We start from the raw sequence: 127,342 nt of genomic DNA on the forward strand, positions 1-127,342 counted from the left end.
TTTTCTAGTTTATTTCCCCATATGGCAAGCATGATGTATTTTGTAATGGATAATTATATCAGCATATTTGTAATCTCCATAGGCATTGTGAATATGGCATTGCTGATACAGACCCTGGGCAACTCACTTACCCCAATTTGCCTCAGTTTCCCCAGCTGTAAAATGAGCTAGAGAAGGAAAAGGCAAACCACTATAGTCAATCTTCCAAGAAAATCCCAAATGGGGTTATGAAGAGTCGAATATGACTGAAAACAACTGAACAACAATAGTCAGTAATCGAATATCACAGGGACTCTGAAAATATGAAGTAGGTGGTAGGAATTTGATAACCATACTGGGTAGCAGATATTTTAAATACAAAGCAAAGGAATGGTTTGTATTTGTTCCTAGAGGCACTCTAGTTAGCCAAGTGGGTTTCTTGATCAAGGAAGAAACATACTAGATTCTTTATAAAGAATACTAGTATTCTTTAGGCATATCACTTTGGTACACCCTGGAGTGGAATAAATATGTAATGCAAACCAGATAAAATTGAAGGCAGGGAAAGTAATTAGGAAGCTACTGATGAGAAGCATAGGGAATGGGATTGAAGACACAGATAAAAGTGTTGGTCATGGAAAGAAGGGTGGCAATGTCTTCCTAAGAGTTGAGTAGTAAAGGAAGAGAGGATGAATGAATATATAGAAAAGTTTTGAGGTACAGAGTAATAGAGTAGGAGTTCATGACAGACAGCCTCTATTTTCTCAGTAAACTAGATGAGAACATCTGTGTAGAAATGGTGATAGAGGAGACATTAGAAAAAGGAAAGGATTGGGAAGGCTGCTGAGGAGAGCTAAAATAGTCATCAAGGAAGAATAAAAAACATTTTCCATGTACCAATGAGTGGCAGTTGAGACTAGATGATAAGAATTTACAGTACACATAGTCGGCATAGTGTTGTAATTTAATCTAAGGCCATCACTCTTGTCTTCCCTTTACTATCTTTACTCTTTTGTGGGCTCTGTTCTTACTTTGCCATGACCTAGGCTTGGAATATTTCCACCATCTGCTGCCTTCAGATGCCGCTGAACAAAGATGGAGAAAAATAAGCACGCTAAGTTGTGCTTATTGGATCCACTACAAATTTACATTACATAATCTCAACTGGGCCTTCAATATGGCAGGTCAATCCTTTTATACCACCCCAATTAACTCACTATCCCACTCAGCACAGCACCTCTTCCAAAGCTTTTCATTCCTCTTTAAAATATACATTGCTCCTATTCCCTTTCCCCTTTCAGTTGAAAACCTTACTTCATATTTGATGAAAAAAATGAGGTCATTCAAGAGCTCCTACCTCTCCAGTTATCTCATATCTCCAGATGTCTTCTGGCACTATTTTCTCCTTCACTTGTCTCACATGAAGAAGTAGCCCTTCTCCTTGCCAAGGCAAACCCCAACCCCTAGCTCCCCACCCATGTAATCCCATTCCAGACTGTCTTCTCCATTAAATTATAGGCACTATTACCCCCATTATCATTTATCTTCCCTCTCTTCCTGTCTACTGGCTGCTTGCCTACTGCCTACAAACATGCCCATCTCCTCCTCCACCTTCCAAAACCCCTCAACTTAATCCATTCATCCCTACTATAATTTCATATGTCCCTTCTCTTTCTCCTCGAGAAGGCTGTCTACATTCAGTGACTCTGTTTCCTTTTCCCATTCTTTTCTTAATTCTCTACTGTCTGGCTTCTAAACTCATCGATTCAACCCAAACTCTCTCTCCAAAGTTACCAGTGACTTCTTAATTGCTAAATCTAATGTCCTTTTTCTCGGTCCTCAGCCTTCTTGACATTTTTTTTTTTTTTGCTGCTTCTGACACTGTCAAACACCCTCTTTTCCTTGATACTACCTTCTTCCTAGGTTTCCATGGAACTCTTCTAGCCTGATTCTTTGTTCCTTTGCTGAATCTTCACCTGGGTCTTGTTTGCTAATGGTAGGTGTCCCCCAAGATTCAGTCCCAGGCTTTTCTTCTCCCTCTATACTATTTCACTTGGTGATTTTTTCATTTCCCATGGATAGGCATACATACATCCCTACACACATATGTATATATGTATGTATATGTATATACAAATACATTATATATAGGATATCCAATATATACGAGATCTGTATCTATTCTGTTCCTAAAATTAGTAAGTATAATGAATTTCCTCCCCGTCCACAAGTATAGAAATTAGCACTATTAGACACTATAATTGGATCACGGTAATTAGTTCCTGGACATATATACCCTGATTCTGGTTAGTGAGCATGAATCCCCAAGTGGATATAGGTATTGAAATTCGACCTACAGAAAGTAACAATTGTGTGAGATAACGAAGTTGGTTCCAGGGTATAAAACAGCTCAATTCCCATTAGTGCGAATGAATCCCCCGAAATTCTCCCAGTTCAAAGTTGCAATTGTGTAAAATAGGGCCATTAGTTCCAGGGCAGTGAAAATATTTCGCATTCAAAGGATATGCGCCGTTCAATGGTTTCATTCATTTTAGGTCATCTCAATCTATTAATGCCTAGGTAGAAAGGAGACATTCACGTGGGCGTTACAAGACTGAAGGCTGGTGGGGGACCTTACTAAAGTTCATCTTGGTCTAAAGCTCTCACTTTTCAGACGGGAAAACTGAGTCCCAGAGTGGGTAAAGCGAATTTCTCTAGGTCCGCCGCTCGAGCTACTGGGGATTTGGACGTGGGTCTTCTGCAGACTCTTAGCCACCGGCAGGGATGAGGACGGGGGTGGGGGTGGGAGAGGGACCATAGGAGGGGCTTACGCAGCACTAAGGTATTTGCATGGGGGCATTTTCACTAGGAATAAAGCATGAGGGAGCTCTGCCGGCAGCGACCAGCCCAGCTACCTCCGAGGCACAGGTGGCTTGGGAGGGCCTAGCTCTCTCGGGACTCCCTTTGGGCACTTGGTCCTCATTTCTTTCCAACTCACTTCAATCGAGTTTCCTCCAGTAACTCCAATCTAAGGCGGTCTGTGGTCCAATTGCACAGGGTGTCCCCCCTTCCTTCCCCCATAATTTGAGCTCACTAGGCTGCCGCACCTTTTTGGTTGAAGGGCCGTTTTGGAAAGGCGAACGCGGGGCGAAGCCTGGGGAAGCCTCCCAGCTGAAGCAGCGCCGTCACTATGGCCAGCGCCGGGCTCCATAGTCACGTTGCTGGGACCCTCCCAACTCCGGCAGGAGGGACCTGAGGAACCGCAGACACCGCTCCCCAGCCCCCGGGGAAACTCCCCCGGGGATGCAAGAGCCTGGACGACGGGAAGCATCGGACAGGGGCGGCCGAGAAGGGGGTCCGTAGGCTAAAGGAAGGGTGGATTCCGAGTACAGCGAGAAATGCCACAGGACAGCCAAACTCTCCCGCGACGTCTCCATGAAGATCCGCCAAGTCTGAGAGAATGACCGGACAGCCCTAGAGTTCTGGGCTCGGGGACATTCGATAGCTTTCTCTGATTGGTGAAGCAGAACAATACGGCCCCGCCTTTCGGCCTGTGATTGGCGACCACCGGCGTCAGTTTGACTGACTTAGAGGATTCTAGAACCAATCTCGAGAAATTGCCGGGGAAGCATTCTTTCCTGAGGGGCCACTCCTCTCCCTACCCATCCCTCTCCCCAGGGGCCACACAGCTGTTGGGTGACCTTGGTCTAGTTACTTAACTGCCTTTAAGAAAGAAGAGAGAGAGACTGCGACCTTCCTGGCTGTTATAGAGCAAAGGTCATTTTCCTTCATCCTGAGCAGTTTCGTTAAGATTAGGACTTTCTGTAGCCCAAAGACCAATTTCATACAGTCCAACCTCCTGCTTTTCCCCAACCTCTCACCCCTGTGCGTGTTAATTGATCTCCTTTGGCAGCCTGTGAAGGTGGGGGAAAGAGATAGATGAATCCTGGCCACAAGGAGCTTACAAACCAGATACAGAGGAAACAAATGTATACTAATCTGGGAGCAGTTGATGCTTGGTATGTGTTGCACATTTCAGTGGTTGGTGCTTGAACAAGTGAGAGGAGGGCAGAGCCGAGTGCTCCCTATTTTGCTGAGAAGGAAACTGAGGCTCAGGCAGGTAGTCCAGGTCTTCTGACTCCAAATGGGGTGATCTTTCTGGTATATGGCTCAACTTCCATTCCTGAAAGCATATGGGCCTTATTGATTCAAATACTTTCAATGAATTGTAAGGAGGGCTATCCACCACATCTAGCATGGAAGAGAGGCAGAACAGCTCCCTCTATCCTCTTTTCCTCTCTCCCTTCTGAGAAAGATGAAAACTTCCCAGGCCATAAGTTTTGTGGAAGCAAGCTGGAATTTAGGATTTACCCTCCCCCCTCTCTTTACTACTGCCACATCAGCATTAGGCCCCCTTCAAGGATCTTTGGACCTCCACCCTTGTTTTATCAGCATTAGGCCCCTTCAGGAGTTTCCAACCTCCACCCTTGCTTGTGACCTTTTTCCCTCCCTTGCTTTAGAGTCTTACCAAATAAGGACATAAACAATACCTTAGCTCCCTGTCCCACCTCCCAGTCAACAGGACATAGTGGTGGGCTTCTTTGTTATCCACCATTGGGTTAGATTTCTCGCCAAGACTGAGAGCCTGCCTCCCAGCCAATGGGAGAAAGGACAGCAGGGGTGGGGGAAGGGGACTTGACTGCTTTAGGGTATAAATTCTTATTCTGTCTTTTGTAATATGCCTCATTCTGCTGGTTCATACTGGTGGAAGGGACACCCCCTTCTCGAAAGAACTAAATAAAATTCCTATTTCTCAAGATACCTCTGACTTCTTCAAAGAGAGAGGATACCAGGCTAGAAATTATTTAGTAGTTGTCCTTCATGCTCAAAGAGGACCAAAATGACATCATTATGTTAAAGTCAAATTAGCCAACTGTGGCTGATCAAACCCATATGAGCTTGGAAGGCTCTGCCACAGGTTGGGCACAAATTGTATGCACATTTGGAGTAGAGATGTCTCTAGATTTGCACATCTCACATTTATTTTGAGCTACTACAATTCTGCCTTGCTCATAAAGCACGGCACATTCTTTGATGAGGGCATGCCAAGCTGGGTGGTCCTGTGCCAGCGTCTCCCATATCTCACAATTGATTCCACAGTTTTTCAGAGAGACCGTTAGTGTCCTTGTATTGTTTCTTCTGACCTCCATGTGAAAACATGCTTTGTGTGGGTTCTCCACAAAATAGTTATTTAGACAAATGTGGTCAGAGTTGTGCTGTCTGGTTTGAATGCTTTGCAGTTCAGCTCATGAAAGGACCTCAGTGTTTGGTACATTATCTTGCTAGGTGATCTTCAGAATAGTCCTGAGGGCAATTCAAATAGAAGCAATTCAGTTTCCTGGTGGTGTTGGTATACTGTACAGGTTTCACAGGTATTCAACAATGAGGTCAGCACAATAGCTCTTTGACCTTCACTTTGGTAGGCAGTCTAATATCTCTTCTTTCCCACACTTTCCTTCAGAGACTCCCAAACACTAAGCTAGCTCTGACAGTGCATTATCTATGTGTGCATCCCTGGAAAATATACTGCCAAAGTAAGTGAACTTATCCATAGCATTCAAAATTTCTTCATTTGCTGAAACTGATGGTTCCACATATGGATAGTGTAATAATGGCTAGTGGAAAACCTCTCTGTTTTCTTGGTGTTAACTGTTAGACCAATAGGTTGCTGCATCTCAATCTCAGAGGCTGCACTGAGTGCACAATCATCTGCAAACAAAAAAATCACGCATCAGTACTCCCTCCACCAAATATTAGTTCCACAATTTGATAATTCCATTAAGGAATTATCAAAGAAAACCCACATATCCAGATAGGTAGCAAACAGAAATCAAAGAAGGTATACATAGGAGAAAAATATATACCAGACAACACAGAGTGAAGTTCTCTCTGTGAGACTGAGGTAACTCAGCTCAACAAGAAAGAGAGTTCTAGATTCCATCCAAGGGAAAACTTCCCAAAGTCTCTAGAGTAGCAGGCTGGGGATAGGGACATATCAGAGACTACCAGTTCTACTCATGTCTTTCCAGAGTCTTCCTTCAGTAACCTGAAGGATCTACCTCTGCCATCTTCTCTCTCAAAACTGGAAGCCAGAAGTACCCAAACAACTTGGAGTGACTCAAAGATTATTTGAAGACTGAAATTTTCTCTCTAACTCCATCCACCCCTCATACATGGCAGGGCATTCATCTCCACAATTAGGAGACAGTGCCATGCTAATTTGCTTTGGGACTGGGGTTACATAATGAATTAATGAAGTATTTCTTAAGTGCCTGCTATGTGCTAAGCACTGGGAATACAAATAGAAAAATAAGACAAGTTCCAACTCTCAGGAAGCTCATATTCTAATGGAGGAAGATAACACATATGAAAGGTTTCAGCTGCAAGTCAGAAAAGTCCTATAGCCCTTAGGATGAACTGGCAAAGCAATGTTTATAACTGTATATGTATATAATATTCAAAATCTGTGGAACAATAAATGTAAGGTGCTCAAAAATTTATTCTATTTTAGTTAAGGGAGGATCATGGGAGTTGAGAGTGGGATTTCTAAATGAAGAGAGAAAAGAGACACTTTACAAAATGAAAGGAAAGACACTTAAAGAGAACGGAAGAGGCATATACAGAAAATACAGGGGGAAAAGGAAGAAATAAATATGAAACTAGAATCCATAAATTATAAGTAAATGTTAATCAAGGGTTGTAAGAGAACTAGTTTAAATTTGTTCCAAAAACTATTCCATTTTGTTCAAGTGCTCAAGTCACACCTCCTTTATGAACCTTCCCCCAATTACTACAATCCAAATTAATTTCTTTTCATTCTGACCTATTTATTGCCTGTACCACTCACTCACTTGGCAATTGATTGTTTGTCTATTACATGTGTATTACATGCCTCACACTTTAGCTTCTACAGTAGTATTCTATGGCCAAGGAGTAGGGCCAAAAGAAACAGACCATAGGTAATTCAGGGTTAGAGAATTAGTACTATGGGAAGGAGTAAAAGAATCTGGAAGTGTGGCATGGGCAGCTGAAATTAGCTGGCCCTGGGTATAGGTATGGAGTTCAATTTAGTAAGGTGACTATTAGGTTGATTGAAACAGGAAGAGCTGAGCAATTAGAAGTCTAAGTGGGTAGAAAGATTTTGTGGATGTGTCAGCTTGAGAGAACTAGTAAAAGGGGCTGTATTTGGAGGAGAAAGATGACATCCATCCTGGCAGATGATTAATGGCAAAGTTAAAGGCAAAATCAGATGCCATTGTAAAAGCAAGATGCAAATTGATGCCTGATCTTCTATCACTAAGTTGGAGAAATTGAGAGATCTCTTTGAGAGAGGGCAGGCAGAGATGTATCTTTAGGGGAGTTAAGACAATGAGATGAAGTGACTTACTGGTTTTGAATAAGGGAAAACTGGAAAAAATATGGCTAGAAAAGTAGTTTAGGTTGGGGTGGCTAGGTAGGGCAGTGAATAGGGCACCAGCCCTGGAGTCAGGAGAACCTGAGTTCAAATCTAGCCTCAGACACTTAATACTTACTAGCCATATGACCTTGGGCAAGTCACTTAACTCCAATTTCCCTGTCTTCCCCCTCAAAAGAAAATTTTTTTGAGCCAGATTGTGGATAATCTTGAATGATAGGATAAGTTTGTATTTGATTTTCTAAGTAAAGGGTGAAATCTCATCCCATTTTATTTTCTAAGCACAGGAGTTATATGTAGTGGAATGATATACTCAAGGTGATATATATGGAAGTCGGCCAACTGACAAGCATTTATTTAGCAACTGAGGACATAAAGACAAATATTAAAACCATTCTTGTCCTCAAAATGCTTACATTCTGGGGTGGCTACATGGCATAGTGAATAGAGCTCCGGCCCTGGAGTCAGGAGGACCTGAGTTCAAATCTGACCTCAGACACTTAACACTTACAAGCCATGTGACCTTGGACAATTTACTTAACCCCAATTGCCCAGTCTTCTCCCCTCCAAAATGCCCAAAAAAAAAAGAAACTTACATTCTATCAAGAGATACAGTAATTACACATATAAGTATATACAAAATAAATAAGGGTAGTTTTTATAAGAAGGCGCTAATAACTGGAGGGATCAGAAAAGACTTATGGGAGGCAGCATTTGGACTGAACTTCGAAGGAAACTAAAGCTTTTTAAGAAATGGTTATGAGGAGAAAGGGTATTTGAGGCCTGCATAAAGGCTCCTAACATGTAAGAAGCAGCAAGAAGACCAGTTTGGCTGTCTCTAAGAACATGTGAAGGGGAATAATGTATAATAAAGCTGGCAAGTTATGTTGGAGCCAGGTTGTAATGGGTTTTAAGTAGCCATCAGAAGAATCTGTATGTTATCCCAGAAAGTAATGCAGAGATGTGGCATGATTAGACCCTTGCTTTAGGAATATCACTTGGGCATCTGTATAAATTGGAGAGGAGAGAGACTGAAGTTAGAGAGACCGAAAGAAGGCTATAGTGATGGATATCAGAACTAGACTACAGGCTGCTTAAACTGGAGAGAAGGGGACAGATTGAAGAAGTAAAATTGATAAGATTGATAGGAAGTGAAAGAAAAGGAAATGCCAAGTGAATGACTAGAAGAAAGGCAATACACCCAACAGAAATAGAATAGGGAAGGTTGGAGTTGGCCTAAGTTGAGAAGTGAAATATGCATTCTGTTATAGACATATTAAGTTTGAGATACCTATAGGACATTCAGTTGGAGATGTCTAGTGGGCAGCCAGTAGTACAGGACTGGAGTCCAGGAGGCAGTTAACAGCTGTATATAGGTATATAAGTCTTCTTTTTGCTAATCAACCAAATGATAAGCACAGTAGAGGCTTGTACCCTCTAAAGACTTTCAATTAATTGTATTATGGTAGAGTTGGTCTGCTGTAGAAAATAATTTTTGAAAACCTGCATGTTTCCTTTTTTACATAATCATCAAGGATGACTTCAATGTGTGTGTAGGTCATTCTCATAACAGTTTTGTACAGTAGGAATATAAGTTAATAATGAATGAAAACTCATCCAGTCATTAAGTTTAGCGGTTCTACACAAGACCATGCTTCACACCCCATCCAGTCATTTACATAGGCCATCTCGCATCTTTCCTGACACATTTACTCTGCTCCCTCCCCCCATCTTTTTATCTCTCAGTCTGGGCACAGTAATCAAGTCAATGCTACCAACCATTCCTTCAAATAAGAACATGTCCATTGATTGTCCTATAGATAAGTTACCATCCTTGTGACTCACCAAACCCAAAGTCTCCTCCCTGGTCAATCCTCTTACATGTGTTATCTTCTGTTATAATGTAATTCCTCAAGGGCAAGGATACTATTACTTTTAAATTTGTATTCCTTGTGTTTATCACAGTGTCTGGTATATAGAAAGAACTTAATAAATGCCTTTTTTTAATTCAAAGAACTCCTTAAAATATTTAACAACTGGGATAACTTTGTTTAATGACTGATAACTAAAATAAACAAGACATAAAACAGGGAGACATATGCTTGTTAAATATAATTGCTAGTTTCATAAAGGATGTTAAATGCATAGTCTAAGTGGAAGAGTAATTCCTTATTGATGGCAAGTTCTTCAAGGTGTTCTTATTTAAAGATACCATTCATTGTAGGGATTGCATCAAGCCTGTGAACAGTGCAAAGACTCCTAAATGAGAACTGGCTATTTGAGTTCAGCTGAATTATCTACACAGGAAAAACCAAGGACATTAAGACTGCATATTATCCAGACCATGATGTATCATTTAGATGATCAACCTACAGAGCTTGTCTACTAGGATATCTGTCTTCTACTAACAGTGCAAATAGGCAATACGTTGAAACCAGAACTGAAGAGGAGTCATCCAGATTGTTCTTGGGAGATTTTGCAGGCTTTTTTTTTAATGTCCCTAAGCTTCTCACTGATATAAAGGCTTATCTTTTTAGAAATTCAAGTGATAGTATATGGTTTTGAGTAAACAAATACCACAGATTCCAAAATACAAAACAAACTGAAAATCAACTAAAGGTTAATGGAGATACATGATACATGTGGTGGGTATAAGAATTCTGCAACTCATTATAGGAGAGAAATTAGTTGTAAAAGGGAAGCACAATATAAGGGATGTCATCAGAGAAATGTATGACCAGAAAAAAAAGTAAAAGGGCACACAGCAAGAGTGTGGTATATCCCTTAGGCAACCTGCATTCTCCATTGGTATCAGCATATCAGGAGATCTGGAGGAAGGTCCTCAGAATGTTGGGTATAGCACTGTGATGGATTTATGGAAGGACATGGACAATGATTGCATAAGTTGATCAGGTATACATGAGTTGTACTATTCACCTTCAGATAGATTTCCCACATCAGTGAAATAGTCAAGTCACAATGAACATATATAGAATTATCATGCACTCTAGTTTTGGTTACCTTCAAACAATGATTATATCTTATTCTTTTTTTTCTTGTCCTTTAGATACCTGTTGACAAGTGTACTGTAAACAAAGAAAGTTGGTCACCATGAACCTTCACTGATATCAAATGACCAATAGTCTTCTAAGAATCTTCTTCCCTGTTTGAATCAAGAGCCTCAGTTGACATCCCAAATCTCAGCATAAAGTACAGTGACATACTATTACAGTGGAAAATAGTTGTGAAAGTTATTTAAATAAAAATTGATTACATACTTGTGAAAATTACTTCATAAAGACTTTTTTAGAAAAAGTTTTCAAAAAATTCAAAAAAGTAAAAAAGAAGTTTCCAAAAAAGTAGATGTTTACAACAATAAAAATGATTGCAAGGTATAGAGAATGTTGATTTCCCCCTTTATTGATGTTTGTCTTTTATTTTTCTTGGTGCATTGTTTTATTTTAGTCATATTCATTTCCAAATTTGTGCCTCCTCTCCTACATAGCAAACCATTCCTTGCAACAAAGATTTAAGAAGCAAAAATAAATAAATAAACAATTGAGTAAAATTAACCAGTACATGAATCAAGTCTGATGGTATAGTCAATGTTCCATTCATTATCCCATAGTTGCCCACCTATGCAAAGAAGAAAGGAAGGTTCATTTCCTCCTCTCTTCACCAAAAACAAACATATGCATGTATGTATATGTGTAATTAAAGTTATTCTGTTTATTTTTTTGTTGTTCTTTCCATTTGCATTCTTGTAGATGTTGGGTAGATTTTTATGAATTTTTCAGCTTTTTTTTCCTTTTTACCATATTTTTTTATTGTATTAAACATTTCCCAATTATATGTAAAGTTTTAACATTAATTTTTAAAAATTTTGAGTTCAAAATTCTGTCCCTCTGTATTAGCAAGCACCCTAGCACACCCAGGATGGCCTGCTAGCACAGGTTCTTTGATCTGCTTTTCTAAAGGAAAGACAGCTTCAAAGGGGTCAACAATCTTACTTTAATTAAACATATATAAATCATTCACTAGTTCAGGGGAAAGGTCAGCACCCTGAACGTGGAGAAAATACTAGCAGAGAAATATAGAGAAATGAGCAAAGAGATCCAGTGGGCAGGGTTCCAACTGTCTAAACTAAGTAATTGACACAAAATCACCAGACCAGGGAGCACCAGGGAGGAGGTGCTCCTCAACAACAGCTACCCAGAGTCTTGCCGATCACAAGGAGACATTCTTCCCATGAGTGAGTCCCAAAATAAAATACCAACCTCCCAGTATATATAGTTTTCACCTAATAGGCTCAGAGTCAGAAAACATCACAACCCATGTGATTCAGTGTCTAATTGGTTCAGTACCAAAAGGTGTGAAAGCCTTCCTGCAAGCAAGCCTCCCCATAAGCAAGCTTCCTCCCAAGCAAGTTCCTCCCCCAAGGCAATATATGGGCGCAGTGTGACTCAGGATGTGCCACAACTGTGAACTGAGCCAAAGTTCAAAGCAGCAAGACATCTGTGATTGATACACCTGTGTACTTATCTTCCCGAGTTCAAATATGGTCTCAGACATTTACTAGTTGTGTCACCCTGGGAACATAGCCCTGATTCCAGAGAAAAAAGGGAACACATGTGATCACATAGGCCTATTAATGGACAGGGAATATCTTATATTCCATTAACCCTATGCCCTCCTTTTTGTTCTTCCCTCCTCCTTGAGAAGGTGTGCAATTTGATATCAAAACTACATGTGCAGGGGTGGCCAGGTGGCACAGTGCGTAAGAGCACCGGCTCCAGTGTCGGGATGACCTGGATCAAATCCGGGCTCAGATACTCAGCACCACACCCAGAAATAACTGGCCGTGTAACTTGAGCAAGTTACTTAACCCCGATTGCTTAAAAAAAAAAAACTACATGTGAAGTCATGCAAAACATATTTCCATATTTGCCATGTTGCAAAAGAAAACAAATGAAAACAAAAATAAATAATATTAAAAAAAACATATCCTTCAATCTGTAATCAGAGCTTATCAGTTCTCTCTAGATGTGGATAGCATTTTTCACCATGGGTCCTTTTGAATTGTCTTGGATCACTGTCTTGAGCAGAGTAGCTAAATCTTTCTCAGTTGATCATTCTTACAACATTGCTATTACTGTGAACAATGTTCTCCTGGTTCTGCTCACTACAATTTGCATCAATTAATATAAGTCTTCTCAGGTTTTTCTGAAACCATCTAGCTCCTCAGTTTTTTTTTAGCTCCTCACTTTTATAGAACAAGAGTATTACATGGGCAGTTAGGTAGCAGGCCAGGCCTGCAAGAAGACTTATCTTCCTGAGTTGAAATATGGCCTCAGACACTTACTATCTATGTCACCCTGGGCAAGACATTTAACCCTGTTTGCCTCAGTTCCTCATCTGTGAAATGAGCTGGAGAAGGAAATAGCAAACCATCCCAGTATCTTTGCTAAGAAAACCCTAATTGAAGTCTTAGACTTGGACATGACTGAAATGACTGAACAACAGGTATTCCATCACAATCATATATCACCACTTGTTCAACCATTTCCCAATTGATGGGCATCCTGTCAATTTCCAGTTCTTTGTCACCACAAAAAGAGCTTCTATAATTATTTTAGTATATACAAGTCCTTTTTCAGTTTCTTTGATCTTTGGAATACGGACCTAGTAGTGGTATTGCTACATCAAAAGATATGCACAATTTGATAGCCTTTTGGCATAGTTATAAATTATTCTCTAGAATGGCTGGACTAGTTCACAACTCCACCAGCAATGCATATGTCTCAATTTTTCCACATCCCCTTCAATATTTGTCATTTTTTTCCTGTCATGTTAGCCAATATAATAAGTGTGAGGTAGTATCTCAGAGTTGTTTTAATTTGCATTTCTCTAATCAGTAGTGATTTAAAGAATTTTTTCATGTAGCAAAATATAGCTTTGATGTCTTCTTTTGAAAACTGCATGCTTATATCCCTTCTATATTTGTCAACTAAGGAATAGGTTTTATTTTTAGAAATTTGGCTCAGTTCCCTACGTATTTGAGAAATGAGATTTTCATTAAAGAAATTCGCTGTAAAATTTTCCCTCAGTTTCCAATTTTCTTTCTAATTTTATCTGCATGTTTTGTTTGCGCAAAAGTTTTTTAGTTTCATATAATCAAAATTATTCATTATATTTCTTTGACCTTCTCTGTTTGGTCATAAACTCTTCCTTTATCCATAGATATGACTGATATTTTTCCCATGCTCCTTTAATTTACTTAAGATATCATTTTGTCTAAATCATTTATCCATTTTTACTTCATCTTGCTATATAGAGTAAAATTCTGATCTATGCCTCACTTCTGCCAAATTGTTTTTCTTTTGCCCAGCAATTTTTGTCAAATGGTGAGCTCTTACCACAAAAGCTCCGATCTTTATGTTCATCAAAAATAGATTGCTATGGTCATTTACTATTGTGTATTGTGTGCCTAACCTATTCAACTGATTCACCACTCTGTTTCTTAGCCAGTACCAGACTGTTTTGATGATTACTGCTTGGTAACATAGTTTGATATCTAGTACTATTAGACTGCCTTCCTTCACATTTTTTTTAGTGATTCCCTTGATAGTCTTGACTTTTTATTCTTCCAGATGAATTTTATTATTTAGTCTAACTTCATAAAATCATTTTTGGTAGTTTGATTGGTAGAGCATTAAATAAGTAAAATAACTTAGGAAGAACTGTCATTTTTATTATATTGGTTCAGCCTACCCATGAGCAATTAATATTTTTCCAATGGTTTTGATCTGCATTTTTATGAAAGGTGTTTTGTAATTGTGTTCACATTGTTCCTGGGCTTGTCTAGGCAGGTAGACTCCCAAGTATTTTATATTGTCTGCAGTTATTTTAAATGGAATTTCTCTATCTTTTCCTGCTGGGCTTTGTTGGTAGTATATAGAAATACTGATGATTTGTGTGGGTTTATTTTCTATCCTGAAATGTTGCTGAAGTTGTTAACTGTTTAAACTATTTTTCAGATGATTCTCTATGGTTCTCTAAGTATATCATTATGTCATCTGCAAGGAATGATAATTTTGTTTCCTCATTGCTTATTTTCATTCCTTCAATTTCTTTTTCTTTTTAATTAATACAGTATTTATTTGTCTTCCATCTGTCAAACCCTGAGTCCATGGCTTTCTCCAGGGCTGCCTGGTAAGATGGAGGTGGAGGTATACACAGGCTGGAAGAGACATGGAAGGACCAGGAGGACGAGGAGGAACATTCAGAAACATAGGGGGATATAAATGGCTCCATCACATGGCAAAGAGGATGAGGAAGGTCACCATCAGGCAAAAGAGCCCCATGGCCTTAGACAGGGCAAAACCTAGGATTGCATAGGAAAAAAAGCTGCTGCTTCAGGGAGGGATTCCTGGCATAACCGATGATGAGACTTCCAAACACAGCCCCAATTCCAGCTCCAGAGTTGGCCACCCCCCACAGTGGCAGCCCCAGCCTCAATAAATTTGGCTTTTGTGTCAATGTCCCTTGAGACAGCATTAGTTTGGAATCCACATCTGGGGACATGAGAGGTCAAGGGACCTGATGCTGCCAAAATGCTGAAGTTCTCCTCTATCCAAACCTCGGGCCGTTTTAGCACCACAGCAGATAGCGGTCTACTCAGCAGCTGATAGCTGCTCCTCACAAGGGCAGGGGTAGAGATGAACTTGGTGCAGGCGTACATTCTCAGGGGGTGAGGGGCAAAGCTAAAGAGCTACTGGCAGAGCAGAGGAGACAGAGAGAGCCATTTTCTTTTTCTTATTGCTATAGCTAGCATTTGTAGTACAATATTGAATAATAGTGGTGATAATGGATATCCTTGCTTCTTCACTTGATCTTACTGTGAAGGCTTCAAGTTTATCTTCATCACAGATGCTGTTTGCTCTTGGTTTTAGATGGATAATACTTCTCACTTCAAGAAAGGTTCCATTTATTCCTATATTTTCTAGTGTTTTTTTTTTACATGGAAATGGTTGTTGTATTTTGTCAAAGACATTTTCTGCATCTATTGAGATAATCATATGATTTTTGTTGTATTTGTTACAGAAGTGTTATTGAAACTATTGTTACTAAAATATTCATTAGGGAAATTGGTCTATGGTTTTCTTTCTCTGTTTTTGCTCTTTTTTTTCTAAAACAGGTTTAAGTATTACATTTCCTCTTTTGTTAATTTGAGTGATTTATATTTTTGAAAACATTCATCCATTTCTCTTAGGTCATCAATTTTTACTGGCATGTATTTGGGCAAAATTATTGCCGATCAAGAGAATCATTAATTGCTTTAATTTCCTATTCATTGGTGGTGTAGTCATCATTTTATTTATTCATTTATTTATTTATTGCTTTTTGGAGGGCAATTGGGGTTAAGTGACTTGCCCAAGGTCACATGGCTAGTAAGTGTTAAGTGTCTGAGACTGAATTTGAACTCAGGTCCTCCTGACTTCAGGTCTGGTGCTCTATTCACTTTGCCACCTAGCTGCCCCATCATTCTTTTAATTTTTGATACTAGTAATTTGGTTTTCTTCTTTAAAAAAAGAAACAAAAACAAATTAATCAATTGAACTAGCTCCTAGTTTTATTTGTCAGTTTGAGGTTTTTTTTTTAACTTTCAATTTTATTAATGTCTCCTTTGATTTTTAGGACTTCTATTTTGATGTTTAATTGGGGATTTTAATTTGTTATTTTTCTAGCTATTTTAGTTGCATGCCTAATTTATTGCCCTGCTCTTTCTCTATTTTATTGAGGTAAACATTGAGAGATATAAATTTTCCCTGCTTTGGTTTCATCTCACAAATTTTGGAATGCTCTCTTATTGTTGTCATTTTCCTTAATGAAATTGTAGTTTCTATTGTAATGTATCAAAAGTCTGAGAGGCTTGGCTTCTGGGTAATTAATAATTTTGTTAATTATGGCTAGCAAATAATTAATAAAACGATGGTCATTTGGCCTTCTCTCATAACCAAAGATCCCTCCTGCAGGCCTCTTGATGCTTATATACCCTTGGAAGAGTGGGTGTTTCTGACAGGCTACCATCAACTCTAATTGATTAATAATTAATGAGATAACGAATGATATGAGAGGTGGACTTATTCTAATGAGGGGCTGGTGGATGCTATTTTGATTATGTTACTCACTCCCAGCTTGGGCAATCTAGACAACTGATCTGCTATCTCCTCCCTAATTGTGTAGAACACAATGGGCTGGAATTCACCTAGATTAGATTCTCTTTGTAAGGTTTTTTTTTTTTCAGTTTGGGGAAGTAACAATTCCACCTAGATAAAATGGGGTGGGGGGTACATTTCTGGGGGCAAGATCAGTAATGTCCTTCAAAGGTAGCTTTATTAACCTACAGGGATTTGTTTCTGAGTGAGAAAAAAAGAAAAAAAGTCTTAATAGCTTATTAAGAGAAATAATTATTTCTCTCATTATGATTTATTCTTTTAGACTTCTGAGAGTCCCTTGGGCAGTAAGAAGATCAAATCAATCAATACTTAAAAAGAAATTAATTTATACTATTCACTGGAAAGTCAAATACTGAAGCTTAAAGATTTTGGTCACATAATGAGAAGATAGGACTTACTGGAAAACACTGATTTTGGTAAAAATGGAAGGTAAAAGATAAAGGGGCAGCAAAGGATGATATGGATAGTGTAATGGAAATAAGCAACATGAACTTGGACAGACTTCAAGAAATAGTGGAACATAGGAAGTCCTGGTGAGCTATGATCCATGGGGTCATGAAGAGTTGGAAATAAGTGAACAACATGATTTGTTCTTTTAGTCCCTTATTCTTTAGAATTAAGTATTTTCATTTCCAGTTAATTTTAAAATTATGCCTCCATGGCCCTTTATTGGATACAATTTCTACTTATTACATTATGGTCTCAAAAGGGTGCATTTAATATTAATGCCTTTCTGAATTTGGTTGTGAGGTTTTTATGCCCCAATGATCAGTATTTGTGAAGGTGCCATACCAGTTGTGAAAAAGGTATATACTCCTTTCTATTCCCTTCCAGTTTTCTCTAGAGGTCTATCATATCTAACTTTTCTAAAATCCTATTTATCCCCTAAACTTCTTTCTTATTTATTTAATGATTAGATTCATCTAACTATGAGAGGGGAAAACTAGAGTCCCTTGGTAGTAGAGTTTTGCTATTTCCTTTTGTAATTAATTTTAACCTTTCCTTTAAGAATTTGGATGCTATGCCATTTGCTGCATATATATTTAGTATTGATATTACTTCATTGTCTATGGTTTCTTTTAGCAAGATGTAGTTTCCCTGCTTGTCTCTTTTAAATGAAGTCTCTTTTTGCTTTTACTTTGTCTGAGATCATGATTGCTACTCTTGCATTTTTTTACTTAAGCTGAAGCACAACAAATTCATCTCCAGCTTCTTATTTTAACACTGTGTATCTTTCTGTTTCAGATGTATTTCTTGTAAATGACATATTGCTGGATTCTGGTTTCTAATCCATTCTTCTATCCACTTCTGTTTTTTGGGTAAGTTCATCTCATTCCCAATTATGACTACTAACTGTGCATTTCCCTATTTTCTTCTGTTTATCCTTTTTAACCTGTCCCTTCCCTAAATTTGTTTTGCTTCTGCCCACTGCCTTTTTAAAAATCTGTTTTACTTTTTATCCCCCTCCCCCCTTTTTTTATCCCTTTCCCCTCCTACTTTCTCATTGGGTAAGATAGATTTCTATTATCAATTGACTGTGTGTAGGTATTTTATTTCCTTCTTTGAACCAATCTGGATGTGAATGAGGTTGTTGAATTGCCCTCCCTGCCCCCCCCCCCCACTTTCCCCTCCATTGTAAAAGCTCCTCATTACATGCCTCTTTCATGTGGGATAATTTTCCCTCTCCCTTCTTCCGCTTCCTTCCTTCTCCCAGAGCATCCCTCTTTTGCATCTATACATTTTTTCCATCATTCCAACATATGACTCAACTCCTGCACTCTCTTTCTATGTAGGATCCTTCTAATTATTCTAATAATAATACAATTTTTAGAAGTTACATGTTATCATCTTGCCATGCAGGAATATAAATATTTTAACCTTATTGAGTCCCTTATTATTTCTTTTTCAGGTTTACCTTTTAATGTTTCTCTTGAGTCTTTTATTTGAAAGTTGAAAATCAAATTGTCTCTTCAGCTCTGTTTTTTTTTTAAATCAGGAATACTTGAAGATCTTTTTTGTTAAATTTTTTCCCCCTTATAGCAGGTTATACTAGTTTTTCTGGATAAGTTATTTTTGGTTATATTCCCATCTCTCTTGCCTTCCAGAATATCATATTCCAAGCCCTCTGCTCCTTTAATGTCATAGCTGCTAAATCTTGTGTGGTGCTAACTGTTGCTCCATAACATTTCTTTCTGGCTGCCAAGTATTTTCTCTTTGACCTGGGAACTTCAGAATTTGGCTATATTACTGGAAATCTTCCTTGGGATCTCTTTCGGATGGTGATTGGTAGATTCTTTCAATTTCTATTTTACCCTCTGATTCTAGGATTTGGGGGGCAATTTTCCTTGATAATTTCTCAAAATTTGATGTTTAGGCTCTTTTTAAAAAAATCATGGCCTTCAGGTAGTCCAATAATTCTTAAATTATCTTTCCCTGATTGTTTTTCCATGAAATATTTATTTTCTTGTATTTTTCCTTTCTTCTGACTTTACTGTTTCTCGATGTCTCAATTGACTCATTAGATTCCACTTATCCATTTCTAATTTTTAAGAAATTATTTTCTTCACTAAGCTCTTTTTCCATTTGGTCATTTCTTCCTTTTAAGTTCTTTCCATACATGAATTTTTGTATTTCTTTTACTATCTGGACAATTCTGTTTTTTAAGGCACTATTTTCTTCAGTATCTTTTGTGCCTTTTACTAAACTATTGTCTTTTCATAATTTTCTTCCCTTGCTTTAATTTCTTACCTAATTTTTCCTCTACCACTCATTTAATTTTGACAACAAATTTTTCAGCTCAAAAAATTCTTATTAGGCTTGTGTCCAATTTGCACTTTTTTTCCTTTGAGGTTTTGCTTGTAATTGTTTTCACATTATTGTCCTCTTCTGAATTTGCCTTGATCTTCCCTGTCATCATCATAACATTTTATTGTCAGGTTCATTTTGTTGTTGTTGTTTGCCCATTTTTCCACCCTATTTCTTGATTTTGAACTTTGTTAAAGTTGGGTTCTGTTCTCAATATGAGGCAGGGAGGTTCACGGTCTTAAGCTTCAGGCTTTTTCACACTACTGTTTTACTGTAGTTCTGGGGAGTTGGGTGTTTTCAGTGTTTACAAAGTGATGTGATTTGGGGGTTGTGGTCATAGCACATCTAGGCTCACTCTGATCCTTATCCAGGAAAAGCCCCTGCTCCCTTGTGACCACAAGTGATTTTGTTTCTCAGGGCTCCTCCTCCCTTGGAACCAGTTCCTCAGGGTCCCTGATCCCTTGTGACCAAAAGTGTACCTCTCTGCCCTTGAACTCTGATTCAGAACTGGTTATAGGCAGTAAATTTGCCAAACAGCCTCCAGTCCCACAACCAGTGCTAGCACAGGGGTCCCCCATAATCTTTCTGACCAGTTGCCATGTCCCCTGTCAATAGCTTGAGACCTCCTGAAGCTGCTATTGCTGCTAGCACCACTAGTCTCACCACTGGTGTTTCATCCATATGGGTTGCAGGCAAGCTGCCCTCCCTCCCCAGCCCCTGTCACATATCTCTCTTTCTGACCTCCTAAGTTGTCTTGGGCTGGAGGAATGTCTCACTTTGGCCTTTTCTTGACTCTGCTATTCCAGAATTCTATTTGAGGTGTTATTTTAAAGTTGTTTGGAGGGGAACATTGGGAATTTGGCTGAGGGCTTGCTCTGCTTCATCATGTTGCTTTCACCCCATGGAAGTCCCATTAGTTTCTTAACAGTGCTATCATGTTGCAAAACCACAATTTATTTTAATCATTTGTGAATCAATTTCTGACTAGAGGAGAAAGTGAGGCTGGTGACTTTGCACAGCTCTCCCTCACTCAAATCAGTCAACTGCAAGTCATGTCATCATCTCCCTGATGTCATGGTCCTCTGAGAGTGAAGGGCTGAGCTTCCTGAATGGGGACCCAGCTGGCCAGTTCCAGCTGGGCAACTCAGCTTGACTTCTCACCTCTCCCCTCCCCTTACCTGAGGGTGTTCTGCCCAAAGTTAGGTAAATTTTGATGTCTGAAAGCTACCTAGATAACTTGGGGTTTACTGGCTAGGTTTCTTTCTCAAAGACTTGCCTTAAACCAATGAACTCTTAATTTTATGCATTGGACAAAAGGCCCCAGGCCAAACACCACTTAAAGGTGGTCTTTTGGGCCCTCCTGGCTCTGTTTCTCATTTGGTCAGCAATCCTGAGAGTCCTCCCCTTCTGTTTTGATTTTTAAAAAAAAAATTATTCAAGGTGCCATCTCTTGACTCACTTCTTAAAAGAGTGCTATTCACTGAATGGGTATTGCTTTACTCAAAGTGAGAAGCTGAAAATACCCTAACTTAAATGGGCCAAGGTCTTCCACAGCATTGTCCTGATCCAGTATCAGAGCACTGGACCCAGAGGGCTCTGGAGGAGAAAGCAAGGCTGGTGACTTTGCATAGCCCTTCCTCACTTAAATCAAAATCAACTGTAAGTTATGTCATCATCTCCCTGATGTCATGGTCCTCTTTGAGAACAAAGGACAAACCACAATTTACCTTGAGAGGATGGTTGTACCTTTAATCTCTTTGCAAACATATGCTTAGCAATGGGATTCTGGGGCAAAGGACATAGAAATCTTTTTTTTTTTTTTTTTTTTTTGCTTTTTGGAGGGCAATTGGGGTTAAGTGGCCTGCCCAAAGTCACATGGCTAGTAAGTGTTAGGCGTCTGAGGCCAGATTTGAACGCAGGTCCTCTTGACTCCAGGACCAGTACTCTATTCACTGTGCCACCTAGCTGCCCCGGGACAGAGAAATTTTAAATCATTTTTTAAAGCATGACTTTATTTTTCAGAATGGTTGGATCATTCAGTTTTACCCAGTGTATTAGTGCAACTATCTTGCCATACACCCTCCAACACTATTTCCACATTTTGCCATTATTGCCAAATTTTTTGAGGGTAAAAGAAATCTCATGATTGATTGAATCTGCATTTATTAGTAGTAGTTAATATCCCTATTTCATGTTCAGTTAATGTTTTTATAAATAATCCTTTCTTGTAAACGTCATTTTGTTAGCATACAATTGCAGGCTATGTTAATACTTTCTGTTCCTTTTGTGAACTGAGTACATCTTTAATCATACCAATGATTGAGATGTATGGAGAGGATTTATGCCATTCTCTAGTTTTCTTTTAAAAGCACTTCTCTAGAAAAATGCAACTTTAAAAGCCCTTCTAAGAGATGTCCCCTAAATATAGTCTTATAATAATTTTGATATATAAAAGATATAACTACAGAGGTAACTGTTCACTGATACATTGAGTATAGCTGCTGAGCAAGGTATAAACTACACGAATAGAGACTGAAACATACAGTCTGCCAATGTCATGGGAAATTTCCTGCAGAAAGTAAAAAAAAAATGTCTATTGATGACAAGGTTATTTAAATGCTTCTCTTCACAGATGAGATTTTACTAACTGCACTGAGCCAGGGAATTCTATAAAGTCTTCTAAATGAAATGCATAGCAATGGAAACCATCAAGGCCAAAAACAAACAAATAAACATCATGTGGCAGCCTACTAAGCTGTTTATCTTTGATAGGGGCTGCACAACATGGGACAATGACCCAAGACTGAGCAGGGAGAAAATATTAGGTTAGATTGCATCAAGCATAATGCTCGTTATTGCTAACTAATACCAATACTGCTATGTATCACAGAACAATGATTTTGGAAGAATCATAATGACAACCTAAAGTTAATGGAAAATGCTTGGTGAATTTACATAGGTTATAGCATGTTACTCTTGGTAACATAAGTATGAAAAGTGCCATACAACATTATTAAGGAAATATATATGCAGCAAAAGAGGATTGGAAATGTACTGAAAAGACTAAATGGATGGCACATTGGATAGCTTGTGACTATAAGATTGTAAGCAAACAAACATAGGTGGTGGAGTGGATAGAGTGTTGGGCCTGAAGTAAAAAAGACTCTTCCTGTATTCAAATCTGACTCAGACATTTAACTAGCTGTGTGAGCTGGGCAAGTCACTTAACTTTGCCTCAGTTCCCTCATCTGTAAAATGAAGTGGAGAAGGAAATGGTGAAACACTGTGGTATCTTTGCCAAGAAAACCCCAAATGAGTTCACTGAGTTAGACTGGATTGAATAACAACAAGAAGAAAACAAGAATCAGTACACTGAAAATGATGGGAGAAACTCCTGATAGAAGTGATGGGTTAATATGTTGAGACACACATTTCTGGATATGGTCAATATGGGAATTTCTTTTGCTTGATTATGCTTATGGGTTTTCTTTTTCTTTGAGGTGGGGTGGTGATGGAGAGAAATAAAATGCTTGATAAGTAAAAAAAATTAATTTAATGTAAAATAAACACAGACAGAATTTCATTCATTCATTCCACTGAAATCATGTAGCCAAAGGAATTAATTTTAAAAATATTTTTATGAAATTTCCTTGCCTTAAAAAAAATCCACTTAAAGGTACTTATTTTTTACATATATTTTTCCTTTGTCAGAAAACACACAACTAAAGAAAATAATTTGCCAAAAGTATACATCAATAGATCCTATGCTCTATCTGCTATGAGCACTCCTTCCAGGGGGTATAAATCATCCCCAAAACTCCAAAAGAGCCTTTCTCTGATTCTCTTAGTATTGCTGGGATATCAGTATAACATTTGGCCTATCACTTGGTATTTTTTACTTTCATTATGTGATCAGAACATTTCCTTTTCTAGTAAGACATAAGATCATGCCCCAGACCATTGGTGGGTCCTGCTTCCAGACAAGGCTCCATAGCCATTATCTAGAAAGGCAACTCCTATGGAGAAAAGGCCAGTCATCACCACCACCTGCAAGTCAATTTCCACCCACAATGCAGGTAAGCAAGCAAGACACCCTACAAGAAGGACAGAAGGCAGCATATGCTAAGTAAATAAGGCAGCCACCATCACCTTAATCATCATCCCTCTTCAGGCTTTGATAATTATAGCCCAAGACCCCAACCCATGGCACTTGGGAATGACAATGTTTCCATTCCAGTGCCTTCATTCTAGATAATACCTGGGGAGATGCAGATGGGCAAGTGTTCCTGCAGGTGTTATCATCAGATTTATTGAAGACTCCTAAAAAGAAAATTTTTGTCACCAAAATCCTGTCAAATAGTTCAGCATCTGAAGCTGATAGGATTTTATCAGTGGAAATAACATTAGAGAAGAAGTATTTTCATCTGCATTGCCACTATATCCTACAGACTATGGAACCTTTCCATGTGATTTGTAGCTGAATCCTTCCACATGTCTTTTCTTCCCTCATTAGAATGCAAGCTCTTTGAAAGCAGGGACTGACTGTCTTACCTTTTTATTTGTATCCCCAGAGCTTAGCATAGTGCTTTGCATATATTAAGTGCTTGGTAAATGCTTTCACTCATTCATTCATATATATACGTATCCATGATATATTTTATTTGGCTTAACATTTGCAAGTCAGTTGATAATTAAGCCCACCTTAGTTTTTTCAACTGCCATTGGTAACCCATGAAATATGCAAAATACCACATCTAAATCACCATGAAATCCATATCCACTTAGGACACTTAAACATGCTAAAAATGTTATAAGGCTTAAGAAAAAAAAATATGTATACTTATAAGTTTATATATGCAAACACTTGTGCCTGACAACAAGAGGATGGTAGGAAAAAAATTTAGTTTCTTTGGTAACTTCTTTATCAATAGGCATACTGGGGAAACGTTTGCCATTATGCTAACATTTTCTTTAATTCAATCACACATACAAAAAAAGTCACTTTAATTTTATTTTCAAATTAATTATATCTCAATGATACACAGAAATGCCACTTGAGTTCAATTTCTGTATTAACAACCTGCTGTCTCTCATACCATTTACTATAGTAGTGATAGTCCTTATGTAAAACCATCATATCACAGACACATTCTCAGACTCTAAACACATACATCATTGTCAATGTGTTTAAGGACAAGATATGTGTTTCATTTATTTACAATCAGAGAATACTATTCATTCATAAAGTATAATCTTTGGACAATTTCAAGTGAAGCTTAATAATCAAAGTAGTTTCAAGTTATTTTACTTGTATCACAGGTTATGTCAAGATTCTAATGGAATGTAATTGTGAAAACCAGTGACAACCTTTGAAAATTAGTAGCTAATTATCAAATGTTCTATAACTATATATTTTATAACCTAAAGACCTTAAAAGGCAATGAATATTTAACTCAAACTATTAATTACAATCTGACACAATGGAAACTAAATTATTTATGCTTTAAAATTCCATTATTTTGAGCATGACGATGACAATTTCTAACAACATGTATTCTAAATAATGAGTTAGACTTTTAAGAGATTTAAATTTTAGTAGTAACAATGCCTAAAACCAGTGTTTTACCCAATTCTACTGCTGTTGTACAATTAAGTTTCCAGAAAACAAAAGCTTAAAATGCAAGTGGTTAATAGTTAAATGAGCATAAAATAAGTTTCAATAAATAAGCAAACATTTCAAACTGTCAATAATTTTCTTGAGCTCCTGATCAGCTATCAGTTTTTAAAACACAAAGTGTTTTAAAAATAAATACTTATAACCACCTTCAACCATTGAGACAATGCCAAGTTTTTATAAAAGATATACCTTGTAGTGTGACAACTAGTTTCATGGAACCTAGGTTCTTTCAATAATCAGTTATTTCCTTTGTCAGAAAAAAGTCTTACCTGACAATTTTATTTTTTAGTACTCATCTATTAAAGTGCTTCACATTTTAGCTTAGCCACCGAAAATTTAGAAGAGATTTAGGATAGAGAAGAAATTTACAAATAAACAGTGCAAAATAATCAGGAAGCAACTGACTTGGTTAATTCTTCTGAGTACAAATTGAATTAGTTTATTATATTCCAAACCATGCAGAGACATCTAATTTACTACTCTGTTTTCTAAAATAGATCAATTACAAAATTTAACATTAGACTGAAGGTAGTTTTCAAAAATCTCAGCTTTACAATTGAAAAAATATTTTAAGTACATAAAACAAAACTTTATCCAACCTTTTGGACAATCTTTCTATAAGTGAGAAAGAAAAATGCTATCACTTTTGTTATAAGAAGACTATACATACTTTAAATTTTATGAAAAATACTTTTAGAAATAATTAGATTTTTATAATATAGGCTAATTTATAGGAGAGAAGAAGTATTCTATTTTTTTTTAAATACCAGCATTATATCCATTCAGTAAGGCTTTGGTGGAGTTAATTCATAGTATTTGTATCATTTATCTTTCTTCCCCAATTTGTCTTTCTTCTTTATTGTCTTAACATTAGTTTCTTTTTCATCTTTCTTCTCTGACTTGTCAACTACTTTATATTCCTCCAAGATGGCTTTTCCAGTTTGCTTTGCTGTTCTTGTCACCACAGCTTTGATACCGATGTTGTCAATATTAAATGCAGTGACACCAACATTGATGGCAGAAGTCATTGCATTATCTGTAGCATGACCAGCATCAGTCCCATACCTTTAAGAAAAAAAATTAAAATATAGTGAAACTAAAAATGTGAATTAGAGCATTCCAAAACAGAATAAGATGAAGAGAATAAGTTCTCTGAAAGGAAAAATCTCAGTTTGTTTCAGTTTGATTGTTTTTAAAAGAGGATTAATTCACTTATATGAGGCCAAGCCATATTTTTTTCCAAGAGTAAGGACATTCTGGGAAAATTAATGTCTTAAATGACAGCACTTTATTTTTGTGTGGAGTATTTATTCTGACATTAAATGTAACAAAGGTTCGCTACATTTTGAAATATGTTCATCAGTGAAGTACTCTGGTTTTCTTCTCCTAAAGGGTAATTGAATTATCCCATTGTAAAAAAAGGGAAGAAATAATTTTTATGTATATTTCATGTTTCTGCTAATATAGGCAAAATTTCAAATAATAAATTAACCATCCAATGTCTGTAGGTTCAATTATTTATTTCTCTGGGAAAATGCATTTTAATTTTAAATGTCATAAATATTATACAAGACTCATTTCTTTATCTCAAGCTCCAACATCTCCTAAGACAGAATCCTATATCCCATAACTGCCTGCTGCCCCTACTCTAGAGATAGCCCTACACAGTGAAAAAACTCAAGAAAACCTGGCTTCATATCCTGTTTCCGAAAATTACTAGCTTTGTGACAATGGGCAATCACTCGACTTTTCTGACTTTCAATTTCTTCATCTCTAACATGGTAATGATACCCTCCTCACAAGACTGTTTTGAGTCCTAAATGAGATAATATATGTAAAGAATTTGGTACTTTTTTCTTTTAGCTAGACCTATGATTTTATCAGCATAGGGAGCTCTCAGTAAGGAACACTATCTGCCAATCTACAACAACAGATCACCATCTATACTGCACCTTAGAGTATCAGAGAGTTTCCTGAGGATACTGAGTGTAAGTGCCTTGCCCATGGTCACCAAATCAGTAAATGACAGAGATAGGGCATGAGCTCAGGTCCTCCTGATTGAAGACCAGTTCTTTATCCATTATACCATATTAAATTTTCTTGCAAGCTTTAAAGTTACATAAGTTAGTTGTTACAGACATTTTCCATTGGCATCTTGAGCTTAACTTGCCCAAAACTGAACTCATAACCATTCCTTCTAACTTCCTTAGTACTTCTGATAGCACCAACTATGCTCTTACTCAACTTTGACACTTCCTTCTCATTTGTCTAATTATTTGCTAAAACCTATTCCTACCTATATTATATGCCTCACATTCATCTTTTCTTTCTCACTCATGCTGCCACAATTCTAGTTCAGGTTCTCATGACTGCAAATAACTTTTACACCAGTCTTCCTGTCTCATCTCTCCACTCCAATACATGCCTTACTCTGATGTAAGAGTAGTCTAGTCTTTCCAGTGCACAGGCTTGACCATCTTAATTTACTGCTCAAAAGTTTTCAATGGCCCCCACTGTTAAAGGATAAGATATAAACCTCTATGTTGGTATTCTCAACTTTTCACAATATGGCTCCATTCCATATCATGTAATTATAAAGACTCTTTAGTCTAAAATATGGTGATAATAGGAGTTGATTCTCATCTACCCAGCTGGATCTTGCCAATTTACCCAAGGCAATTCAGACTACTGATCTGATAGAGTAGTTATCACACATTATGTGATATCACTACGTAACAGGTAGAGTATGTGAAGGACTCCCTGCAAAGATGTACTTGAATACTGTTAATTCAATGAATTCTATAATTTAAACATCTTTCTCCATTTACATGGCATTACTTTTATTACCATATGCTTGTCATAAAGATGGCACTAGGAAAATATTACAGATTCTCAGAGGTCATTTAGTCCAGTCCTTTATCTTGTTCAGGTATCCATTCTATGATATCCCTGCTTAAAGATTTTTAGTGATGCAGAACCTGCTAACACCCAATGCAGCCTGTTCTACTCTGAAACATCTCTAATTGTTAGGAATTTTTTTCTTACATTGAGCTAAAATCTGTTTCTTTGAAATTTCTACCTATTGCTCCTTGTTCTTGCTTCTGGGGTCAAACAAGAACAACTTTCACAAGTCAGTCCTTCAAATACTTGAAGACAAGGTGGCTATTACATCTGCTTCTCAAGTCTTTTCCTTACTAGTTCCTGATTCCAGCACACTTATCGTCCTGCTCATAGCAGAGGAGCTCTGAAAAAATCCAATCAAAATTTAAGGAGAATCTTAATTTATTAATCAATCAAATAATACTATACTTCTTACAGAAGGTAAATTTTCACTAAACTTACATTTCATGAAAATGTTTTTTGCAGCATGAAATCTTACTGCGTGGAAAAAAAAATGGTCTGGCTCCATCTCTTTGAAGAATTTAAGTGAAAAAAAAAAAAAAGAAGCCTGACAGAGAAATTTAGAAGCTGTATAGAAGATTGAGGTGAACTATTTGACAGATACTGTACTATAATTAACTGTGTCAGGTTTAAGTTACTTATTGCTTTTCATGGTTGCTGTAGATCTTCAAGTTCCTATATCTAAAATAAGACAAAAATATCACTGTAACTGAAAAAGTAAACTAGTCATTCATATTATCCTCTGAAAAACTGTTATAATAATCATCATTATAATTAGTCAATATAGTTAATTATACTGGACATTAGATAAAAAAACAAAAAGTTGAAATGATTAACATAATAATCACAATGATATCATAAACCTGCATAAATCAGATACAATCCAATACCATAACCAAAACTGTAAAATCGCAGAAAGTTTCCTTTAACATAGGTGATTTTTCCAGTTACATTTTTATCAAAAGTAAAAAATAATGTTTGTTAGCTGAGTAAAACACTGGCAGTCAGATAAAAAAGCCTACACTTTATGTATTTTTCTTTTTTTGGAGGTATAATGCATATATAATTTTAAAAATTTCCTGTTTTTTAATCTTGATTTCCAAATTCTTTCCCTACCCCTGGTTCCTCTCCCATCCACTGAAAAGGCAAGCAATATGATACCGATTATACATGCAAAACATTTCCACATTACGTATATATATATATATACACAATTAGTGTAGTTTTATAAGCAATTACTCCATTTTATGCTTTTATTTTTTTCATGGGGAGATGGTGGTGGTACAAGGAAGAGAAGGGAGCTAGCAATAGTGCTGTCAAAAAGAAAAAGAAAAAAAGAGGATCAGGAAAAGCTATCTATAGAAGAGGGTACATAGACTCAGTTCAGAAAGAAAGCTACAAATTCTTAGAGTAGGAGATGAGGAAGGAGTGCATTCTACACAGAGGAATAAGCCTATGCAAAGGCATGGAGGTAGGAGATGGGAGTAGTAAATGCAAACAATAGAAATTAGGACAGCTGAGTTTTAACACAGTGCACGAAGAATAGTGATGTGAAACAAGCAGGAACCAGATTGTGATGGCCTTTAAATTCCCATTGGAGGAGTTTATATTTTATGTTAGTGGCAAGAGGGAGTCATTGAAAGTTCAGGGAGGTGGGGGGTGGGGGCAGAAGGAAAGGAGGTGATGATGTGGATGACATGGTCAGACTTGTCTTATTTTGACAATGTATATACTGGTAAAGACCCCTTTCTTAACTTAAAATTGTCCTGGTTGGGAACTACTGATTTAGATAATCCAATTTCTTTCTTAGGCAATTTGCCAAAACAACTTTATGTTGGGATTTAGTTATAATATACTATTACTGTGAAATGACAATGATCAGGGCAACATTATGTAAGACTGGTTTTAGAATTCATTACAGGTAAAGTTAAAGACATTCAAACCAGAGAATGATAAGGATGGAAGGATCTTAGAGATCATCTAGTGCAACCTGCTCATGTCTGGGTCTTAGAAAATAAGGCCCAGAAAAGTTTAGTGACATGACTGTGTTTACACAGTGTTTTTCATCATAAATAAGTTATTACCTCTCCATTGTTTAAAAAAAAAACAAACTTACACTAGTGGAAATTAAGACTGGCCCAACACTTAAAAATAGCTGGGTAGCTTCTTTAATTTACGATTTTTACAAATTATATAAGAAGTTAACTGTTTTTAAAAACAAAAATGAAAATTAGACTTACTTGTGTTTAACCGTATGTACAGTTTCTGAAGTAACTTTTTTAACTATGCATTTAGCTGCACATTCCATTCCTTGCCATACAGTTGAAAACCCTGAAAGAATTATTTTAAAATAAGCTTAATTAGCCACAACTAAACAGATTACTTTCCTAGTTCAAATATATCTGAATCTTTTTGTTACCTTGAAGACTACTTGCTGCTACAACCATGGCACCATCCAAAGGGGATTTCCCATCTTTGTCTTTTTTAAGAGATTCTGGAACAAGTTTGCTTCCATGCTTCTTGACATGTGGGGCTAATTCTCTTCCAACACAGTTTGCTATGGAACATACTCCTTCCACTAATATGTGTACAAAAAGAAATAGTTAGAGACCATGTTAAGGATTTTAAAATTAAATACTATACCAGGTTATCCTTCCTATTTAAAAATAAAAGGTACAGATGAACACAGTGGTTATAATGACCATTGTTTGGTTTTCAACTTTTAGGAAGTCTTAATATTCATAACCCTGCTTCTTTAATGCATCTTTATAATTTTGTTTTAAAATAATCATTCTCATTTTTATTGCTATAGTGAACTAGTGGGAGTGTGTTTTTAAAACATTAACAAGCATACTAGGAAAAAAACATCAATTTGTGCTTAATTACTTAAAAATAAAACATGAGGAAAGTGCCACAATGAATTTCCAAAAATAGTATTTATTACAATTTCAATAAATTGTAAGTTCAATGGAATGTAAACTCCTTGAGAAGAGGGATGATTTTTCATTTTGTCTCTGTATCCCCAGGACCTGGCACTGGGTGTTACATATAAGTACTTTATAAAGTCTTTGTTGGATTCAAAAAATATTTAGGCTAGAAGATTTTAGCTATTTAGCTATCAAAAATCACATACACTTAAAACAGCAAATACCAGAAAATATTTTCAGGAGGCAGATCTGACATTTCCTCTTTCCTCAATAAAGTTGCTTCAGCCCAAATGTTCATCAATAAAAGTCAACACCATAGAGATGCTTTTGAATGACTTTTGTTTTTCTAAAATTGAAAAAAGAGAGTATAATATAGTTACCCAGGAACTGACTGACTTTCACTGCTCCTCCTGTGGCCTGCTTTGCTATATGAAGTCCCCTGGACACAGCTGGACTAACTTCCAGTGGCTTTTCCTCAGGTTCAATATGTTCTCGAAGTTTGGAGGCTCCTTTATGGATTGCCTTTCCAGTAAGTTCAGCTCCTTTAACTAAACCCCAACTCAGCCAGGATGCTCCTTTTCAAAGGAAAAGAAAAGACAATGTTTGTAACTGGGACAACAGCTATGCCTTTAAGCTTTATTTATAACACCAACCAAACAAGAAGTACTTATCAAGCAACCATTATGTGTGAGGTACCTGTGCTAAGGGTTACAAGTACAAAGAATTATACAATCCCACTCACAAGGAATGAAGTCAAAAGGTTCAGAAGACAGAGTCAGGATAGTTGAAGTTAAACTCAAAGCCTACCTCTAGAATTTAAGACCAAGTAATTTCCAAATTTTTTTTTAAACTAAAGAGTCTTATTGGGAAAGCACACAAGTATTAATACTGGAACAGTTTGGTCCTTAGCTATATCTCGCTACCATGGTAAAAAATGAGTTGTTTTGTTTTAAGTGCTCTTTGGATATTATTACTGAGAGCCAAAAGAACTAGACCAATTATTTGGCTTGGAATAGGACAGGATCCTACAAAAGGAGGCTACTTAGGCCATAGGTAGATTACTATTTACGAAGGACAGAATGAAGAATCAACAGTAGCAGTAACAATTTGTATTGGGTGTTAGGGGAAATTTGGTTTCTAAAGAGTTTAGGAACCTTGGACTCATTCTAGAAAATGTATAATCTAAATCTCAAGATATTTATAAAAAGGGTATAAGCCCTAGTAATGAATCTAAGCAGCCACGTGACTTGGGAACAAATTACTTGGCTTCTCTAGAATTCGAGAAGGTTGGCCTAATGATATCTAAGGCCTATTCTAAATCCCCAATGTTATTATTTTTATAGATCTTTATATGTCAATATAATCCAATTAAATCAATTCTGGTATTTTTGGATGGTTTTGGTTTAAATACCTGTAGGCTACATAAACAAACATCTCATCAAAAAGACAGCTGATCTGGAGAACAGAGTGAAGAGAAATAATATAAGAAGAGTGCTTGAAAATTATGATAAAAAAAGAATCTAGATACACTATTACAAGAAATTATTAAGGAAAATTGCCCTGAAGTTCTAGAACAAATAGGCAAAGCAGAAATAGAAAAAATCCACAAATAACCATCTGAGGTGGTGAGGAAGAAAACTTATAGGAATATGATGGCCAAGTTTCAGAGCTCCCAAGACAAGGAGAAAACACTGGACATAACAAGGAAAAAAACCCCAATTTAAATAGCATAGAGTTACAATGAAGATTACACAAGACCTAGCAGGTACTACACTGAAGAACTGTAGGTCTTGGAATACTATATTTTGTAGAGCAAATGAACTGGTGTTACAACTAAGGGTAACTTACCTAGCAAAATTAAGTATAATCCTGATGAAAAAAAATTGGACATTTAACAAACCAAAAGACTTTCAGGTGTTTGTTACAAAAACAGAGTTTAAGGGAGAATTTGATACATGACATTTAGGAGAAATATAAAACTTTTTTTTTAAAAGCAATCGGGGTTAAGTAACTTGCTCAAGGTTACACAGTCAGTTACTGTAGCTGGTGCTCTTACTTGCTGAGCCACCTGGCCGCCCCTAAGCAATTGGGGTTAAGTAACTTGCTCAATGTTACACAGCCAGGTGTTTCTGGGTGGGTGCTAAGTGTCTGAGCCCAGATTAGATTCCCAAGTCTTCCCGACACTGGAGCTGGTGTAAGCTGCTCTTACTCGCTGTGCTATCTGGCCACCCCGAAATATAAAACTTTAACGACCAACTATAAGGGATACAGTAAGGTCAAACTGTTTACTTTTTATATATGAAAATATTATAAGTTCTTTTATAACTCATTTTTATTTGGGTAGTCTGAAAGAAAGGCTTGGGCTGAACTGAATATGTTGGGTTGAGTCTACAAAAAATAAAAAGAGATAAAAAAGAGCAATTATCTCATAAAAATGAGACAAAAAAGGAAAAAGATACAGAAGAAGCTAGTAGAGGGGAAGGCAAGGCAATGCTAAAACCCTACTCTCATTGGGAATGGGTTAAAGAGGGAACAACATGTATATCTAGAAGGGTATAAAAGTCTTCTAAATTCAGAAAGAAACAAGAGGGTAAGGGGATAGGGTGGGGGGAAAGGATAAGGGAGGGATTCTTGGAGGGATGGATAGGTAAAGAAAAAGGAGCGCAAGGCAGTGAGTGGAAATAAAGTAGAAGAGAGAGGAGGGACAGGAATAGGGTGAGAAGGACAGTGAGAGAAAATAGGAAAGAGAGAAATATATAACAGGTAATTATAGTATAGAATGTAGATGGGATGAATTTACCTATAGGGTGGAAACTGACAGCAGATTAAAAATTTGAATTTAACAATATGATCTTTCAGGAAATGGTATAAAAATGAGAGATATACATAAACAAACAAAACAATGTCAGGAGTAGAATTTATAACATAAAAAAGCAGGGGTAGAAATCATGATCTCGGACAATGTAAAATCTAAAACAGATGTAATCAAAAGAGAAAAATAGGGGAACTACACTATATATCAGTCATACTATTCAAAATTGTTTTAGACCATTTAAAATAACTAGACATTACAAAATACCTGAGTATACCTACAGATATAGGAACTATATGAACACAAACATAAAACAATTTTTAGACAAATAAACTAAGTTCTAAACAACTAAAATAGTATTTACTGTTCATGTGTAGGTAAAGTCAATATATAAAATGACAATTTTTGCCTAACTAATCTATTTATGTAATGCCATCCCAATTAAATGACTAAAAATTTATCTTACTGAGTTAAGTATAATAATAAAGTTTATTTGGAGAACAAAGGGTCAGAAACTTCAAAGAGATCCGGGGAAGAAAGACATAAAGTAAACAGAATTGGTAGTATCAAACCTTAAGCCATATTATAAGGTGAGAGCATCGTTGAGATTTCAGATAAAATATGATTGGGGTAGAATATTACTGTGGTGCAGGAAATGATGAGCTGGTTGAATTAGAAAAGCATGGAAAGATTTGGACTTATAAAGGAAGATGCTGTCCACCTTCAGAGAAATAGATGGCAGGGGGAGATAAGCACGGCATGGACTAACATATATGTATATGGGTAAAAGCATACACACACACACACACACGATGTATGTGTATGATGATAAATATCTGTGCATACGTGTGTGTGTATTTGCTCATGCTTGATTGGAGCCTTCTTTGGAGGGGGGGAGTAGGAGGGGAAAAAATAAAGTAAGAAGTGCACAGCAGAGAACAAAAGAAAACCTACAAGGAAGGAAAGAAAAGATGGACAGCTCTGAATACAATGAACAGCATTTACTATACAGGCTTTTTTGAAATGAAAATTTATTGTTTTATATTGAATCCTCTCCTATGTTCTGCTATGTACAAGGCAATATTTTTCTTTTCTTATCTTGTATTTAAGTTCAAAATTGTAAAAAAAATTGTATTTTTTTTTTAAGAGCATACTATCTATCAGGCACTATGCTATGAGTCAGGGATTTGAACATAAAATGATTCCTGACCTCAAGGAGCTTATATTATATGCCTTTCCAAACCTCATCTTTGAGACCTTCACTATCCATCTTCTCTGCTACTATTCACATGATACTGAATAGCACTAGAGTCAGTAACAGAACCAGTGGCACAAACCTTTGTCACCTATTATCAACGGGATCCTCATTGCTCCAAAAAATCCTTTTAGTCTTTTGTAATATCATCATGCTCCCCACAGTGGCTCTTCCAAATCTTTTCCTTCCTCCAGTTTTCTATACTGTCCCTCCATCCTTCTATCATTCTCAGTTGAGGACCTTGCCTCACATTTTCTGAAAGGCCATCCACTAAGAGTTTCTTTTCTCCTCAACTCTGTGACTCACACAATATCTTTATTCATCATCCCTCTCCCCGCTTATCAAGGTCAATTTCTCTAACTGTAGCCATGACCCCATTTCCTCCTAGAAACTTGCCCCTTTAATTATTCTTTCTTCCCTTTTTCTAATCATCAGTCTCCATCTGCTGGCTCCTTCTGTGTTATCTACAAATATACTCAATTAACTCTCACGATTAAAGGAGCTTACCTTGACCCCACTATCTCCTCAAGCTAACTTGATATATCTCTCCTACCTTTCATAGTCAAGCTCCCATAAAACCAAACAAGGAAAGTCTTTTATATTCATAGCCACCATTCCCTGCCTTCTACTTACTTCTCATTCAGTTTCAATCTGGCTTCCACTCAACTAAAATTACTCTGTACCTGATGGCTTTCTCACTCTTCATCCTTCTTGACAGCTTATTACACTACTGACTTCTTCTGTATATACTTTCTTTCCTCTCTGGCTTTGATCAAGCTGTTCTTTTAGTTCTCCTCCTACCTCTTTTTAGGAACCTTTACTGGATCATTATTTTGCCCACACACTAACTGTGGGTGTTACCCAAAGCTTTCTTGAGGCCTCTGCTTTTCTCTTTTATGCCTTCTCTCAGTACTTTCTACTCCATGAATCCAATTATCAACTTGATGAAGATAACTCCCATATCTATAATCTAACCCTAGTGTCCCTCTTAAGCCCTACTCAGGTATCATCAACTGCTTGCTCTATCAGATTTTCAAATTCAACATGGTCAAACTTGAATTTATTGTCTCCCTCTCAAAGAAAAACCTATTTCTCTTTCATCCAAACTTGCCTATTTCTTGAGAGCACCACCTTTTAGTCCCCCACATTCAAAACCTTAGGATGAGTCTTAATTCTTCTCTTTTTCTCACTTCCCTATCCAAAAGCTACTAAGTTTTCTTGATTCTACCTCCCCAATAACTCTCACTTCTGTTCCCTTCTCTCTATGCAGTCACAACCTTAGCTCTGACCCTCACCAGCTGTCACTTAGACTAACTGCCACCACCTCCTAATTGGTCTCTCCAATCTCAATCTCTGCCCTCTCAAATTCATCCTCTATGCAGCTACCAAAATAATCTTCCCAAAGCATAGGCCTCACTCTGTCACTCTCTTTCTCAAGAAGCTTCAGTAGCTTCCCACTGTCTCTTGGATAAAATGTAAACTCTTCTAGTTTGGCATTTAAAACCCTTCACAATCAGACTTCAGTCTACCTTTCCTGACTTATTGCACATCACTTTCTTCCATTTATTCTACATTCAGGTCAAAATAACCTATTTGACATTAAAAGTAAAAACTTCACAAGTGCAAGATGGGATAGATATGACAAGATAAGTTAAAGTAAAAAAAAAGATAGAGGTTTTAGTGGATTACTAGTTCACTGAGTTAATAGCATGATATGGCAGTCAAAAAGGCTAACTCAATTCAAGTTGGATTATTAGAGGTGCAGGATCTCATATAAAGGAAGTGACAGTTTTGCTGAACTTATTCCTTGATTGGACCTTTTTTTTTTTGCAGGGGGGAGGGCAGGGCAAGTTAAGTGACTTGCCCAAGGTCACATGATTGGTAAGTGGTAAGTGTCTGAGGTCAAATTTGAACTCAGGTCCTTTTGACTCCAGGGCTGGTGCTCTATTCAATGAGCCACCTAGCCGCCCCCCTTGGTTGCACCTGATGTGAAGTATTGTGTTAAGTTCTGGGTTTAGGAGGTTTAGTTAGTTTAGGAAGGACACTGAATTAATTCTTGATCCTGGATTTTGTATTTGACTTTACTCTGTAAGTGATTTTATTCTGCAACTATATTCTGTAGTTTATGGAACAAAGCTATAAAGCCTCTTCTCTGTCTCTGAGTAAAGAAGCTCATGTGTGTAAAAGTTCAGTCTCCTTTCTCTTTGAAGATAGATACCAAAGACGTACGCTTTCCCACAATTACTATTAAAGAAAACCTCTATTCTTATTACTTTCACAAAGTATTATCTTAGCATTTCCTGCAAAATTAGTGTTATTCTTGAGAAGCTGAATTCACTGACCTTGCCCCATCTTTGGTAATTAAGGTGGCCTTATCTAATCCCCAGGTACCAGTGTATATACCTGAGTCCCTCTTGGTAACTCCAGGATGCAGTGGAGACTCATGAAATTCACAAAAGCATTCCTTAGAGGTAAAGAGAGGCAGTCTACATCCCACATGGGGGAAAAGCCCACCTTCTTTGATGTAACCAATAATGATCCTTTATCCTTGTGATGCTAACCAATGGTATGACTTTTGCTCTTTGTTCTGTGCTTACGAAAATGAGTCGCACCTTCAATTTGGGGTCTTTGGCATAAATGGAGTCAAGTCATTGACCCTTTATTATCAGATTGCATGTCCCTGTTAATAAATACTATCTTACTCAGAGAAACTTGGCTCGGTTTACCATTTTGATAAATTTCACATACAACAACACTGACAAGCTACAGCAGAAGAGTCAAACACACAACTTATGATCCTCATGAGTTTCCTAAATTAGAGTAAAATATAAGTGTGAAATCTTTAACAAAATATAAACAGAACATAGCTAATGTGAATATATGGTTTTCTAAGTCAATATGCAACCTGCAAGAATCCTTATGTATGATTTGACAACACTGAGTTAGAGCATGACAAGAGGAAGATAGTCAGGAAATGAGAGATCATGCTATAGGAGGACTGAAGGAATTGGAAATGTTTGTCATGTATAAGAAAATTATTTAGGGGATATATGATAGTTATCTTTAAGTATCTGAAAGCTATCACAAAGAGGAGGTATTACATTTATTTGCTTATTCCCCAGAGTCTAGAAGAAAGAATAATTAATGTGGTTCACAGTAAGTGCTTAATAATATTCACTGACTGAAAGTTGCAGAGAGGTAGATTTAGACTCTGAAGAGAAATACCTCCTAACAATTTGTAAAGGCTAAAGGTTCTAGATGATTCTTCTAAAGATTGCTATGATTTTACTTTATGCTACCTTTCAATTCTCTTTGGTTAACCAGAAACAGTCAACCAACAAGATTATATTAAATATCTACTATGAGCCAGGCAACATGTAAGGTAACAATAATACAAAAATTACAAAGTCTCTTCCTTTATATCCTATCAAGAGAAACAATATGTATACCTATAAGTACATTTGAAATATAAACAAAGTAAATAAAAAGTAATATTTTTAGGGGAGAGGAAAGGGTAGGGAGGAGGTACTAACTGGGAAGATTAGATTAGTGTCAAGGAGGAAATAGTGTTTAAGCTGAGATTCGAAGGAAGTTTATCAAGAAAAGGAATTTACCAACAAAACATGCTTAGAAGAACATTAAATTGAAGTGAAAAGAGAAGCTTTTAATATAAGAAAATAATGTTTAGCTCGAACTTTGTATATTGAAACATATTTGTATATTAACCTTTTATTATCACATTAGGAAAGCTTTATACTCTTGACGTGTCATTCAAAAGCAATGCTTCTTCCCATCCCCCCCCCCCCAGTTTTTCTGATTGAGAAAAGGTCATTAAAAACTTAAAAATAGAATTATCCCTAGTACCTGATAAAATATTCTGAGATACTTTCTCACTCCACTCAGGTAACACTCTCACATTTTCTTCAGGAACTGGTTGAAAGGGTACAACCTGACTCAGATTAATTTCTTCATTTGAAGTATCTGCAGCCTAAAGATGAGAAAATGTTTAAGGAAATGAAATAATTAACCACGTGACTTCAAGTTTTCTAATATTCAGAGTAAGGCAAATTAAATGCCATTCTTAAATACCACCTTATACCAACATTATATTGTTAACAATAATAACATTAAATTCAATACTGTCAGGCTATGGAGAAATGGGAACACTATTATACTATTGCCAGAGATGTATACTGGTGCAATCTTTTTGATAAGCAACATAAGTTGGAAAACCAATGTCTTAATTGAGTTATATACTAAAATGTCACCGAATGAAAAAAAGTTCCATCTATGTAAAACTATTCATACATAGATAATTTATCTATAGATAATTTAAATTTATTATCTATAGATAATTTAAATTTCATTTTTAATTTATGGAATAAACCAAGCATTTCCGTAACATAATTTTTAAAAAGATTGAACATGAAATTGCAACTCTATTATACAATGTGCTATTCTTTTTAAATATATCATTATCATGTAAATTTCTTCCTTTTACCCTCCCCCAACCCTAGAATTGGTTACCATTAGATACAAATATTATATATACCGTGTTTCCCCGATAATAAGACACTGTCTAATTAAATTTTTTGGACAGAAAAACACCAGAGGGCTTATTTTCAGGGGAGGGCTTATTTTAATGAACATTGACAGCAACTTTAATAAACAGGTAAATGTGAACAAAAAAGGTACCTTTATTCAATAAGCAAATCACTGGGGAAGAACAGGATGATGCGCTCACTGCTGCAGCTCTGAGCGCGGCGTGCGTTTCACGGGGGGGGGGGGGGACGGTGCACACAGAGGGTACCGTAATGTAGCGTGTAGCGCAGGGGATCACCTTCACTACAGTAGCAATCTCAATAGGGCTTATTTTTGGGGGAGGGCTTATTTTAGAGGAATCTTACACAGTAAGGGGAGGGCTTATTTTCGGGATAGGTCTTATTATCGGGGAAACACAGTATGTAAAACCATACATACTTTTATTTATTAGTTCTTTCTCTGGATGTAGGTAGCATCTTCCTTTATATGTGTTTTGTAGTTAATTTGGTTATTTATAATAGTCAAAAAACCTTATTTGCTCAAAGATGTTCTTAAAATTGCTGTTACCATATACAGCATTCTCTTGGTTCTACTCACTTCATTCTTCATTATTTGAATTTGTTTGAAAAATTCTATCCATGTTTTTCTAAGTCAGCAAGTTCATCATTTCTTATAGCACTGAAGTATTCCATCACAATCATATGCCACAATTTGTTCAGTCATTCCAATTGATTGGCATCCCTACAATTTCCAGTCCTTTGTCATCACAAAGAGAGCTGCCATAAATATTTTAGAGCATATAGGTTCTTTTCTTTTTTCCCTAATCATATTTGGAAAAAGACCTAGTAATGGTATTGCTGAGTACAGCCAGGATATAGGCAGTTTAATGTAGTAATAATAATAATAATAATAACCATACAAGTTTAATTTAATAATAATAAAACCTTATTCACCTGGTTCAAATGAATGCAGTATATCTGAAAAGTTATCACATTTAAACTTAAACATGAAGAATACACACAGAGTACTTCAATCAACAAACATTATTAAGCACCTATTTATAAAAGCTTACCATGCTAAGCGTTGAAAATACAAAGAAGGGCAAAAGAAAGCCCCAGCCCTCAAGAGGCTCACAATCTACTGGGAGAAGGTAAGACATAAAAAGGGGAGGAAAAGAATAGAGAGTAGCTGGGATTGTATTCTAAGATCATCCTGGGAAGGCTCAAAGTCATACACATTTTTCCAAAAATAAATTCCAACCTATTCTCTTACTTGACTCTGGGTTCAATTCATTGTCATTTTTCATTGCCTGTCAATTGTACATGTGCTGATGGCTGACTCAATGAGCTATTCATTAGTAATTAAGAAAATATTCTTAATTTTTCCTATACAGATTTCTAGGCAATTCTCTTTTAAGGAGACCCTATGATATGGATTGAACTAGAAGGCCAATAAGGTCTGTTCCTACTCCCAAATTCTATGTATGGAGGATGAGTTCACTGACACAGTACTATTCACAAACAGATGAATCTGGACTAAGGGTTTTTTAACTTGGCATCCATAAACTCTAAAAAATTTTTTTTTATATATTTCAGCATAATTGATTGCCTTTGAAATCCTACATACTTTATGTTTTATGTATTTAAAATTATTATTCTGAGATGGCAGCCAAAGGCTTCATGAAACCTACAAAATGGTCCATGGCTCAAAAAAGGTTAAAAACCACTAAAGTGGATAATATCACCATGGATATGGAATCCTCATTCCATTGGGACTCTATCACTACCATAGAGGATGTCCTGTACAAACATCTCTGACAAGCATACATCTCTTCTTTTAAGTCATGCTTGATACTGATTATCAGGGAATCAGTGAAAAATTTTTCTGTGACAGCAACCATCAAGGAATAATTTCTGATATTAACATATACATGGTAGATATTTTATTTGAAGAACTATTAAAGTTTTATTTTAAAATTAAAAAAATTTACGTTTTTGAATTTAAAAAAAGCAAGATTTTGCATATTCTTTACCTTTCAGTCAATTATGTGACTATAAAGATATATTCTGCTATCAAAAACTCTGAAAATCGCCATGTTCTTTTCACACTTTGATCAAGAACAACCTCGACATGTATATATTTTTCTCTTAAAAACTTGAGAAAGATGAAAAACCATAGCTCAGAAGGTGGTATCTTTTGAATTTCCTTTTTTTTTTGGGTAATGGCATTTGTGATTTTTTTATTCTTTAGGAATCTTCCTGAGATATACTAAAAATTAACCTTAGTACCTTCAAAAATTGTCACCTCTAGCTTAGATTTCTTTTGTAAATATTCTGTCATATTCATTCAGTCATTCTCCTGTAACTTCATCTTCTCAAGTGATATTTTCACTTCTTCATATAACCCCATATAGTACTAAACTGTTGAGAATTTCCACTCTCATTGATGAGAATAGATCACTATAGAAATGACAGCAAATATTTTTGAGTATCTAATTGTTATCCTTCCAGTCTCATCTATAAAATTTTTCGGAAGATCTTGTTTATTTGTCTTTGCTGTTATAGCAACTTGGGGTCAGGAAAATTTCTAGTTTGTTCTAGTTAATTTCTTGCTTGCTTTCTTCTTTTTCAACTCTGAACCTACTTCACTGTTCATCTATGTTGTCTGGGCCAGATATATATGATGCTGGACAAATTCTATAGGATATTCATTCCTGTGCATATTGAAATACAAGCAATACATTCTTCATCCATTTAGTCTTTTTTTTTTTTCCTTTTGGCTGCCTGATAATCACATTTATACAGTTAGCTACCAGAGAGAGAAGCACCAACATCCGGGGTTTTCAAAGCCAGGGACTCAACAGCTTCCCAGAGTCTCATCTGGCCAAATCACACAACTCTTCCCAGAGTGAGCCCCAAAGCAAAACCTCACCTCAGAGTATATATAGCCTTCACCAGGGTCAAAGAACATCACAACCCTTGTGATCCACTGCCTGATTACAAAGTAACAAGGTGTGGGCATTCCTGAAAAACAAACCTCCCCTAAGCAAGCTTCTCCTGTGGGGCTCTGCTCCACCCTTCAGCAAACTCCTCCCACCAGAGGCTCCATGTGACCACATTTAGCAGAGTATATTTTCTTTTTTTTTTTAATATTTGAATATTTGATTTTAAAACTTTCAATTCCAGATTCATTCCCTTCCCTCCCCTGCCACCCACCTCCACCCCCACTGGGGGGACAAGCAGTTCAGTATAGGTTGTAAATGTGTGGCTAATGCAAAACAATAACATAGTAGATGCACTGTAAAAGACTGACTATATTTCCCTCCCTCCTATCCCACCTCACACTTGTTCTATTCTCTACTTTGATCCTGTCCCTTTTCAAAAGTGGGTGCTTCCAACTTCCCTCCCTCCAGCCTGCCCTCCCTTCCATATCATCCCCCCTCACATCCCCTTCCCCCCCTATTATCCTGGAGGGTGAGATCCCCTATTTAGTGTGTATTTCCCTCCCTTCTCAAGCCAGATTCAATAGGAATAAGGTTGACCTATTCCCTTTTGCCTTCCTATTCTTCCCCTCCATTGTAACCATTTTCCCTTGCCTCTTCTGTATGAGATAGTTTGCCCCACTCTGTCTCTCCCCATCTCCTCTCATTATATTCCTCTCACCTCTTAATTTCACCTTTTAAGTATAATCCCTTCCTGTTAAATTGGTCCCGTGCCCTCTATCTATGTATACCTGTAAACGTATATATACACATTCACATATGTATTCATATGCCCGCATACCCTCATATAAAGACATATATATATATATATATATATATATATATATATATATATATATTTCTAATCCCTTCAACTACTGAGAAAAGTTTCATAGGTTACAATTATTGTTTTTCCATGTAGGAATGTTAATAGTTCAACTTTGGCCAGGTGACTCAGCGAGCAAGAGCACTGGCTCCAGTGCCGGGACGACCCGGATCAAATCCGGGCCCAGACACCCAGCACCACACCCAGAAACAACAACTGGCCATGCAACCTCGAACAAGCCACTCAACCCCGATTGCTTAAAAAAAAAAAAATAGTTCAACTTTGATAAGTTCCTTATGATTTCTTTTCCCTGTTTACCTTCTCATGCTTCTCTTGCTTCTTGTATCTGAATGTCAAATTTTCTATTCAGCTCTGGGTTTTTCAGCAAGAATGCTTGAAAGTCCTCTATTCCACTGAATGACCATATTTTCCCCTGAAACATGATACTCAGTTTGGCTGGGTAGGTGACTCTTGGTTTTAATCCCAGCTCCCTTGACCTCCGGAATATCACATTCCAGGCCCTTCGATCCCTCAGTGTAGAAGCTGCCAGATCCTGGGTTATCCTGATTGTGTTTCCACAATATTCAAATTGTTTCTTCCTGGCTGCTTGTAATATTCTTTCCTTAATCTGGGAATTCTGGAACCTGGCTATAATATTCCTAGGAGTTTTCTTTTTGGGATCTTTTTCAGGCGGTGATCGGTGGATTCTTTCAACCTCTATTTTGCCCTCTCGTTCTAAAACATCAGGGCAGTTTTCTTTGAGAACTTCCTGGAGGATGCTTTCCAGGCTCTTACTTTGGTCATGGCTCTCAGGCAGTCCGATAATTTTTAAATTATCTCTCCTGGATCTATTTTCCAGGTCAGTGGTTTTTCCCATGAGATATTTCACATTGCCTTCTATTCTTTCATTTGTTTGGATCTGTTGAACAGCATCTTGATTTCTCATAAAGTCACTAGCTTCCATTTGCTCCAATCTAATTCTGAAGCAATGATTCTCCTCAGTGAGCTTTTGAGATTCTTTTTCCATCTGGCAAATTCGACTTTTTAAGGCATTCTTCTCCTCATTGCCTTTTTGAGCCTCCTTTGCCATTTGAGTCAGTCTGTTTTTTAAGGTATTATTTTCTTCAGTCAGGCTGTTGACTCTCATTTCATAATTTTCTTGCATTGTTCTCATTTCTCTTTCCAATTTTTCCTCCACTTCTCTTATCTGCTTCTTAAGGTCCTCTATGGCCTGTAACCGCCTCGTATTTTCCTTTGAAGCTTTTGGTGCAGGAGTTCTGACTTCACTGTTTTCCTCCTGTTCCATGCCCTTCTCCTTCTTATCCCCAAAATAGGAGTGTAATGTTGGAATCTTCTGTCTGCTTTGTTTCCTTTGCCTGTTCATTTTGCCACTCAATGATTTGACTTTTGGGCTTTTTGCCACAGTAGGACTCTGCCACCAGACAGGGAAGTTTTCGTCCCAAACGCTGGGGTTTTCTCAGCTGCCTGAGGTATTAGATGGGTGCCCTCTCTGAGGTCTCCACACGCTCTGGCAAGCTGGACACACACCCCAGGACCTCCACCCTAGACTGCAATCCAGATACAAGCAGGTTAAAGCAAGAGCGATGACCCCTCAGACTGGTGCTTGGTCCCCCTACACTCTGCAGGCCAGGAGCTGAAGCCGCCACGTGGCGCTGGCAGGCTGTGCTGGCGTCTCAGCGGTTTCTTGCTCCGGGGGTAAAAGCCACGCACTCCCACTTCCTGGTTCCCAAAGTCCAGACTGCACTGGCCTCTCACCTTGTCCTTTGCATCTATGTATTGATAAATCTGGAAATGGCCACAGCTGCTGCTCTGGAGTCCCTCTGGCTGGCGGCTGGTCAGGCCCGCCCTGGGGCTAAAGCCTCGGCGTGAGGTTAGCTTCTCTGTGTCATTTTGTGGGTTCTGCAGATCCAAAGTTTGTTTAGAGTCCCCTTTTTACATGGATTGGGGAAGGTGGAAGCCGGAGCCGCGGGAAGGTCGTGCTTCTACTCTGCCATCTTGGCTCCGCCCCCATCCATTTAGTCTTCATGTGTGGATGAACTGGTAAAATTCTTTTGAATGAGGATAGAGCTCTTCTAGGAAGCTCTTATAATGTCAAATTTCTTCCACTTGCAATTTTACATGGATTGTACCATTGGAAATAATTTATGTAGAGATTTATGTATATATGAACAGAAATCAACACAGTATGATGGAAAATCGCGAATTTGTAGTCGAGATCTAATTTATTAAAAATAATTGTAATGACCATATTTCCATTTATATAGTGCTATCCTAACTACACTCTTTTGATGCAGGCACGGTAACTATTATTATACCCACTACAGACAAAGTAAGTGAGACTAAGATGTTAAGTGACTTGCTCAGAGTCATACAGATAGTAAAGAAGAGAGGTATATTTTCTACTACCTACTTCTGATTTTGACAGTTACTATAAACAAGAAAGTTTCTTTACCTTAATTTTTCTCCTCAGTTAAAATAAAGACATCACTTTAACTATCTACTTCCCAAGGCTGTCATGAGGAAAACAGTTAATAAATCTTTCAAGTGCTATATAATGCGAGTTATTTTATATTTTATAACACATAAATGTACTATGAATTTAATAAAACACAAACACTTAAATACACAAGACGAACAAAAACAGTATTGTATTATTAAACAGGACCTTTTCATATACGCGTTTTTTTTAAGTACATATTAAACAAGGTAGTAACAAAATTGTCCTGCTTATGTCCTTTTCTGAACTTTTCTTCTGTGAATTAAAACTTTTAAAAATTGATGTTCTTTTCTTTCTTAGGTTACTTCTTTTTAAACTGATTTTAAAATTTCCCCCAATTTTATTTTATTTTTACTAAATTCTGCTCTCTCCCACATTCCTTCATTGAGAAGGCAAGAAAAAAATACCTATCACAAATATGTATAATCATGCAAACAAATTCCCACACCAGTCATATCCAAAAAAGAAGACATACTTCTATATGTATTCTAAGTCCATCAGCTCTGTCTGGAGATAGGGACCGTTTCATCACAAGTCTTCTGGAATTATGGCTGATCATTGTGTTGATTAAAGTTGCTAATTCTTTCAGAGTTGATTTTCTTTACAATATTGTTGTTATTTTATAAATTGTGCCCCTGGTTTTGCTAGCCCTGCATCAGTTCATACATGTTTTGTTAGGTTTTTCTGAAATCATCCCCTTTATCATTTCTTACAACACAGTAGTATTCTATCACATTCATGACATTTTTGAGTCATTCTACAATTGATAGGCATTTCTTTAGTTTACAATCTTTGCTACCATAAAAAAGAGCTGCTATAAATATTTTTGCACATATGGGTCCTTTTCTTCTTCCTCTAATTCTCTTTGGGGTATATATAGACTTAGTACTGGATCATAGGGTATGCATAATTTTGTAGCTTTTTAGTCATGGTTCCAAGTTGTTTTCCAAAGCAGACCAGTTCATGGCTCTTTTTTACATGCCTTCTAACTTACCTTTCCATCAAAAAGAAGCCTGACCTTGTAAAAGAGTCAAGCAAATACAAACCAACATGCTTGCCCATGTGTCAAAATGAGTATCTCATTCTGTACCTCTAGATCTTTACTTCTTTAGCAAGAGGCAAAAGGCACATTTTATCATCAATCTTTCATTTGTTACTATAATCACCAGAGGTCTGAAGCCTTTCAGAGACATTTTCCTTTAAGTTATTGTGGTCATTACATAAATTCTTCTCCTGATTCTGCTCATTTTATTCTTTATTGCTTCTTACCAGTATTTCCAAGTTTCTCTGAATTCATCATATTTTATCATTTCATCTAGCACTATTCTATTATATTCATATGCCATGATTTGGTCAATCATTCTCAAATGATGGACACCCATTCTGTTTTAGTTCTTTGCTACAACAAAAAGGTACTGCTATAAATATTTTTTGTTCTTGTAGGTCCTTTGCTTCTGTCTTTGACTTCTTTGGAATATAAGCCTTGTAGTGATCCTGCTAGGTTAAAAAAGGATCAGATTGACTTTTTGGGTCTAATTCCAAATCGTTTTACTGAATGGCTGGGCAGCTCTACCAGCAGCCTCTTTGTCCTATTCCAGAACTCCTGAAATAATTGTCATTTTCTTCATTTCTCACTTTTGCTGAGATAAGTGTCATGAGAAGCTAAATAGTTGTCTGAATTTGCATGTTTGTATTGTTAATTTTTAATAATTTGGAGTATTTTATCATATAGTTATTGTTTCTTAATTTGAAAACTGGCAATTTCTATCCTTTGGGGAATGGATCTTATTCTTATATAGGGATAGATACTGGACCTATGAATCCACTGGTATAGAGAACTCTCACATGAGAAAACTCCCTCTACCAATGTAGTTTTAGTGCCTTTATAGTCTTAGATAACTGTTTATAGCACTGAGAGGCTGAGGGAATTGCCCAAAATTGCTTTGTATGTAGTAGAGGCAGGACTTGATCTAAGATGTGCTTAACTCCAAGGCCAGTTCTCTATACAATCCATTCATTGTCATATAGTCTCTACTGCTCTTTTATATTTGCATCAATTCTTTAGGATATATTTCTACCATGTTAACTATGAGACAGAAAAGTTTAAACTGATCAATATTAATTAGCTCCTTAATCCTTAAAATTCTTCCCCATAAAATTTCCTAAATTTAAAATCTAGACACAACTCCTCATTTAATATTATATTCTTTCTATTCTCCCCCCCTCACCCATGCCTCCTCCCTTCTGTTTGTCACTCTCTCTCTCTCCCCATTATTTAAGCAAATTCTCTTCTTCTTTGTGTGGTAGTACATTGGCAGGCTGCATCCATTTATTTTTTGTCCACAACTCACAGCAACCAAAAACGCTTTGTTGAATGGTTTTCTTTCTGAGATTACAAAAAACAAAAACCTCTCTGTCATTCTTTTATTTAATAAATCTATCACCAGAAAGCCTGGCCATCACAAAATAGTAAACAAACCTCATATAACTTCAATGTATGCTTCCAAGTATAATGCTGAAAGCATTTCATATAATATATACTTTGAATATAAAAATATGCAAATAATTAAATTTCAAATATGTATATACATAGTCTTCTAGCAGTCTAAAAATATCCAGTTTCCATCCTTCAATAATACTTATAAGAAACAAAATATAGTGAAATGAGAAAAAAATCCCCAACAATATAATCCTAATATAGCAGGCCCCTGGGGTACTGGTGGATGGTACAGGTAGATGAAAGGGATGGGAACTACTTTTTTAAAAAGTTAAAATGTTCTACAAATGGTTAATATAAAGAAGCAGGTGACAGTCTATAAATCTTTTTATAGGAGAAAATAAGATCAGGTACACAAAAGGAAAAAGCATCTAGCTATAAAAAATTTTACTTTGTTTTCCTTTGTAAAAATATGAATTCTTCCAAACTTTCCTCCCATAAAAAAATCTATGAAGCTGGATCAATAAAAAGTTTTACTCTTTCCCTTTGTTAAGAACAATAAAACTTTTTAATTCTTCTTCTAAATTCTTCCTCAGCTCTGGGACCCCTCCAGAAGTCTCTACCATTCGGCAGTACCATTTTACTTTGTTTTTCTTTGTTAAAAATCAACATTTTATTGTCAACTCCCATAGCCTTTCAGAGAAAGAAGGTAGCCATGAATTGTAAAGGAAAGAAAAAATTGAAAGAAAGTTTTAATGCATCAAAAAAAAAAGGAAGTGATTTATAAAGGCTCTTTTATTTTACTAAATTTTTTTTTCACCCTCCTATATACTATCTCCCCATTAAGAGAAGGAAAAAGTGGCCCTCCTTCCTTTTTTGTTTTGCAATGTTTGCTAACCAAGGAATATACTTTATCTAAGAGAGAGCCTCAGAAAGTTAAATCAAAGCATTCAAAAGCAGGTCAGTCCTCACTGAGCGAATGCCCATCCCTAGGACAGTATATACTAGTATCTCTCTTTTCCCTACTGGGCTGTCAGCCTGACAATGTACCTATGAGGAAATATGTAGAAAAGGGAAACAGTAAAGGCTCAATCTTTCTACCTGTGAACCAAGATATGGTTAAGATACAAATGTAATACTTTAAAAGCAAAGAAATACTAAAGGAAAGTCTTTCAAAACATATGAAAAACCATGTTTTTCTCCCATAGACATAGAGTTTTACCTAAAATTCTTATTTTACTTTAGCCAGATTTAAAATGAAAGGCAGAAATATTAGACATTTTAATTAATTACCAGTGATCATTTTGTAACTATAGGTGAAGTGTATTTTAGTAAATGGAGGTGAGAATGTCAAAGATTAATGAAAATTATTGTGTCACTGCAAAAGGACTAAATTCCTCAAGTAATTCCTTATGCCTTCCCTCAATCTATTTTTGAAAACCAGGAGAAGCAAAACATGAAAGTAAACATAATAGTCCCTTTCCTGAAATTATTAATACATTACTCTAAATTTTGTGTGCTTTATAGTAGTTACTACAAAAAGCTATTGGCCAGCAGTGATTATCAAAGTACAGTCATCCTATGGGATGGATTATGAGGACTTCCATTACCTCGTTTTTCATGTTTCTCCCTCTCAACTTTTAATTAGGTGTTTTTACTTCTCCCTATTTTGTAACCCCCTTTCTTAGAAATTTTTCTACAGCAGACTAATCCTACTCCTTTAATTTACTTACTTTTGTCCCACTTCCTTCTTTCCGGTCACCATCCTTAATGCCCTGGTCAGAAGGGACCAATTTTCTCAAATTCTTGCTAGGCTGTTCCTTCAATTGAACAAAGGGTATTCTCACTCCTCCAGGGATTTGTATTTCTTCTCTGTTTTCCCTGTTCCCGCTGGCCTAGAGAATAAAGGATCAAACTTACTGCTAACTAGCATGTATTTTCTAAGTCCTTTCCTTGAGCAGTATTAAATTGTGCCACACTTGTTGAAAGTAACAGACAACAGGCATTACGTAGATTCAAGCTCCTTTTGTTTTCCTTTTTTCTGGTTCTGTCGCATTCATCAAGGTATTTTTCTCTGATATTTTATTGTAACATTTTTTCCTTTATCAAATGCTTTATTAACTTCTAGTTTACATCATTCATTTCCACAAGATTTTGAGTTACAAATTTTCTCCCCGTTTTTCCCCTACCCACCACCCCAAAATAGGGATCCCACTGAATATCGCTTCCTCCAATCTACTCTCTTCCATATCCTCCCCCATCCCTCATCTGAATTGCCAGTAGGGCACGGTGGATCTCTATGCCCCACCTATATATCCCATTTCCCAGTTACATGTAAAATAATATTAATTATAGTATACATATATATTTATATATATTTTAAACACTTGATTTTAAAGCTTTGAATTCCATACTCATCCCCTTCCTCCCTTGTTACCCACCCTTACTGGGAAGATAAGCAATTCAATATAGGTTGTACATGTGTAACTATGCAAAACAATTCCATAGTGGATATATTGTGAAAGACTGACTGTATTTCCCACCATCCTATCCCACATCCCACTTGTTCTATTCTCTACTTTGATCCTGTCCCTTTTCAAAAGTGGGTGCTTCCCACTTCCCTCCCCCCGAGCCTGCCCTCCCTTCCATCATCCCCTCTCATTCCCTTCACCCCTACTCTCCTATAGGGTGAGATACCCTATTTAGTGTGTATGTCATTCCCTCCCTAAGCCAAATTCAATGAGAATAAGGTTGACCCATTCCCTTTTGCCTTCCTGTTCTTCTCCTCCATTGTAACCGTTTTCCCTTGCCTCTTCTATATAAGATAGTTTACCCCATTCTGTCTCTCCCCATCTCCTCTCATTATATTCCTCTCACCTCTTAATTTCACCTTTTAAGTATCATACCTTCCTATTGGTCCTACTCACATATGTATTCATATGCCTATATGTCCTCCTATATAGACATATATGTATGTATATACACACATACACACACACATTTCTATTCCCTTCAACTATTCTCATACTGAGAAAAGTTTCATCAGTTGCAATTATCGTTTTTCCATGTAGGAATGTAAATAGTTCAACTTTGATAAGTTCCTTATGATTTCTTTTCCCTGTTTACCTTCTCATGTTTCTCTTGCTTCTTATATCTGAATGTCAAATTTTCTATTCAACTCTTATTTTTTTTTCATCAAGAATGTTCGAAAGTCCTCTATTCCACTGAATGACCATATTTTCCCTTGAAATGATACTCAGTTTTGCTGGGTAGGTGATTCTTGGTTTTAATCCCAGTTCCTTTGACCTCTGGAATATCATATTCCAAGCCCTTCAGTCCCTCAGTGTAGAAGCTGCCTGATCCTGGGTTATCCTGATTGCGTTTCCACAATATTCAAATTGTTTCTTCCTGGCTGCTTGTAATTTTTTCTCCTTGATCTGGGAATTCCGGAACCTGGCTATAATATTCCTAGGAGTTTTCTTTTGGGGATCTTTTTCAGGAGGTGATCAGTGGATTCTTTTAACCTCTGTTTTGCCCTCTGGTTCTAAAACATCAGGGCAATTTTCCTTGAGAAATTCTTGAAGGATGACTTCTAGGTTCTTTTTTTGATCATGGCTTTCAGGTAGTCCAATAGTTTTTAAATTATCTCTACTGGATCTATTTTCCAAGTCAGTGGTTTTTCCAATGAGATATTTCACATTGCCTTCTATTTTTTCATTTGTTTGGATCTTGATTTTTCATAAAGTCACTAGCTTCCAGTTGCTCCAACCTAATTCTGAAGGAATGATTCTCTTCAGTAAGCTTTTGAGATTCATTTTCCATCTGGCAAATTCAGATTTTTAAGGTATTCTTCTCCTTATTGCCTTTTTGAGCCTCTTTTGCCATCTGAGTTAGTCTATTTTTTAAGGTATTATTTTCTTCAGTCAGGTTATTGACTCTCATTGCATAATTTTCTTGCATCATTCTCATTTCTCTTCCCAATTTTTCCTCCACTTCTCTTATTTGGTTTGCAAAATCCCTTTTAAGCTCCTCTATGGCCTGTAACCAGCTTGTATTTTTCTTGGAAGCTTTTGTTGCAGGAGTCCTGACTTGGCTGTCTTCCTCCTGTTCCATGCTTTGATCCTTTTTGTCCCCAAAATAGGAGTGTAAAGTTGGGTTGCTCTGCTTGCTTTGTTTCCCTTGTTTGCTCATGTTGCCACTCAATTACTTGACTTTTGACCTTTTTGCCACTATAGGACTCTGCTATCAGACAGGGGAGCTTTATCCCAAATGCTGGGGTTTTCTCAGCTGCTGGAGCTCTTAGTTGGGTGCCCTCTCTGAAGCCTCCACATGCTCTGTCAAGCTGTTTATGCACCCCTGGACCTCCACCCTAGACCGCAATCCAGATCCAAGCAGGTTAAAGCAAGAGCGATTACCCTTCAAACTGGTTGCTTGGTCCTCCTACAATCTGCAAGCCAGGAGCTGAAGCTGCCACGTGGCGGCAGCCGCGTGGCCATGGTGCCTCAGTGGCTTCTCCCTCCAAGGGATAAAGGCTGGACCACACTCCCCAACTACTGGATCCCAAAGTCTACACTGCACTGACCTCTCACTTTGTCCTTAGTATCTACGTGTGATAATTCTAGAAACCACCACAGCTGTTGATCATCTGAAATCCTTCCAGCCAGCAGCTGGTTGTGGCCACCCTGAGGCTAAAACGTTGGGCTAGCACGGGGCTGAGCTCGGCTCCCAGAGCACTGCAGTGGTTGCTTCCTTCTGGCCTGCTGGACTGTCTTCAGTGAGAGGTTAGCTTCTTTCTGTCATTTTGTGGGTTCTGTAGCTCCAAAGTTTGACTAGAGTCATTTTTTACATGAATTGGAAGAGGTGGAAGTTGGAGCTGCGCGGAAGTCCTGTTTCTACTCTGCCATCTTCTGTTGTAACATTTTTTTGACCTTCGGTTATCAAAGGCTTAATCAAGGGATGCAAGCATTGGAAAATTCTACCAGTTTGTAAAGGTATCAATTATGGTCCCAGTAATGGATTGCTGTCAAATTTATACCAATTAATAGGTAGACCACTAAAACTGGCTCTGGAAAACAGTTTTTGTTTCCTTTGTTCCTGAAAATTCAAACCTCGAATTTTGGTGTTCATATTACTTCCTTAGGACCAGCCATGTAACTTTATAAGGCCAACTGATAAAAAAAAAAAGTCTTACCTCAAGACAAGCTCATGAAAGTTTTCAACAAATAAAATTATATACTTTGAAATTTTAATTGAACTATCTCCTCCAACTGTACGTAGTAGGAATTGAAATGCATCTATACTAAGGTATATAATGTACTTTAAAATTCAGAGAACTTATTCATTTATGGCACATTACCTTTGTTTTCAATTAAATGGCAACACCCAAAGAACACTAAAATGATACTAATCTAAATTGCAGAGATTTAGTTTCTACCTAATACTAAAGTTATTTTCCCAAAACAGACTAAATGATGCTATGAACAAGTCCCAATAAAGAAGAGATAAACTGAAATTACAGGTAAGAATCAAATTTGAAATTCAATTTCTTGGAAGCTAAACATGAAAAACAGGAAAAGGAAAAGATATTAAGAAGTTTTTGTGTCACTGAAAAGATAAATTTTTAAGAAAATGTAGGCTAATGTCTCAGTTATCTTCCTTCCCTAACTGTGTTAACAAAAGATTAGTATGTGAGCTTACAAAATAAAATATAGATTAACAAAAAAGGGCAGGGAAAAATTTCTCAATTTCTGGGGAACCTCTCTTAATGAACCAACCTTCTGGCCAAACATATGCCAAGAAAATTCCCTCCATTCATATGTGAAAAATGAATTAAAAAAACATAAAACATATTTCCTTAAGTTATTATATTAAGTATCATCAGAAAGCAGAAAAGGTTTAATTACAAAGTGAATCAGAACAATATATCAATATTAATCCAATTGCCTTCTCTGTCCTATAGCATTTAATACAGCAAAAGCTATTATGTTTAAGACAAAGAAGACAATAATAACTTCATTTTTGGTGTTGATTTGTATCATTTTATAGACAAAAAGAACTTGAGATTTCATTAGTCTCTGCATCACTATAGATCTCAGTGTGTGACTCAGTGAATAAATCTTCAGAAGTTGGCTGAGGCACAAAGAGGTTAAAATGACTTTAATGAGTACAGCTAATGAATATTGAGGCAGAATTTCTACCCAGATCTCTCTGATTCCATGCCTAACACTCTGATATACTAGGCTACCTTTTTTATACCCCAAATGATGCATACTTATTTGTATATTCATTTGAAAGCTTTGAACTCTTGGAGAATGAGTTATTCTCAATGGCAAAGTTTTAGAGATTACTTAGGGCCTACTGTATTATAATTATACTGAATTTAACTGCTTTTGGATGACTACAGATCATCAAATACAAACAACAGTAATTATACCGGTAAAATATCAATGCTTTTAGTCATAACTTAGGGTTATTTGCTCCTACACTAAATGACTGAAGACTGCTATAACTGAATTCTTATGCCTGCTTTTTCTGTTTCCTTCATTACTACTGTTAAGCTACTTTTTGAGGTCAGTATTTCTGCCTATGTCATCTTCACACCCCTTTCTAACATTCTGAAGAGATAGAAAGCAGACAGCCATACTTAAAACTGTGAGCAAAACTGGAAATGAATACACTGAGTAAGGGGCCATTTTATGAATAAAATGCAAAGGCTACATATCAGATGTGTTTTGTTACATCTAGTTTTATTGTTAAAGCCAATTTGTTTATTTTCAAACTGAAAGCTGCATTTTGCTATATTCTTGATAGATGAGGTAGCATTTTTGGTTTACAATTTTGGACGGCTCCAGTTTTTTGGAAGTTTTTACTCATACTGACTTTGGTCAAGGGTATAATGTGCACTTTTCTAGAAATGTTAAGAGTATTAAAATACAGACTTAAATAAGTATTAAGAATTGTTTCATGGTTATCTGAAATTTATAAAAGTATTGATATTAGCTATATGCATCCACTTTACTCTCAATGTTTTTGCTTCCATGACCAGAGTTGGTGTAAGGAATTTGTGTCATTACAACTTCTATGTTAAATTGCTTATAGGAAGTTTTGAGTCTTCATTGTAATACATGCAACTTAATTTTTCCACACTTACTTGCTATGGGAAATATTTTTTGGCATTAAAAATATATATCACAAACTAGTAGGAGTTGGTCCAATGTTCTCCTTACTATTCAACCAACAAATAAATATTTACTGAATATTTAACATACACCTAGTTTTAAGAGCATGATCAAAGTCCATGGCATAGAAATATACTTCATTGGAAATATTCGAGTCTGTTTAATTGGTCAAATTCAGTCTAGTAGGAGTACAGTAAGAGTAGGAAGTAGTCAGAATGCAAATGGGTAAAATGTAATTCACTGCAACACTTGTTCTTTGATTGTTACTATCAGGAAGGAAGATGAAGGTAAAAAAAACCTTAGGAATAGTGCCAGTTAAAGAGGCAATTGGAAATTATTACAGATGAGAAATTGACTATACTAATGATAACCCCTTGGAAGATTAAAAAAAACACAGGGCTGGACAAGAACCAATTCTTTTGTTCCTTTTGTCATCTCAACATGTGCCCTTTTTCTTCCTTCTCCAATATCAGAAAGAATTTGTGACTATCACTAAGTTGCAACCATCTTTTTTGTGAATCTTTATGTTAACAGGTTATTTATATAAATGAAAGCACCAACACACACACACATCCAAAAGTCTTAGCACAGTTTTAAGCTTGGTTTGAAATGAAAATAGTCATCTAACAATGACTTGTCTGTGAAATATGGAAACTAAAGCTCAGAGATGTCAAGTGAATTGTCAACATTTGTGCAGCTATTAAATGATGAAAATGGGAGTTGAACCAAACATCCTGGTTCTGGGCCTTCTAAATTTTCTGCTGCAACATGCTGCCTTTCATCTGATGTTAAGAAGATTTCTATATACAGTACACATTACTGATTTGGGCATAAAATGGAGTCTGTTACCAGACATGTCACAGAACCATAGAATAATGACAGAACTTTATATCTGGAGTTCATTGGCCATTTGATCCAAAATGTAACTGAACAGGAATGAGATAACCAGAAGACATTGGCAAGTGGCATTCAGAGCAGATTGATAGAGATTTTTCCAGGCCAATGGAAGTTTCTGATATAGTAGAAGGGAAGCCAGAGATATTACCTATGAAGGTCAAGAGGATTAATCTAGTTGTAGGAAGCTCATTCATTATAGGTTTAATCTAGAATCAGGAAATATACTATTCACTCACAAAAAAATGACAAAGTTCTTGCTTTAAGAAGATTATAGTCTAACTGGAGCCACAAAGTTTATACAAGTTAAAAATCAGCAGCAACTGATTACTGGCTAGCCTAAACATGTGGTACTGAGCATATACATAATAGTTCAGAAAATAGGAGATCAAAGAATCTTAGAATCAAAAGAAACAGCACTTGGTTCAACCCATACATTAAGAAAATCACAATTAATTTCATCCAGCCTCTACTTAAAAGACTTCTAGCAACAAGGAATTCACAAACTCCTAATATGAGTTACCTTGAACTGAATTCAACATACCAAGTGTGATCTGATTTCGGTGGAGTACAGTACTTACTGGTTGGCTACAAAATATACATTAAAAAAGGCCACAGAGGAGATAATGATGCAGAAGCACAAAAATATTTGTATTGTAGTACTTTTTGCCATAGCAAAGAACTGGCAACAGTGGGTGTCCACTGATTGGCGAATGGCTGAACAAATTATGGTACACAAATGTATGGAATACTATTGTACTTCAAAAAATGATCAAAGGAGTAGATTTCAGAGAAGCCTAGGAAGATTTGCATGAACTGATGCAACATAAAGGAAACAGAACCAGTAATAATACCATTGGGTTCAAGTTAATGACATTTTGGTTACAGTTCTGAATTGTTTTCTGTAATTTTTACTACAATTTAGGATGCTAACAAAGGAAAAACAATTGTGACAGACATATACTTATAGACTTAAGAACTCTGATCAATGCTTTGACTGATCACAACTCTAGAAAACTAATCATGCTTCCTACCTCCTGGCAAAGAATTGACAGAGCAAAGTTACAGAGTGAAACATTATATTTGCTGACATGGCCAATGTGTGGAATTGTTTTGCATGACTATAGTTATTTGTTACAACAGAAGGTGAGACTTATGGGAGTGATGTGTATGACAGTGATGAAGAAAAGAAAAAGGAAAGCATGTAAATGAAACATTTTTAAAAAATACATAGAAAAGAACAGAAGGAAGCTCAATACTTAATGTATAGAGTTAGAAAAACAAGATAATATTGACATTATGAACCTGGGTAACTAAAAGAATGGTAATGTCTTCAACAGAAATAGGGAAGTTTGGTAGAGAGATAGGTTTGGAAGAAGGAGATAATGGAGTCAGGTTTAGATATTCTGAGTTTGAGATGTCTAGTAGATAGCTGATATGAGATTAAAGCTTATGGGGCAGACTAGAGTTGTATATATAGATCTGAGAGTTAGATGCACAGAGATAATTAAATTCATAGGAGCTGATGAGGTCACAGGTGAGAGGGTATAGAAAGAAGAGATCCTAGAGCAGAGCCTTGAGGTAGACCCACAGACAGGGGATATTACATGGATGATAAGCAAGCAAAGGAAATGTTCTTCCTTTTATTTAATTATCTAATTCTTCTCTTTAGCCCCCTCACAGTTAAGTAGTTTAATTAATATCTTCCCTTCTCCCCTCTTCTTCATTTACTTGGTTTAAAAAAAAATCTTCTATGCCTTTTTCTTTTCATAAGGGCAATTGAGGTTAAGTGACTGCCCCAAGGTCACACAGCTAAGTAAGGTGTCTGAGACTGAATTTGAACTCAAGTCCTCCTGACTCCAGGGTGGATGCTCTATTTACTGCCCCACCTAGCCACCCCTATGCCTTTTTCTTAAGAAAGATTTCTTTATCCTGTTCTCTTCATTAATCCTTTTGCCATTCTGTTTGTTCTTTTATTCTTTATGATCTTTATACTTATTTATTCCTTCTTTAGTCTCTTTATGTTCCTCAGAAATAAAAATTCTAAAATACCAATTTTGAGTTCTGTCTTGTAAGTAAATTTTTTTATTGTCTTATAGGTCTTACTCCCTTCCTCCCCTTTTTTTGTTTCACTCTCAGAAGTTGCAATCACTCTTAGAAGAACTTTGAGAAGTAGTGAGGCTAGTAATAGCTATTGTTCCCACAGTAGAAATTTGCCTGAGTTTCTTAATAGTTCAGTTCACTTCTACCTCTAGTCTTCCCCAAAACCATTTTCTTTCCCATATACAATGGAATGTCCTCTCTGGGTCCATTGCCCTCCCCCTGTTCTGGATCCTGGTTGTACTTAGGAACTCTGATTTCCATTCTTCTAAGGCAAAACATTACCTGTGAAGTCACAACAGCTTCTCTGAAGTAGCTCTCTCTGAGCACTAAATTCCTGTAGCTTCTATCCACTGTCAACAAAAGTTAACTGTGGAGGTCAGATAGGAGAACCAAGAGAAATTAGTGTCAGGAAAACCCAGAGAGGAGAGAATATCCAGAAAAGACCTGTCAAAAGTATCAAATACAGAGAAGTAGTGAGGACTAAGAAAAGACCATTGGATATGGCAATTGAGAGATTGTCAGTAAGGTTGGAGAGAATCATTCTAGTTAAGAGGCTAGAATCCAAACTACAAAGGTTTGAGGAGTAAAAAGAAAGGAGCTGAACCATTAAGTGATGACAGCTTTTTCAAGGAGTCTGGCTGAAAAGGGGAGGAGAGATATAATAATCGTATGAAGAGACAGTAGTCTAGTAAATACTTTTTAAGGATGGAGAAATCTTGGGCATGTTTACTAGCAGCAAGGATGGAAAAAGTTGACAGCGAGAGGGAAGAGGTGGAGGTTGAAAGTGAGAAGATGGAGGTGATGAACACAAGAGGGAGATGAGAGTAAAAGAGCAATCTTCTGGAAAAGACAGAAGGGGAAAGGTTCAAGGGTACACTTAAAGAGTGGCTAATCTTGACAAGGAGGAGGACCACCCCACTATCAGATCCTGAAAAAAAGTAGGAGAGTGACATCAGGGTATCTTAAGATGGAGAAGCAGAGAAGATCAGTTTTAACACTGATGACATCACTAAAATAGATATGGATGATATGGGCTGAGAAAGACAGAGAATTGATGGTTCATAAAAGAAAGCATATTTTGAGTGGAAGACAGAATTACTACAATATAGCAAAACACTGTTAGTAGAGGAAAATTACATCTTAACTGTAAGAGTAGAGTTACTATTATGAGATGTTGTTGCTCCATTTTCTCATATGACTGGGAAGGGAAGGCACTAGCAAAGTTGATTTTGATTTAAAAGTCTCTAGATGAACCATAGAGATCATCTAGTCCAATTTCTTCATTTACAAAAGAGGAAACAAGCCTGGAGAGGTTTACATAGGTGATAAATATTATTTCTCTTCTACTTTTTTGGGGGGGGTATGTATATATTTATATATATGTATGTGCTGCCTCCCGTGATAGAACATAAGCTCTTTGAGAACCGGGATTAGTTCTTCCTTTTTGTATTCCTAATGTCTTAGAAAGTTACTGACATAACAGAGGGTTAATCAATATTTGTTAAATGATATAAATTCTATTTCAGTATCCCCACTAAAGAGGCAGGGGAAATGAAAATCACCGTAGGAAAAAAAGTTCACAAGGTAATAATATTAAAAACCAGTTTTACTTCTTTCTTGTTTTTTGATCCTTCCATAACCAGTATATCTCTTCCTTCAGTAAAGATCAGGTGGGGGGAAAGTATTTCACTTGGAGTCAGAAGGCTAGGTTTGAATCACAGGTCTTTACTTATTTACACAAATCCCTTAATATCTGTTGGTCTATTTCCTTATCTATCAAATAAAGGAGATTTGACTAAATGACCTTGAAGATTTCTTCCAGCTCTAACTTTGCAACTCTGATCTACTAGTACCTAGCCATCCTGTTAAACCAACTATCATTGCTCTTATTAACCTCACTTTTAAGATCTGGGTCCAATAGGGTACTGTTTCCAATAATGGAAGATGAGCAGGAATGGGGTCTTTGTGTATAGCAGCTTTTTAGTTTAAAAAAAGTTTCCAGATGTAGACAGAAAATAAAAGTGAATTGTCTTTCTCACACTTATGCCTGGCTTCCCTCTCTTAATTGCACTGGATACCAGAATACTTTTATGTTAATGTACATATTGATATTGTTACACAGGTTACCTGGACTCGAAGGTCAGACATTTGTTTCAACAGATCCTCAAAGAGCTCTCGATCTTCTTTGGGTAGTTCAGAAGACAGAACCACACCCACACAGGATCCTGACATTTGTAATGTGTCTGGGAACATGTAGACTCCACTACTGCAGCTCAGTACAGGAGACTGATTAGGCATCAGAGGATACAGCCAATCACAAACCTAAAGTGATTGTGAAACATTAGTTCTATCAGTAGGACTAAGATTTCCTTAGATTTTCTAATCAATAACAGAAATATCAATAAGTAATAGAAAATTAACATTCAAAAACAAGTTTTTCAACATCATAGAAAGCTTAAGACCTATTACACTCAACACTAAAGATAAAATTTTATTTTGCTAGAATGGTCAATATAGCAAATGGCTAAGTTTATCAAGAAGTTAAAATATATGTGCTCTTAGCCAATGTTGGGTAAAATTAAATTTTTCTAACAAGAGAACTAGCTTAAAAAATGAGCAATATTCCTAGTAAGCTAATCTTTTTATTATTCAACCTAGCCATCTCTTTGGGTAAAGTATAAATCTAGAAGCAAGACAATTTATCAACAAACTACTGGTACTGTGGTACAAGAATTTTATGTGGCCTACTCTAACAGATCAAATTTGGAGCTAGAACAGGAAAAACTAGGTCATCACCAAAAAATGTTTCAGATATCCATCCAATATTATGAAATCACAGTTCAAATTAAAAGTGTGAATTCACCATTGAACAGTACAGTTTTATTGCTGTGAGATATCCAAAGATTAGTAAACTTCATTTCTAAAATCCCTCCTCTTCGTAAAAAGCATATTGTAACTATCAAATTATTCTACAAATTATCCCATTTTCTTTTATATTTTTATGAATACATTTACAAGTACAAAAGAGAAGACACAAAAAAATCTTTTGGGACAAACTTTTCAGAAGGAAAAATCCCAAATATTTAACAACATATAAAAGATCTGCTACTGGTAAAGCTTGGATGAAGAGCATTGGGAACTCTTAGTAGGATCCTATTGTTTATTTACCACAAACAAAATTCACTTCATAAGCCAAGAAGGAAAGCTATCACTTTACAATCAAATTCAACAGTATAGAAAGAACAACTTTAGTAGTTTTTGAGACACAAGAAATTAATCTGAGCTCTAACAACTCCACTTCTGAACATTAATTGCGGGTGGGATGTGAGAGAAAACAAATTGCACTCCTTTAATTGTTTTTTCCACAAAATTGAATATACTTTCTTTTAAAAAATAGTTAAAATGAAGTTGGGGCACAATTATACTTTAAGAATACAAAAGGATAAAGATCAGGGGTAGAATTGATTAGGAAAAAAAAGCAGTGATAGTAATCATGATCTCAAAGTTAAAGCTAAAATAGGCTTAATCAAAAGAGAAAAATAAGGAAAACTACATTATATGTCAGCTATATTAATCAATATTGTTTTAGACTATTTAAAATAACTAGAGAGTATAAGGTTGGAATGTTGCTGTGATACAGGAAATGATGAGTTGGTAGACTCAGAAAAATATGGAAGACTCGGACTTGTGAAGGAAGATGTCATCCACTCTCAGGAACATTAGACAAGCTAGTATAATATGTTCTTACATAGATGCACATGAATGTATATGTCTACATGAGCATGATTATAGATATCTAAACATATTCATGTGTAAGTGTATATATGTATGTGTGGGTACATATCATATCTATACATCAGTGCTTAACTGTAGCCTTCTTGGGGAAGGGGGAAAAAACAAAGTAAAAAGTGCACAGCAGAGAACAAAAGAAAATTTACAAGGAAGCAAAGAAAAGATGGACAGCTCTGAACACAATGTATAACATTTATTACATAGGCTTTCTTGACATGGGAAATTACTGTGGCAAATTTTGAATCCTCTCTTACGTTTTGCTGTGCACATGGCAATGCTCTTTTGTCTTTTCTTATTTTGTATTTAAGTTTATGTTTCTTTTTCTTTTCTTATTGTGCATTTGAGCTTTAGTATTTAAGTTTAAAGTTTAATAAATTAATATAAAAATAAAAGAATACCAAAAGAACTCATGACATGTCTAGGCAAATGAACAGAGCTCTGTAAGGAACTTAAATTTTTACTAGAAGAGCTAATTTTTAGAATACAGGCTCATGTAATTATGTGTAGTATTCACAAGATGACCTTGCTTCACTATTACTACGTGCAAACATCTTGTTTCCTTCACAGCAGATATCTGAAAATTGGTTCTTCTACTATTTTACAATATAGTGGGGAAAAATAACCTTTATAGCACATCACCAAAAAATGCTTCAGACATCCATCTTTGTCTTCAATCCCAGAATTTATAAACATTTCTTTCAGATGGAACATTTATTAAGTGTAAGGTACTGGGGCTACAAAATCAAACCAAACCTCAATAACAACAAATAAACTTTGCCCTGCTCCTTCTTAAGACCTCTTCACTGAGGGAATCTTTTCTACATTCACTATTAGAGTATCTCTCAGTTTTACCTAGCACATTCTAGCTGTTTATTTCTTCTAATTACAGCTTGAGTATATATGCACATACATAGTCTGAGAATATCAATCCTTTAACTCAATGTTGATGTTAAAGCTGCACTCAGTCTCACTGAGCTTCTTCATAGAAAAGACTGGACACATTTCTTAAGATCAGTAATGGGTTTTCTAGAAAAAGCAGAACCACACACTGATTTCAACTCTGTAAAGAAAGAAAACATCACAGCAGCAAAAGCCATGATAAATAGAATAGAGAGTGTCAGTGCTCCCTAGTTGATATTATTAATAGTCTTCCTTTTGTCAGAAAATTAAGTTGCATGGGCACTTAAAGGAACCACTTTCTTTTAATGGTGACTCAGCACAGTGTCTAGCACACAGGAGGTGTTTAATAAATGTTTTTGCACAACTGATGAGTAGTTTAGTTTCTTTGAGATGAATGGCTATCTTTAAAAAAACAACTCCTAAATGAACCAAATTCACCTCTTACTAATAATCCTAACCCTCTAAGCTTCATGTGGTAAGAGTTCAAGAGAACTAGAACTTCCAAAGGACCATCTTTGACTATTAGTCTAGCATAAAACATAAGCAACATAAGATAACAATGTGGCAGGTAGGTTTCCACTTCTAAAGTTTTTCTACTTGTTACCTGAAGAAATCCAGGGGGGCGATTTTGAGCCGCTTCACTGGTAGTATCCAAGAATTTCACAATTCGAAGATATCCAGGATATGAAGGTGCACTAACTTCCCCTGTAGGAGTTACAAAGAAAATCTGTACTCCACTGGGTATCAAAATTAACTCTTCTACATCTACTCCTAGAGTCTCAAGAGGAGGTGGGCAGGCAGAAATTGTATAATAGTCTTCACCAACAGATGAAAATTCCCCAGATTCTGTTCCATAGGACAGAGTATAGTGTCCATCTGTAGCATGGGGTGTATAAGCAGGTGGTGCTTCCAAAGATACAGGACTAGCCACAGAAAGCTGCTCCATGCTTGTGGAGGGAGAATTCCCATTAACTTCCATTTGTACAGATGGTGAAATCAAAGATGGAGGCAGAGAAGGCTTTTCTGGCTTTCCATTAGGGGGCAACGCAGGAGGTAATTGGGACTCTTTATGAAGATTACTTGGAACAGAAGAGGAAGGAGTCTGCTCCAGGATTCCCAACCTAGTATTAACATTTTTCAATGTTTCTTGCATCTTCTGTTGCATCTGTCTAGCAGATTCCCAACCAGAACCTGTGCATTCAGGACCAGATGCCAAAACCCTGACTCCTTGGAGTAGATATTCTCTTCCTTTACTGTAGTAATTCTTTGCTTCTTCCTTTTCCCCCAATTCATCTGCATTCAGTCCTTTATTAACAAATACAAAGGCCTGCTTGTACGCCTCTTTTATGATCTTAATATCTGCAGGTTCTTCACTATATGGTTCTTGTTCTTGTGCCATTACTGCAAAATAAGAAATGTTATTATGACTTAATATACCTGAAAATTCTGGATACAACATATATCTGTCTTTATTAGTTGATAACTAGAATATATTTGCTGGCTAAGCATTTTATCACCGGTTTTGAAATCCTGTGGTTCCTAATAGAAGAAATAAAGCAAATAGCTGCTGACCTATATACTCAGTCAGTCAGGCAGTCAATAAACATTGTCCAGCAAGTACTGTGGCTCAGGCAGAGTGCTAAGTACTAGGGATACAAACAAAGGTAAAAGGCAAGTCCTTCCATCTAATGGGGAAGAAAACACGCAAACTATTTATAAACAAGCTATTTAAAAGATACTAGGACATGATCAGTAGAGTTATAAGATTAGGTGTGGTGGTCTTGAGACCATGAGAGTCTTCTCTTAAGGAAGGCTGTAGTTTACAGAATCTATGCGTGGAAACCACTGTTATAAGATAAGGCCTGATGATCTTGAGATCATCATGATGAACTATAAGCTTATAGAATACACTCATGAAAAAATACTGGCAATAATTTTGAAAATACAGCTGTGTACCCCAACAATATTTTGTCCACCACTAGCTTGTTTTTCTGATAACAACCCCCCCCCCACAAATATTTTGCCCTGATAAGCAAATGGGCCAGCTCCAAGGGGGCCACTAAAAGTCAGAATATAAGAATCTCACTCAAAAGAAGTACTTTAGAGAATAACATCCCCTCCAGTGGGAACACACCTTTCCAGGGAACGTCTCCATGCTTCCCAATGTCACATGGCTCTTACATGAGCTATACTCTATATTAGTGTGTATGTCTGAGTTGTATATTGGGTCACCTTCTCTATCTCTGTCCCCCTCCCACTTTTGTCTCTAACCCTTCCCCCTACTGCTTGCAATAAAACTTTGATTTCTTTTGTTTTACAAGTTATTCTCAGCATCTGAACTCATTAGGTGGTTATTTTCCTCTAATTTCTTTGGCTGGTCCAAAGTCCTCTCCTTAGACATAATCTGGGCACTAGGAAAAGGATTTAACTTATAGATAGCCACACCTATACTGGAGAAGTATAACATTGTGAGCTCAGCTGTAGAAAGCAAAGGTCAACAGGGGAACCCTACCTCTTCCCAGGAGGGACTCCCTTATGCCAGAGGACTATCACAAAACAAAGGGGAAGGTACTAAAATTAAGGGGGAATCAGGAAAGAATTTCCTGTAGAAGGTGAAATTTTAGCTGGAACCTGAAAGAAGCTAAGAAAGCCAAGAAGTGGAGATGAGGAGGGAGACATGAGGGGGAGAATCAGGAAAATGGCTAAGATATGGGAAATGGATTATTTATTCTAGGGTCTATACTAAACCTAATATCTGACTGAACAAAGATGAAGTTTTATTTTAGATACGTTATTATAAACAAGAAGCATGAGAAAACAGAAACAAAAATATATTTTTAAAAATGAAGCTTCAAAAAAACTCATTTTACTTTTTGGGACATCACAGCCTACTGTATACAATGCTTTAAAAGTTTCTTGAGAAGTAGAAAGCATTTAAAATTACAGCTTGATATGTCTATAAGCTTATTAAGTCACACCATGCCAAAAAAGATAAGGAATAAATGCACTTGCTTTAACATTCTAATCTAAAAACAATCTAATTGGATGACCAACTGAGAGGCATGACTAAAAGAGACCATAACTTTGAACAACAGAATATAGCATATTTTTCTGTGACTAGACAGATATTTCTTTAGCTATAAAACAAGGAAAGTTAATATTCATCTCAATTTTGCTGTTATTGCTTTATGATGAATATTAAAGTGCAGGTAGTCCCTAACTTACCAATGATACATACAAACAATAGTGCCAAAACTTACTTATACTGCTCCCCAGAATTCTCAAGCAGAATGCATCTCGAACTCAGAAATCTAAAGACTTTAGCAACAGTATGACTTAGGATAGTGTGTTCTTTCTTACATACTCTTTCTCTGTCTTCCCCTCTACTTCTTCCTTGAAAACAGGACTGGTTATTTATTAGAGAATTGATGTACATAATGAGTATTATAGGGAGAATTTTAAAAAATGTCAATCTATAAAATTCTAAATGCATGTGGAATTTTTTCCTTTAAAACAAAATCCTAATCATCTATATAGCACAAAGACCACATACATATGAGGGCATGGAAAGGAATGATCATGGCCTATGCTCATGAAGCTGAAAGAAAGGGAGCCTTGGGGTCAGGAGAGACCTGGTTATGAATCACCTCCTGACAATTCTAAGCCTTGTAACAATGGGCAAGCCAGTTAACATCTGTACCTCAATTTCCCCACCTATATAGTAGAGATGACTTCTATAGTACTTATCTCATATTAACTCATTTGATCACCACAACCCTATATGTGAAAAGAATGCTTTGTAAACCTTAACTTTAATGTGGTATTTAGTGATATAAAGTCAGCTATTATTCTCACAGGAATAATAAACCCAGAATAACAAGCCCATTTAGGACCCTGGTTTATAAGTTTTTGCAATTTGGAAGACCCTACCATCCCTGGCCTCTAGTTTTATATCTCCTTTATTCTTCTGACTTTCAGTTCAAAAGTCAATTGTCTTTAGACTCACATCATTTCCCATATCTGGTGATAACACTTAAGGAGAATTGGGGGGAGTGGGGAGGAGGGGGAAGATAATAAGAGAAAGGCTGATGTTCAGCTCTTATAACTTCGTCTCATATTTCATGCTTCTTTCAGAAAATCCTATGAACCACACAGCTATCAAATGTCTAAGGCTGCAATTGGACTCAGGTCTTCCTGACTCTAAACCCAGTGCTCCATCTACTGTACCATCTAGTGGCCAGTTTCCATTAAACCATGGGTTCTTAAACTTGTTTGTGTGTCATAAACTTCGGTAGTCTTCTCACTGTTTTGTTGGCTATGTTCGTAAGTGAAGTAAATGTTTAATTTCAGTGAGATGTTAATGAAAATGATGTAATTTTACCATCCAAGTATGGAGACCCCCTGAAACCAAGAACCCTTGAACTAACCCAGGGTGCTCCTTAATGATTTTGGTTAAAATATGTATGTTATCCCATTGGAACACTTAATAATTTTTAATATGCTGGTAATGTTGAATTACATTTGCTTACATAATTTTTTTCTACAACTTTGCTAAATATTCTATATCAGAGACAACCAAAGATAAATTTGAAAAAAACCAAACAACTCAACCTATACACATTACCCTGTTAAGAGGTTCAATTTCAATTTGGAATTATGCAAGAAAAGACACTAAATTATTTACATCCCTTGACCCAGGGATTATACTACTGCAACTATTTACCTTAAGAAGATTTTTGACAGAAAAAAAGGCCCATAGGCACAAAAACATCCCAGAACAGAAATATTTGTAGTAATAAAAAGGTAGAAACAAAATATGTGTCCAACAATGACTAATGGCTTTTATGAGATAATGCAGAGTAAAGAAAGCAACAAAATATCCACAGTACAATTCAATTTGAAGGGTTGATCCCTCCGTTGTTTGTTTTTAAACACTCCTGTTTTCAGCAAATTTGCTGGATAATATACGTAAAAAGCTTTGAAAATGTTAACATATTAGTTAAATGTCATCAAGAGTGTTTGTTGGGATGTAATAAGAGGAAGCAAAATGTATAAATAAAAAATAAATTTATATAGCATGTTTGTTTTACAAAGGGCTACTTCATCAAGGCAGCAGCCCCATTTTGTAGATAGACAAATTTAGGCTTTAGGTTTGCTCAAAATCAACCACCTAATAAGTAGCAGAGCTAGATCTCAAAACCATGTCCTTTAATTCCAAATCCAGTGCTCTTTCCACATTCCTGCAGCTTCAAATAAATTTTGCTTAAATACTAATTTTATTACTAAAAGCAGTAAGAGTTTCTCTGTTTGCTCCCACTTTCAATCAAGTTCTTCATAAAATCAATACATTTGCTTCATTTTAATGATTAAAAGGAGAGAACTGATAGGTTGGAGATGCCTTAATTCATGACATTGCATCCTTAAAATAATTTTTTCCCAATGAAATTTAAATTATTTCTTAAAAGAATATATAATAAAAATGGATACATATCTAGTTATAATTTTTGAGGCTTCTACTTCAGCCACAAGATCCAGTCTCAAACATATTCATAAAGTCACAAGTGAAGAAGTGGAAGGGCATAAAAAGTCTCATGTACCTTATTTAAACATCAAAGAGGGGCGGCTAGCCATGCGTTGACTATAGACACAGACAAGTCCCAAGATAAACAGCACCACCCTCACTGATTATGACCCAGAAGAACCTAGCCAAGATCACAAATGTGACATATGTGATAGTTAAATCTTCACATCTCCACTAGTTTTGCTGATGGTAATTATGCCTTGTCCTGAGATGTTCCCCAACCAGTAAACTGCCTGAAGGAAGAGACTGTCTTTTGCTTCTTTTAGTACCCCCAGAGCTTAGCTAGGGACTTAATACAAGTTTATTTAATTGAATCACAGAGATCAAAGCACTAGGGGGTTCCAGAAGTTGAGTCGGACTGAATACGACTTAACAACAAAGGATCCAAAATAGGATTTTTCTTTTAAATGGGGGGGGGGGGGGGAATCGGAGAATCGGGAAAGGAAATCAGCTAGATCGAATGCAGTCTCCCAACCTGCTGACTACACCGGAATGGATCTGATTCCTACAGTGCAGGACAGTTAGCTCATCTGCACATTCCTGCTTTCCAGGACTCAGCGGGTGGAGAGGGGTGCCCGGAGCGGGCAGGGATACGCGGACTCAGCAGTTCGGCACGCCCCTTCTTGGGCTGCCATCTCCCCCCTACACACGCACTCACACGCACTCACGCCCTCCACCCGGTCTCTTTCGCGCTGACTCAGCACGCGCCCGCACCAGTGACTCTACGCGGGAAAAGCCGACATTCCGGGGACTATCCCTGGGCTGGGCTGAACTCGAAACTCGCCCCGGCTTTTACCTGTCCAAGCTCTGGCTCGTCAGCGCCAGCTCTCAGAGAGGCGGAGACGCCAGCTGGATGCCGGCGGGCACTGACGGTCCAGGGCCACCTGCCTCCAGAAGGCCGCAAGCAGCCCGCACTGGGGGTGGGGGTCGGAGAAATGCCAGAACTCTCCGCGCTCCTCTCCCCGCCCCTTGGGCAGGCCGGGCCAGGCTCGTGACGTCCGCCCAAACAGCGTCCTAGGGAGGGGGGAAGGGAGGAGAAGCTCGATCCAGGCCCCGCTCCCGCTCCCCCTCCCCCCTCGCGTCTCCGTTCACCCGGCAGGCCCGTTTCCAACGGCCGAGCCCGAACCGTCTCCCTCGCCCAGGGCCCGTGGGTTAGCGGCCAGCTCCCCGAAACCTGAGTTTCCCTCTCAGGTGTCACCCATCCGGCGGGGTTTCCCACACCCCCATCGCCCGAATACCCCCGCCCCCTCTTATAGCCTTTCTCCTCTCCAAGCCCTTCGCCCCCAAGGACGACTAAAACCCTCACCCCCAGCTGTTCGGGACTAGGGTGAAGACCGAGACGAGTGAGCGCGTGACTGGAACCTCAGCGCGAGATCTAGAGCCAAAGCCAGGGCAGTGACTTCAGCTTTATTTACTACCGAATCGGCCTAGGTCGCCTACAGCCCCGCCCCCTCCTTTCCCAGGCCCGTCTCCCCTCCTCCCACTTTCTCCCTCACCCCTGCGCAGGCGCTCTGGAGACTGCGAAGCCTAGCTAGGGGGCGTGCTCATCCTGGACCGCTTAGTCCCGGGTGCAGAGCTGCCAGCCTTGCGTGTTACCGTAGGAGTAGAACAGTGAGCGATCGCCTCCGGCCACTAGAGGGCACACCTGGCAAAACGTGCCGCGCTTCTTCCTTAGGGGGTGGTATTTTTAAAATAATATTTACAATTATTTGTTTCTTGGGTTGTATCATTATAACAGCTTGCATTTATATAGCGCTTTAACACTCGAAAAGCGCTTTAATCTGTTAATATGAATCACTTATTTGTATATTATCGTATATTTATAAGATATATATATATATATAAAATTCATTAATATTTGTGTTGTATTGCTATTGCTATAAATATTTTTTTATTTTTAAGAAGAAATTATCAAGTTCTAATGCCCTGAAAATTTTCTGAATGGATAATTACAACTTTAAATAAAACATCCCCCTGGAAAGGATCCCACTAGGTGTAGTTAGAAGGGTCTGGGGACATCAACGCCCCCACTGACACCTCCCTGGACCTCAAGTGCTTCCTTGTTGTGAAGTAGGAGCATAAACATTAGAATACTATGTAAATGTCAATGATCTTCACAGAAATTAAAGGTAAACTGGCTTGTGTAAATTAAGAGTAGTGCATATAAGGGCTGCCCACCACCTGACAGAGAAGTCATGGATTCAGGGTGGTGAATGACATGTATATTTTTTTGGACACAACCAGTAAGCAGGTTTTTTTGTTTTTGTTTTTCTCCCTGGGGAAAGGGGAGGGGGGTGGAGAATTGTTTTTTTGTTCATTGAAAAAAAAATTTTAAGTGGTATCTTTAGAGAGTGTCAAGAGATCTTAGTAAACGAAAAATTATATAGTTTTTCCTCATAATTAAAAAAAAATGTGTCATTTGGGGAAAGAATAGAATATACTTCCCTCTCTCAAAGTTTTCTATTTCTTCAAAGCGCCACAAAATTTGCAATATACTTTATGTAACAGGCCTCAGTGTTCTGGAGAGCAAAAATAATCTTTCACCATTGATCTGAACATTTTCAGATTTGATCTTTTAAAGAGATATTTTAAAATTGTATTTGAAAAGCACAGCAATATAAGGTTTTTTTAAGGCAAAGATGGGGCTTGAATGAGTCACTTAATTACCCTAACTCATTTGACAAAATGTTACCTGCTAATACTTTTGACAGATGAGAACAATCAATCAGAGGTCTGAATAAGGTAAAACCTGTTGGAAGTTACAGGAATGTAGAAAGAGCACTGGATTTAGAATTAAAGAACCTGGTTTTGAGACCTAGCCCTGCTGCTTATTAGCTGGGTGACCTTAGACAAGTCAGGCTCTCTGGGCCTAAGTTTATGTATCTATAAAATGGGGCAAATAGAACATTACAGGACTGCTGCCATGATGAAAAAGCATTTTATAAAACTTAAAAGTGCTATATAAATCTATTTTTTCAATTGACAAAACTTTTTCTTTTTTTTAGATTTATTGATACATTTTATTTCCACCTATGATATTTCGTAAACCCTCCTAATAATGACTTTTAAATAACATTTTTAACATTTTCAAAGCATTTTACATATATCATCTAGCAAATTTGATGAAAACAGGTGGGATGGATTCTTCAAATTTGATCCAGACTATGGTTCTAACATTGAACACTGTATTTGACTAGAGTTTAGGTGCCTCTCACTGTTAACCTTTTTAAACATTGTAGTCCTTAAACTTTTAACTTTACTTTCTTTACTCTGCATTATCTCATAAAAACATTAACCATCTCTGAGTACATATTTTGTTTTCAGCTTTTTGTTATTACAAACATTGCTGTTCTGGAATGTTTTTGTGCCCTGTGGGTCTTTTCTTTAAGTCAATAATCTTCCCAAGGTAAATAGTCCCAATAGTTCTATGTATCCCTGAGTAAAAGGATGTAAATAATTTAGTAACTTTTCTTTGTAATTCCAATCAACCATAGCCTTTCCTTTAGGTGTGAAAATTCCTTGATCAATTTAGAAGTCATTGAAAGCTATTAGATTAAAGGAAGTGTCACTGTACTTAAAGTATTGGCAGTCTTTTTTAAAAAATACATATATACATATCCATATTTCATTAAATGTTTCCCAATGCCATGTGAATTTTTTTGACATTCATTTGTAAAAATTTTGAGTTCCAAATTCTCTCTCTCCCTCCTATTCATCCTTTCTCCTTGAGAAGGTAAGCAATTTGATGTTGATTAAACATGTAAAGTCATGCAAAACACATTTCCATTTTGCAAAAGAAAACACACACACACATACGAAACAAGCAAAATAAAGTGAAAAAACTATGCTTCAATCTGCATTCAGAGTTCATCGGCTCTCTGAAGGCAAATGGTATTTTTTATCAGAGTGCTTTGGAATTGTCTTGAATCGTTGTCTTGACTAGAATAACCAGGTTTTTCACAGCTGATCATCCTTACCATATTGCTGTTACTGTGTACAATGTTGTCTTGCTTCTGCTCACTTTTCTTTGCATGAATTCATATAAGTCTTCCCAGGTTTTTCTGAAATCTTCCTGCTCATTATTTCTTGTGGTACGATAGTATTCCATCATAATCATGTAACACAACTTGTTCAACCATTCCCCAGTTGATGGAAATCCCATCAATTTCTAATTCTTTGCCATCACAAAAAGAGTGACCATACATATGTTTGTACATATAGGTCCTTTTCTCTTTTCTTTAGGATACAGATCTAGTAGGGATGTTACTGGGTCACAGGGTATGCATATACACAGAGTAGCCTTTCTGGAGAATAATTTGGAACTAAGGTAAAAAATAGTCACTAAACTATGCATACACTTTGACCCAGTGATACCTCTTCTAGGCCTATGCCTCAAAGAGATCAGAGAAAAAGGAAAATACCCCAAATGTATAAAAATATAGTGACCAAGAACTGGAAACTAAAGATGTGCTTGTCAAATTGGGAAATGACTGAACTAATTATGGTATATAAATATAATAAAATATTATTTTGCCTAAGAAATTATGAAATGTATGGTTTCAGAGAAACCTGGAAATATTTTAATGAACTGATATAGAATGAAGTGAGCAGAATCAGGAGAACAATTTATATAATAATGACAATATTGTAAAGAGAGGCAGCTTTGAAAGAGGTAAGAATTCATCAGTGTAATGACTAACCATGATTCTAGAAGACCAAAGAAGAAAAATGAATGAATAAATGTAGAAAGTATTTACTATGTGCAAAGTACTGTGCTAAACATTAGAGATACAAATAGAAAAGTAAGATAGTTCCTGCTCTCAAAGGGCTTATATTCTAATGAGGGAGGCAATGCATATGGAAGGTCTCAGCTGCAAGTCAGATGGAAAGATCCCATGGTCCTTAGGGCATTGAAGCAAGGTATTTGATAATACCTTTTCTTGAATGTTTCACTGATAAAATCATATCAGTTTCTGATGTAGAATCTTTTAACAGTGTCAAGGACTTTTGTGGCAAGAACTTTATTTTCTGAGTCTTCAGAAGCTATTGCTACAGCACCTACAGGAGTAATTGCTAGGCTGTATCTCCACAATGGTTTCTTCCCAGTATGGTGGCTGTGGTCATGGGACTGGAAGTATGGTTTTCTAAAAACTCTTGGGTTCTGGATCCTGGGCTATTTCCATCAGGGTTTGAGAGGAGAGAGTATTCACCCACATCCCAACAGAGAGGTGACAGGACTCAGGATCAGAATGAAACTTTTTTTGGATGGAGGGGAAGCCCATCTTGTAATCTGTTTTTCTTGACTATTTTATAAAAATCTGCATATTTACTATAAAGGGTAGGGTTTTTTCCCTTTTAAATTGGGGAGGAGTAGGGTGAGAAGAAAAAATATATGCCTCATAACTTTTAATTAAAATTTTAAATTTTAAATTTTAAAATTTCAAATTAATTTAATTTTTAAAATATCCAAGTATTTCTGGGGTCCAAAAAAAAAGTTTACTACTATTCAGAGATAACTTGATCACACCCTATGAGTGATCTATAAAACAGCAAGTCAATTCAGAACTTCATAATTTAAGTGTATAGCATTATCAAGGGGAGAGAGAGAGCTATTCTAACCTAGTTCCTGAGAAGGAATTGCTTTTTGGGGGAATCAGGAGGGGGATGGGGAAGAACTTGAGTCATCACTGTGAGTGGTGAAACTTAGAGTACTATATCATAATCTGATATCTGTAGTTATTTCTCAGTTGTTATGAGATATTAGACTACTTCTTGTCAATAGATCTGACTTTGACTGTGTCTTCAATTGCAGCATCCTGAATGGCTTATGTTATCATAGATCTTATCAGGGCAATGGATACTAGATTTTTTCCACTTGTCACACTGGTAGAAACCAAATGATATTGGAGTAGCAGGTATATGTTTCATAGCTATGAAAGCAGCTGGGTAGCACTTCTACTTGTAAACTTCACTGACTTTGTTAATACCTTATTCCTCCCTGCTCATGCTTAATCCATAATGAATGTTGCTAATAGCAGGAATTTCAAATGCTAGGACAAACTAGAAGGGGAAAAAGATTTTAGTTTTGGGAGCTTTACAAATCATACTAGCTAAAAATCCTTATACTTACTTGTTTTGTTGTTATTGTCAAAGAGATACTAGTTTTTTCACCATTAAATTAGCCTGCTGAAGAGCACAAAGACAGCAGCAGTCTATAAACTCTTCACACTTACTAGTAGTTACAAATACTAAATAGAGTCCCTAGATTATGGCGTAGTGGATGGAATGCTGTCAGTGAGGTACTTTTGTCTCTGTACCCACAGAACTTAGCTCAGTGCTAGGGACATAGGGCAACTCCATGATTTATGCCCACTTCTGGGTTATAGTTTAAGGGCTGAGAGAAGCACTTTCAGTCATGAAGGAGCAAGGCTGCTGAGGAGAAATATAGCTTTCTCTGCAAAGGGAGCAAGGACCCTGAAAAGCGGTATTATTTCTGATCCTAAGGGACTTGGGGCCTAGAGGAATGTTATTGATTGAGATTCCGAAGGATCAGGGCACTTCCTTCTTAAGGACCAGAAGTTAAGTGACCACACCCACCTTGGAAGAACCAAAAACTTCCAACCTCCTGGAACCAGCTTTGAAAACAACAGTTTGGAAAAACCCTGAAGCTTGGGACCACCCCCCTCATTGCTCCTCCCACACCAGGGACAGAGCCCAACTTTAGCTTAAAGTTCATTCAAGAAATAGATTGGGAAAAATAAGGGCACAACAAAAAAGAACCTGACCACAAAAAGCTTAGTTTGGTGAAAGAGAAGATTGAGGCATAAACTCAGAAGAAGACAATGATATCAAAACAACCATAAGCAAAGCCTCAGAGAAAAAAAAAGTGAATAGGAAAAAAGATCAATAAGACTTTCTAGAAGAGTTCAAAACAATTTTCAAAATCAAATAAGACTAGTGTAGGAAGATTTATGTAAAGAAATAAGAGCAAGGGAAGAAAATTATGAAGACAATTAACAGCTTGGCAGAAGAGGCACAAATTCATCGAAGAGAACTCCTTAAAAAGCAGAATTGGCCAAATGAAAAAAGAGGTACAAAAACTCACTGAAGAAAATAATTCTTTAAAAATTGGAATCGGGCAAGTGGAAGCCAATAACTACATGAGACATCAAGAAACAATAAAAGTAAAAAGAATGAAATAAAAATAGAAGGAAATGTGAAATGTTTCCAATGAAAAGCAACTGATCTGGAGAATAGATCCATGAGGGATAATTTAAGAATTATTGGGCTATCTGAAAGTCACAATCAAATAGTCTAAATATCTAATTCAAGAAATTATAAAGAAAAGCTTCCCCTGATATACTAGTACCAGATGGTAAAATAGAAATCGAACAAGTCTGATGATCATCTCCTGTAAGAGATCGCAAAATGAAAACTCCCCTGAATATTTATAGCTAAATTCCAAAGCTCCTCAGTCATAGAGAAAATACTGCAAGCAGCCAGGAAAAAAAAATTCAAATATTATGGCCACAGTCAGACTCAAACAAGACTCAAGCAGCTACCATGTTAAAGAAGCTTGTAATATGATATTCTGGAAGGCAAAAGACCTAGGATTACAAACAAGAATAACCTACCCAGCAAAACTAAGTATAATCCTTCAGGGGAAAAATAGATATTTAATGAAATAAAGGATTTCCAAGCATGCCTAATGCAAAGACTGGCACTAAGTAGAAAATTTAACTTTCAAATAAAAGACTCAAGAAGCACGAAACAAACATGAAAGAAACATGAGAGACTCAATAAGGTTAAATTGTTTGCATTCTTCTATGGAAAGATGATAGATACACATAATCCCTAAGAAGTTTGTTGTTGTTAGGGCAGTTAAAAGGATTCTAAGCAGACAGTCTTAAAAATGGATGGGGTGAGAAAGAGGGATGCATAGTGGGGAGAGGTTAAGAGTATGGAATCAGACTCCAAAAGCTGAGCAGTAGCAGCAGCAGCAACAGCAGTAGCGAGTGTCAACCTCCTTAACTTTGTCTAGACCATAAATGAGCTGAACTGGAAAGAACTGATGGCACAGGGGAGGCAAGTGAAAAGAAAAACCAAGAGCCTGAAGAGAAAAGGAGAATTAAGGCAGAGAAGGGAGTTCAAGGAGAATCATATGGCCCCTCTAGGCATTCTTTGTTTTTTTACATATGTACTACTGAGTTCCAGGGAAAAAATGCTTAAAGCTTAGGCTTGGGCTCAGGTCTAGGTGAAAAGGTATAATGTACAATATAGATCAGATATAGGGCAGTTTTTTCATTTTCCCACATAAAAGAAATGCTTTCAATAAACACAGAGACTCCTAGTACACATTGACAAAATAAGTATTTTCCTGGGAGACTGAAATTTAACACACCAAGATACAATATCATTTACAGGAATGCTGAATTGGCATTTTACATTTCACTTCTGTATGAAGTTCCCTTCAGGTCAGGTCTTCTCAGAAGCCAAGCCAGTGGTTGTGATCATTCTCCTGCAGTTGCTCATCTAACTCCAAGAAACCTGTGCTAGATGTATAGGGCATGTCCTTCATAGTGTGAGCACCCAGAATCTCCAAACTTCCCAAATTTACAATGTTGCCTTCAGAACTGGAAATATCCATTTTAGGATTGTTGCTTAGCCACCTTTGATCAGCAAAGTAAGCCATAAAACAGAAGAGGCAGCTCATGTTCTGAAATACACTGCTCATGCATGTAGGACAGAGGCCATGGGCTTGCAATCACCATATGGCTGGGGTAGGGGAAAGGTACCAGCCTCCTCCCCCATTCCTCCAGGGACAGTTTTCATAGTTATGTGAAAAGAGAAACAGGAGGGTAAGTCACTCCCATTTCAAATTCCACCTAATCAGTGACTGTTCCTGCTTTAGTGGCTAAGGACCATTCACCATTGAGTCACATTTGTTCCCAGAAATTTCCCAAGGAGCACTAGCACATTGTACTGCCCCCACCTGTTCATATGCATGCACACATATATACAGCTATTATTGACTTATTAAAGTTCTGCTATTTTTGGTACATATTTTAATAAATATCCCTATTTGGTTCTTACTCAGCTGAAGTGAACTTTAGACTTTCAAATGAAGCAACTTCTTCAAGTGATTATCTTAGTTTGTAGTAGGGCAGTTGAGAAGTGTTTCATTAGATGATTGTATCACACTGGTAGGAGTTAATCTAGGTTCCAAGAACTTGTCTTTTTTATATTTTGATAACTATATTCCAATATAATTAGTTTTATTTGTTATTCTATTTGTTTTATTTTGTACATTTAAAACCATTATTTTGAGAAAGGGTCCCTAAACTTCATTTTATTTCCAAAGGGGTCCATGGCCCATAAAATGTTTAACCCCTTTATAGAGAGTAGAAAGTTTGTCAAAGACTAGTCCTGCAGAAAACTGTCTTTGATAATTGAAAGTAACTAAAAATTTAATATGAAAGAAAAAAAACATAATGTTTTTCACTGCTACTTTTAAGAAAAGGGATGATTATAGTAGATAAAACTGGGTGAATTTGGAATGTGAGGTGAGGAGATCATTTGGAGAGAATATCTAGTAATCTACAGCTGGATGAAAAAGAAATAAACTAGGTGGGGGGGGCATCTAGGATGTATATGTATGTTGACTGATGTATCTATGCTGAGGAGGCTTTGCTTTAGGTATTATTGTCACTAAACTGTTTTTCAGTCATGTTTGATTCTGTGACCCCATTTGAGGTATTTATCACAAAGCTACTGGAGTGGTTTTCCCTGTCCTTTTCCAGCTCCTTTTTCAGATGAGGTACTAAGGTAAGTTAAATAGGGTTAAGTGAGTGTCCCTGGCTCTCACAGCTAGTAAATGTCTGAGGCTAGATTTGTATTCAGGAAGAAGAGTTTTTCTGATTCCGAACCCAGTGCTCTATCTACTGCACCACCTAGCTGCCCTTTAGGTATTATTATAGCATTATGAGCTTGGATACTCTTCCCAACTTGTCACAATTGAGAACTTCAGGCCATAACAAAAGAATTGCATGGAAATTGTTTTTGTATTTTACATACTAAGATGTTTTGCATTTGTGATGATCTCACATAAAAAGTATAGGAGGCTTAGAAAAAAAAAACTACCAGGACAGATGATAGTCTTGTGAGTTGATAATAGAAGTATTAGCATAAAGAAAATCCATTCCTTGGTGATGTTATCTGTGATACCAATGTCATTATTATAGGAATTCCCAGATGATAATTTCAAAGATTTTTTATAGGAGTTTCATGAAAGTTCCTTATGTTTATTATTATTACACACCAAGACATGATACAGTTTGCAGAAATGCTGATAAAGTATCTACTTACTAAATCATAACAAAGTGGTTTTCACCAAAACCCTGCTAGCTCCCACATTTCATTTCAACCATAGTGCAAATTTATTGTGCAGTATAACTTTTTCTACTCTTTGTAATAATCACAGAACCTCAGATTTGGCAGGGAGCTCAAAGGATAGTACTTTGACTATCCTTGTTAAGGCAGGCCGGCACAACCTGTTCCTGGGCTACCCTTGGGCCACTTGTGGTAAGCCAAAGGATTTTGTGTGGCCAGTGAAAAATATAGAGGAAAACATCCTTTGTATGTAGAGGAAATCCTTTGGCAGTTTGCAAGCAGCCTGTCCCCCAGGTTGTGCAGACCTATGTTAAGGGATAGTTGCCAAGGAATCTAGTGGCATTTTGTTTTGACTCAATCATGCCCCAAGAACTGCAATATTTAAAAGGGCTGATAGATCTAATCATATGGTATCCCTCTCTTTGAGGAGAAAAGAACAGCCAGATTGATGGCCCTTCTTCCCTAAAGGCAGGATTCAAAAGATGTGGAAAAAGGTAGGCATGATTATAAAATTATCAATGTCTCCCCTTAACCTGTCTGTCTATACAGTGAAGCCCTGTGGTCATACACATATTACATAAGAAACATGCCCCTTATAATTGGAAGACTCAAATTATAATCAGTGAATTTGAAATAAGTGATGACAGGCCTACACAGGCCTGATGACAGCTATACCTTAGAAGTCTTCTATCTCCTTTGGCTTCAGCCTGTCAAAAATATCACTGTATTTCTAAAGTAGTAATTGGGCAAATATGGTTACAATAATTCAGAAGACCACTTTGTTTTTCTATTTCTCTTCAGGATAATTTACCAACAAGGTTGTACAGGTACTCGGGTTCTAAAACAGGAAATTATATTTTTTATAGAGTTCTACATCAAAACTATGAATTGTTCTCAGCAGTTGAACATAATAGCACCATTAGCAATAGGGTTGGCAAGCCAATTTTGACCTGTATTTGCTGACTTTGGCTGGCTTTCATATTGTTGACTTCAAATTCACTTTACATGCCCTATTCAGGTTTCAGAATGGATGAAGTGAGAAAAAGAAAATGCAAATAAGAGTTACTTTGTAACTCTTCCCCAGTCATGCAGAACTGATCATTTTGGGGGGCATTATATTTAATTCTGCTTCTCAAATATTGACTTTTGTTGGTTTGCAATTGTGTTTACATGCCATTTTTATGTATCACCAGGATGAATTTTCCAAAAATAAAAAACAGCAGCATATCCCAGTTGAGTCTGTTTTTTACTGATTTTAGCCACCACGTATCTTTGTTAATGAGTAAAAATGAGACTGAATCACACTAGGTAAGCTTTTTGCTTTCTTTTGCTATTGCATTGCCAAATGGCCTGCTTCAGGATTTTTCTCTAGACACAGTGTTATGGCAATCCCACCTATGTGGCAGCCAGTGCTAAGGACTATAGCCAAGTGACCTTACACCAGGAGTAGATGGTTTTGCTTTTCTTTGATCTTTCTTTTCCTTGAGCAGGCAAACTTTGAGCTTCAAAAGGTTTGGAAGCCTATGGAATCATCTCTCAGAATGACAGCTGCAGCAATATTCACCAGCATGATAGCAGCAGTGATGGCCACCAGAATGACAGTAGCTGACAGTGGTAGAAATATTATATCCATAGGAGAAAGGCTACCAGGCAGAAGATTAGCTAGGTTGCTGCTTTGCTGGGGAGTGTGCGCGTGTGTGTGTGTGTGTGAATTGATCAGAAAATGCCAAGTGATTCGAAATGTCAAATGGCTGGTTAATACCCTTTCAAACTGCTCTGTAGCGTGAGGCTTGCAGCAGATTGCAACTATAGTTATAAATTGTTACTGAATCTCCTTTAAATGGTTCTATTCATGTACAATATTATTTTTATAGGATTAACATTTCTTTCTACTTAAGAATAAATAACTTGGCCCATACATGATGCATATTGTACATTGAGTACCTTTTTAGGGGAAATGTTATATGAGAGCTATAAGTAATATTGTGCTGGGAATTCCAGGACTGGGGTTGATGAAACAATGCATTTAGGAATGGAAAGCCTAATCTCACAGTATCAGCAGTCAATTAGGGGGCTTCTTAGAGATAGGTTCATGACCCAGAGCATCCATGTGGTGACTGAGCATGCTCCAAGGGAGGAAGTGGGAGGGAGGAAAGGGCAATGCTAGCCTTTTCTGCATCACTGGCATTGTTAGATAGAGTCTCTTCTAGAACGCTGCACTCTTTTTGTTTAAGCTTATTTTTCTCTTCTGCTTCCTCTGCCAGCTTCTCTTCCCTCCTGCCCTCCAGATATAAGCCTCCTTCAAAGCTCTATCCTTGATTTTCTCATCTTGGATAGTTGGTCTCACCAGTTTCCATGATTCCACTCTGAGAACTCCCAAATCTACACCTGCAGAAGTTTTGTAGATGCCAGAAACTTAATGTGCCTAAAACCAAGCTTGTCATCTTTCCTTCACAATTTGGTATTCCTGACTATCCTACTTCTGTTAATAGTACCACTGTCTCCCCCCGCCCCCTTCACTCTTTTGTTCTCCTTTACTCTGCTCTCTTTCATCCCTCACATCAAATCATTGTCTGTCTCATTGATTTCTTGCTCTATTTGTCCCCTTACCCCTTTTAAACCATGCCCATTATTCTAGTTCAGACCTTCATTACTTCTACCGTCACAATTCATCTTCTTATCTCCTGCCTTTTCTCCCTCTACGGCATTCCAACATACCATATCCAGATTGAGCTTTAATTAGTTCATGCTACTGCTTAAAAACCTCCTAAAGCTTCCTGATGCCTACCAAAGTCCAAGACTTTATAATGTTTCCGATTTACTTTTGCAGCCTTATTTTACAGTTATCTATTCCCTCTCACACACTCTGTGCTCCAGCTACACTGGACTACTTGCCTTCTCACTAACACAACCCATCATTCTGTTCTTCTCTACCTTTGTTTCGTGTCGTTACTTGTGCCTTTATGGCTTTCCTTAAGTCCTTGCTGATTGAAATCCTACATGTATGAGTAGTTATCTCTTCTTTAAAGCTCTCTCAGCTTCAAACTCTTATTTTTTAATTTCACTGGATTCCAGAAATAGAAAGCTCCTCAGAGACCATCTAGCTGTACCTGAACAAGAACTTCCTTTACATTGCTGATAAGCAGTCATTCAGTTTCTTCTTTCAGATCTCCAGGGATGGAGCTCACTACCTGATGAGGTAACCATTCTATTTCTAAACAGTTTAATTGCTAGGAAATTTTTCCTTAAGTCAAGTTGAAAATTTGTCTCTGAAGTTCCTATGTATTGCTTTCATTTATGGCCGATGGACCTGAGCATTCTGCTCTGGCCTGGTTTGCTTAACCCTGACTTTCTGAACCTGTCTGTTTCATTCTTAAGTGGTCTAATTCTCCTGCTACCTACATCTAGTTTATCAGTTATTTCCTACATTTTATTCTTTTTATTTCTCTTCTAGATTTCTCACTGTAGACTAGAATTCATTTTCCATGACTTTCTTTGCTACCACCAAAACTTTTGTCCTTAAATTATGTGTCACAGTTTTTTCTGAGAAGATGTTTAGCTTCTGACCAGCTTGTCCCCTATGGTTAAGACCCTAGAGACATAGATTGAAGCTTTTGATTTGCAAGGGAGGTGTTCCTGACTTTCTTTGGTGTGCTCTCTCAACTAATAATGCAAAGGCAGGCAGTAGTCATAGCCTAAACCCTTCCCTCTAACCTTCATATTTTTACTGTTCTGTTGGATATTCAGTAAATAATATCAACTCTAGAACACTGTTCATATGAGTTGATTTCTATTCCATAACTTATATTCCACTCCTTTTTGTTTATTGTTTTGCTTAGCTGCTGATCTTCTTTGACAGAGTGGTTAGCATTTACAACGTGACTTATTTCTTCTCTATATTCTTGTCTGGTATGCCTTCTTTTCATTGAGATTCAAATAGGGGTTTAGGTAGGAGCATCATGGCCACTGACTGACTTAATTTTGACAGTTTCTGAAAAGTCTTCAATTTCTTTATTGAAATTGTATTTATTTATGTTTATACATTTATTTATATTCAGATACATTTCATTGCACAGTGGCTCCTGATCACTGTGAGAGTCAATCATAGTTCCTGAGGTCACTGAGATGACTAGTCTCAACTTACTCCTGATCTACAGGTGAGTTAGAAGACAATAACAGTTATCCTTCATGCTGTGTTTTTGTTTGTTTGTTTTTTTGGAGGGGGGAAGGCAAGGCAATTGGGGTTAAGTGACTCGCCCAAGGTCACACAGCTAGTACCTGTCAAGTGTCTGAAGCCATATTTGAACTCAGGTCCACCTGACTCCAGGGCTGGTGCTCCATTCACTGTGCCACCTAGCTTCCCCCATACTGTGTTTTTTTAAATGCTTCCTTTTAGAATGCCAATCAGCCTAAAATAATCCTTTTGTTGGTAATTTTGTAAATTGACTTTTTATAGAACTTTTTTTTTTTTTTACAAATAAAGTACTGGAGAGAGGATTCAGAGAAGATGGCAGAGTAGGTCAGAAAACTTTCGGCTCTCCGAATTTCATAATACAGAAAAGGGGAGTGAATAGTAAAGGAAGTACATAAGACTGTAACTGTACTTAAGGCCCCAAATTTCTAGGATTCAGGATTGCAGTAGATTATGGATGAATCTAGAAGTTCCCACACCTATGTTCCAAGAAATAATTTCTTATGTTTCCTGGTGATTCTAACCTTTCACTCTATCTGGTCTAAAAGGATTTACATCATGCTAAGACCCATATTTCCATTCCCATTGCATCTGGTCATCAAGTAGTATGTTTTGTCCTCTCAGCAGCAACTCCCAATCACCCCCTTGCGGGGTAAAACTAGGCATTTCCCTCCATTACTGGCCCCCAATAGTTTGGGATTAAATGAGAGGAGGGGCTGGCAGCCTCCTTGAGCCTAAAATAACCTTAGAGACTAGTCATCCTACCTTCAAGGATAGAAGTTTTATTCAGATAATGTTTCAGAATTCATATATGCCATAATAAGATAGCAAGAATTAAAAGGGAGAAAACCCACCTCCTTCCTTGTATCTGTCCTATCATCCAACCAGATTTCATAAACCAATTCATTAATATTATTAACATTTCTGCTAAAAGGAGGACCCTATAATCATAAGGCAGTTATATGGTGCTGCTAAAACACACCAGAACTTTTCTTTTAAAAAGTGCTACATCTTTCTCTCTCTCTGGCTACACTGGTTGGAAATTCTCCATTTAGTTTAATACTTTAAAGGCTACAGCAGCATGCAAAAGAATTTCATTGCTTTACTTTTTTTCCCTTAAAAAAAAAGGTTAAGAAAGGTCTCCAGGAGATGTTGAGCTTTATTATGTCTTGTCTGGATAGAGGTTTGATTTGCTCTCTAATGCTGCATGTTGGCAAGGGACGGGGCCCTTACTTTTTCAGTGAGAAACCTCAAATGGTCCCCAGCACAAAAAGAGTTCTTGCAAAAACTAAAAAAGTACTTTAAAGATTAAATAAGAGAGATTGAGGAAAAATTAGGAAAAAAATAAGAAAATAAAGAAAATTATGAGAATCAAAAACTTAAGGAAGAAAATAATTCCTTGAAAACTAGAATTGGACAAGGGGAAGCTAATGGTGTTCCTTTAAGATACCAAGACATCAAGTGCAAAATTAAAAAAATGAAAAAGTAGAAAACAAAGTGAAACATTTCATCAGGAAAACAACTGATCTGGAGAACAGATCAAGAAGAAATAATAAGAATGGTCAGACTACCTGAAAATATGATAAAAAATATTCTTGATACAATATTATAAAAAATTAACAGAGACAGGATTTTCCTCCCACGTGGCCCTTATTTCCCACATTGCCCCATGCTTCTAACTTCTTTCTCTCTCTCCTTTTGGCCTCTTCTGGTCAGTGGAGTGCCTGTTAGCACAGGCTGCGTGTAAAGATGGCTAAGTCTAAGAACCATACCACCCACAACCAACCACGAAAATCGCACAGAAATGGCATCAAGAAACCTAGGTCACAGAGATACAAGTCTCTGTAAGGGGCTGACCCCAAGTTTCTGAGAAACATGTGCTTTGCCAAGAAACACAACAAGAAGGGGCTGAAGAAGATGCAGGCCCAAAACGCCAAAGCTGTCAAGGCCTGAGCAGAGGCCATCAAGGCCCTGAGCACCAAGGCCTCTAAAGCCAAGCTCCTCAGGCCCAACATCCCCAAGGCCAGTGCCCAGTGTGCTGGCCACAAGATGGCTACCAAGCATCCAGGTCCTAGGATCGCCATCAAATGTCCAGGCTCCAGCATCACAAAGCCTGACTTTAAGGTTGCCAGAACCACTAACCCCAAAGCTACCAAGTCCACTGACCCCAAGGCTGCCAATCCCACTGACCCCAAGGCTGCCAAGTCTGCCACCAAGGTCAGTAAGTCAGATCCCAAGGCTACCAAACCTGGCCCCAAGGCCACAAAATCTGATGCTAAGTCCACCAAGTCTGACCCCAAGGTCACCAAGTCTGATTCCAAGGCTGTCAAGTCCAATCCCAAGGCAGCCAAGTCTGATTCTAAGGCTGCTAAGCCTGCTGAGTCCAAACCCAAAGATGCTAGGGCTAAAGCTGCTGGTCCCAAGCCTTCAAAATAGATGCTTCAGAACAGAAGGACTTGTTTAAAGCTAAAACCTCCCTTTTTTTCCCAGCCAGGGTATGATTATTCACTATTTTGTACAAATAAAGAAAATGGTGAGTCATAAAAAAAAAAGAAATTAACAAAGAAAATTGCCCTGAAGTTCTAGAATAAGAAGACAAAGCAGAAATAGAAAAAAAATCCACCAATCACCTCCTGAAAGAGACCCTAGAAAGAAAACTTACAGGACTATCATAGCCAAGTTTCAAATCTCCCAGGTTAAGGAAAAAAATATTGGAAGTAACAAGAAAAAAACTTTAAATATCATGGATCTACAATAAAGATTACACAAAATGTAGCAGCTACTACATTGAAGGACCACAGGTCTTGGAATATTATATTTTGTAGAGCAAAAGAGCTGGGGTTACAACCAAGAATAACTTACCCAGCAAAATTAATTTTTTAATAATCCCAAATGAAAAAAAATTGGACATTTAACTAACTGAGAGACTTTCAGGTTTTTGTGACAAAAACCCCAGAATTTAAGGGAAAAGTCAATATATAACATCCAGGAGAAATATAAGGTAAACATTGATGACTGAATGTAAGGGACTCAATAAAGTAAAAGCATTTACTTCTTATATATGAAAATATTATTAATTCTTTTGGAACCCTACTCTCATTGTATTAAAGAAGGTCATGAGTGTGTGTGTGTGTGTGTGTGTGTGTATGAAATGATAATCATTAAATATCATATTTTTGGCCAAAGTCTGAATTAATCAAACAAACTGCTTTGCTTTTCTTTAAAAATGCTTTTTCCTACATCAGCAACTTCAGAGATCAGATAAGGCTGGAAGTGGGTTTTCCCCCTATCTTGGGACATACTCCATACAGGAGGAAAACAGAGACATCCTGAGATCATAAATTCCAAATGGACCCTGCTTTGTCTTTGCTCTCTGAGTGAGCTTGGAGAATACCTCTTCTTATGTCAACAAAGCCAGATGAGGCTTATTTTATGGCCCTTAACTAGAGGCGTTAACTTGAGTAATGGGACTTTTTCTTATCTTAATATTTTTGGACATATATTATGTTATGGAAAATTAATGGTAAAGAAAACACAGATATCCTGAGTCATAATTTCAATTGACACTTTGTCAATTCTCTTATTTTATTGTATTTACTATCTATTTAATTAAGAAAATTCCTTTCTCATACAATGATTAAACATTTATGGAGACCATACATTTGTGTGACACAGCCATCCTGAATTGGGATGGTCTAAAATGTATTTAAGCTTTCTCATTCTTTTGTTCAGACAATTAGAACTTAGCTTCTAACCCCTTGTATATACAAGTTAGCTAGTTTAAGGGAATAAAATGAAATAACTGCATATCACTAATTGTCTCCAAATTTTTAAAGGTTAACAGTGTGTATATGTATACACACACACATATATATTTATCTAGAAGGATATAAAAGTCTTCTAAATTCAGAAAGAAATAAGAAGGCAAGGGGATAGAGTGGGGGGAGAGGATAAGAGAGGGACTTTTAGAGTGGTGGGTAGATTAAGGAATAGGAGGGCAAGGTAGTGGATAGAAGTAAAGGAGAGGAGTGAAGAGAGATAGGGTCAATAGGGTGAGAAGGGTAGTGAGGAAAAATAGGTAGGAGGAAAATACCCAACAAATAATTGTAGCTTAGAAAGTGAATGGGATGAATTTGCCCATAAAATGGAAAAGGATAGTAGATTAAAAATAATAATTTGTTGCTTTCAGGAAAAATTACAAAAAAACACACAATGATAAAATAAAGGGCAAGAGTAGGATTTATTACGTAAAAAATACAGGGATAGTAATCATGATCTCAAAGTTAAAGTTAAAATAGAACTAATCAAAAGTGAAAAATAGGGGTGGCCAGGTAGCACAGCGAGTAAGAGCACCGGCTCCAGTGTCAGGATGACCTGGGGATCGAATGCAAACTCAAACACTTAGCACTCACCCAGAAACACCTGGCCATGTAACCTTGAGCAAGATACTTAACCCTTATTGCTTTAAAAAAAAGTGAAAAATAGAGAAACTTTATGTGTCAGCAATGTTATTCAATATAGCTTTAGATCATTTACAATACCTAGACAGCATAAAAGACATGAGTGTATACCTGCCAAAACAGACACAGGAACTATATGGTAATAAATATAAAACACTTTTTTTTAAACAAATAAACTCAGATCTAAATAACTGGAAGTAATATTTATTGTTCATGGGTAGGTAAAGCCAATATAATTTTTAAAATGACAATTTTACCTAACTAATCTATTTAGTCAATGTCATCACAATTATATTACTAAAAAATTATTTTACTGAATTAGAAAAAATAATAAAGTTCATTAGGAAGAGCAAGAGGTCAGGAATTAAAAAAAAAACAGGAAAAAAGATGTAAAAGGAAGTAGATTCAGAAGTATCAGACCTTAAACTATAGTATAAGGGAGAACATTATTGAAGTATAAAAAGGATAATTTAAATTATTTATTTTAATTTTTTTGCTTTTTGGAGGGCAATTGGGGTTAAGTGATTGCCCAAAGTGTGGTAAGTGTGTGCTAGTAAGTGTGCCAAGCTTCTGAGGTTGGATTTGAACTCAGGTCCTCCTGATTCCAGGGCTGGTGCTCTATTAACTTTGCCACCTAGCTGCCCTATTTAAATTATTTCAAATTAAAATTTTTCTTGTATAAATAAAACCCATATAGCCAAAAATAGAAGGAATGTGGAAAATTGGGGGGAAATTTTTTCATAGACAATCTCTCAGATTGACTGGAATACTTGTGTAGTACATATTTCTCATGACATTCTTGAGAGGTAAGTAGTGTAAATATTTTATTCTTCATTTTGTGGATGAAAAATCTATAGCCTAATAGGAGAGTTAAGAAGTACCCAAATAATTATAATGAGGCAGAGTGTGATAAATATCAGAGAGAGGTACAAAGGAATTCTATAGAACAATAGGCAGAGAGACAGAGAAACAGAGAAAGATAGAGACAGAGAGACAGGAAGAGAGAGATAGAGACAGAGAAGGAGAGACAGACAGGGAAGAGATTGACAGTTGGGGGAGAAATGGATAGTCAGGCAGCACTAATTTCTTGGTTGGGGAAGTTTAAGATTTGCCATTACCTGACTAGTCAGCATTTAGAGATGTCTAAATCTTATCATTTGGTGCTCTTTGCATCACAATAAGCAGAATCGAATCTCAATAAGTCATAATGGAAGGAATCACCAGATTCTCTAAATCTTCATTTTGACCAATGACTTCACTTTTTCTTCCCTCTTCCTCTCCACAACCAAACAAGTCCTCTTAAATAGTTTTTGCAGATTTTCTATAATCTTTTCAACATTCTGTTACTCATTTAGTCTAATCACAAGACATAGACAGAAATAAATCTTTTGAAAAGCACAAATAAAATGCCATCTCTTTGAAATAAATTGGAAAGCAAATGGTTATAAATTTTTCTTACATCAGAACAAGTGATTTCAGAGAAAACTAGTAGGTAGATGTTTTCATTTCTTAGTTTAATAAGCATTTGGGTGAAAAGAGCATAACATTAATTTTTAAAAAGTTTCATACAGGGGTGGCCAGGTAGCACAGCAAGTAAGAGCACCGGCTTAAGTAAGAGCATCCAGGTCGGGATGACCTGGAGATCGAATCCCAGGCTCAGACACTCAGCACCACACCCAGAAATAACTGGCTGTGTAATCTTGAGCAAGTTACTTAACCCTGATTGCTTAAAAAAAAGTTTCATACATCTTCCTACTCAATAATGTGATAACATATTTGTCTGTTAGAGAACTCTGTTCAATTTCATGATATTAGGATGATTTTCTTTTGTCTAGACTAATGCTAGATATAAATATAAATCTGTTATTTTTCTCAAGTTTTCTTTTTGAATAAGACTTCCTTGAATAAGAACAAAATGACCATGTCTTAAATTTTTCTTTGTTTCCTCAAAACAATAAACAGATTTCATTGCTATCCCTTCTGTATTTTTATTGCAATAATAGTTACTTCTAAATCTTAAAAAGGAGAAAAAGATTAAATAAATAATTTCTCCACTTATAAATAAGGAGTTTGGTCAAAATGATCTGTAAGCTTACTTTCTAGCTCCAATATCCTAATAATAGGAGATTGTAGTTTACCAATAATAAACACTTGTTTTCAGTGAAAGGGTGATCCCCATAAAGTTGGTATACATTTTTAGTCCAAAAAAAAGTATTCCTCAATTTTAAAAATGATAAGGCTACAAAAACATACAGAAAGCTAAAACACATGAAAATACTGATGTTGTTTTTTGTTTTTGTTTTTTGCCTTTTTGGAGGGCAATCGGGATTAAGTAACTTGCCCAAGGTTACACGGCTAGTTTTTTTGTGTGGGTGTTATGTGTCTGAGGCCACAACCAAACTTGGGTCCTCCCAACTCTAGGGCCAGCGCTCTTACTGTGCCACCTAGCTGCTCCTCTGTCCTGATGGTTTTTGAGGAAGATCAGAGGCAGAAGAGACATCATCTTCTCATATATGCCTTTGCTTTTCAATCACATGATGATCAGATATTTTCTCTCTTTAGAGCCCCATTTCCAAGAGATAATTGTGCTCCTTCCTAAAGAATTCATATACCTATAGCTATTCTTTTCTCAAAAATTCAAGGAAGTGACAGAGTCAACTCTCAGGAACATTATCTATCTGGTGTGGGCAACTGTGAGGTTTTTCTTTGTCCCTCTGGTTGCCTGATTTTTCACTTTCACATTCATTTGTTTTTCATTCAACAATCATGTATGGTCATGTTCATGGTACATATTAGATGCCAAGGAATATAAAAACGTGACATGGCACAGTGGAGAAAGTGCTGGATTTGGAGTCAGATGGCCTGCATTCAAATCCTACATCTGACACATTACTTGTGTGACCTTGGAAAAGTCACTTTACTTCCCTGGTCTCAATTTCTTCATTTGTAAAAAAAAAAAAAAAAGAGGAGGTAGAACTCAGTGGCCTCTAAAGAACCTTCTGGGGATAGGTTTCTGGTCTTAATTTATAGTTCTTGCCTTCTAATCCTTTCTGCTTATTCTATATAGTATCGAGTGCTGGGAAACAACTCTGTTGACTAATCCTTCATAATGGAACGTCCCCTTGTTACAATATCTCTCTTAATCCACTCCAGAAAGAGTATCCCTGAATACTTGGGTTTTGGTTTCCTCCTTATGTTGGGAATGGGTCCACAGAACAAAGGAGTCTGATTAATGTTGTGCCTGACATTTTGGAGAGGGCTAGTAGTAGGGAGGAGGGAAGAACCAGGAAGAGAAACTATTTCTTTTATTCCTTCTTATTGGCAAAAGTTGCTTTGCAGCTGGGGACACTGTGTCTGTCTGTTCTATTGATACTGTTTCCCAGGAGAGCATTTACTTTAGCTATTATGAGTGTCAACAACCTGCTTCTTGCAGTAGGAATCTGGGAGGGAATTAAAATTAGCGATATAATTTCATTTCTTAAAAAGCAAGTTAACTGTGGACACCTCCCCCACCACACACAAACCCCCAACTCCAAACCATCCTTATTTGGTTTAAGCTTTCTTCCCAAATCTCTGTTTCTCAAAAACAATTCACAAATGAGCTGTGTGACATTGAGAAAGCCTCATACCCTTTTGGGGAGTTCATTATCTATAAAATAAGGGGATTCTGCCAGAGAATCTCTAAGTTCCCCTCTAGTTCTAAATTTTTATTATTCTAAAGCTTTGGTATTTAAGAAGATTATACCTTCAAACAGCTCTGGGATCTTTTATTTTTTTAAACCCACAGCAATACAGTGTAATACAGAATGACAAACTTACATCAAGTGACTACTCTGAACAGAGGTCTTTCATTTTTCTTTGCTTCTCAGTGTATTCTGGTGTTCTTGACTAATGACTGAAATGGCTTTAGCATCTTCCTTTGTACTTAACCCCTCACTTATTAACGCTTCTGAACTAAATTAAGCAAAGAAGTTATAGTGCCAGTGTCACAGTTTAAACTCTGCCCACCCAGGAATGTAAAAAACTGTTGGGGTTTCATGATGTGTTGTGGTGGAACCATCTCAAAGAATTCAGAGTCAGACCACCTCTAATCCAAGTATAAGCATTTATTGAGATTGACACCTCTCATGAAGTGAGCTAAGTTCTGAGAGGAACCAGCAACTTGAGAGAAAGCAAGATGGATTTTTACAGGGTAAAGGTGCAATTAAATAACAGAAATTATGAATAGTAAAAAGGCAGGAGGGGTATGTTAAGAGATTAGGTAATAGGGGAAGGGTCCCAGTCACAGTAGACTTGTGCATGTGATTACCTACAATGCATACAGAAAAACCCATTGTGGGTATGTATGTATGATAATGGTATTATAATAAGCCTCTCTATGTCATAAGGCCACTTTAGGTCAGTTCTTTACTATTACTGCACAGGTGCCTACTTAGGGAAAGTCTCTTCTATTGTTTTATTGTCCACATCCTGCTTGGGCATCCTGGTGGTGCTGCCTTTTGATTGGCTGAGTATTGTGGTCCTGTCTGGGACTAGATGGGTGTGGTTGTGGTTGAATGCATGGACACACCTGCTGTTTCTGTGGGAAATATGAGGGATGGATCTGGGGGACAGTGGCTAGAGGCAGTGGCTGAGATCCCATCTCATGGACATGCTTGCTGTTCTGTGAGAAAAATGAGCTCATGTACACACCTGTTGTTTTAGTGAGCAGTAAGGTATATATGAAGAAGTTAGGATATTGAATGTGTGTGAGGGTGAGTGGCTAGGTAGGGGCAGTGGGTCTGCTGTTCATTGGAGCCTATAGGGAAGTTAGACTATCGGGACTGGTGGCAGTTTTCTTAGGATTCCATCAACAGAATAGTATTTGAGATTTCTAGATACTACTACTAACTGACCCACAGATATTTTATTGATCCAGCTTTAAAGATTTTAGAAGCAGTCTAAAGCCTTCTCCACTTCTTTCAGAAATATTAAGAAAGCATTTTAAAATGATCCTAATCTGAAACCTTTGGACTAATATGAAAGACAAACCTCATCAGTCTTTAATAATCAATTCCAAAATAGTGTTGAACATCCGTCTCTGATCAGCCTAGGAAGGACTCTTTCCCTGAAGGAATAATGATGATGATGATAGCATTTATATAGTGCTTTGAGGTTTGCAAGACACTTTACAAATATTAACTCTCATTTTATCCTCACAACAACCATGGAAATTAGGCTCCATTTTACAGATGAGGAAACTAAGGCAGAGGGATATTAAGCAACTTGCCCAGGATCACACAGTCCATAGGTGTCTGAGGCAGGATTTATTCTGAGGTCTTTTTTACTAGAGGCCCAGTATTCTATCCACTGGGCCACTCAGCTGCTCTGGATATTACAGTAATCAGGGTGATAACTGGACAAGGGCAAGGGGCCCTTGATGGATCCACCTTGACGTGATTAGGATAACAACGAGAAAGAAGATGTCTCTGATTATTTCTGTTAATGAAAATATCTCTTGATTTCATCTTTGACCATTTGGAAAGGAAAATCCTTACAGTGAGCTGTCAAAGAAGGACTGAATGATTTTAGGAAAATAATTCCCTAAGGATATGCAGAAAGTTAAGTGACCATTTTCCTTTTTGATGAAGCAAAATGATAACTGAGTTTTGCCCTGAGGACTATAATTATTTTATCTCAATGTGGAATTTTGTCTGTTGTCCAGGAATGCTATTACTATGATTTCTAAATGGCCTGAGTAAGAGAGAGATTAATCAAAGTATTTCCTGCAATGCATACCTATTAGTTCTTTGATAGAGTCATGGAGAGACTTTGCATCCGGTTCTCTCTCAAAGTAGAAATGCTTAGATTAAGATAATCTAAATTACTAAAAATTGTATCTGGCAGGCTTGCTCACGCCTAAGACCCAGAATAAAGAATTATCTTCCACAGGATAATGACTTAGAGCTGGAAGGAATCTGAGAGATCATTTTGTCCAATACTCTCATTTTACAGATGAGAAAATGGAACCTCAGAGAGAGAAAAAGTTTTGTTCAATGTCACACAAGTCATAAGTAGAGGAACTTGGATGCAAACCCATTTCTACTAACTCCAAATCCAGGGTTATTTTCACTGTCCAACATTGTCTTTTGTTAATAAAGAGTTCTTTATGATGAATGTTTTCCCTGGTCCTTGTCCATTAACAGTGATATTCTATAGAGAAAGCACCAGACTGTGTACCGTTTGAACTATAGTCAGCAGGAGAAAGGGTGTTATTAAAGAATCTGCAATTATATATGCAAAAATAAAAAATCAAAAGACTTCAAAGAAAAGAATTAAAGAAGCTGAGCTAGTTTTCTTAAATGGAGAGATTGTGCTTTAATTGTGGATGGTGCTAGATCTTTCTCCTTCTTTTTCCCCAAGGAAGACACCTTTCCCGTTCTTCTTGTCTAGGCTACCCAATAAAAAGGAACCAGACTTGATTTCCTGTGATATCTCCCAGCTTGAGTCCTCAGTTAATTTTATTTAGAAAAATTATATACAGAATCTCATTAGCAGATCTGTTTCTGAGATATAAAGAATTGCCACCTACTCTTTAATTTCTTTTTTTATTTGAGATGGAGGAAGGGAGAAGGATTCATACTTCTGATAGCAGGACAGTCATTGACTGGGAAACAGAGTGAAAGGAGTTTACTCCAACAATTAGTGCTAAGAAAAAAAAAAAGATATCAGCTCCAACAGCATTTCCATCATTAGGGCAATTTGTACCTTCTTCCCCAAACTCCTCTCAGGCTGTCCTTTTATGATTCTTTCTACCTCCAGTTTGTTCTTAATGTTCATTTTAACCTGATTTCACTGTCATAAGAATGATGAGGACAGAGTAGGGATTTGTCCTTAGGTTCTATGCCCTGAGAGACAGCCTTTCTCCTTAAGGCTCCTGTAGTCATTTTATTAAGTACTTGAGAATTATAACTGAGGCCTGAGTCTAACGAATTAAAAATAGTCTCTGGGTTGACTTCAAAACCTTTCTGACAAAATCACAAGCTTTTTTCCCTCCTAACATTATTTGATGACATCCTTTCTCAAATTACACTCCAGGTAACCAGAAATATTTACAGCATGTTATAAACATGAATTCAGATTCACACAAAGCTTCTTTAATATATTCTCCTGAGTTTAGATTCCATATTTAGGGGCTATACTGAGAAAAGACATAATGTTGCGTATTTGACTTGTAGCAATAGTGATAGTTGGGTGAGATGTGAAATAATTGTTCCAGGTTTTTGGTTCTTAATTTTATTTTAAATCCCAGAGAGACCAAGGCTATTTGGAATGAGAATGGAGAGCCAATCTCTAGCTCCCTCTGTACACCTGAATATCCAATTGAGTTCTGGTGTGATTTTCTCTGCAATGGTGGTTATACAATAATTCTTCACTATGATCAGGGACTCTGATTACTTACAGAACTTCTGTTGTTGCATGGATCTTGTGAATGGTGGGTATTAGATTCTTCCCTTTGCATTTTACTCTCCATTTAATTGTAACCCTCTGTTGAGATTGTCCCTTTTTATTTACAATCTTTCATTTGGTTTGAGTTGCCATAACCTAGGGAATTATGAGTTCCCTCCTTGGGGCTGAAAGTGTTTTTCTTTGTCTTGTAAATCCAGTTGGGTATCTTTAATGAGTGTTAAGGATAATTTGGGATGTATCTCTATATTATGAGCCTTAAGTCAATCAACTAAGTCAGCGATGTTAAGCTATGACATGGGAGCTAAACCAAGTGTGTAGGGCTAGGAGGGGGTGTGAGAGGCCATTGATGACCCTGTTTACTATCATCCAAGAATTTGGAACTGTTTGCCCTTCAAGAGTCACAAAATCACAGAATTTTAGAGTTGGAAGGGACCTTATAACCTGTTATCTAAGAAAGCATTCCCTTTATGATATAGCTACCTGATGGCCATCCATCCTCGGCCTGAAGACTTCCAATGAAAGGTACACAGGCAGCCCGTTCTACTTGTGGATAGCATTTATCAAGAAATCAATCAGTATTTTAAAGCACCTACTATGTACCTGTCATTGTGCTAAGTGCTGGGGATACAAAATTAGGCAAAAGTCAATCTCTTTCCTCAAGGAGCTTACATCATAATGGGAGAGACAACATGCAAACTGGTACAAACAAAACATGCTAAATGCAGGATTAATAGAAAATAATTAACAGAGGGAAGACACTGGAATTAAGAGGTGGTGGGGAAGGCTTCCTGCACAAGGTAGACTTTTAATTGGGACTTAAAGTAAGTCCCCCAAACCAAAGAGCTCCCAGTGGTTATAGGGAAAAAGTCTCCTTTATTCTACTGGAGGAGGAAAAGTAGACACACACACATCAGGGTCTCCTCTAAGACCAATGACACCCAAGTCAGTGAGGCTAAGCCTTGACACATATATAAGAACTAAGCAGTGAGGTGTAAACATAGCAGTGAAATATAATGGTATCCATGAAGCAAATTTGCCTAGTGACAAAAAGACTATTCCTAGCAGGGCTTCCTGATTGGAACATGGTTCCTGTAGGTGCTTGTCCAAGCTCAGGGATTACCTGAAGCTGGCTTGAGCCAATTCTGTGATTTAGCTGTAGCAGAGTTCATCCAGAGGGTGAGTGTAAAGGACTGTTGTTATGTCAAGCTTAGGTCACAGATTACTTTCTGGGCCTTAGCTCTGGAAAACAAGGTGTCTCCAAATAGCAAGAGAGGAGAGAAGTAAAGAGAGAGAAGTGGTCTTGGTGTGGGGGTCCTGACAGAAGTCAGTCGATATTGTAGAGGAGGGAGAGTGTTCCAGGCTCTGGGGACAAGCAGGAAGAAGCCTGGAGCCCAGAGATGGAGTGTCTTGTTTGTGGAAGAGCCAGGAGGCCAGTGTGGATGGTTCAAAGAGTAGATATCAGAGTATATGGTTTAAGAAGACTGGAAAGGTAGGAGGGGGCTAGGTAGTGAAAGGTTTTGAATGTCAAACAGAGCATTTTGTATTTCCTCGGGGAACCACAGGATCTTATTGAATGGAGGTGGTGCAGGCATGACATGTCATACTTACCCTTTAGGAAAATCACTTTAGTGGCTAAATGGAGGATGTGTTGGAGTAGGGAGACATTTGAGGCAGGCAGACCCACTAGCAGGCAATTGTAATAGTCTACATGTAAGGTGGTAAGACCCTTCACTAGAGTGGTAGCAGTGTCAGAAGAGAAAAGGGTGTATTCAGAGATACCATAAAGGTGAAATTGGCAGGTCTTGGCAAAAGCTTGAATATGAGGGGATGAGAGATAGTGAGGAATCCAGGATGATTCCTAGGTTGTAAGCCTGAGACACTTGGAGAATGGTGTTGTCCTTTAGGGTGAAAGATAATGAATTCTGTTTTGACCATATTAAGTTTAAAATGTCTCCTGAATGCCCAGCAAAAGATGTCTGAAAGGCAATTGGAGATGTGAGATTGGAGGCTGGCAGAGAGATTGGGGCCAAGAAAGGTAGATTTGAGAATTGTTAGTATAGAGATTGTAATTAAAATCCATGGGAGCCAATATAGAGAGAGAAGAGAAGAGGGTCCAGGTTCTATCCTGAGGGATACCTATGGTTAGAGGGTGTGGTTTGGATGAGGATATAGCAAAAGAGACAAAGAAGGAGAGGTCAGATAGAAAGGAGGACCAGGAGAGAGTAGTGCCCCAAAAACCTAGAGAGAAGAGATGACCAAGGAGGAGAGAGAGTGATTAACAGTATCAAAGCCTGTAGAGAGGTCAAGGAAAATGAGGACTGAGAAAAAGCCATTAGATTCAACAGCTTATTTGGCTCTTACTACATGCCAGTTTTAGCCTTTCTGGTAGCTGGGATTATAGGCAGTGCTACCATGTTCGGTCCCATTCTGCCTACTAATGTAGCTGGATGTCTATTTTCTCATTCCTATTCATTCATCAGTATATACATATACTTAACATATTCTGTTTCTGAAAGTTGATCTTTAATCACTCCCAAAATCTTCTTTCTTACTCTCCAATCCCCAGCCTGCTCAATGATCACTGTGCATATTCTGTGGGGATATCTAAACTCATACCCTATTTTTCATTTACTGGACTTTATAAAGAAACTAGGAGGCTGGGTGATAGTGTTAGATAGAACTGGAATTGTGACAGAGGGAAGTCTGTCCTCTGAGTAAACCAGTGGCCCCCTCCCTAGGGTCTTCCTTTTCTTCGGTTTATTTACCCAAGCTTTTAACTTGTTAAATTTGCTATTCAATAAAGGACCTAAAACTCATTTATATACATCAGTGCCAATGACTGATAACTCACCCATGGGGATTGTCATTATAACAGGGATAAAAGCCTTGTACTAAAGGGAATAAAATTCATAAAGCTAAAGTTATAGCTGTGGCAGGGGTGGGAGGGGGGAAGCTAGTTTCCTTGAAATCACACTGTCAATAGTAGGGTTATCTGTCCCTGTTAGGGGCTTGTATGTCTGCAGGACAGAAATCCTATGGATTGATAAATGGAAATTCTGGTGTTTATAACATCCATTAAAAAAAAAAGCTTTTGAGGAGGAGGATCCAAGAAGGTAGAGTAACAAGAAGAAATGTAGCAATCTCAACCCACTCCCCCAAGAAACTCTTCAAGAATTCTGATGGGGAAATTGAAGAAAAACTCCAGATCACAGGTCCAGGGGGAACTAAGGAGGGGCAAGGAACAGTCACCTGCTCTTGGCAGTCAGTATATAGAGAGAGGAAACATGCTACTAATCCCCAGAGAGATATGAGGAACTCAGAGAGAATGAGACATGTGATGTGTACATGCACACATACATATGTATATGTATTTTTACATACACACATCTATGCTAGGTGCAAATGCACATATTTGAATAGTTATGTCTGTGTATATGTGTAACCAATTTAGAAATTTGTTTTGCTTGACTATATAACTTTGTATGTGAATGTAAATTTTTAATCTCTGATTTTTTCCTTTTCTCTTAAAGACAAGCCTTAACCCCAAATCACTCTGGCTCTCCAAAAAAAATCACAAATCTAGTAAATGAGAGAGGAAAGATTTGAACCCAAGTCTCAATGCCAAATCTAGTATTCTTTCTTTTATCCCGTGCTGCCAGAAAAACTTCCGTGTTACTTTTTTGCCAGAAGACAAAGAAAGTTAGCTAAATGGAATGCAAGCTTACAAGTTTTACTCTGAGAGACAAATAAAAGAGTTGTTGGTGTTTCGTTTTGCACCCAAAGGCAACAATGACTGCCCTTTGATTGGATAGTTCATCACTTTGATCTTCAGTATTCAAGATGAACAAAAGTAAATGGGCTACCATGAAGTATTTGGCAGATGTAGCAATCAATATGTCTTCTGAATATTTAAGAAGGAGAGAAACTCTATAGTGAATTTGGCAAGATTCTCCAGATTGAAGCAGCAGTTTGATACTTAGGAATCCAATGGTAAATTGGACATGGAGGACAGTAAATGAAACCAACAACTTTTGAGAAATACAGTTTAACTAAGGGTGAAAGAAATTGAAGACTTACAGACAACTCAGAAGGTCCATGTCCATACATCATTAATGGATCCTTCAAGAGAATCAGAAGGCATTGGACTTGGAAATACTGAATGACATAAAAATTACAAATAACCCAAGGGGTAATGGAAAGACATATATGGTGGGGTAAAGTGGTCTATGTCATATTACCAGTGATGACTTCTCAGGAGAAATGATATGAAAGACTTTGATGATATGTATTGTCAGAGAAGAAGGTGGACAGGTCATATAACAAGAGTGAGAAGCAACATATAGACAGCCTAAGTGCCTCATTGGTACCTTTGGTATATTGAAAAAAAAAAACACAAAAAGGCCCACAGTGTATTGGATTTGTCTTCCAAGAAGGATTTACACAAATACATCATTACACAGAAAGAGAAGGTATAGAGAAACCACAATATGCATTGAAGAGAATACCACAATGCCGAAGTTATGGATTCTGGCAAAGTAAATATGCATTTACTTATCACATCTACTAGACTGTAAACTTCTTGGGTACAGATATGGTATGTTATTAATTTGTATATTCTTTTTCAAGAGGCTGACCTAGCAGATAGAGGCTTAATAAATGCTTGTTTAATGTAGCTGAATAAAGAAATGATCTATAAGGTGAAGACTTAACAATAAGCCTCCTAGATACTAAGCTAACAATACTGTGCTCTGGTTTTATTGTTATTTCTATATAAACAAAGCTGTAATGTAATAAGATAATAGTCATGTTTGCTTTCTTTTGATTCTCTGCCAAGTCTGCAACTAACTGTACGTGGTTAAGTCGGCAAAGTTCATGGTTGGCTGTGTGCCCTTCCATAAATCCCTGAGCCTCTCCCATGGATTATCACTTCCAAGCTCTTTTTCCCAATCCATACTGAAATCTATCCCTTTGAGTGACCACCAGTTTGACTTTACATGATGAACTAATCTGCTGTAATGCATTAGTGAGAGAATGAAGTTTAGAGATACTCTTGTGTCTCTAGAGATATTTTAGAGATATTTTGAATTTTAGAGATATTCTTGTGTCGCGCCCTCCCGCCCCCCGCCCCGGTACTCTGCCAAGAGGATAGATTAATTCCATTTTAATAATGCCTCTCTTGAGAAGCCCATTACAGTATATTAGGAGTCTTTGGGGATAGATGTGGCCTTCTGTAACCCTCCAACCCCTATCATTTAATACCCTCCAACCCCTATTATATTAACCTGCCTATTCCACCTACCCAGAGCTAGTCTTCTTCCTTACTTTTTCTCTGATGTATCATTCTTCCACCATACCAGGTTGTTGTGTTTGTCCTTCATTTTCAAAGAGGACCCTGACATCAGGAAAATGATGACATGACTTGCAGTTGACTTTGATTTGAGTGAGTGAGGGCTGTGCAAGGTCTCCAGCCTCGCTTTCTCCTCTAGAGCCATCTGGGTCCAGTGGCCAGATATTCATCAGGTCTACTGGAGATGGCCTTTTCAGGTTCTCACTTTGAGTGAGGTAATGCCCATTCAGTGAATAGGCCTCTTTAAGAAGTGGGTTTCTTAGAAGGAAGCCTAGACCAACTTTGTATCTGAAATTTTGCTAAGATAAAATCAGATTTTTCCTTAGACTTTTTGACACTAAGTTCCTTGGTGACTTTCTGGTTAGCTGTGTGATCCTGGCAAGGTACCTCTGTGTGTCTTGGTTCATCTGAAAAATGGGAATAAAAATGAGTGTCCTTGTCTAACTCCACAAATAAAAATGAGAAGGTCCTATTTATACCGGGCAAGTCACTTAACTTCTGTCTGCCTCAGTTTCCTTATTTGTAAAATAATATCACCTGCCTCCTTCCTGGAGGCTCAGTGCATAGAGTGCTGGACCTAGAGTCTGGAAGATTTGAGTTCAAATTTGGCCTTAGACACTTACTAGCTGCGTGGCCTTGGGCAAGTCACTTAACCTCTGTTTGCCTTACTCCACTGGAGAAGGAAAGGCAAACCACCCTTTGCCATTTGACTATATGGTCTATGGGGTCATGAAGAGTAAAGCATAACTGAATGACAATACCCTCCTTCCCAGGGTTGTTGTAAGGATAAAAGGAAATAATATTTGTAAAGTGCTTTGAAACCTAAAAGAATGATATGTAAATGTTAGCTGTTATTAAAATTCTACCATGGGAACCTAATATCTCCTTTATGACACAGAAGGATTCAGAAAATATGCATCAGGATACTAAAGAAATTAGTATAGGGGTGGCTAGGTGGCACAGTGAATAGAGCACCAGCCCTGGAGTCAGGAGGACCTCAGTTCAAATCCAGTCTCAGACATTCAACACAAAAAACTAGCCATATGACCTTGGGCAAGTCACTTAACCCCAGCTGCCCTACATTCCCCCCCCCCCCACAAAAAAGCAAAAAAAAAAAGAAAAAAAATTAGTATAGTATCCTTTTATGACTAATTTTTAAATGACATTTTAACCTATTGAGAGCAAACTGAATCTTACCCTTTGAGAAAGAAGGAAAGTTTGGGAGGGTTGGGAATAGGAAAGAAGGTGAACAGCAAAATGGAACTTATATGCCTCAAGCAATTTCAAGACAGGCTGGATTTTGACCAAAAGATGTACTTTTATTAAGGCTTTGTAAAAGGAATGTCATCTGGCTGATTTCTTGTTTTCTGGAGACGTGGGAAGAAGAATTTTTTTTAAAGTTATGTTGGGAGAAACAAAGGAAGATCAAAAGGACAGAACCTTTGTTTGGAATGAATGGAAAGACAATAATAGCTAGTATTTGTATAGCACTTGAAGGTTGGAAAAGTACTTTCCTCTTAACTCATTTGATTCTCACAGCAACCCTGTGAGGTAGGTACTATTATTGTCCCTATTTTCCAGATAAGGAAACTGAGGCATATAGAAGTTAGAACTTAATCAGTATTACTGAATTTATCAATGGGGGTTAAAGACTCAGTATCCAAGAGGAGTAGAGATCAAACACAGTAAACTACCCTTGATAAGGTCACATAGCTAGTAAATTTCTGAGGTGGAATTAGGACTCAGGTCTTTCTGAAGCCAAAGCCCCACACTTAATCCACTGTGCCACCTAGATGTCTACTAACTGAAAATAGAGAGAAAGCACAGTTGCTTGATTTTGATTTCATTTCTGTTTTCTTTGCAAAGGAGAATGACCTTTATACTGGAAATTTCAGGACACAAAGACTAACAGGGAATAATCCAAGATAAGTAAAGAGACAGTAGGATCTGTTAACTGTCTTTGATGAATTCAAGCCACTTTGCTCAGATGAACTATATCTTCAGGGCTTGAAAGAAACAGATATGATTCCTGAGCCACTGTTAATATGTAAATGATCGTGGAAAATGAGAAAAGTACCACAAGATTGGACAAGGGTAAGTGTTCTAGTATTTAATAAAGGAAAGAGAGCAGAGTCTTCAAATTATAGGTCAGTGAACTTGACTCTGATTTCTAGGAAAGTTGTAGAATGGATCATGAAAGAATCAGTTGGTGAATATGTAGAAAGAGAAAGGGGCAATTACAGAAACCAGCATGGTTCTGGTCATGCCAGATTAACTTCATTTTCTTTTTTTTTGGCAGAATTACTAAACTAGTAAAGGAGGGGAATACTGTGGAAGAAGCTTGCCAAGATTTTAGCAAAGCTAAAATATAAAAATATATATAATATATAATAATATAATTATAATATAAAAATAAAGTTTCTCAGATTATAATTGTGGAGCAGATGGGGAGATATGTATCAGATAATTATAATATGATCATATGGATTCAAACCTAGTTGGATGGTTGGATTTGAACAGTAATTGTTAAAGATTGCTGGGAAAAATGAAAAGCAATAGGGCAGAAACTAGGAATAGATCAACATCTCACACCAGATACCAAGATAAGGTAAAAATGGATACATGATTTAGACATAAAGGGTGATACCATAAGTAAATTGTGGGAGCATGGAATTGTTTTCTTGTCAGATCTATGGAAAAGGGTAGAATTTAGGACCAAACAAGAGATAGAGAGCATTATAAAATGTAAAATGGATAATTTTGATAATATTGAATTTTTAAAATTAAAATTTACTTATTTATTTTGTTACATCTTAAGTTCTAAACTGTTTTCCTCTTTCCTTCTCCACCCCACACTAGTGAAGGCTACCATTTAATGCAGATTTATAAATATATAAATAAATATTAAATATAAATAAATATTTATAAATATATATATTTATAAAGTAAAATATGTATTAAACATTTATAAATAGAAAACCATACTATGCATATTTCTATTTATCAGTTCTTTCTCTGGAGGTGGATAGCATCTTCCTTTATAGGTCCTTTATAGTTGATTTGAGCATTTATAGTACTCAGAATAAGTTGGTTGTTAACAATTATTCTTCAAACAATATTGCTGTTCCTGTATACAATGTTCTCTTGGTTGTGCTCACTTCCCTTTTTGTTATTTTTTTTTTTTAAAGCAAATGGGGTTAAGTAACTTGCTCAAGGTTACACAGCCAGTTATTTCTGGGTGTGGTGCTGAGTATCTGAGCTGGGATTTGATCCCCAGGTCATCCTGACACTGGAGCCGGTGCTCTTACTCGCTGAGCCACCTGGCCACCCCCCTTTTTGTTATTTCATCTAAGTTTCCATATTCCTCTAAAACCAATCAGCTCATCGTTTTTTTTGGTTTTGTTTTGTTTTTTGGAGGGCAATTGGGGTTAAGTGACTTGCCCAAGGTCACATGGCTAGTTTTTGTGTTAAGTGCCTGAGGCCAGATTTGAACTCAGGTCCTCCTGAACTCCAGGGTGGTGCTCTATTCACTATGCCACCTAGCCGTCCCTCAGCTCATCATTTTTTATAGCACAGTAACATTCCATCACAATCATATACTGCAGCTTATTTAGCCACTCCCCAATTGGCAGGCATCTTCTCAATGTCCAGTTCTATGCCACCACAAAGAGAGCTGCAATAAATATTTTAGAACATATAAGTTCTTTTTTCTTTTTCCCGATAACCATGGGAAATAGACCTAATAGTAATATTGCTAGATCAAAAGACATACACAATTTTATAACTCTTTGGGCATAATTCCAGATTGCTCTCCAAAATGGTTGGATTAACTCACAGTTCCACCAACAATGAATTAGTGTCCCAGTTTTTCCACATCCCCTCCAACAGTTGTCACTTTCCCCTTCAGTCAGTTTAGCCAATCTGATGGGTGTGACATATCTCAAAGTTATTTTAATTTGCATTTCTCTAATCTGTAGATTTAGAGCATTTTTATGTCTATATGTAGTTTTGATTTTTTCATTAAAAAACTGCCTATTCACATCCTTTTACCATTTATCAACTGGGGAATGATTCATATTATAAATTTGATAAAGTTCTCTATATATTTAAGATATGAGACCTTTATATGAGAAACTATAAAAATTTTCCCCCTAATTTTCTGCTTTCCTTTTAATCATGGCTGTACATTGATTTTATCTGTACAACCACTTTTTAATTTAATGTAATAAAGATTATCAATTTTACATCTCACAGTGCTCTTTATCTCTTGTTTGTTTATAAATTGTTCTCCAATTCATAAGTCTGACAGGTAATGTGTTCCATGAACTTCCAGTTTTCTTATGATAGCTCACTTTATAGCTGGGTCATGTATCCATTTTGACCTTATCTTGGTAAATGATGTAAGATATAAATGTAGAAGTGCCCCTGAGATTAATATGTTTGGTTTCTATGAGTTACCTTATCAGACAGATGCACTGAATAGGGAGTAAGCCTGTTTGCAGAAAGGAGACAATCAGGAACCTGCAGTGGGCCAAAGTCTTGCTCACTCCCAGATGCTTTTGCTGGTGTTTGCTGGCCCTCCCCCCACAACTGTCTCAAACCAACCTTGCAGTCAACTGTTCTTGCAAAACATCCTGTTTCCATGTCCACATGTTCCTGGGAAAGACTCCCCTTTGCAGTTTTGAAGCATAAATCTCCCCTGCCTCTTCTGGGCTGTGGGCTCCTTTGTACCTTGTTCAGGGGTGGTAGTGGTGTTGGCTCCAGTGTCTGATTTTCCTCCTAATAAAACTTTTCTGCTTTCAACCCAGCTTGGACTCCTCCACACTTTGAAGGGTGGGTTTCACTTGGTTGACAATGTTTACCCAATTTCTGTCACACTGCTTTCAATTTTTACCAACTAGTATATTTTTATCTCCAAAGCTAAAATATTAACATTTGTCAAACACAAGGTTACTATACTAATTTACTAGTGTATATTGTATGTCTACTCTGTTCCACTGATCCACCTTTCTGTTTCTTAGTCAGTACTAGATAGCTTTGATAATCACTACCTTATAATATAGTTTAAGTTCTAGTGCTACTAAAACTCCTTCTTTTATATTTTTTCTTTAAAAACTTTTACACGAACAAAACCAATGCAACCACAATTAGAAGGAAAGCAGAAAACTGGAAAAAATATATCTTACAGCAAGTATCTCTGATAAAGGCCTCATTTCTCAAATATATAGAGAACTGAGTCAAATGTATAAGAATACGAGTCATTCCCCAATTGATAAATGGTCAAAGGTTATGAACAGGAAGTTTTCATACAAAGAAATCAATGTTATTTATAGTCATATGAAAAAATGCTCTAAACCATTATTGATTAGAGAAATGTAAATTAAAATAATTCTGAGGTACTACCTCACACCTTAGATTGACTAATATGATAGAAAAGGAAAATGATAAACATTGGAGGGGATATGGGAAAGCTGGGATGCTAAAAGACTATTGATGGAGTTGTGAGATGATCTAACCCATCTGGAGATCAATTTTGAACTATGCCCAAGAGCTATAAAACTGCATACCCTTTGATCCAGCAACACCACTACTAGGTCTGTATCCCAACACTTTTTAAAAAACAGAATAAGACTTATTTGTACAAAGGTTTTAATAATAACTATTTTTGTGGTGGCTAAGAATTGGAAATTGAGGGGATGTCCACCAATTGAGGAATGACTGAACAGGTTGTAGTATATAGTTATAATGAAATACTATTGTGCTGTAAGAAATTATGAGCAGGATGATTTCAGAAAAACTTGGAAGGACTGGATGAATGAATGCAGAGTGAAGTAAGAAGAACCAGGAGAACATTGAACACAGTAATGGCAGTATTGTACAACAAACAACTGTGAATGACTTAGCTATTCTCAGTTATACAGTGCTCTAAGATGATCCTAAAAAATTCTTGATGAAAAATGCTATTCACCTCCAGAGGAAGAATTGATGGAGTCTAAATATAGACCAAAGCATACTTTTAAAACTTTCTTTCCTTCTTCCTTCTTTCCTTCCTTCCTTCCTTTCTTCCTTCCTTCTACAAAATGACTAATATGGAAATGTGTTTTACATGATTACACATGTATAATTTATATCAGATTACCATCTTATGGAGGGAGGGAGAGACTTCAAAACTCACAATTTAAAAAATATGAAACAAATGTTAAAATTGTTTTTTAATGTAATTGGGGAAAATTATTATTTAAAACATAAAAATAAAAAAAAAGATAGTAATTGTTAATGGTTAAATGTCGACATGGCTTTAGGTCCCCAGTAGAGAAGCCCTGGGATATGTGCTTGGCTCTATGCTGCTTGACATGTTTATCAGTGACTTGGATAAAGGCATAGATGTCAAAGTCATCAAATTTGAAAATGAGTTGTTAAGCATGTTATTAAGTACTTATTTTGTGTTAGGCACATAATAAAAATAGCTACAAATAAAAACAAAAAAAGACAGTCCCTACCCTCAAGGAACTTGCATTCTAATGGTAGAAGACAATATATTAAAAGGATCTGAAAACAGAAGGAGGTAGAGGAGAAAACATGGTTGTGAAAATCTAGAGAATGAGAAATGATTGGTCTGAAGTCTAGGCCTTATTTAAAATGGAGATTCCAGGAAGGATTCACCAATGATACTATAGGGGTAGAGAGAGAAGGAAGATGAGGCATTATGGCTAAGTCTGGAGAATGAAGATGGCTGATCTGGATCATTCTTCAAAATGGAGGTTCTGGGAAGAACACATTAATAGGAAAAGGGCAAGTAGGGTTAAGTGACTTGCCCAGGGTCATACAGCTAGTGTCTGAGGTCAAATTTGAACTCGGGTCTTCCCAACTCCAGGCATGGTGCTTTATCCATTGGGCCACCTAATTGGCCACTTGAAGGTTTACAAAGTGTTAATATTCATTATCTCCTCTGAGCCTCACAACACCCCTGTTTGTCTCCTTCCTGAAAGTACTTTGAGATGTGATATCCTCCTATGCAACTAGGTAAGGCAGAGGATAGAGCATGGGCCTTGGAGTCAGGAAGATCTGAGTTCAAATTTAGCCTCAGAGACTTACTACTGCTGACCTTGGGCAAATCACAACCACTATCTGCCTCAATTTCTTCAACTATAAAATGGGAATAATAATCTCATCTATCTTCCAAAATTGTTATAGGATCAAATGAGATAATATTTGTAAAGCAGTTAGTACAGTACCTGGCTTATTGTTTAGACGTGTCCAATTCTTTGTGACTCCATTTGGGGTTTTCTTGGCAAAGATATGGGAGTGGTTTGCCATTTCCTTCTCCAGGTTATTTTATAGATGAGGAAACCGAGACAAGTACATTTTAAATGACTGGCCCAGGGTCACATGGCTAATAAGCATCTGAGGCCAAATTGAATTCAGGAAGATGAAACTTCCTGACTCCAGGCCCACCATTCTATCTACTGTGCTACCTAGCTGACAAGTATATTATAGGTGCTTAATAAATATCTGTTCCCTCTCCCTATGCAATGAGGCTCCTTGAATTGTAGAGATACCCACGTCTGCTGACTCTAAGTTTAGTATTCTTCCCATTATACTGCTCTGCCTTTTAAAAAAGCCCTTTAAACCAAGTAAGGGGCAATAGAATAAAGCTAGATTCATAGAGCATGGAATCATAGATGCAGGACTGAAAGGGATCTCAGGGGTTGTCTAATCTAACCAACTTCTCATTTTAGGGAAACTGAGGCTCAGAGAGTGTAAATTCTATTCCTGGGTGGGATTTAGAGCTACCTAATTGGGTTCAAAGCTAAATCTTTTGCAAAACCCTACATCTTTTCAGATGACTCATTCCAAATAAATATAAAAATCCAAAAAAATCCAAATAATTATAAAAATAAAAAAAATCCAAATAGCAGATAACCTGAGATATTTACTCTTTTGGTTTTTTGGAGGGGTAAGGTGAGGCAATGTGTTTAAGTGACTTGCCCAAAGTCACACAGCTAGTAAGTGTCAAGTATCTGAGGCTAGATTTGAACTCAGGTCCTCCAGATGCTAGGGCTGGTGTTCTATTCACTGCAGTATTTACTTTTCCAAGGCATTTACAGGATGCTCTGCTGATTGTATGGAGAAGAGGAAAATACTTTCAGGTATTATGCAAGCCTTAAAGTACATTCAAGATAGCTGAAGTGAAGTCTAATGATTATTAGCATTTCAAAGGACAAAGGATTAAAAGGATTCAGATATCTTAAAAGCAGTTCCTCTCAGCAACACAAGGATTAATAATTAACATGTGAAATGAATCCCTGGGTGGGACTCAAAACAGCAAAAAGACCTCAGGAAGAAGTCTTCAAAAGTAAGACTAAGGTTATTAAAAAAACACATACACAAGATAAATATCAAGAACTTAATTGTTTTAAAAGATGAATTAAAAGCTCACTTCAAGTAGCAGATCCTATATTTTTCTTTGCAGATTCTTTCCATTGTAAACTGACCTTCCTCTCCCATTATTTTGTTTATATTTTTAAATTATTCATCTGTATGCATATGATTTTGCACTCCTTTTCATAAGTGCCCTACTGACTATTTCTGATTCTGCCTTTGTCTCCCCAATATCTAGAACAGTGCTTAGCACATTGCATATATCTCATAAATGTTTGTTTGATTATTTTTTAGTAACAGCTATTGTAATTAGTATATGCCCAGTGAATCTTAATGGAGGAAGTAAATAATTATGTAGCACACTGAATTCATGTTTATCTATCTAGCTGGTGGATGAGAATACTCACTCAAGGATTCCTGGGACTTGATATATAAGTCAGACAATATGCATTTATTAAGCACCTACTATGTGCCAGGCACTATACTAAAGTTCAGTATACAAAGAAAGGGCCCTGCTCTCTGGGAGTTTACAATCTAATGTAGGATATAACAAGCAAACTATGAATAAAATATATATTAGATACATAGGAAATAAGGAGGGAAGTTATTAGAGTTAAGAGGGATCAGGATAGGTGTCTGGTAGAAGGTAGGATTTTAGCTAGGACTTGAAGGGTGCCAGGAAAACCCAGGAGGTGAAGGTAAGGAGGGAAAACATGCATGGGAGACAGTCAGTGAAAATTTCAGGAGTGGAGAGTTGGAGTATCTTGTTTGGGGACCAGTAAGAAGGCCACAATATAAAAGTGGTAATGGATCTATGAGTACCTGTGTGTAGGGAGCATGTATGGAGTAAGTAGGTGAGAAAGTCAGTCAATATGCATTTATTAAGTGCCTATAGGTGTCAGGCACTGTGCCAAGCACTGGGGATACAAAGTAGAACAAAAGCTAGTTGTTGCCTCCAAGGAGCTCACATTCTAATGGGGAAGACAACACATAATTGTATATACAAATTAGCCAAGTCACATGCAGCCATCAGAGGGGCTACCTGACCCAACCCCAGGGTTGGAGCAGGTTAGAACCAATTGGAGTTGGTCTTGTGATTTCTCTGGAAACTGCCCATTGGCTGCACCTGGAGTCTGCAGGTTCTGACTGCATATCATTACTTCCTGAGCCTCCACAGACTTCCCTATGGACTTTTGGCTATTTTGCAAAACAACTCAAATGGCTTTAAGAGGCTGTGCCTCCCTGCTGAAGTACATTTAAATCCTGCCCCTTCCACCCTTCCAGGGGGCCTCTTGATGCCTTGAATTGCAATTCCCTTACCTTGATTAAAAACCTTTGTTATTGCTGCTTTGATGATTTTTTTATTTCCGGTTGCAGTAATATACAGAATAACAGAATAAACAGAATGTAAACAACAAAAGGAAGACTGAAAAGGTCTGTGTGTGTGTGTGTGTGTGTGTTTGTGTGTGTGTGTTTGGGGAGCAAGGTTATCAGGAATTTTGAATGCCAAATGATTTTTATATTTAATCCTGGGTGGGATAGGGAACCATAGGAGTTTATTGAATTGGTTGAAGAAGGTGACATTTTTGGAACTATGCTTTAGGAAAATCACTTTGACAGGTGAATGGAGGATGTATTGGAGTGGGGAGAGATTTGTGGCAGATAGAGCAACTAGAAGCCTATTGCAATAGTCCAGTTGGGGGGGTGGCTAGGTGGCACAATGAGTAGAGTGCTAGCCCTAGAGTCAGGAGCACCTGAGTTCGGATGTGGCCTCAGACACCTCACACACACAAACAAAAAACCTAGCCGCGTTACCTTGGGCAAGTTACTTAAACCCAATTGCCCTCCAAAAAAAAAAGCAAAAAAAAATAGTCTAGTTGGGAGGAGATGAAGCCTTCGTCAGAGTGGTTATTTGAAAGATGTTGGAAAGGTGAAATTGATAGGCCTTCACAAGATATTGGATATGGGGTGGGGTGAGGGATAGTAAAGAGCTGAGGGTGATACTTCAATATGTGTGCCTTGGGGACTGAGAGTATGGGGTTTCCTCAACAGTAGTAAGAAAATTCAGAAAGGGGGAGAGTTTAAGGGGATAAGATGAGGAATTCACTTTTGGATCAATCACTGTCCTTGATTGTTTTGGAAGCTCTGATGATTTAGTTCAAACTTTGTTATTTGTTATTTGTGAGTCTTAGAAGATTTTGAACATAACTTTGGGGTGGAAAGACAGGTTTGCAAAAGGTAAATCATGTTATTAATATCTATAATTGAAAATGAGAAGGGTTGTTGTGGCATAATGGGACATAGAGATAGAGGACGAGTTTGGCAGTCAGGAAGACCCTGGTCAAGTATTGCCTCTGAGAAAGACCGTGTGGAACAGAACAACTTCTGGAATGCTCAACACAATTCTCTTAAGACCATAAATAAAGGCTGAGTTGTTAGTTCACTTTGCTGGAGAGTTCTTTAAGCCTCAGCACGCCCCAGAACCAGATAATGTAATTGAAAACAATTTAACAAAGTAAATAAAAATGCAATAGAACACAGATAATGTTAATAATGTGTTTATCTAAGCCAATATGCTGCCTGCAGGGATCTTTATTTATGATTGAACAGTTCTACGCCCCTCCAGACACCCTACCACCTCTGGCCTTTTTTGAGTTTAACATCTTTGCTCTATACTGATTAAATCACAAGTTTAGGCCACAAGAACCATAACAAATCTGGAAATGAATGCAAAAGTCTTTCTCATTGGATCTTTGCTTCCTTATTTTCACTCTAGTCATTTTCCGCTCTGCTGTTACTCCATCCTCTAAACTGGGCCTTCAGAAACTTTCTCTCTTCCCCCTGCCAGGAGTTCAACAAATTAGCTTCAAGCTCATGGGAACCATGAAACTTCATCTTCATCTCACTCATTTTTTGGCCTGCTGCCATTGACATACCTTCCTTCTCTGCTCCCCATCCTTTTCTTCCACCTTCAGAATTAAGAATTGTAATCAAATCAATACTCAAATCAAATCAAGTCATCATTCTTCTGTATATCCTTATCCCCCACAGTGGATTTCTTAAATTTGGGTACCAAAATTTTTGTTTAATTTATTTCAATATAATTGATTTCCTTTGTAATCATCTATATTTTATTTTATACATTTAAAAGTATTACTCTAGAAGGGGTCCATAGGCTTCCCAGATTTCCAAAGGGGTTCATAAAACAAAAAAGTTAAGAACTTGTTCCCTACTAGGATGCAAACTTTTTGAGGGTAGAGGCTATCTTGTTCTTCTTTTTATATTCCCAATACTTATGACTGCACTTAGAACATACCAAACACTAAATAAGTGCTTAGAATTCAGTCATTCATTCTATAGAATGGGCGGAAATTACCATTTGTTGTTATAATATATAAAAGACATCTACTAATGATTTGCCAAAATTCTCATAAAGTAGCATAGTATTAAACATTAGTGTTAGAAGTGTGATCATTTTTGACTCAGTTTTGTTTTTCGAGGAACCTATTCTATTCTCCTAAGATTATCTCTTCACCAGATTTAGTCTGGGATAAGGAAGGAAGCTATTTGACCATTGTCTTCAACAAATACAGGATGTCCCAAAAGTCTTAGTGTAGTTATAAGCTTTCATGACTTTTGGGACACTATATTGAGTGACTACTATAGACACAGTGTTATAAATTTGTGAGGTATGTGAAGGAATTAATTATCTAGCAGGGGAGATAACTGTGTAAATTAGTGTAAAACTAGATGATATGAGATCAATCAGGAAAAATCTGGTTTCAGATTTGGTCTCTGAAACTTGCCAATTGTGTACCATGGGAAAATTATTTAACCTTTTTGACCTTCAATTTCCTCATTTGTAAAATTGGCTTATAATCTGTGTAGTACTTATCTTATAGGATTGTTGTGAGATATAAATAAAATCTTGTCTGCAAATCATTTTGCAGGCCTTGATATGATATAGAAATGTCCCTCGTAGGGGCGGCCAGGTAGCACAGCGAGTAAGAACACCGGCTCCAGTATCAGGATGACCTGGGGATCGAATCCAGGCTCAGACACTTAGCACCCACTCAGAAACACTGGGCCGTGTATCCTTGAGCAAGTTACTTAACCCCGATTGCTTTAAAAATAAATTTTAAAAAATGTCCCTTGAGATTATTATTATCATACAAGAGTTCAGAGAAGTGATCGGTTCACATGGGGGTGATAAAGCAATGCTTCATTACTCTTATGAGAAAAGAGGATTCCTGCTGGAAGATAGTGGTAGAAAAGGTTGAAGAATGTGCATTTCACTTGGGCCTTGAAGGATGAGTTAGATCTCAACTGGTAGGGATTGATATGGGGAGCTCTAGGGAGAGAGCAGGCAAAGCAAGCGACCGTGTAGTAGCTGAAAAAGGTAATGTGTGCTCAGAGAACAGTGAAGAGCTCTGGTTGGAGTATAGAGTTCATGTAGGAAATAAAACTGAAACATATTTTGGGACTAGATTGTGGAAGCTGGTCAGTCAATAACAGTTATTAAGTACTGTGTCTCAGATACTGTGCCAAGTGCTAGGGATACAAATAGGAAAAAGACAATCCCTACTTACCCTCAAGCAGTTTATATTCTAATGAAGACCCTGAATGCTTTGTTGAGGAATCTGACCTTTATTTGGTAAGCAATATGAAGTTACTGCTTATTTTTAAGTGATGGGATCTAGTTGACATGTTAGGAAGAAGTAGGGACAGTTAAATTGTAAGAATTATCAAGTCAAGTCAGAAAGGCCTGAACCAGGATGGTAGCAGTGGAAGAGAAGGAATGGATTTGAGAAACACCATAAAGAAATAATCAATAGCAACTGATTAAATGTGGAAGGTCCTAGGAGAGGAAGAAATTAAAGATCACTTTGAGATTTCCAATCCAGGTAACCTAGGAAATGGTGTATTCCATTGGCAAGAAATGGGAAATTGGGAAGAGGAGTGGATTGGGGAACTTGGTTGGGGAGAAATGGGAATCAGTGTTGTTTTTGGACAAGATGAGTAGTTTTAGTCATGTAATTTTAAGATGCTCACTGAGACATCTATATGGAAATATCAAGTCAGTCAGAAATGGAATTTCAGATGGGAACTAGAGATATAAATCTGAGCATCAAATGCCTAGAAACTAGTCATGAGTAGGTGAGATCCAAAGGATATTATAGAGGGAAGAGAGGGAGGAGGATAGAACCGTAGGGAGTGTCTACAGAGGATGCAGACAGGAAGACAGCTAGGCTTGTGAGTGCTTGTGGGAAGGCTTTGGGATGGTGTTGCTGTCTGTGGTGATAAGGTGTATTAACTTCTTTGTTGCTATGATAGAATTGGTTTTCTGGTGTTGGGATTTGACTTTCTGGTATCTGAATAAATGTTTTGCTGCTGTCTTATATATGGAGAGTCTGTTACATTTTGTGATTTAGAACTATCTCAGCATATTCATAGTCGCTGCTGGTGCTATGAATATTGCCTTGGTGCTATAGTGGGGAAGCAAGGTCTCATTCATTACCTCTACTCCTTGACCTATACTTTGGGTTTTTTGAACTTTGTAAATGTCTAGAAGGGGGGGTATAAAAAAGGGAGAAAAGGAATGAGAGAGAGAGGCTGACTCATCCCCTTGGTTGATGCATTGGGCCTATTCTTTTAAAGATAGGGGCCTGCTTTCATGCTGTTGGCTGAACTCTATGAAATAATTCCCCCACCCAGATGACCATGGGCTCATAAGAGGCTTCATAGAAAAAACAAAGAAAATTAAAATTAAACAAAATTAAATTTGTTAATAGCTTGAATTTCTGACTTAAATCAATCTCTTGAGTCAATTCCTGCATTTAAAAGCAGGCTTTAGGTTCAGTAAACAGGTAATATTTTCTCAGTATTTTTTTTTTTGTTCAACATTTCACACTTTGCACTTATAAGATAGGTCAGTGGGCAATTACAAATGTATGTAGTTATATATATATACATTTCAAGCAAGCAACGTCAATTCATTTATATTCACAAAGAAGGTATGCCATTTGAATTGACAAAAATCCTAAACAGCAAATATATCCTTATATACACATTGAGAAGAGTCATAGCAGCTTAAAACCAGATATTACGAAATGGTTTGAAGCAGTCATAGTTTAACTGACCTTGCTCTCAAGCTCAGTAAATGTTAAATGAAATTTTCATTTCTCAAAATCTTCTAGGTAGAGAGAAAAATCATTTAGTAAGTGCTTACTATATGCCAGGCATTCTACTAAGTGCTAAGGATATAAATAATAATAATAATAGCAAGCATTTATACAGCACCTTAAGGTTTGCAAAATGCCAATTATTATTTGTATCTCAAGCAGCTAGGTGGTACAGTGGACAGAGTGCTGGACCTGGAGTCAGGAAGACTCCTCTTCCTGAGTTCAAATCTGGCCTCAGACACTTAGTAGCTGTGTGACCCTGAGTAAGTTACTTAACTCTATTTGCCTCAGTTTCCTCATCTATGAAATGAACTGGAGAAGGGTGTTATTAGACAGAAATCACCCATAGGGTCAAAACAACAAAATACTAATTTATTTTTATTAGATCTGAATATCAAAGCTAATATTCAATGTCCTTTTTCTAAGTTATTTTTAAACTATAGTAGTTGAAAGTAATGTGACATTGTTTATTGTAACAATTTCTAGTATGAGAGTAGAAACTGCTTCCCACAGTTGTCCTTGTTTCTCAGACATTTGAGACAGCAATGTGGGGGTTTTACTTAAGTGGAACATTAATCATATTATAATGTTCCATCTTTCAACTATACAGTGGTTCCCAAATGCTTGTTTCTCTGATTTTTTTAGGAGTTGCTGTCTCAGAGGGAAAAATAGACATTAAAAATGTGTCTGCCTGGTATATACTTGGTGAATGCTAGATGGTTGGCAAGAATAATGGTGATTCGGGGTGGCCAGGTGGCTCAGTGAGTAAGAGCACTGGCTCCAGTGTCAGGATGACCTGGGGATCAAATCTGGGCTCAGACATTCAGCACCACACCCAGAAATAACTGGCCATGTAACCTTAAGCAAGTTACTTAACCCCGATTGCTTTGAAAAAAAAAGAATCATGGTGATTCCACCAGGTATAAATAAGCAACTTCTAAAATTACTTTTGTTTTGGGGATAATCAATGAAGTCCCCCACCTTTATTGATAAGACTTTGGGTCACTTCTGGTGGGTTAAATGTGGGACTTGGTACTGAAGGGCTTATTATTTTGGGATGACATGACAATCTCTTATTACCTTGTTGGCATCAAGGTATACCTGTGTCAAAGAGAACTAGCCATTGAGCCAGGAAGTTTTGTCCCCTTGGTAGTCTTTAAGGGGAAAGACAATTTCCTCTCTCGTGCTCTTTTTTTGCCCTCCATAGAAAGGGTATCATAGAGCTCTCTAGGACTTTCCATGAGGGGGGTCATGAAGAGTTGGACATGACTGAAACGACTGAACAACCAAATGCCTAATAGTGGTATCAGTGGATGGAAAGGTACGTAACATTTCCCATGATTTCTTCTATCCATCCTCTTCTCTCCACACACACAGTCATCCCCCTTGTTGTTGCTTGGAACTTTCCCTACTCCAATCCATCTTTCATACAGCTGTTGTGTTAAAATTATGTCTTATTGGGTTCCCACTCCCCTCCCCATTCTAGCCAGTATAATACATTTATAAGTAGCCAGTATAAAGTAGCAGTGGAAGGAAGTAAGATTGTAAAGGGGAATCTACAGGTCATGTATAAACCATCCTAAAGATCAAAGGAACATGATGTATAAATTGTATCACTTATTAACCACAAATCACATCATAACAATATGTGCTGAATCAGGGGAGCCATCTAAACCTTGCTGTCAAGGCCTTTTGGTCCTGTGATATATAAATCACAGATAAGTTCCAGATATCTGCAGTGAGACCAGTAGAACACTAAATGGTGCTAATGATTTTTTGATAATATGGACATGTCAACTTTAAAGTTTTACTGATAACTTTGAGATAATTTGGAGATGTTAATGAATTGACCCCAAGGTGGCAAAGATAAGAGTTAGTCTGTTTCCGCCTAAAAATCATATAAAAATGAGACCTCAAACTCCTACCCCACCCCCAATATTCCATCTCTATCAGGTTCATGATGCTGAGTACTCCCGACTCTAATCTATGGTTCCATGAGTGGTTCTCTGTGCCTCTCTCCCTCTCCATCCTTTTCCCCCCACTGCCTGACTCATTCTCCTGCCCCCACACCATCTACCTCTATACCCTTTACATCACTTATCTCTATATTTTCTGTGCTTGGCAGCCCATACACTCCCCGGGCCTTATTAAAGTGTGTTTACAGCCTCACTTCCTGTTGCCCTTGTGGTCTTTCACTGAGAGTATCCAAAGAACTGGGCATGTTGGCCCCATTTCATAGTTTCATAAATTAATAAGCAGTTCAATTGCTAAAGTGGTTTTTCCTAAATTGCAAATATGACCATGACACTCGCACATTCAGTAAATGCCAGTCGTTCATTACATGTAGCATCAAATATAGACTTCAATTTGGGATTTAAAGCCTTTTACAATCTGCCCCCCAGCTTACCTTTCCAGTATTAATGTACTTTACTATCCTCTTTGTACACTGCAGTACAGTCAGCCTGACCTTCTTGCTGTTCCTCACAACCTTCATGCCTCTTATTACCTCTTTGCTTTTGAACTGGCTGTCCATCATACCTGGAAAGCTTTCATACATCTGTCAGAATCACTAGCTTTTTCCCCCCCAAGGTTAAGCTCAAGTGCAAGTTTCTGTATGATATCTTCTCTCATTCCTTCTTCCTCAAGTTGTAATACTTTCCCTTCAAAATTACCTTTTATCTAGTTTATATATATATCTTTGTATGTAAATATCTCCCCTGGCCAGACCATAAATCTTTGAGGGCAGAGGATCTTTTTCCTTTTTTTAGTTTACTGACTAGCATACCTTAAAAAATGATTATTGACTGATTGCTAGTGATTGTTTTGGACGCAATTCCAAACTCCTTCCCACAACAGCTGGAATAACTTACAACTCCACCAATATAGAATCACTGCACTAATCTTCCCACAGACCCTCTAGTGTTTCCTATTTTTTTCTTTATAATTTTTGCCGATCTCAAATCCCTAATATTTTTTCTCACAGTCACCAAAAGAGGTACCAGAATTGAGTGCCTATAAAATCTCACCCTATTTGTATTTAGATATGTCAACCTGGTACTGAGACCTTTAGCATTCCCAGGATGAATAATATTCTTTTAAGGAATGCTTCTCCCATTTGGGAAAGCAAAAATCTTTCTCTGATTACACTCTCAAATAGGACTAATACCTAAAATGGTTCATGGATTATTCAAATGGTCCCATTCAGCACATGAAAGACACTGTAATGTTAAAGTGCTTTCCTGGTTCCTCAATGAGTAGAGAGAGTGCCCTCTAGTGGAGACATGCCTCCCAAGAGCCAGAGGGACATCAGGATTTAGTCTATACATTTGAATATGGAGTTGGACATCAAGGAGAGGACACTAAATTGAACAAGGATATCAAAATTTGTAGTCATTGTATCTGAATTTGGATTTGGAGAGTGACCTGGCCAGGTCCTTGGGCAAGTTTTTGTGAGACAAGAAGTATCTGGGGTGGTTACAAAGGGGAGTAGTCTTTTTAAAAAGATATCCCTGGTCTGACATGACATTACAAGAGCTTTGACAGGGGAGAATTGTGACTTTTGTCAGGGAAAATGATAGAGACTTTTCCCACTGTAACATCAGATACTCAATGATAGAGAAAGCTTGGGCTCAGCAAAAGGTTTTTGCTTTGTTTAGGCAAAAGATGACCAGGCAGTTGAAAGAACTATAGAACTCAGCTAAGGTGCTAAAAATGATGGAAGGGACCAAAAACAGAGTAAATGCTTGTTGACACCTCATAGGAGTAGCAAGAAACTAGCAGTAGGAGAACCTGCATATTCACACAAAATTTGAGTTGCAATGGACCACAGAGGCTATCTACTATGACCCATGCCTATGAAAAACAGAGTCAGGGTAAGCCATTTATCTGCTAGTACTCATATGTGATAGGGAAAAGGAGTTGTCTAGATATGTTCTAAATGTAAGGAACTAATGATGCAGTTGCATAGAGTTCAGGAAGTTTTCCTCAAGGCAGAAGTACCTCTTACCTAACTTGACCCAGCTTCCTCTGATAATGTGATCTACCTATCTACCTATCTATCTATCTATCTATCTATCTATCTATCTATCTATCTATCTATCTATCTATCTATCTATCTATCAATATATATTTATAGTCAGTCAATAAGCACCTACTAAAAGGTATTATTTATTATTAATATGTATCAATAATTAGTAATAATGATTACTAATAATAACAATATATTGATGATAATATAGTATTAATATTACTATATACCAGGCACTATGCTAAGCTTTGAGAATACAAAGAAAGTCAAAAGACGGTCCCTGCCCTTGAAGAGCTCATAATCTAATGATTATGATCAAATTTATCATATAAAACCAGACCACCTCTTAAAGGCTGGCATCCTCTTAATTCAGGTTTAGTATTGGAATAAAATGTGCTACTAGTAGGTCATTAGGTCATTCAATAAAAGGATATTCAACAAGTAGCCCTTATGTCTGGTATTCCCTGGTCTCCATAGGGGATTATGTCTGGTCATCAGGCAGGGTGACTTGAATGGTCTTCAGACACCCACAAAGTGTCTGAAGACTCAAACCTCAAGTGGGTGGCTTTAGGTGACCTGGAAGCCATGTCTGTATGGCCAGAGACTACCAGGAAGCTGTCTACAGCTTAACTCATGGGAATGGAAGGGGAGATGGGGAAGGAACCCTAATAGATACTAATCCTATTACAGTATCAAAGAGGAATCTATGGAGAAGACAGAGATGCTGAAGAAAAAATAATTGATTTGTTTGGAACTTTCTCAACTCTTGTGAAGAAAAATTATAAAGCAAATGGCTAAAAAGAAGAGAAGGAAAAAGGACTAGCAAAACATTTCTTGAATAACCAAACTTAACATGAAAGGAAATGAGGATTCTTGAGAGACTTTAATGAACCAAATAATGTAAGAAAATGGGAGAGAGTAGAGTCAAATAGACAAGGGAGAAGTGATTGCAATACTCCAGGCAGACTGAAGAAATTTAGAAATGTATTTAGGGAGAACTGGTAACTGATTGGATATTTTGAAGGATGAGGAGATTTCTGATAAGGCTGCAAATCCTTTTTTAGCAATATTAAACTTCACTCTACCACCTGCATTCTAGAGTCCATCCAAACAAACTTTCTTGCTACCCTTACATGTAAAAATCTATCTTTACAAAGGTCCTCTTCCTCCTCCACACCCCCCTCGCCTCATGACTGAAATACACTACCTCCTTAATTCTGCCTCTTACAAAGAATGCTTACCCTCCTTCAAGGGCCACATCCTACATGAATCTTTGGCAGATCCCTCCTAGACCCTAGGAAACCCTACTTTCAATTCTTTGTAATTTCTTTGGATGATTTACACATTAATTCCCCTGTGAATTGTAAACTCTTGGAGAGAGTTTTCCAGCTCAGAGCAGAGTGCCTTTCAAATGACAGGTGATTAATAAATGCTGCTGACTGGGTGATGGGAAGGTTGCTGATGGCCTCCACAAAAAAAAGAAGTTGGGATGAAAGTTGGTTCTGGACTTAAAGATGTGAGATTCATTTTGTACGTATAAAGTTTGATCTAACTATAGGACTTCCAGGTGTTGATGTCTAGCAGGCACCTATCTAAGGAAAAAGATAGTTGGTTTCCTTTCTCCAATTATAAAACCATAGATAGTCCAAAAGATAGTTGTGCTGAAATAAGAGAGATAAGATTGAAGGTCATTCAGGAGTATGTGTATGTGTTGAACTGGACTGCATTTTGACATGCTGTGCTTGAGTCACGCCTCGCAATCTTTATAACTCCCCCTTTGGGTTCTCCCATTTTTTTTTTAAGACTAAGGGGGTAGAGCCAAGATGGTGGAGTAGAAACAGGACTTCCCCATGGCTCCAGCTTCCACCTCCTCCAATATATGTAAAAAATGACTCTAAACAAATTTTAGAGCTACAGAACCCACAAAGTGACAGAGAAACAAATCTCCCTCTGAAGGCAGCCTGGAAGGCTGGCAGGAAGGTGCTATCACACTGAGCTGGGAACAAAGACCAGCCCTGCATGAGTTGAGCAGTTTTGGCCACAGGGCAGCCTCAATCAAGAGTGGCCAGAGCAGACTTCAGGGGAGTGAAGCACCAGCAGCTGTGATGGTTTCCAGACTTCTCAACCCATAAAAACCAAAGAAAATGTAAAAGGTCAGTGTGGAACTCTGTTGGAACAGGGGTGGATGGAAAAGAGATCCAACCCTTGCCCCCAGGGTGAGAAGTGGTGGAAGTATGGCAGTTGCACCATATGGCTGCTTCAGGGCTACTGGCCTGAAGATTTTAGGGGGACCAAGCAACCATCCAGAGGGTAATTGCTCTTGCTTTAACCTGCTTGGATCTGGATCACTGTCTTGAGTGGAGGACCTGGGGTGTGTGGCCAGGTGCCAGAGCCTGTGGGGGCTGCAGAGAGGGTACCCTACTAATTGCTCCAGCAGCTGCAAAAACCCCAGCAATTTGTGACAAAGCTCTCTCCATTCTGAAAGCAGAGCTCTACCATGGCAAAGACTTTAAAAGTCAAGTGATTGACTGGTAACAGGAGCAAGCAGAGGAAATGCAATCCTACCATAGATTCCTTTTTTGGGGACAAAAAGAATCAAAGCACGGAATGGGAGGAAGACAACAAAGTCAGAACTCCTGCATCGAAAGATCCCAAGAGAAATATGAATTGGTTACAGGCCATGGAGGAGCTCAGGAAGGATTTTGAAAACCAAGTAAGAGAAGTGGAGAAAAAATTGGGAAGAGAAATGAGAATAATGCAAGAAAATCAAGAAAAGCAAGTCAAGGGAGGCTAGGGGGCACAGTGAGTAAAGCGCCGGCTCCAGAGTCAGGAGGACTAGAGTTCAGTGCCAGTCTAAGACACTTAACACACACACACACACACACACACAACCCTAGCCATGTAACCTTGGGCAAGTTACTTAACCCCAATTGCCCCCCAAAAGGCAAGAAAAAAAGCAAGTCAACAGCTTGACTAAAGAAAATAACACCTTAAAAATAGACTAACTCAATGGCAAAAGAAGCCCAAAAAGCCAATGAGGAGAAGAATACCTTAAAAAGTCAAATTTGCCAGATGGAAAAGGAATTTCAAAAACTCACTGAAGAGAATAATTCCTTCAAAATTAGATTGGAGCAAATGGATGCTAATGATTTTGTGAGAAATCAAGATACTATTAAATAGATCCAAACAAATGAAAGAATAGAAGGCAATGTGAAATATCTCATTGGAAAAACCACTGACCTAGAAAATAGATCCAGGAGAGATCATTTAAAAATTATTGGGCCACCTGAAAGCCATGATCAAAAAATCAGCCTAGACACCATCTTTCAAGAAATTATCAAGCAAAATTGCACCGATATCCTAGAGCCAGAGGGCAAAATAGAAATGGAAAGAATTCACCAATCACCTCTTGAAAAAGATACCAAAAAGAAAACTCCTAAGAATATTATAGCCAAATTCCAGAGTTCCTAGGTCAAGTAGAAAATACTGTCAGCAGTCAAGAAGAAACAATTTGAGTATTGTGGAAACACAATCAGGATAACACAAGACCTAGTAGCTTCTACACTAAGAGATCGAAGGGCTTGGAATATGATATTCTGGAGGTCAAAGAAGTTGGGAATAAAACCAAGAATCACCTTCCCAGAAAAACTGAGTATAATGCTCCAGGGGAAAATATGGCCATTCAACAAAATAGAGGATTTTCTAGCATTCTTGATGAAAAAACCAGAGCTGAACAGAAAATTTGACTTTCAAATACAAGAAACAAGAAGAGCATGAGAAGGTAAACAGGGAAAAGAAATCATAAGGAATTTATCAGATTTGAACTATTTACATTCCTACTTGGAAAAACGATGATTGTAACTCATAAGACTTAGTATGAGGACAGTTGAAGGGAATATATATGTATATATATGTATATATACACATATATATGTATGTATAGGAGGGTATAGGTGTGTATAAATATTTTTATGCGAGGGTGTACATATGTATGTACATATATATAGACAGAGGGCACAGGACAAGTTGAATATGAAGGGATGATATCTAAAAAATAAAATTAAGAGGTGAAAGAGGAATATATTGGGAGAAGGAGAAAGGGAGAGAGAGATTAGGGTAAATTATCTCATATAAATGAGGCAAGAGAGAAGGAGGGGACAAAAGGGGGGATGATAGAAGGGAGGACAGATTGGGGGAGAGGGTAGTTAGAAGCAAACACTTTTGAAAAGGGACAGGGTCAATGGAGAAAATAGAATAAGTGAGGGGTGGGATAGGATGGAGGGAAATATAGTTAGTCTTTCACAGTATGCCTACTATGGAAATGTTTTGCTTGTACACATGTACAACCTATATTGAATTTCTTTTCTTCCCAGTGGGGGTGAATGAGGAGGGAAGAAGGAAAAAAATATGGAACTCAAAGTTTTAAAAACAAATGTGTATTAAAAAAAAGAAATCCATCTTGCCCTACTAGAAAGTTAGGAGGGTGATGGGAGAGGATATAAGAGAGAACAGATTGGGGGAAGGGGTATTCAGTAAGCTTGCTATTTTGGGTTGGGGGTAGGGGAAAGATGGGGAGAAAAAATTGTAACTCAAAATCTTTGGAAATGAATGTTGAAAATGAAAAGTAAATAAATAAATTTAAAACAAACAAGCAAAAAGATTAAATACTCCTGGGCCTGTCATGTTGACTTGATTACTCCTCAAAGTTTATTGTGCTGATTGCCCCTGATGTGCTTTTTTTCTCAGCTGTGAGAGCAGGATGAAGAATTGCCTTGGTGTTTATTGAGGTATTTGGGGGGAATGATAGCGACTGAGGCCCAACTATCCTTGTGTTTATGTTTTCAGTTGCGTCTGACTCTTTGTGACCCCCTTTGGGATTTTCTTGGCAAAGATACTGAAATTGTTTTCATTTCCTTCTATAGCTCATTTTACAGATGAGGAAACTAAGGCAAACAAGGTTAAGTGACTTCCCCAGGGTCACTCAGCTAGTAAGTGTCTGAGGCTGAATTTGAACTCAGGTCTTCCTGACTCCATTCCTGGTGCTCTATCCACTGTGACACCCAGCTGCCTGTACTTATCATCCTTACACTGTCTCATTTTATTTCACAGGTTCATGGTTTTGAGAAAGATGATTCAAGACCTCTGGGATGTGCTCACTTGCAGCATTTGTCAGCTCCACCTACCAGTGACTGTGGACACAGAATTTGTCAATTTTGTCTCAGTAACTTCATGTAAGTTCCCATGCTTTTCTCCTGCCCTGAGTACAGGGAAGTCTCTCAGTTAAGGACTTTTAAATGAACTTTGAGGAAAAGGAAAAAAATGCTTTGAAAGAAAAGAAACTGGCTGTCACCATCAAATATCTCCAGACACCTGAGGGACCCAGCAAGAATGACAGACAGCAGGAGCATCATAACTTGTTCTCTGTGGATGATCAGACCCTGCTCTGTGTATCCCGTTCACAATATCAGGAACACAAGGCTCTTTCTATGACCCCTAGAAGAGGTTGCTGAGGTCTATAGGGTGAGTAACTGGGGCACAGGCATTGACAGCACTATGGTATGAGTAACCACTGGGCAATGGCAGATTCCCAGGAGCTCAAAACCTGATAATTCCTCTTTCCATCTCCCTCCCTCCATTTTGCCCACTCTCATGTTAATCTGTATCTCTGAGCCATCCTTTTAAGGGACTGACCTATCATAGCTGAGGACTAGAGACTCCTTCTAAGCAGATGGCATTATCATCCCAGGCTGCCTGAATTTCTCAGCCCCTGGCCTTTGCTGGAGCTCTATTCATGTTTATCTTGCAAAAATAAGCTCCAAGAGAATCTGAAACTTGTATGTGGAAATCAAAAGATATTCAGAAGCTAATACTTGAGAAGAAGAAGGGACCTTGGGTGTGGGCTGTTGTGTGGACAATAAGTGTGTTTGGCTCTGTCTTTCCCAATAAGAGTTTGCTTATCCTTTACTTAAGTTAACCTTCCCACCCTGGGTAGATAGGTAAGGCCACCATTATTAACTTCCTTAGACAGATGAGGAAACTGAGATACAAAAGGCTTAAGTGACTTCTTTACAACCTTACATCTAGTGAGTATAGAAACATAGGCTGTAAGTGACTCCAAACTCTGTGCTGTGTGCTAAGCTATCTTTCAATCTGAGGCTGGACCTTATCTTGCCCTACCTCAGGGCCCTCTAGAGTCAGTAAGGTAGGCAATCCTAAAGCAGGCTTTTGAAGTCAGAATCACAGAATGAGAGAATTGCAAGGGACCTCCACATCCATCTAATCCAACTCAGATCTGCAAGGAATCCCATCTTTATTATGCTTTGACAGCTGGTCATCTCTTCTTTGCTTAAAGATCACCAGGGAAGGGCAAACATCCACCTCTCAAGGAAAGAACAAGTTTTCCCTGACAACCAGGCCATAGTATCTTTTCAACCTCTACCCATTGCTCCTTTTTCTGTCCTCGGGGTCAGACAAAGCAAATATGATTCCTTTCCCTTTTTATAGCATTTCAAATCAGTTACTTGCCCTTCCCTTGACCCTGGTCTTCTGTTCCCTTTGACCAGTTCCTTTAACCGATCTTTTTATGACTTGGGGGATCTATAGGGTGTTCAGGGAGGAGGAGCATCTCTGGTGTGAGGGGTGCTAAGTCCTTTTCAGGGCTGCTCACCCACCTTTGGTGTCCACCTGTCACTTAACTCTCACCTGTGGCTCCAACAAGCTGTAGCACACAGCAGCCACACTCCAGTAAAACCATCTCGGCACACAGGCTAAACCAGGTTGACAGCAACAAATAGACCTCAAACCCATTGGTGAGTGAGGGGAGCGTCTACCACAAGGGTGCAAAGACATCACCTGGCAAATAGAACAATTTGTTCCGACAGCCATGAAGGCACATTAAGCAGGCACTGTGAAGTGCAAAGAGCCTGATCAATCCTTGTAGATGCCAAGGTCATCCACTGCATTCTGAACCATTTCCAGGAGTCCAGACTTTTATCTTGGCGCTGGACTTCAGTGACACTGGAAGAGAGAGTGAGGCTGAGGACTTTGCATTGCTCTGTCTCATTTAAATCCCATTCAAACTCAAGTAAAGACATTACCCAGTGATGTCATTGGTCCTCTTCAAAAACATAGGATGAACAACAACCTGACTTAGATTCAAGGACCATCAGCATCCTGTTTGCCTTCCTCTGGATGCTGGCAATGATAGCAACCTTCAAGGGAGTTTCCAAAGAGAGAAGAAGGAATAATTAGTGCCTTGGGCTGTTCTTATTTGAATGTAAGCATTGTTTTAAATTCACATTTGTTTAATATGATACATAAATACATGGAAAGATATGAGAGGTTTTTACAGAGAGATTGTGAGAACAATGACTAGATATACATTGTCTTCAATTTGAGAGAAAAATAGTAATTAAATATTTTTTCTTAGTTGTCTACAAATCCTTATTGTTCTCCTTTGTAAAATGCTATGGATTTTAGATGATATTTATTATATATTTTGTATATTTGAGTATATTTCATGGTTAAAATAATATTAAAAATTTTCCTTAAAATGAGAAATTAAACTATAATCATTACATCATGGGATTATGAGATTCTCCCCACTTCTGGTAGTCAACCCACTACTGTAGGTCAAAATAGTCACCCATGTCAAAGGTATGACTAAAATAATACTCAATGGCAGAATCTCCTCTTAAGACTGGCAACTGGTACATTTCTTTCAGGACAGAGGAAAACTTTTCACTGTTGACATAATGCTCCAATGCCCTAGGAAGAGGATCATGCTAGTGCAGGGTTTTGCAATAGTATGGGGAGATTGGAACTGATATTACCTTCAGGTTGGGCAGGTTTTGCTGACGTTGCCCCAGGAAAACAAAAATACTCGAGCTAGAGAGGGGGTTGTTGTAGAGAACAAGAAAGGAGAGCCTGGCAAGGTTTCATAAAAGTCATTGTTCTTGATCCTACACATTGTTGTAATCAGCCGCATCAGTGAGTTTGAGATTGTCTTTAGAAGTTTCAGGAAGAAGTCTAATAGGACTGTTGTGTTGTTTCCTGAAAGATCTAGCTTTATAAGATGGGTGCTATAGTTATTCT

At 37.4% G+C, this 127,342-nt stretch overlaps 2 protein-coding genes and 2 pseudogenes across 11 annotated transcripts in view; 1 reads left to right on the top strand and 3 right to left on the bottom strand.

Annotated features, from left to right (window-relative positions):
- Nucleotides 1-3,473, bottom strand: part of CCDC169 (coiled-coil domain containing 169) — a 98,644-nt gene extending 95,171 nt beyond the window's left edge. For all 5 annotated transcript variants that reach the window (XM_069079706.1, XM_069079703.1, XM_069079702.1 and 2 more), the window contains exon 1: nt 3,087-3,473. In XM_069079706.1, coding sequence (XP_068935807.1) covers nt 3,087-3,310 — 224 coding nt within the window. In that variant the 5' untranslated portion in view covers nt 3,311-3,473. The remainder of the gene's footprint in view (nt 1-3,086) is intronic.
- An 11,293-nt stretch (nt 3,474-14,766) lies between these two features.
- Nucleotides 14,767-15,257, bottom strand: LOC138155012 (ATP synthase F(0) complex subunit C2, mitochondrial pseudogene; annotated as a pseudogene).
- A 9,233-nt stretch (nt 15,258-24,490) lies between these two features.
- Nucleotides 24,491-70,296, bottom strand: SPART (spartin). Of its 6 annotated transcripts, XM_069080344.1 has the most exons (10): nt 70,127-70,296; nt 69,617-69,834; nt 63,844-64,640; nt 60,675-60,869; nt 50,106-50,267; nt 38,934-39,057; nt 31,383-31,577; nt 30,495-30,653; nt 30,316-30,406; nt 24,491-26,239 (listed from the first exon to the last, which is right to left on the bottom strand). In XM_069080344.1, the coding sequence occupies exons 3-10, from the start codon at nt 64,636-64,638 to the stop codon at nt 25,996-25,998; spliced, it is 1,965 nt and encodes a 654-aa protein (XP_068936445.1). In that variant the 5' UTR covers nt 64,639-64,640; nt 69,617-69,834; nt 70,127-70,296; the 3' UTR covers nt 24,491-25,995. The 6 variants fall into 6 exon arrangements, with proteins under 6 accessions (XP_068936445.1, XP_068936446.1, XP_068936450.1 ...); XM_069080345.1 differs by lacking the exon at nt 69,617-69,834; XM_069080349.1 differs by lacking the exon at nt 50,106-50,267 and having other exon boundaries at nt 70,127-70,295.
- Nucleotides 70,297-85,150: 14,854 nt separating this feature from the next.
- LOC138155096 (large ribosomal subunit protein eL29 pseudogene) lies at nt 85,151-85,882 on the top strand (annotated as a pseudogene).
- Nucleotides 85,883-127,342: the final 41,460 nt, after the last annotated feature.

This window comes from Petaurus breviceps, unplaced genomic scaffold, assembly GCF_028583685.1.
Source record: "Petaurus breviceps papuanus isolate PSGF00001 unplaced genomic scaffold, PetGlider_PUasm1.0 91133, whole genome shotgun sequence".
Taxonomy (NCBI): domain Eukaryota; kingdom Metazoa; phylum Chordata; class Mammalia; order Diprotodontia; family Petauridae; genus Petaurus; species Petaurus breviceps.

Excerpts from the sequence above, each read along its gene's own strand:
- SPART (XM_069080345.1), bottom strand. The coding sequence starts at position 64,638 with ATGGCACAAGAACAAGAACCATATAGTGAAGAACCTGCAGATATTAAG. Across the intron at positions 39,058-50,105 it reads AAGAAGGAAGTGGGACAAAA|GCTGCAGATACTTCAAATGA; the intron begins GTAAGTAAATTA and ends TCTCATCTTTAG. Across the intron at positions 30,407-30,494 it reads AGCAGCAAGTAGTCTTCAAG|GGTTTTCAACTGTATGGCAA; the intron begins GTAACAAAAAGA and ends TAATTCTTTCAG.